Here is a 112,622-nt window from a genome sequence, read left to right on the forward strand (position 1 = left end):
TGGGAACCACAATCCTCATTAGAGCATGAGGAGCTGAAGAAGAGCTTTTATACTTCCATCTGTCTTTGAGTTTTGGAAGTGAAATGTCCCTGTGGCAGAGGCAGGACAAACATGGTAGATGGAGGATTCATGGCTGACAGAGGATTCAGGATTGAATCCTGACTCTGGGCAGTGACCCAGACCTCAGCCTACCTCCTGAATACTCTCTTGGCTCCATGGTGTGATTCTTAGTTTCTCCTGTGAGATCTTCTACACTTTAATCATTTAAATAAACTTTGGGTGAGCCAGAGATTTCTCTGCCTTGGAAACAGCCAGTTTCAAGATAGTTTGGACTCAGAGGTACATCTCCCAGCCCAAGTAAATACTTTTCATACAAATTTCTTGGCTACTCTAATATTTTTTCCTCTACCTTTTCACAAATGAGCTTGCTCCATGGTGCAGAAAGCAAGTTGACAATAGACTCCAAAGGTCACATGATGGAAAAAAGTATTTCCTGGCCATCTGTGTTCAGGTTACTGCACTGGCAAACAAAAAAAAAAGTAATGGGATAAATTGTTCATAGAGCCATTAGGATAATTATGGGATTTTTCTTGTGATAAGCATAAAATCTCACTATTACTTAGAGCTATCTGAGGGCTCATGCTGCTCACAGGAGCTGAGAGTCTGGATCAGTCTCCCCATCTGTGTGGCTCCATGTCCTGCCCCTGGTGTGTCTGCACAGCTGCATCCGAAATCTCACACAGGCAGATGGGGCAGAAACCAGCTCCAGCAATGACCTCATCAATACCAAACCTCTCTAGGTTTTGACCTGCTATGAATTAATATCCTCAGAATCTGTGTAAATGCTGAATCTCTTCCCTAAACATCAGTACTTGGATACCAGCGAGAGTTCTGTTTATTTCCAGGGGCTCTGCAGGCAACAGTGATTAAAGGGTGAAATATTATCTATTACTGTTACAACCATTTCCATAGACCCAAAGTGTCAAAGCCAAGACCTAAAGCCCCTGGTGTGACCCACCACACAAAAAGAAACTACAGAAAGGTGATTTTGCCCCAAACACTTTACAATGTATTTCTCAGAGAAGGGATGGCAGGGAGGTGGAACTCAACAGAGTGAGGAACATCATAAACCAGGGAGTTTGGTCAGCAGGGTCAGCAGCTATTTCAGCCCTCCAGGTGCCTTTTCATTGTCTGTGTTTGGAGGCACCACTTCTGCACGTGCTATAGGAACCAAGGCACTGCTGGGGTGGGGACCAGTTGTCTGCATTACTCACAGAATCAAATGGGGTTTTTTGTGAACCACCCTTTCATTTTATTTGTTTTTTTAACCAATTGACCTTCGCTCTCACTTTATTAGCATCCACAGTTCCAGCCTGTTTTTTATGACCATTACCTGAAATTCATATTTGTTGGGCCAGCTGCTGTTTGCTTTGGCTCTTGTTTGATCTTTTTCTGTTGTGGCTTCAATGGTGCTTTTGTCAACTTCCTCTTTCCATGATGCTCAGGGAGAGCATCAGAGAGAAAGATTTCTTGATTTTTCAGGTGGATGAAGGCAGTCACCTCTAACCAACTCACCTCTTGTAGAGCACAGACCTCCAAATCCCACATAATAATTTCTTCATGGAGTGGTCAGCTGTAACAGTCCTTTCAAAATAATATCTTGCCATAATTTAAAGATTTCTGGTAATATACAACCCACACAACCCTACAGTGATGTTCCATGGCTGACCTTTCCTGTTACCATTCTATGCATTCTCTTATTTTCAATACGAAATTATTTAGCATCAGTTTCCAGCTGGATATAATTCTCATGTCTCTTTTGGGGGGAAGGAACCCTCTAGAATCCAAAATAAATTTCTTGTACAAGCTGTAAACAAGGCATTTGGGAACAAAGCACTTTTTAGCCGTCTTTGAATAAATGGAGGGAAAAGGGTATCTTTTCCCTCTTGCTGTGAGTTGTGCTTTCCAGACTTATTTAGATTAATTATGTGTCTAATCTTTTTCAATTGCTGATTGGACTGGGGGGGTCTAAGGTGCCTGAGTTTTGGTTCCACCATTTCATAACCTCAGAAAATACCTGTCAATGGCTGAGACAACAGAATAAATATTCTGTGAAAAGGCACAAACCATTACACATACATATTTTATAACCATTAGGAATTGGGCACACTCAGCACTGCAGCTTCCATGCACTGAATAAAATGGTGATCACCTTGATCGAGGAAAGAATCTCCCTGCTGAGTCAGAATTATCTTGAAGAGCTGTGATTTCTGGAGAAAGCCACTCTTTTTTTAATACAATTCTGTTATTGTACATAGGGAAATGAACCTCATTAGGAATATCCTTGATAAAATATAGTTGCACATTTCCATTTTTTTCAACAGATCTAAGCAGACCTGCAGGACCTTTTTTTCCTCCACGCAGCCCATAGTTTGACTTAAGACATGTTAAGTCAATACATTTGTCCAGTGAAGTAACAGTTAACAGCTAAATAGTTCAATGTGCTGTCAGAGCAGGATTTCAGAAAGGTATTAAATAGTCAAGAAAAAAAAGAAAGGGGATATAAGGAGTTGCAAAGCTTCTTTAGTACTTTGCCTGCACCCTGCTAATTTCTGCCCAGGCAGTCTTTCATTCACAGTTGCCTCTCTTTACTTTACCAGTCATAGGCAATCCTAACCCAACTCAGTCCTACCTGCTGGCTGAAGGACAGTGGTTTGGCTTCCATTCCCAGGGCACATCCAGCAAGGAATTTCTCTTGAAATTACTAAGCCTTTTCACATGAATCTGGAACAAAGATATTCATGAGCTCCTGAAAGCTGCCTTGGTGGCAGTGTCTCATCTTCCTTCAACTTTCAAAGTTTTAGGCATTAAAAAACACTTTCCAGGCCAACTGGGTGCTGCTGAGAGTTAATTACACAATACCCCCTTACTTTGCCTTGCCTTGCTGGTTTGTCTGAGCCATGCTGTGGCTGCTGCCTGGGTCAGGCAGGGCTGTGAGAGCAGCAGAGCTGGTTCAAAGGGAGGGAGATGGGGTCACTACACAGCAGTGGTACAGATTTTTGCAAAAAATAGCTGAATTGTCACTCTATAGCTTGGAGACAAAATAGTTTAATTCTCTGTCAAACCTTGAAGTGAACCCACACTTGTAGTCCAGACGTTTATATCCTATTTACAGTATTAGATATTTGGAAGGAAGGAGAGGGAGAAAGGAGGGGGAGGGAAAGAAGGGGAAAGAAAAGGGCAGATTTGTGTTTGAACCTGATCTTTTGAGTACAAGCCATCTGGATTCTGCAATAGCCCCAACACACCTGAATGTACAATATTGGATAAATGGAGGAAAACTCCTTTACTACTTGTGTTTAAGTTTCATGGGGGGTTTAATATCATTGGGATGTTTTACAGAGTCAAAATATTAATAAAATTTTAGTATTTAGTCTTCAGAACATTGCTGACATGACAATCCCTGTGTTACTTCAGTTCTGTGAAAGGAGATCTGATATTTAGAAAGCAGCCTGAAATAAAAGCACACATGCTTGTTTTGCCATAACATTGTTTTAATTTTTAATGAGAAAGTTTCCCATACAATAAATGTAATTGCACTTAAGTTAGACTGCATAGGAACAATATGGGAACAGGTGAGTACCTCAGGATGGTCAGTGTTGTGCATCTCCACTAAATTTAGCAGGGCTGAAGCAGAGCTGGCCTTGAGGAAGCAGTAGGTTACCTACAGAGCCACTGGAGATCCCATCTGCACAAGACTGAGTCACCCAACTTGTGTCATTAGTACTCCAATGAGCAGAGATGGGCAGAATTGCTCTTTGAACAGATGCTCCCTCTACACAAATTAGCTGTGATACCAGAGAGAAATTTTATGCCTGGTGTGAAGATCTTTCAGTCTTGGTGTTCAGCTTTGTGCTTTATTCCCAGAGGAGAAAACAGCTCAGGCTTTATTGTGCTGAATGAGTGAGAGCTAGCACAGCCAGGAGTGCCAGTGGGGCACATGGAAAGAGCAGAGATGACAATTCATCTCTGCCTGTTTCCAAACTTCACTTGCACCAATTTTTGTGGACATCCAAAGGGAAAGATAAAAATAAGTGAGGAACTCAAGAGGGACTTCTTCCATCAAAGCTTTCACCTGTGTCTTTATTAGCAATACACTCTGCATACTGAGTTTCACTAATTGGCAATACTCATCTGAATTCCTATAGGCAGCTTCAACAAGTGCCTCAAAGATGTGTGATTATTAAAATTAAAAAGGAACTGGTTATTTCTGTGCAAATTTTGCCAGAAATTTAGCATCCTAAAAATTATAATTGCAAACCATCACAATGAATATTCATCTGTTAAAAGAAAAGGTGATGTGAATGACTTATTAGATTCTAGGCAGATTTGGAAGCAATTCCACAACTGGTGCAAAGGAAAAGAGTGAGTTTGTCTTCATGAGGCTGCAGTCATTTACAGACTGAAATAACCTCAGCATTTTCTATCTGTTCCTTGAGGCTTTTACAGAAAGGCATTCAGCGTTTTGGGGAACCCAGAGGTATATTTCACGGGAAATAGGACATTCTTAGAAATCTCCTAATGATTACATCTGATCAGCATTATTTGTCTTGGCAAACGTACAGGTGTTTCTCACACAGGCCCCTCACTTCACTGCTATGCACACCTCAGGTAATTTTTCCTGTACAAACAAGTTACAAAGTGGGCAATAACGAGTCTCAAATATGCAACTGAAACAGAAAGTCAGAAATAATTGGAATAAACCTAGTCTGGTCTGATCAGTGATATTTTGGTATCTGTGTATTTAATGCTATAGCAGCTGGAGAGGACTTTTTGGCTTTTGCAAGCTCATGATCATCACATTAGGAACTCATAGGATCACAGACACAGGCATAGACATTTATTTTGATATGCATGAAATTGTTTTTGAAGTTCCTAATCTTTCTGTGGGGGTAGGAGAGGCATCTTTCTGCCATTTTACTTTTCTACTCAATCTTCATTTTGTAGGGTATTCAACTCTGCAATCCTAGTATGTTGGAATATTCAAGTCCCATTTACATATATAGAAAAAGAATCTTAAATGCTCTGTGATTAGATGATTCAGAGTAAGAGCCATTTCATTCGGTGTGACCCAAATTTGCTGTTTATAACTGCTTACAGTCTGAGTACACATCAGGGCTTTCTTCTGTGCTGTAACAAACTCATCAAATTTGTGGGGAAGTCTGTTTTTATTGTTCTCAGAGAATGAAATATTGTTTTTTCTTTCTTGGTTGTCATGGAAAGGAGCTGAGAAGCAATTTTGGAGCTGAGAACTTTTTACGAGGCTGATTTGGAACGCTAATTCAAAACTCACATTAAACATCTGATCAAAGTGTTTTGGGTTCTATTATTGTGGATTTCTTAAATAGAAGCAGATGGTATTTTACTGTGTGACAGCATTGAGATTTCCTTCCTCTCAGTTTTATCCACGGGGAATACTATTCATATGAATTCTTATGTAATTCTTAAAACCAAAATGCCCAAATGTATAAAAAGCTAGCATGAAACATGGAAGTATTCCTAATGAGGTCAATTCTCCATCTCTATATCACTCTTTAGTGTGCTTTCCAGAACAGAACTTGGAAGCCCCAGATCCCCTGTGATTAAAACTTAAGCTTGTAAACAGGTTTTGTGTCATTTATATCTTTTTGTTCAGTAATGTTCCCCTGGCAATAAAATTTGAACAGGACATGATGACCATCCTTAAGCATCACTATTGACAGGGATTAGCTAGGAAGCAAATCCCAGGTATCAGGGTCACATCGCAGTCCTTTCTCCTACAATTTAAATAATAACCTGAAATAACATATCATCTGAAATCTCCCATCAAAATGGTGGTGGGGCTCCACCCAAATTTAAAGCTCTGCCCATGTAATCAGCTGGCTGTGAAGGGGCCTCTGATCAATGTTTGTATATTTTCCTCCTGAAAAACAGTCTTTTATCAAACAAACACAAGTAGGATAATGATCTGTCTCCATCAGCTTTGCCTCTGCTTTATCTATTTATTCCTTGACCCAGAACTACAACTCATTTACCCTGTAAATCTGCAGGTTTGACTCTGCTTTATTTGATGAAGAAATGTTGTTATTAGGCTCCAAGTTTACAGTGAAGACTAAGAGAGCAGTTTATGCTATTTTCTGTTCCAAGCTTCTCTCTGAGGCAATCCAGGGCAGTGCTGCATTACAGCAGATCTGAGAGGTGATTCTCCTAATGATGTGATTAAAAGCAGATCTTTGGGTGGCAAAAGTGGATTTTTAGTGGATGATTTTATTAATAAAGCAGGCAGAACTGGTTCAGCCAGAATTTGTCCTGTCTGGTCTAAATCAAAAGGAAAACTGAAAAAAAACCCAAAAAAACCAGTATATTTCTTTGCTGTATGGGATAATAAGGACCTCAGGAGTGTCAGACTATTACCATGACTGATGTAAAGTGAATCCTGGCTCTCAGCACTATGAATTTTGCATAGAGGTTAAGAAAGATAATGATCTTCATAAAAGCAGCTCCCAGAATTGCTGCACAAGGCCAAGAGTTTCAGTGCCTGGAATGTGGATGAGGTATCCCCTGCCCTGGAGATTGCTTCCAGACCTGTGTTTCTAAGATTAGGAAGGGCTTTGCTTTCAGTTATCCTGCATAATGGTATCATGCCAATGAGGGCATGTCAGTTTAATATAATTTGCACATGATAACTTTGCATTTCTGCACAAAAAAACAGACCTTTTTCCATGTCCAGAAATCAAAGCACTGTGAAACTTGTAAAGCATTTAAAATTCAGTTTCGTTGTGGAGAAAACTGGGGGGGGTTTCACAGTTTTGGAGAATAAGGAATCCCAGCCAGGGCAGTTCAGCTTCACCAACTGTGGATCTTCAATCCCTGCTGTTACTTGTGGACCCTAGTGTGGAGAAATATCCTCATGTTTGGATACAATCCTGGTGAAAAAAACAGACTTGATATGGGTTCAAATAATTTAAACGCCTTGTAGCAGCTTTATCGGGTCATTTTTAATCCTTATTGGAATAAGTGGAAATAGTCTTAGCAATGCTAGTGATTTTTAACTATTTGGTGAAAGCAGCACAAATTTGGGATGCCCCTGAGCAAATGTGTGTCTACAGCACAAATACCTGTATTTTTCAAATACAAAATGCATTTCAACAAGTGCCTAGGACTGTCCTAGCCAGAAAGAAATAGGTGCCTGTTGGACATCATTCATCCTATTTTAGTGCAGATGTCTGAAATAACCCATGTGAATCCAAATGTGCAGCAGATGGCTCTGAAATGTTTGATACTCCAACAGCTCCACCTTAAAAAACAGAGAGAGCTTTAGGCTATTTTTAGCAAATCAGTGTAACAGGACAGAATCCTTCAATAATTCAATAGATAACAATCATCCCACAATCTTTTTCAATCAAAACTGCAGTTGGTACAAAACACACTTATTCTTAGCTCACTTACTAAATATGTGTTATAAACTCAGTGCTGCAATTGTGTGGAGACCCCATGACCCCTTCCCACACAGTCTTGGATACTACAGCAGCTTTGGTTGATGTTTGCAAGTGACAGTCCCTTCTCCATAAACTCATTTGTCAGCTTTGGGAATTCCTCACACCACTTCAGGATGTTTGACACAGCCAGACTGACTTTGTTTTAATGTTGCTCTTCCTTGGCTGTCACTCTGCCAAGGACTTTTTAAATCTCTGAAATGAGTAAGGAAGCTTTAAGGTAAGAGTAAAATGAGCATCACTTAATAAAATGCAAAACATTAAATGAGTTAATATTTTTAAAGTGACATATCAAAAGACAAATGATAATATACCTTACAGTTTCCTCTGTGCTGGCAATGGGATGTCTGAAAACTATGAGGTAAATGTATTACAGATGGAGAAGGTCCTGGTCAGCTGGTCTGACCCAGGCTTGCAGTGCATCAGCACAAAACCCTGAGTGTGTTGGTGACAAAAACTGGAATCAGACTTCACAATCACTGTGCTACTTTTAAACCTTCAGGATTTGAATGATTCTTGACCCCGTGTGCTTCCACTGCCTCCAGAAAACTGGATTTTGGCTGATATTTTATTCATGAAATCCCATTTGCCTGTGCTTGCTGGAGACACACAAAGGGGTAACCACGTTAAGTAGCTTTTTGGGAAGCTGGATCTCACGTAGGCATCCATGTAGAGAGGTCAGCTGCAACTGGAAAAATGCACCCAATTCATCTTACACAAATTGCCCACAAAATGTCTACATTTTGCCTCACTCTCACGTATACAGGCATTTTCTTCCAAATATTGAATGTTTTCTGGTGATTTTCTAGAGAAAGAAAATTAAAAGTACTTGGCAGCATAAGCCCCCTGCATTGACTAGACAGGGAAGTGTTGTACTTGGAAAGAAATTATAGTTTACTCATTTGATATTTCTGACACAGGACTTCTTTGTGGCTTGGCTTCACAACTTTTGCTCTTCTGTGTTTGTTTTGTGTTCAGCAAATTAAAGACCTGTTTACCATCGACCTCAAGCACCCATGGATTACCGATAGGGCAGCAGCCTGCACATCCAGCAGGGCAGTGCCTTGCTGTGTCTGTGCCTCTGGAGTGACGTCTGTTCTGTCCAGCTGCGTGTGACACAGCGAGGAGAGGGCTGAGTCACCTCTGCTGTCCCTGCTGCCTGCAGCATCTTTGCCTGTCAGGTCATTGGGAGCATTTGGGGGCCAGCTGGGTGTCCACTGTTTGGTCACTTCACTCACCAGAAATATGTATATATATATATAGGTATCATGTTAGATACTAGATATAGATCTGTTAATTAAATCGGAATAAAAAATAAATACATATATATCTATCTAAATATATGTGTATATGTAATTAACTCTGAAGTTTGGCAGAAATATGCTGGGAAACGATAATATTCAGTCTGCAGGATTTGTCTCTGCATGTGGGAAGGCGATAGAGAAGAGAGTTGTTCAGCTGCAGCAAAACCACCCAGTTGTTATGACGGGTGGGCTGAGTACAACCTCTCATCAGCCTTTTGAAAAGGCCTGTAATTTCATTACTCTGATAAATATCAAGGGTCACTTTAAGCCTTAAAACAGAGATTGCTTTGACAAAGCTTTTAACCTCAGGCTGACATTCTACCTTACCTCCATGGTAAAGCACATTTTTAGAGATTTATTCAAACACACTATTCACTTAGTAAAGTTAATTTCAAATTCACTCCCTCTGATCTCTTGCAGGTCTGTGGGTTTCTCATGACGTTAGTGTTTGTATTTTTTACAGCCAGAGGTACTAAAGATTCCCCTTGCCCTCACCTTCACTATTTCTTGGTAGTGTCTAGGGATGAGTTAACATATAGTTTCACAAGGTGTTTAAACAAATCTTTCCATCACTCAGCCGGGAAAGAGATCTGCCATCTTTTTGGTCTGGGATGAGCTGGTTTGGTCCCATCCTGAGATGTCTGATCCTTCTCACAGCCCTAGACGCTTGGCTTACTTCCCCCTCTAAATGATTATGCCAGGACCAAGCTCCTCATGGATCATCCTCTACCTCTTCTTAGGCAGGTCTAGGCTGCAATGAGCATCCATGTGCCCAGGACAAGCAGAAAAGTGCTCCAGCATGAGCACCCATGGTCCTATAGAAGCTTGGATCAAGGAGACTTGCATTCCACTTGCCAGATACTGCACTTTTTTGGCCATAATCAGCTGGCAGACAAACCCCTCCTGTCCTGCTGTAAGTCCTTTTCATCCAAATATCTCAAAGGCTGATTAAATACTAATTTACAGAGAAAGACATTGAAATAAAGAAACACAAAGAGGCTTCTCTGAGCCAACAGAAGCCACAGTAAGCCTTTACCTAAGGTGTAAATTTTGAGGTGATGTTCTGCAAAAGAATAAATTTTAGGTGGGAAGAGTCAGTTGCAGTTATCCAAGTGGAAAACACGTCCCTGGAGCTCCTGTTTTACCACCATGCTCAGCTCTCTCTCAGGGACTCATCCCTGCTGTGCTGTTCTACATCTTCATAAGCAGTGGGGTTGGCACATGAGTGGAATCTCTGTTCAGAAAGCTGGGTTTAAGATGAACCAGAGTGCCTCATAGGCTTGTAATTCAAAATATTTTCTTTCAGGTATGTTTGTAGGGAAAGGCAGCATTGGGCAAGATGTTGGGGAAAATGGAATTACTTACTACTGGGTAAGGTAGTAAGTTAAGCAGTGGTTTTAAAGAAGGGGGGGAAATTCAGACACCAACATAACCCTAGTGAGGAAAGCAAATTCATGAGGGAACTATTAATAAAGCATAAAAATTACATTTATAAGTATTCTACTTAGATTAGTGCCACTTGAGCACTAGCATGTTAATGCAGCAAGCTATTTATAGTGCAATAAATCACCTCACCCCTTAAATTGCAAATTTACCTTCGTGGATTTTGAAGGCTGCGGTGTGTTACCAAATTTAAAGGTGCTGACAGAGCAATCAGTATTTTTGTGGTGCAAATCAAACTGAGACTTTGTGTCAAAACAATGTCATCCTGAGGGAGCTGGAGAAGCAAACATGCAGAGAAAGGTATATTCCCTGTTCAAATACTGCCATATTCCGTGGGAGGGAAACAAGTTATACTCCTGAAGATGCTATAATTCTCTTTGTAGGACTTAGAGTACCTGCTTTAAGAGACAATTCCCCCTGGAACCACACAGGGAGCAACAAGGCTGACTCTGGGGCATCTCCTGGAGGTGGGGACAGGGCTGAAGTGACATGTACAGGTCTGTGTTATCCTCCTGCAGAGAACCATACAAAGCCCTGCTGTCCTCCAGATCTGTGCATCCTTTTCCCTAGAAAAGTGGTAAAAGCCCCCAGGATGTGGGGGGTGCTCCTCTGATGGGTTTGCCCCCAAACCTCCCTCTTTTTCCATGAAGATCAATAGAGTGAGCTGGGTCTAATGAATGGAAATGTGTGGGAGTTTTAGGAGAGGGAGGCTGTAAACTCAGCAAGACAGGCAAAGAGTTTACACAATGTTTATTTTTGAGCACGCAGGCATCTGCCTGCAGCACCTGAATGGCTGCAGAAATTGTTTTCAGAAATTAATCATAATCGAGCCTGATGCGCTGGGTAAATGCTCAGTGACTCATCCAGAGCCAAACTACAGAGAACCTGAGTGGTGACTGTCGCTGGGTTAGGATAAAATAACTCCTCAAATAGATGATGCATGTGACAGTTAGATGTGCTCATCTAATTGCAATAAGCGGCAGAGAGAAGAGGAGCTTGTTACGAAGGCTTTGCATTAGCACACATGTTTGAGGGTATTTATTGCTTCCAGGACTGGAGAGGATGGAGGCAAAAGGCTCCCAGGTGCCAAGAAAGCTGCTAAGAGCACTGTGTATTTTAAGCTTTCCCTGTTCATAGCTGCAACACCATCTAACAGCATATGCCCTGCATTAATTTAAGCAGAACAGGAATAGCCTGATCTAGTGGGTGACATCCCTGCCCATGGCAGGAGGGCTGGCAGTGGATGATCTTTCCAACCCAAACCATTCTATGATTCTATGATTAGGAGTCAAGTGCATGTTGTGTGTTGCTCCTTCAGCCTCCTCACAGCTGAAGTCCCACAAATGTAGGTGGGATTCTGCACTGACTTGCAGGTCAGCCTGTCAGGGTACATCAGGCTGCTTGGTTCCAGCATCACCCTGAAGTCACCTTGAAAAGTCATATTTCAGTCATGTGCTTCTGTAGGGCCAGTGCAATTTCACACCCACATACGTGAGATCACAGTCAGTCTTCTCACATGACGAATTACACCCCTGGCTTCTACAAAAATGACTTTGTTACAATCTCTGACATTTAGCTGGGCACTTTTTATTTGGAAAAACTGGGTTCTGAAAGTTTACAAAGGCTCTCCTGGGAGCAGAAAATCAATACTGTTGTTAATACAGAGTTGCAGTCATTTGCTGCCATTGCATGCATCACTGCTATCAGCAGTGTCAGCTCAATTCATTTTTGCTACCAAACATAGCAGTAATAGGGTGATAAAATATGTCCTATCTACAAAAATTCCTGTTTATCAAACAGGTGGGACTTTCAAAGCATTTTAATGTTGGCTCAGGATGGCTGCCATTGATGTCCCTGGGAGTGCCTGGTATTGTTTTCTTTGAAGCTTTTGGAGAGTGAGGAGATATTGTCATTGATTCAGGGGAAGCAGAAAGACCTTTGGGAGACCATTGAAAATACAGCGTTTTAATCACAAAACTTCCGTCAAGATCAGGCAGGTCAATAGAAAATATGAGCTCTGTTCCTTTCTAGGGGACAGTATCATAAAATCACAGAATGGTTTGGGTTGGAAGGGACCTTTAAAGGTCATCTGTTTGAACTGTGTGAAAGCCTTGTGACATTTCCATTTTTATTTTTCCAGAAAAGCAAGATGCTTCTGACAGGGTGGATGGGAGAGGGAGTTCTCCTCACCACACTATGGGGTAGTGGCCCCTGACATGTTGGTGATGGTGCAAGGGAGAAGCTGGGTAACACAGGAACTCCTTGGTCAGAAATACAGCACTGTGTGGAGGCTGCTCTGCCTTCTGCTCTTTCCTAGAGCCCAGAGTGCATCTGCAGAGCCCTTGCCAGCCTAGAGTGGACGTGATCAGCCTCAATATACCTGGCATCACTACTGAAATGAATACAAGGTTAGACCAAATAAATGTTCTCTGCTGCAGAAAGCAATTTATTCCATGTCATTCCTCCTAACAGTCCACACACCAAATCAGCACAGGCACATAATGTAGATTTTAGCTTTCTAATAGCTTACACTACATTACTTTTCAGATGGCTCACCCAGCCCCCCCAGATGGCATGTCCTCTTTGGACATAACCATGTCACCATGGGTCCCTGAGAGTCCTCTAACGAGGCTCAATTTTGCATGCAAAGTCAAGAGAATCATCATTACTCAAAACCCTCTTGCTACCCGATAGCAGATAAATAGGTCTGCTGGGAAAAATGCCTGTGGATGAATGGCTAAGAAACCCTAATAGCAGCAGTAAAAGGCTTTGGATGCTGATCCTGCTGTCTGTCACCAGTTGTCTTGGAAATATTTACCCTTGCTATTCCTTCCTGCTCAAAACAAATATGCTAACTGATTTTTATGCAGTGATCATCTCTTTTTACCCTGTACATGCTAGGGCGGAGAATCAGATGGTCTATACATTATAAAACCGAAAATTAATATTTTTCCCCTAGTTGAAAAAAGAGCTGTCAAATCATGCGGCTATCTCAAAAGCAGAGAAATTCTGCTCTTACAGCTGAATTGCTTGTAATTCAGATTCAAGCAAGGCAGAATATGTTTCTAACCTCTCTTCTCCAGGCCTGTGGATAGAAATGGTGCAGAAGTGCTTTGGGTCTTCTATGTCTAACCTTTGCACAGCTAATATTAAATTATATATATTCAGGAAGCTGTTCTAGTGCCAACCCAAGAACAAGATTTACAGGAAAATTCAACTAAAGTCACAATGAGAGAGAGGATGAATAAAGAAATCACAGCTGGAAAGCTCTGAGAGGTTTAAAGTGGATACAAAAGATGAAGTTTGCTAGAAAAGCAAAATACAGGCACTCTAAACATCTCTAGGGAGAAGAGGCAAAAATATAGCATTGAAGAGCACAAGTGTCTGTGTCAGAACTACCCATTCAATTCTGTTAATGGAGAGAAAAGACATCCAGTTCCTCCTAAAACAGGTGATTAAAACATGTATGATGAAGGCTACCTTCACTTTCAGCTCTGGATGCTTTCAGGTATGCTTTAGAAAAAGATTTCTGATGTGTTTATAACTTCTCCTTTAGGGGAGGGTAAACAGTACTCCCAAAGCCCTACAAGCTGTGGGTGACAAAGTTTAGTGATGTGAATCCCAGCACTGGGTTCTTCCATGGGCTACAGGAAGAGCCTTAGAGAGATCTCATTGCAAATGCCCATTTTTTGACAGTGACTGCTTAGCCATCACATCAGCTTTCTCAGCAGGGTTCTCCAGATTATTCCAGGATGGAGTCACGATGGTCCTTGAATGACTTGAAAGTATAAGTGATGTCTAAGTAGGTCAGAGCTGAATCAGAGGTATAAACATTCTTTTAGTGTTGCTGTTTTGTATCTTGAATTTCTGAAGAGCTTGAAGACTTCTTTGGGGATCCAAAAGTAAGCATGTTTGTAGGAACAAGCACATATTTTAGGGCTGTCTTGAACTGCACTCAGTAAGGCACCAGGATGGCACAATGTCTTGAAAGAGTGTTAATTTTTGTCTCAGATAAAGTATTCCCTTGTGGAAAGTGCACAGATGACCAGGTATATATGGGCAAATATATGGTTCATAAGAAAAAGAAAAAGTCTGTGCAGGACACACTGTGGTAGATCTCACAGATGGATGTGTCAGCAAGATAAAAGAATGTTACCTTCTGTGGGAAAACAGTTAATCTTGTAGAGCAGTCACAAAATTTCAGCACGTGGATAGTCAACAATATTAGAAAATGAGTTTCAATGAATAAACTCCATGGAATTGCTCTAAGTTGATTAGCTTTTTCAAAAGTTGTGGCAAAATGTCAGTGCAGACAAGATTTTTAAGCAATTTCACCAAAAACAGCAGAGCAGAAAACGGTTAATATCTTCATTTACCGTGTGATGTATTCCCACGCAAGCCACTGTCAGCCTACAGACCTGACTAATCCCAAGTGTACTTACTAATTGCTCTCATCCAAACAGTAGCTGGCAGCCATTTAATTTTCCCTTTCACTTGGTGTCATTAACATTAGTGACATATGGCTCTTTCCCTGCCCCAGCTCAGTGGCTTCTGGGGAAACCTATGGCTTGAGCTCTGCAAACATAAAAGTCCATGATTAACTTTCAGCATCTTGCTGGTGTCAGGCAGAACTGTTTACAGATCTGGATCCTAAATGCCTGAAAGCTGTTGGTTTTTTCTGGGCATGACTTAGAACAGCAGTACAAAGGTACACTTTTACATCTTTAACTTATACCAGGCTGTTGCACAATAAAATTCAGGCAATAGGGGAGATGTAGCTTGAAACACATTACACAGTTGTTGCAGTATAAATTATTACTTACTACTTTGCTTTTTTCCTTTCTTTTTCTTTTGTATTTTAATGCAGTTAAGCTGGGCAATTGTTTTTAAGTTAAGTTGCGTAAATCTTCTGAATTACTTTTGTATCTTCTCACTTGACTCAAAATATTAGGTCAAGATTTCAGATAGAGATCTCAAAACTCTGTTTCACGCCCTGCTATCTGTTCTTACTAGATTTAAAATTCCTTTATCTCTGCTGTCTTACATATAGGTGCTACTTTTTTGTGTGTTAAAGTTACACAATATGTCTCAAATCTCACACTGCTTTTCTCTACCTCATTTGTTCATGTCTATCTAAGCTCATTAATTTTTAAAATAGTATATTTTTTATTTTCTGCTGGCCACATGCTTACTATGCACTGCAGAATTTTTGCCATCCTGCTTTCAGGTAAGATTTGCAGGATTTAATATCACAAGCATTTCAGATCCTGTTCAAATAGCACAGCCACCAAATTGATGATATTGCTTTTAAAACTCAAGTAATTTCTGGACCTTGTGTCATTTGGAAACATAAAGTAAGACAAAAAAAAGAAAAAAAATAAACCCTCAGATCTTAGTGATTTTTCTTGCTAGCAACACAGCAAGTCCCACAAAGGACAGTGAATAAGCTTTGGTAACATGCAGTGAGTCCTGAAGAAGAGCATGTAGCCTTTTATTTGTAATTGACTTTTTCCTGCTCTGACTTGTAAGGTTAAATAATTTAGTGATGCAAAAGGGTGACAGAGCAGCTGACAAAGCACACTCTGGTCCTCCCTTTCCTCACCTATCCCTGTGCTGTATGGAAGTTCTGCTCACCTGAACTGACTTCTGCTGAGAAGAACAGCTGCTGGCCCTGTTGCTTTCTGGAGGGTCCCTGGGAACCAGCAGCAGTAACCCCACACTGCAGAGAACAATTCTGCCAGCAGCCCCCCAGACCTGCTTCCTGCTCTCAATTTTACTTTGAGATCAGCACCATCAGCAAGAAGTGCACTTTTTTGCAAGTTGACCTTGTACCCATTTTCCTTATGTGAAAGACATGCTGAATCCAACCAATGTGTTTTTTTCCCATATATTTTCAGAGTGAGTCCCTTGCTGCATGGCTGGAGGTTCCTGCAGCTGTCTGTGTTTTATTTCACCAAATGTGAAGAGATCTGCTGCTCCAGCTGAAATCTGTGCTCCTGAGGCACTGGATTTCATCCTCTAGTTGGGGTGAGCAACGAATCCTTGGGACCAACCTTGTGACCTCCCCAGTGCAGAAGCACAAAACAGAAAGCAGCAGCAGGGTTTCTACCCTGTTCTCTGCTTTTTCTGGAAAGATAATTTGATTTTTTCATGTAACTGATTACACAAGGTGCTTTGTTTGGCACCCTGGTGAGCGATGGGGACTGTGGATAGGAGCACCATAACCCACTTTCTTTCCTCCAGCTGGAGTTTAAAGCAGAGCATGGCTCTGTACAAGAACAAAGAGAAATTGCAAACTTGTCTCCATTAGCAGAGCATCACAGAGCTCCCTCTGACTGCTCCAGCAAGGGCCTCAAATGACATAAAATGAGCAAATTGAACCATTTTTGTATTAGCATAGTCAGAGCAATGACACCAGCCAGGGATGGAGAGAGGGTTTGTGTGATGCAGGCAAAGATCTGACTCTGCCCTTACACCCCTTATCTGTTTTCATGATGTGAATAAAAGCTGAGTCAAACCTGAATCACGGTAAGCAGGAACTGCAGTAAAATTACAAAAAAAGAAGTCACTCCATGAACTGGGACAAAAAAAAAAGAAAAAGAAAAAGACAACAACACCAAGGGCTATGTGGATCAATAGGGACAGGAACATCTTGTTCTAGCCATGAGAAGCCCAGTGCTGGGGTTTGCTAGTTGGATAAGAGGAGGCAGAAAGGAAGCATGAGGGAGCAGGAAAGTGAGCAAAGGTTGGCAGAGATGCCAGAGAGGCAGAGAACGATCAGTGCCTGAGGCAGTCACACACTTCATTAGGAATGAGTAGTTGGACATTGCATGGGGAACAGGAGACAAAATTCGGACTGAAAGGCAACCACCGAGGGAGAAATGTGCATAATTCTGGGGATAAGAACAATTTGGGTCAGGCCACGAATAAGCCACTCTCCCATCTCATGAAGCAGGTCACTGCCGCGCTCTGGCCAGGAGCTGAGCGGTCCAGAGCACATCCCGCCTGGTAGGATCCCACCTTGGGGGGGAACACGGGCATCCTTAGCGTCCGAGGAGCAGGGAGATGGCTGCAAGCACCTGCACGGCCTGGCGCTGCCATGGGCAGGGATGGGAGCGGGGGTGCCAGGAGTCGGGCGGGATGCAGGCGGGGATGCAGGCTAGCGCTGGGGAAGGGGGGATTCCTTCCATCTCGGAGCCCATCGGGGCCAGGGGTTCCAAGCCGGGGGTGCTGCCGGCAGTGCCTGCGGGTTTCGCTCCCCGCTCCCTCCCCCGCCCCGGAGGTTTTGAGGCTGGCGAGACGCACCCGGAGGATGCTCCGCGCTCCCTTCGCCCCGCCGGGGCTGGAGCAGCCTCGGCAGCGTGCGCCTGCGCTGCCAGCCTTCCTCCCCCTCCCGCTCCTCCTCCTCCCCCCGCTGCCGGCCCCTCCTCCCGGCTCTGGCGGTGCCGGCTGCCGGGGCGGGCGGCCGGCGGGGCCGCTGTGTCCGACAGCCGCGGGGTTATGCCCGGCGGCAGGCGCGGCGCAGGGCCAGGGGCAGCCCGCGGCCGGGGCTCGGAGGTGTCCGGCAGGAGCAGGGCGCGGTGATCCCCAGCAGCACCCCTCGGCCCCGGGAAGGGGTGCGCGGGCGCTCCGCGGCGGGGGAGGAGGAGGATGATGCTGCTGAGGATGCTGAGGATGCGGCGGGCCGGAGCGGAGCGGGGGTACTCGGGCAGCGCCTGGGTGTGCTGCTGGCTGCTGGGCTGGCAGGCGACCGCCCTGCAGCTGCCGCCCTGCGAAGAGGTGAGATTTTCCTCCTCCTCTTGGGGTTTTCTCCGTCCGTAAGGGCGGTGGGGGTACGCACCGGCTCGGGAGGAGGGTGGCATCCCAGGAAGGGGGTGTTGCTGGTTGTTGCTGGCTCCCCCCGAGCTGTCCGTGGAATGCTAGAGGGGTCAGATCCAGGGGAAGGACTCCTGGCCGCGGTGCGGGCGGGGGCTCCGTGGGGCGGCCGCGCATCACGGCTGGAGCGGCCCCCTTGGCTGTCGATCCCGAACCGCACTCCTTGAGACTCCCCTGGCCCGCCGTTATCGCTGCTCCCTGCGGTGCATGGAAATAGGAGAATCGCCCTCCAAACGAAGGGGCTCGGCCGGCCTCGCTGTTTTTCTAAATGCTGTGTTAAATCAGCGCAAAGGGGGACAGTAAGGGAGGGGTGGTGTGTGAAGCTGTCCCGCCCTCCCGGTATCGGCTCGGGGTGGCCGGGGCTGAGCCGTGAGTGCGACATGGGGAGAGAAACTTTCCGGCTCTCTGGTGCTGTAAGAACCCGAACCTGGAGGGACTCGGTGTGTTCGGAGCAGGGAGGCTCCGCACGGCTGTGCGCGGCTGAGGCGGCGGGCAGGGATGCGCAGCCCCTGGTGGCCCCCGAGGTTTCCCGGGAAGGGGACCTGGGCTTCACGAAGCTCTTTTCCAGGGTTTCCATCCTCACTCCTACATGCAGGGAAATCCTCTCTGCTGCTCTTAGAGAGCAAGCAGGTCTTTCCTGTGTTTTAAACCAGCTGTAGAGGTGAGGATGCTGGGTTCCACCTTCCCAAAAAGATCTGGATGGCCCGGGCTCTGCTCTGGCAGGCAGAAACCTGTAAGTGGTTTAACAGCGGTCTGTATCCTTCTTTCTAACTGCCTCCCATCCGAGGATGGTCTGGGAGCAGAGCTTCCCCGCTTCACCTCCTGCAAGTCTCACCGTTTAGCAAGAACTAATTTGTACGATGTCAGAGTGGGTTGGGAGCAGGTGACTGCAGCCAGGTGGGAGCACTCGGCTGGCCAAGGGTCCTGATCCATCTTGGAGGCTATTGCAGTGTGGGACCTCCTCGGCTGGGGGTGCACAAGACCATTTCTCCTTCCTGTGGTGAAAGAGGGCATTTCTGACCCGGGGAATATTCCCCCTTTGCCTGTGAAATTTACTTGTTGTCTTCCAAGTAGCAGAGCTCAGTGCTAGTCCAGCGTGGGAAATCTTGCAGTAGGGAGAGTTGATGTCTGGCAAACCAGTGTCTGTTTTGGGCATGTTTCTCCTAAATGTTGATCATTCTCAGGGCATGTTTCTCCTAAATGTTAGTCATTCTCAGAGAGAGGGATTTATGCAGCCACCTGCTTTAAATTTCCTCTCCCTTTTTGGCTAGTGAAGAGAAACAGGTACTTTGAGAGCTGTTCTCATCCTGAAGTCTTTGCTTCAAAAAAAATGAACTTCTGCAGATGGTTAAAAGTGAGAACTGAACCTGTGCAGTGGTACCAAAAGTGTAGAGCTGATATTTTGAACATCTTGTATTGGGCTTTAGGTGTGCAAATTCTCTCCCAAGCCCCACTCCTGTACCCCTTTGGATCTGGACCTGTGTGCTTTTGCTTTCTTTTCAGAGAGGCAAACAACGTTGTTTTACTTGACTTAAATACTCTTTAAAACAGAGACAGCCCTCACTCACATGGTTAAAATGCTGTGTGTTACTTGTGCTGCTGGTGTGCAGCCATGAAAGTGTGTGTCCCAGGAAATGTAATTAGAAACATGTCTGGATGGAGAGAGAGGAGGGAAAAAAGGAGCTTACAAAGAACCAGGATAGCAGATGAGCTGCTATACAAAAGGGAAGAACAGAGGTTAATAGTTTTGGTCTCAAAAATTTGCCATTTGCCGCAGTTCAGCCCAGTTTGAGTGACCTGGGTGTATTGCCATTAAAATCACAGCTCCTGATGAGACTTACTCTGGTTTGGCCAGACTCAGACAAGGATGAAGTTGTGCTGTAAGAAAGCACAGCCTGTCAGAGGGTATTGCAGTCCTTTAAAGACTTGGTAAACGTCTTTTCTTTTATACCCAAAAGGTTTGAGAAGCACAAGGCTTAACGTACTGCCAGGCAGTTCATTTTCAATCCATAGGAGATCTTTCCTTAGTAGCACTTTCCCCGCTCCTTCCTTGACAACTTGTTTTTGTGTTCTCTCACTGTTATAAGAAATACAGATATCTGCTGGTTTGTGAGATTTCTGTGCTGGCACAGCATTTGGAGCAGTGAGATCTCTGGCTATGCCTGAGGCTCCTTGATGCTCTGATGACATAGATAGTAAAATAATAATGGATAGCAATGTCACTTTCCAGAAATCTTTTTGTCATTGACTTCGTTCATCTGGGACTGTAGTAGTTCTGCACACTGGATTTTAGGAGAGGCATGCTTGTGCTGCAAACCAAAGATACAAGCAGCTTGAATGAATGTTCCTGTGAGTTTTTGGAGTAAATTGATACAGCCATAAGCTTCTGGCATGACAGTGTTCAGTCCAGGCTGTGATGGTTGCTCACACTGTGAGCTCTCCCTGAGCTCTCCCTGAGCTCTCCAGTGCCAGCAGCAAATTTAAAGGTGAGTTGTGCATTTCCAAGATATGGAGGCAGACTCAGTTTGGATGGCTGGGGTAGCTTTGGGCTACAGAACCTGGGGAGACCTGGTACAGTACCCTGTGCCTCTGGGGATTGGTAACTCAGATTAGGACAGTGGTAGAAGGATAAGTGCTTGGTGAATTCTTTCTGCTATGCCAGTGATGATCAGGGTACTCATGTAAATGTTTCATGTGTTGCATAAATTATGACTTTGAATGGAATTGATGACACCCATGCTTTTCACTGCCATTAAATACACATTAAGCTGTTATGTTGGAAATAATGAGATATTCATGCCAGTCCCCCTGCTGCTGCAGGGACAATGTTTGTTACATTTTATGTTCCAGTATTTGGTGCTTTTTCTAAACTTTTCAACTGAATGGGTCTTCTTCAGCTTCCCCTTAGAGACTCACCCAAATCTGAGCAGATTGTGCTTTTAGGACATTTGATACTCAGCTTAAATGGCTCTTTCCTTCATTTCATCTTTCCCTGTGTTGTTTTTGCAATAATAAAAAAAAACCTCATTGAGTGACTTTTCTCTTAATTCCTATTCAGCCAAATTGCTTTCATAGAGAGATGCAGTCTCCTGCTGTTAAAGATGTTTTCTTTCATACTCCTGGTTGACTCTCAGTTACTATGCAGATTGAGAGCAAACACATGCCTTTGACAGTGATAATAATTGTGATTCTGATACACTGCATGGTTTACCTGCTGTTTCAGTAGACAGGTAAATTAAAGGGTAGTGCTGAATGCTTTCTTTAAGGGAAACTATTTTTGCACTAGTCTGCTAGAATGCTTATGGAAAAGACAAAAACAATATAAGAGATGTTCCTGGAAAATGAAAGAGTCTTTTGTAAAATCACTTGCAAACGAAGGCGAAGAAGTCTTAAGAATAAAGGGGAAGCATGAACTTGAATTTAGGTCAAGTATGGTGGGTTTGGTGTGTTGAAATAGTGCCAATTTTCATGATGAGAAAAGGTTAAAAAATGGAGTATGTCTAAGTCAAGTGTGAGGTATTTTAAGCATATTAGTATGTTAAATCAGGATACTCAGTACTAAGCTAAGCAGCCTGGGAAGCAAGGTGAAATTCTGTCTTTCCATGTATGGGATAGAGAGGAGATATGTGCCAGTCTTGGAAAGGTGTTACATAAGCCAGCATGCCTGTCACCGAGGACACGTGGCAGGAGTAGCAGGGATGTCTGCTGGCAGGAATCTGAGTATCTGAAACACTCTCATGTTGTAAGTGAACTGTTCCTGCTTGGGAAGAGGTTTGGGGTCATTGTGGGTTTGGGGTCATTGTGGGTGGCTCTGTAGAGGCAGTGCTGATGGTAAAACAATTTGGGTGGGTGATTAAAAGAAAAAGAAAAGAATAAAACCTGTCGGAGTGGTTTCGTGCCCTATCATTAGTACTCAGGAACCGTGAACGCTGTGTTTCTTCTACGCCTCGTTAATGAGCGCTGCGATCACAGCACAGGGTGGGGCTGTCTAGGTAAGGAGGAGTAACTTGACAGAGGAGGAGAACGAACATCCATTAATGCACGGGGTAGAGAAAATTAATGAGATGCAAATCTATAGGATAAGGTAGAAATAAAAATGGAATTGTGTGCACTTGAAAGGCTAAATGCTTTTAATGTTAAAAGGTAATACTTTTTTATTTTTATGTAACAGTAAATAACCTTTGGGACTATTTGATCTCTGGGATTCATTTAGTCTCTCTTGGCCTTAAAATCTCTGAAGGCATTAGCTCATTGCTAAACATTTTGGAAGGAATTCTCCTTCTGAATTGGTTTCCTCATTGTCCCTTCTTGGTACTCTTGTCCTTTTCTCTGAAGCATCTGCACTGGGTATTTTGGCAAAAGAGCAGATGCTACCTATTCCAGCTGCTGGGCTGATCCAGTGTTGTATTGCCTGGTTTCTAACCACCCTAAGAGATCATAGATTCTTAATCTATGAACCGTTCATAGTCAGCAGAAGAGGCTGTGGAAAGATTCCTAGACAGACCATTTTATTTTTTTCACCTCTTGCTACACAGAGTTGTGTCTTTGAGGGGGGAAGAGAAATGTACAGCTTCCATTTTCTGTGGTGATAAAGGGTCATAAAGATAAGGAAAGAGGAGCAAAAAATATGCCATAAAACTGCTGACAATAAAGTTGGTGGAGTGGAAATGTGTGCACAAAAGGTGTGAGACAGATGTTAAAACAGAGGTACAACAGCAGAAAGCACATGAGGAGACCAAGGTGGGGGGGAGCAAGGAGAGTCTGGTGAGGTGTCAGAAATGAAAACCTGGGAAGGAAGACAGATGCTGGCATAAAAACTGGATAGTGAGCCATGGTTGTAATGATTCAAGAATAAGAGAATTAGTCATGGTGGAAACTGCTGTAATAGACCATAAACTCAAGAGTAGCAGCCATTAAACCAACACAAGATTGCATTTCTCCCACATCAAATATCACTGGATTGCTCAGGGTGAGATTTATAATTTACAAAGAAGGCCATGATTTTATTTTCTCTTTTTCTTCATAGGTGGAGGTTGAGTGAGAATGGGAGCTGTTCTGGGATTCTGACACATCCATGCACTGTGGAGTCAGGACTACCAGAGAGCCAGGGGCCAGGATGGGTTTATGCAGAGATTTGTGCTGTTGGTTGCCTCCTCCAGGCCACATTATCCACCAGGTGTTGGTTGGGAAAGCTTTGGCAGTACTGTGTGCTGCTTCGTGCCAGATGATGACCTGGGTCAGAAATGCTGGAATCACTTGAAGGGAACCTTTTCTGCCAGCCTGACCCTGTGCTCAGCAGAGATGTTGGCAGAGCTCCCACCGACTGCACGGAGCTCAGGCAAGAGCCAGGAGCTCTCTGACCTGCAGGGCTCAGCCTGTGGGCAGCAGGGAAATGCCATCACTGCAGGCTTCCCTTGCTGTCAACACCTGCTGAAGGAAGTAGTAAGCACCAGCTAAGAAGGAAAAAAATTAGAGAGTGAAGAACAGATAGGGTTTGTTAAAAAGAAAGGTAGCCTTGAATGCCTCATACTTGAGATAGGAAAGAGAGTGTTTGGGAACAGGTCCCACATGTCTCCCTGATGATGCCAAGGTTTTTCTAAGGGCTGCTGCTGTGAAGGTCCCATGTGGTTATCCAGCATGGCTATATCATCCCTAACTCTTACACATACTTGGAAAAGTGTGTTTCTTTCACTACCCCTTGGTAATATTTTAGGTCTTACCCTAGACCTGAAAATGTGTTTAGATTTTGATTGCTGGTAGAGGGAATATTTTGGTTTTCAGTCTTTTGAAAATGAAAACATCTAGCTTTGAAGGAGAGAAATAGTTAAACACCCCCCCTTTTTTAAAAATTTTAACAACTATCTTTTAAAACAAATAAACAAAACCTTTTCAACTACAAAACATTATCCAAATCTCATAATGACCTTGTTCACAAGCACTGTGATACTCTCTTTGATAAATAGTGCCAGACAGTAATCACTGTGCACTTGGGACATGGGCTCAGAGCTGATTTAAGATGATCTAGGACGACATGTGCAGCTGAGCTGCTGGCTCTGCTGTGTTGGTGCTGATCATCCTGGCACTGTGCTGAGTCAGAACTAATGCTGATTCCACTGAAAACTCACCTGCCAAAAGAAAAAAAAAAAGTTAAAAAGGCAAAAGAAGAGGGTGAGGGTTTAGCTGGAAGAGTGGCAGAGATGACTTGGTCAGTGTTTAGTTTCTGGGGGGATAGAAGTGGTATGAGAAGCTTTCGGACCCACTCAAGGGCACAAATCGGGTCTCCTTTTATTTTTAGAACATAAGATTTTGGTAGGATAGAGCTAGCCTGGATTTTACACTGAGCTAGTGGCAAGGGGATTGTATTTCCTGATGCAGGAAGAAGAAAACCAGAGCTGTGTGTTAAAGGTGTGAAAGAACTGGATTGTTGCTCTGTTGGGCTCTGACAGCAAGAGCTGTCCCAGCAAGGACAGGTATTTGCTGGCTGTAAAACATGTTTTCAATGAGAAAAATAATAATTCCAGATGATAATCTATTCCCAACTAGAAAATTTCTTTGACAGTGAGCTTTTACTGCTGCAAGGAGAAGACAAATTGCTCATCCCATTGATCTGGGATTAACCTCTCTTACCTGTTAGTGCTCTGAGGTCAAGAAGTACAACACATAACAGAGGTGATTTATGGTGACACTTGAAGCCTATTGGAAAGTACCTACAAAAAGTGATAGGAACTGTGTTTTCTGGTGGTGAAAATGCTGGGTAGCTCAATTTTCATTCGGCTAGATTTTGTTCCACTTTAGAGGTACAAATATTTTTCAGGGATAATCCACAGGAAAGTGGCTCAGGGTGTTTGGGATTGGTTAAAAGGTTATGCCCATCCTGCCAAGAACAGGAGTGTTGGGAGAAGATATTCCTGTAAACAAGGTGAGCCAGTCCATGAGTGTAGGCAGATCCCTGTCCCTCTTCTAGTTAGCAGGGTAGACCCAGTCAAAAGAGCTATTTTCTGTATGATAATTACCAATGTGGGTTACTAGTGCTAATCTTATAATCCAATTTGATGAAAAACCCTGCTTTGAGGAGAGGGTGAACTTTCCCTCTGAGTTGAAACTGCCCTGAACATGCTTAGAGGTGTTTTTGATGCAATGAATATGGTCAGAAAATTGAAATGCATGAGATAACCAGAGGGAGGAGTGATGGGGAGTACAAAACCTAAAGATGCTGTTAACATAGTTGCTGCTGGCTTGACAAAGTGCAGTGCACATTTTATAGCAGAGAAATCCCTGTCTAAATTGATCATACTGTCACAAAAAACTGAAGTGCACAGGGTGGTGACTGCTAGCAGCAAACTGAAAGGTAAAGGTGATTTAGACCTGAGTTGGTGACTCTTAAAGTGTTAATTTCCCACAGTGTTTCCTGTGGTGTGTGAAATCCTGGTTTTGTACTTGCTCTCTGAAGTTTCTTAAAGGAAGATCTTCACACAGGCTGGTCGTGTTTTATACACACAAGGGTTGGTGCTGCATCTTTTGAGAGAAGTAAGGCAGAAATGGATGACTGCTGATTTTTCCCAGGCTTTTGTATCCATGGCTCCCTCCTGCTGGCAGGTCAACAGTGCTGATCAAATGCTGCTTGTTTCTGGTAAGCTGCTTTTTATCTCCAGCTCTGTGGTTCCCCTGAAGCAAGTGAAGAAAGGAAAGATTTCCCAAGACAGTTCTTTTCTTCTCTCTTTTGTTTGTTCTTATTTAATCCAATTTTTAAAAAATTCAGACTTCTCTTGAAAGGAAAGAACGAGGGGCCCTGACCAGACTTCTTTATAGCAGGATTGATGCTTGCATGGAGGGACTGGGAGCTGATGTTCATCTCAGGGAAGGCTGCACGATAGAATTGCAGTGGGAAATGATTCAGCTTATCATGCTGCACCTTTCTCACAAGCACCTGCCCTGCAGACCTGCTGATGAGCAGCTTGTCTTGCCTTGTGATGAATGTCAAGTGTCCTGATTAGCAGGAGAGTGGTTCTCCCCTGGAGCTGCTTAAGTAACAGCTGAACCCAGGCCAACTCTCTCTGCTTCCAGAAGATCTGACAGGGTGACTATCAATTAATACCTGGTTTTGATGCTGAATATAGGATACCCCAAGGCTCTGATTTCTTCTTTTTTTTTAGCTGGAAGCCCACTGTTCTCTGTCTCACAGTGAGAGGCAGTGGATCCAGAGGTGTTGCTCTATCCTGCACCAAAGGAATGTATCCTGTTAGAGTCAAGCTATCCTTTTAGGGATGCACTGACCAGGTATCACAAATAAGCAGCCCTGAAGTGCTGCTGAAACAGCTGTGATCAATGATCACACTCCCATTCACCCCAGCTAGGAGAGGGCATAATGTCAAAATCAATCAATTCCTGTATCTTTTTGTTTTGCAGTATTTTTAACACCACTTAAAGCCAACCTTACTTAAATGTTTGCTGGCTCCTCCGAAAAGTAATTGCTTTTCAGTTCCAGCTTTTAAATTAAAAAAAAAAACTGAACAGACAAACCAGTTGGTTTGCTGCATTGCCCACTGAGATACTGACCTGCAAATCTCTTGAACTGCTTTGCTAAACAAGGGAAAAAGATTTCCTTAAAGCCTCATCATGTGGTCATGCAGGAATCACAGCTTTCATTGAAAAAGGTGGAAGGGAAAAAAAGTTGGCTCCTCAGAATCAAACACTTGAAAATGTGAACTTTGAAAATCTGTAAAGTTAAATGAAGTGGAGCTAAGTTGCCTAGTGTTTTAAGGTCCTGTGGCACTTAAATAGGTTATATGAATTTGATGGGGTGGAAGCAATGATGCCTGACTCAAGGTTTTGGGAGGCTTTATGTGACTGTTACTGAAAGTACAATTTGATTAACAAACTTTGACATTATTTAAGTTTAGCATTTACACTGTAGATAGTCTGATGGGAAGAGCCAGTAGTGCCTCATTGGGCACCACACATGCTGGAAATAAAAGTAAATTACTCCAGGCAATGACCTGCTGTCATAGGCAGTCTCTAGCCTGCTAAACAGGACACACCCAAAGAGCTCTGGTTCTTGGGCTGTCCAGATCACACCCTGGCATGGATTTGCCCATGGCAGCTGGCACAGCCTGGGACACTGCAGAAGCTCTGGATGAGCTCCACAGCAATCCTGCAGTTAGGCAGTGAAGATGAGTGGGGGCAGTTTTGCCATGGGATCGTGATAACTGGTACATGGTATATGTTGGGAAGGCACCTAGCACCCTCACAGGTCTTCAGGACAGCAGAAAATCAGTGTGAAGAGACCTTGCTCCAGTGATCCATGCCTAGTCCAAGCATGAGATCTTGCTGGTGTGGAAGTAAGACAGGGCAGAACCAGCATTTCATACCATAAAAAGGAGTTACCTTGCTTTTAATTGTACAAGTTAGGCACCCAGATTGACCTAAGTACCTGTCTGTCAAGACAGAGACATTCACCACTCAAGATCAATTTTTATCATCCTGAAAGTGATTTTTCTGCTGAATGTGCCCATTTTCTTCCACTGGCTGCAGAGGGTTGCTGGCTTTTGCCAGGTAGATGGTCAACTTTTAGTTACCCAAAGTAAAATAAGGACCCATCAATGGAATCAGTCCCCACTGTAACTGAGTTCCATCAGCTGTTACAAAGCTACAAGGTCACTCTGCAGCACTCTGTGAGCTGCAGGGGTGAGGGTGTTTTGATAAGGCTGGGACATCACAGCATGCAGCTAGGTCTCTGCAGTGACCTAATTACACTGGAGAAAGGATCTAAATCTTTGCCTCTGAACTGCTGAATTAGAAAGGAAACGCTGCAGGAGCACAGTCTTGGTCCTTAGTTCTGGAGAGCTGTTTGTGAGCCAAGAGTTTTTATTGTTTTGCCTTGTAGCAGCTTCCTACCAAAGGTTCATAATCACACAGCAGAGTCCCCTCTTGTCCAGGGAATAATTAACATCAGGCTCATGCCAGGGTAAATTTCTGGATTATATATGCAGGATATATGTGTGTCTACCTATGTCTGTCTGTCTGTCTATCTGTCTATCTATATCTAGACACACATATTTAAACTTGCCTCTAACAATCAGCTTGTAATTCATTGTAACTGTTAATCAAATGGGCTAGACCTCATATCTGTATTTAATTTCCCACTGCAAAAAGGCAGCTACATGACTTTTTATGGCTTCCCACGTGCATGGTTGCAGGCTGGTTGCATTGCCCAGGCAGGTGAACGAGCTGTGAATGCATTTCTTTCCTCGTGTCCTGGACTGGGTCATATCTTGCAGGCACAATCAGGAGCAAGGGACAGCTGAGGAGCTGTGCCTGAGCAAAACCCTGATGTCTCCCTCCTGCCTTTCCCGCAGTCGGTGGGCTGATGAGTCACTGCTGATTGATTTGACTGATGCAGCCCTTGTGATAACACATTATCCTGCCCCTGGAAAAGGGTTTAATGGAGCTATGGACAAAGCTCTGCCTACTGCTGTCATGCCAAGCTCATCCCTCACCAGGCCTTGGTTGGATGCAAGAGGGAATCTTGCAGCTCCAGGCACTCTGTAGCTGCTAAAAATGCTAATAAATTTGGACTTGTAGCTGCCTAAGAAGCTTCCTTAGTCCTTTGGGTAAACCTGGACTTCAGAAGCATTGTGCACTGAGCAGGGCTTGGCTAGACCCTGCTGCTGCCAGAGATCATTTTAACTGGAGTTGGCAGCACAGACACAGAAAAGAGTCCAGAAGCTGAATGTAGCTGATGGCCAAGTTAAATCTAAGATGTGTTTTCCCCACCATTTACTTAGCCCAAGCTGCCTTGGGCTGCTAGTTTCTCCTTGGTTTTATTTATTAGTTATTCTTGCAGTGGAAATGGACTCTGTGGGCTTGGAGGCAACCCAGGAGGGCAATATTGGATGAGGCTTGGTCAGAAGTATGTAGTGTTACACATTTTTCCTATCAGGCAGTGATTTAAGATATTGCTTTGTTCAATGGACAGGGTTATTTCACGTAAGTTAAGTGCTCACAAAGGGCTGGTCCTGTCCTGGGACAAGTGGTTGCAAATCAGGCAGAAGTTCCCAAGCTAAACCTGCCAAACATGATGTCCCTCTAGTGTCACAGGTGTCATCAGTCTCTTTTTTGTCTTTGTTTTTTTTTTTTCCCCCCTCAAAATGGAATACTCATAAAAACATATAGCATTTCCAGAATTGAAAATTGATGAATATTCAGCTAAAAATTGTAAAGAAAAAAGTCTTATTTGCTATGGGTTAGGGTGTTTTTTTTTTTTTTTCTGTTTATAAATATTCAACCATCTGGTCAGCAAACAAATAAAATGCTGAATGATATTGGCAGGAAAACATCCACTGAAAAACAAGTGGGAGAAGGAAGCAGTTCAGTCTTTCTGTAGCCTGATGGGTTTGGTTATGCAATTTTTTTTTTCCCCACAGAGAAGACTCCTGAGTAAAATTTGTATTTGTAAAATGCAGAACCTGGTAATAATATTCATATAAAACTTGGTAATAATCTTCATATAAGTAAATGCAGCTTTGGCAAAGCCTGAAGTCAATAAAATTATGTTTATTTTTACTTCCCTGCAAGGATTAATTAGTTTTGGCAAAAGAAGCACAAATTATCTTAGTTTTCAAAATGCTTACTTTGTAGTATTCTATGTAGATTCTATTATCTATTCTATCTATTATCTAATAGATAATTCTATTATCTATTAATGTAATATAATATTATAAGTAATACTGTATTTAAGTGTAACAAAGCTCTGGCTATAAACATATTTTCTGCCAGTGTGACCACTTTGGTTAAAATTACATGAGTGAGTTCAAGTTCTAGTGCAAAGAGCTTGTTTGACACAAAACTGGCCAACACTTGTAGCTCTTATCCCTCTTCTTTTGGGCACTCTGTGTATTGGTAGAAGAGACTTTGTGTTGGGGTAAAATTCCCTTCCACGTTGAAGATTTATTTCCCTGATTCTCTCCCTGGCTGTACCTAATAAGGTACAAATACTGACAAGGGAGTGAGGGATGGGTTTGTCACACCCTGCCCTGTGCAAGCCAAATACCTAATGGGTGTTTTCTCATATAGTAACATCTCTCAAGAGAAACGGAAATGTGGAGCAAATGCATTTGGTAGGAAATTGTAGAGGAGGTTACAGGGCAGAAAAATGATACAAGATCAGACGAGTGAGCATCACCCAGACTTCCCTCTAATAACAGTGTTGTTCCTTTTCTAATATTTTTCTGGTGCCTGGTATGAAAAATTCTTACACCTAATGGAAACTGATAACCAAGAGCAGAGGGACAGGAGTGGAAGCTTTGCAAAATGCTCGTGCTTTTAAGCACATGAATAATTCCTCTGAAGTTTGAAAATAAATGCCTTATTTAAGATGAAGTTGATGTTAAATACCATCCTGGATTAACGTTAGGGGATTCTGTATATGACAGAGTCAATGCTCTGACATAACTGAGATATATTACTAAATTTAAATCTTTTGCTTCCAGTAAGTTAAGGATTTTTCTTTAGGTGCAGTGTTGAAGAAAAGAAGATTGATTGATGTTTTTTAAGAATATTTAAATGTTAAGTCAGTTTGGTGATAATTTCATGCTCTTTTGTGGGTTTTCATAGAAATATTTCTTTTATTCTGTATATGTTCTGCAGTCTTTTAAGACTAACTGATGGTGTCCTCTTATGTGCTTTTTAAAATCGAATTTGTGTAGCAGATTGGACAGGGTGATGCTGTGGGACTGCTGCTGGAGGGGAAATGCAATGAAATGGGCCACGTTGATTCCTCAGATGATTAAATCTGGCCATAGTTCAGGTCCTCACAGGATTAAAGTTGGCAACTTGTAAAATATTGTTACCTTTATCCTCCTCTACACGAACCCCCTGGGAGCCCTGCGAGGATGAGACAGACAGTTTGGCAATAGTTAGTGAACTGAATCCTTGAAGATGCATTTTCCCTGTGGACACTGCAATTGCAGAAGTTAAACCTGGTTCAGAGCCATGGCTCAGTGGGGAAATGTCTGTACAGAAGGGGATGCACAGGCTCTTGGATGCACTTGCACATGCCCCAAAATATTAATGTTGAGCTAAATTGTTCCCTCAGTTTGGAGGAGCCTTGTAGATAAATATGCTGTAGAATTTGCCTTAACATTTGCTCCATCTGGCTCATTTTTCCCAAGTACATGGATATAATTTCCACACTGAAGTTTTCAGCTCGGGTCCTCATCTGAGGTAAATTATTTTGCCCCACTCAGCTGTTTTATATCTGATGTAGTCCTAGTTTGTGGATACTACACATCTTGGGAGCACCCAAAGTGAGGGTTTGCCCCTGTCCTTTATTTTGAGATTATAAAAAGGACCCAAATATAGCATCTTGTCTTGCATCTGGTAAAGAAAGGTCATGACAAAGCATGAAAAGAAGTGAATTCATTTGCCTGGTGCTTCACAAAGCGCTGAAATTCGGCACAGTGTTGGTGTTGGTATTCAGAAGGAGAACAAGGAGCAGAAATAAAAAGGAAAAAGTTGTCTTGAGAGATGGAAGATTGAATACTCAAGGGAAACCTGGTGAAAGCTTACACTTGTTGAGTGGAGGCTGCTGGGTCTGCTTGCTCACCTTGAAGCAGTTGGCTCCTCTGCTTGCTGTCCATGTCAGGTCTGGGACCTCCTTATCATTGAGTCATAAAAGGATTTGGGTTGGAAGGGACCTTAAAGATCATCTGGTTCCAACTCTCTGCCATGAGCAGGGACAGCTTTCACTAGACCAGGTTGCCCAGGGCCTCATCCAACCTGGCCTTGATGGCCTTGGATCTTTCACAAACTAAAGCTCAATAATTTTTGCAGTGGCTTAGAGCCACTTGGGATGCTGCAGGCACCTTAGGTAATTGCCTTCTTGGGATTTGCTTCTGAACTATTAAATAGTTATACCCCAAACCCTTTCTGTGCAGATTGCCTGCTGAACAGGCAACAGTCAGCAGCATCCATACTCAAAAAACCAGAAGCTTCTCTTTTCATTTATGAGCCTTAAACCCTGAATAGCTGGGGATAAAACATCAAGGTTGAAAAGGAGGAGGAATGAATAAAATCCAGCATATTAAAAGTTATAATTAGAACTGTGATCAACTCTGATACTGTCAGGCCTGTTTGACTGTAATAACTGAGTAGCTTTGAATAAAAAGCTTTAGCATATTGGTAGTGAAACATGAATCTTGTTCTAGGAGAAATTTTGGCTGATTGCACAGTGCCAGGGTGTGTGGATCTGAGATACATCATGTGGGTGGCTTATCTGGTGTCCATATGCAGCGTTTGCACAAGGCGTGCTGTATACTTGGTGTTTGTGAATAATAGGCACTAATATTTACTTTCCTGAAGAGAAAAGCTGGGTTGATGTGTATGGAGGTGACCCTGTGCAAACAGCTCTCTGCCAGCCCGTCTGGACACTGCTCTGTTTGTGAGCAGGGAGGGACACCCAGCCAGGTGGGACTGTCCCTCTGTCCAGCACTGCGGCACTTTGGGGAACACCATGGTGCCACATGGAGTCAGGGTGTCATTGTCCCCTCTGCAGGGCACTTGTTTGCTTTGTGCTCTCACGACTAAACGTGAGGATTTAGTGAGCTTTCTCCTTTATAGTTTTGTAGGTAGAAATTTGTGACAGTGGGAGAGGCAAAATACTATAAAATCAAAAGTGTGAGGCACTACACCTCTTTTTACCTTTTTGTTTTGGTTGCTATGAAAGAGTGAATAAAGAATAGATTTTCTTCCACAGAGCAACTACTTAAGTGATGCATAGGATGCCCAAATATTGAGAACTAAAAAGCTGTAGCCCATTAATGCTACTTTGATGGGCCTTCATGAGATTGTGAGTATTAGCATTAAACCTGACATTTTTTCCTTAAGCATAACATTTCTATTAATGCATGATCTTTCAGTCTAGTTGACTTCAGTAACTGCAGGTTTAAGCCCTGAGAATCTAGTTCAGCAGATGTTTAAGGCATTGTTCTTCTGGGGTTGCAGTCAAGATGTGCCCAGCACCACTGTGATCCTGTTCTCCACAACTTGCACTTGCAGTGACTTGAAAACCTCTTGTCACAAACAAGAACAAGTGAAAAGAATGTTATTTCTTAGTGCTTTTATTGAGTAGTGAAATAGGGATTCCTGCTACCTCAGGAAAAGGCATTATCATTGAAAAGGCTGGAATCACTGGGATTTTTGTACCTCCTGGAGAAGCTGATTCTTGCTGTGTGAAAGCAAAGTGGTACAAGGCAGTGGGACAAATATTTGTAGGGTAGTGTAAAATCACCACTTATAGAGAAAGTATCACTGAAGAAGTTCAGCCATGTAGCAAGTTGTGTGCATTTATTAAACTTAAAATATGATTACGTGTGCATTTAAATGTATGTAATAAAAAGAAAATAAAAACCACAGGAAACAACCCATGATGTATAAATTTTAAATTTTAAGGTTTTCACGTCATGAATATTAAAGAAGGGTTGTCATGCATAGATTGGTGGTAATAAAAGTCATTCTCAGTTTGACAAACTACATTTATTTGGCTGTAAATACCAGAGGAAAATTACAAAAACTCATAGAAAGCTCTTTGCAGTTAATGGAAGAATATTCACTTCGTGGAACTGGATTAAACCTGTCCAAATATTACTGCTGGGTGACTAAAAGACTAAATGACTCAATAACATTAAAACAATGAAAATAAACATATATACAAACATCCTTTATCATCACATTCTTTACTTCAGTTTTCTCTTTAACCTGTTTTTTTTTTTTCAGAAAATTTAGGGGCTCACTGAAAAACTATGATTTTCCAATCAGCCTTGTCTAAAATCTATTTGAGAAGCAGTAGAGATTTGCAGGTGAATTTGTTAGGTTTCAAGATGGAAGGGTTAAAAACCCCATAACCTGAACCCTGATGACATAACAGGAATGAATCATTGGGATTTTTGCTTTGGTTGTGGGGTTATCTCCAGACTGCCTAAATGACACCGAAGAACTCCCTGAGAAGAAAGACTCATCAGTTGGGATGAAACCTCAACGTTTTTGGGGTAATTAAGGTGTGGAGCAAGCTTTCAAAGGAGCATTTGAAGTGGACAACCCCTTCTGCCTGTTCAGAATGCAATGGTCAAGTTTTCTGTTAAATGAACCCCAGTCTGAATTCATGTGTGCAACAACATATTTGGTGGTTTTCATTTTAATGAGTTTGGGTTCTGTCATTGTATGAAATGGAGCTGAATTAATCTCTCAGAGTGGTGCTTCTCCAGTGGGCAGCATTGCCATTTTTACCTGCATCCCACCCTCTCCTGCCTGTTCCAGTCCACCCTCCACATGTGCTTGTTGATCACAAAAGGATTTAGTATTTCCTTTACTGGTGTGAGGGACTTTCACTGACACTCCTGGGGAAGAAAATGGAGAAGTGAGAGAAACTCAGTCACAGAGAATTCATCTTTGTAGAGGTTAATTTTCAAGGGGGAAGGCTCTGAACTATCCATTGGTCCCTTTTGATATTTGTAGAGCTTTGTGAGCATGAAAGGCTGTGGGAGTGCTTGGTGTTATGGTTCATAGAGACTGCAGATGACACGTCCCTACCCTGCAGAAATCCAATGTGCCTCTGACAAGTCTATTAGCAGTGAGCTCTGACTGTGGCTTATTACATTCGACATCTTTTTACAAAGGTTAAAGTGTTTTAAAGAATTTTGTGGAAAAAAAATTGAAAAAATGATTGCAGCAATTTCTTTTCTCCACACCAAAGACAATGCTGGTGTTAAAGTAGATGACCTCCTCCAAAGCAGCTGTTATTGAAGGGTAGAAATGGAAAAATCTGGCCTTATAATCAAGTCCAAGGTGGTATTTAGACTGAAAAACCCTTTGGGAAAGGTCCTGTGGATCAGAAAGAGCAAGACCCTGGATGGATGGTTTAAGCATTGTAACTGGATGAGGGTGTATCAGAAAAACACAGGGTTGCTGCTGAGCATCCTGAAAGGCAAATAGACACATGGGCTAGCAAAACATTAGATGTATCCCAGGGAGTGGGAAGAACAATTGCTAAACGTGTGGTGAAACACTGGCAGGTGAGAACTGGGTGACATACATTGTGTCCTGAAAGGAGCAGGGGCTGTAGAGAGGGAGGAGGTGGGGATGGGTAGTGGGAACAGCTCCCTCATCCTGGAGATTGGCTGGCTGGAGGTTGTCTGAGCTGTTTTTTGCCCCGAAATTATATTAATCTATATTACAAACGAAATTAGATGATGTATTATAGAGTCTCCTAACTATACAGCAGCTTATGTTTTCCTGCTCCTAAAGTTTCTCTGTGTTAATCCAATAAATGCTGCTGGATTACAAGGCACTGGTTATCACAGCAAGGGTCATGACAAGCTTGAGGCTTCAAGCTGCAGCAGTACTGGCTGGAAAGGTCATCTCCCTGCCACCCTGGGTGCTGTGCCAAGATTTTTGCCTTTCCAGAGATGTACTGTGCCCCAGGCATCATCACATCCAAGCCACAGAGGAGTTTTGTGCCAGTTCCCCTCAGTCCCTGAGGTCTGAGCAGCTCCATCACTGCATGGCAGGGGTTAAGCAAAGGGGCTTTGTGTGCTGGGGGCTGCTGAAACACCTCACTTCGATGGGAAGATCATAGAGTTACAGAATGGTTTGTGTTGGAAAAGACCTTAAAGCTTATCCAGTCCCAGCTTCCATCCTACACTAGACCAGGTTGCTCCAAGCCCCATCCAACCTGTCCCTGAACACTTCCAGTGAAGGAGCATTCACAGCTTCTTTGGGCAGCCAGTTCCAGTATCTCACCACACTCAAAGTAAAGAATTTCTTCCTAATATCTAATCTAAATCTGCCTTCTTTCAGTTAAAAATATTGCCCCTTGTCCTGTCACCACATGCCCTTGTGAAAAGCCCCTTTCCACCTCACTTGTAGATCCCCTTTAGGCAGTGGAAGGTGCTGGAAGGTCTCCTCAGAGATTTGTCTTGTAATATCTGCTGTAAAATAGCCCCAGTGTTCCCTGAGCCCTCCAGCTAAGGGGATAGGTAGTAACTTTGTACCTCTTACCTCCTCATTAGGGGGTTAATTAGGTGTGCTTTTCAAGATATGTTGACTGTCCTGAGGTCTTTGTCTCTAATTATTGTGATCTGTTTTGTCTCAAGTGTTTCACCTCTAGAATTGGGCAGCATTTTCCTGCCTTTGGGTAATTTCACTGTCAAAGCTGTTATTTTCCCTCAATGTTATGGCCTAATATAATTTCTTGCTCTAATTCTACAAAAGAGAAAAATTGACATCTCAGTTTCTCAGCCTCCTACGCAGGGTAACACAGTGTTTGCCTTTTATTCCCAGAGTAACAGACTTAGTTAGCAGTGGTAAAATCTGGTCCTGTTCTCCGTTGCTGGAGAAGTAATAAAAATAAAATGATAAAGGAAATTGTTTTTTTGTTTGTTGCTATGTTGCCTTTAGGACTGAGTGATGTGCTACTGAAACTGGAGACTTAATGGTGGCTCATTCTCTCTCCATTACTAGATGTTGCGTTTTGAATCAGTCTCTAGGTCTTTGAACTAATTATTTTGAGGAGATATGAGGATCTGTAAGTGTTACCTCCCCTCCCCCATGCCAGCATGGCCTTTGAGGAGGGAAAGGACTTACACAGAGGCGGATATAAATCCTGACCCTGTCTGAGCAAATTAAGAAGGAGGTGGAATTACTGATAGCAGTGCTCGGCTCCATAATCCGAACAAGAGGGAACATGCAGATGAGAAATGCTTTGGATACTTAGGTGAATCCATAGTGAAGTTTTAATTATGCCCTTCTGTGACTAAACCCAAATTGCTGCCTTAACAACTTTCCAATCAGTAAGGCTGGATGAAATGGTATTAAATAATGTTACTGTTTTGCCACTAACATTTCTGAGGAGCAAGGCCACTCTGTTAATTTTCCATGACAATCACACTGTGCCATTTCATGCTGTTCTCCAGCATCCCTCTGATGCCATGGGAGTAGGAGCTGACTGTGTCATGGGCAGCCCTGCTGGGTACAAGCTGCTGTCATCATTCCAAGAGCAGCAGGGCAAATTCAGACCATTGGATGTTCAGGAGAACCCACCGTGAGAGGGCAGTCAGGGAAATTGGGATCTGCATCTGAATTTTTTTTATTAATTGGTGCATGGTTTAGATTTTGCAGCTATTTGCTTTCTCTGACTGTATATGGTCAGGGATGGGGATGGAGATTAAGCAGCCCATAATTGTGCCTCACTTCTGAGTTTTTCGTGTTCCCAGCAGTGAGGCATCACCCAATATGCTGCAGCCCTTGACCATTGGCATAGTGGGACATTACCATGCCTGTCTGTGCACATGTGCTCAGATCTTGTAATACCCATGGCTTGTGGAGAAAGCTTTATCAGAGTATGCTTTTAAGGTATTACAGATGCAGAGGTTTCAGTGGGTGGCCTAGTGGTACTCTCAAAGCCACATAACAGCTCAAGCTGGTGGCAGAAGGAGGATCAAGAGCTTTAAGCCTTATTCCCAGTGTTTGCTCTAAACACTAATGAACACTTTTCTTAATGCAAAGCCAAAGCCTAAAGTCTGTGTTGTGAAATATCCAGGAGAGTGAAACTTAGGATGCTTATAAGCCAGTTATCTTCAACCCTCCCAGGCATTTAATGCAGAGTCAGAGTCCTGATTCACTTTTCTATAACATTATGAGTAATCAAGGTGGTAAAATTATGTTAATCTCTGATTACAATTATTTATAACAGTTTCTTATGTTCAGGAAAAATCATGCAACTAGTGTCCAACTTAGGGTAGCTACCAAAACTGCCTACAGCCCTAAGAGCAACAGCATTCATTCTTAGATGTACATTTTCATTGTACTTAGTCATCACAGGACTCCTCAGGAAGAAAAAGAAAACCATATAATTAATTAGATGGGATACTGGAAAAAAGTGGGTGGAAAATGAGTCAGTGACTAGTTGTTGTGGTACCCAGATGTGCATGTTGTGGACAGGTCTAGTAGTTTCATTTGGATACATACTCATGAGTAATTCCCTATTCCCTTCTGCCATGCAGATAAGAGCATCTGCACTCTCATTTATTATTTATCTGTGAGCAATGTTTTTCTTTTAATTAGAAATGTCAAAGTAAAATGATCTTTTCTGGGACTAGAAATGGCTCTTGTACGTAAAGGGTAATGTGTGCTTGGAAAATGTTAATACATTTCAATTAGTGAATATCATGTTAAAGCTAATGTACTGCACTGAGCTTTGTAGAAATAGTGTTTTGGAGGAGGTGATGAAATCTGATTAAAAAACCCATTATTTTTGGTCGACCATTCTTTCTATATGGTTGATATTAGCCCCGTATGTTACAAAGCCTTTTTTTGCTAGTGGATGCATATGAAGTGTAGCATGTAGGATGACAGGCACTGCTGTACCACACCTGTGCTCTGCACTTCCCCCACTTCACATGTGGTCACTTCTCAGTTTGCTGCCTTGATTGCTCTCTGTAATTAAATTCTCAGCAGCAAATTCAATTTCTGGACAGCTGTGGCAGTGAGTATGTTCCTCCTGTGTCTCCTTGGATGGTGTTGCACAGAAAAGCAAGGCAGCATGTGCAAAAGCTGTCATCTGTCTCTAGCAGGAGGAGTTGAAGAGGGAGGAACTGAGAGGGTAAGGATTAATCCTGCCAGTCCTACACACCTTAATAAAAACCCTCTTGAATTAATAGAAAAGACATCAGTATTTTTGGGATATGGTTTGCATTCCCTTTCTCCAAGGCAATGTGGTTCTGGGAGGGTCAATGTTGTGGATGTCATATATTCACTTCCATGGCAGAAGTACTGGAGCAGGGTGATAACAAAAAGGATGCTATTTTTAAGGTTCAATGTCAGCTGGGGACCACTGATTCAAGGAAAGATCTGTCCATTCAGATTACCCTGGGCATGCTCATTGCCCCTCTGCTACAGACAGACCTTTCCATGTGGCTTCCCAATTTTTAACGTGGCCAAAGGGGAGGCCACAGCCTTTAGGTTGCCAGACTTTGCTAAATAACCCAGCTCCGTCAGCAGTAAATCTTCTAACCATTTTTAAAAAGGAGCAGCTGTAGGAAGATTAATGTGTTTGAAAGCATCAGTCTATGACAAATGGTGTTTTTCAGCAACTCTGGCTCACGTGGGCAATTTCTCTGGAGTCAGTGGGATGACTTGCATGAGTAGAGGCCATTAGTCACAGTCTCTGCAGGGCCCTAATGAAGTGTGTGGCACTAGAGGAAGGATGCTGCTTCTCAGAGGAAGGCACAGATTCAGGCTTACTGAGGAGATGATGATGTAGGCAATCATCCCTGCTCCATAGTTCCATCATTTTAGGAAACATGAAGGAAGAAATTGTTTTCTTTTGAGAATTCCCATTATGTTTTTACTCAGATTAGGTTAGATGCCATTGGGTCAGCAGAAAGAGAGTCTCTGCTAGCCAAGAAGCTATGTACATTCTTGCCACAAATAACAGTCTCTGCTGTAATCATTTGTAAGACATCAGGGCTTTGATGGATTTGATAGCCTAACTTGGATGACTTCAGTTGTCATAAATTCTTAATGAGGTTAAAATAGTGCAGATAGATGGGGATATTGTGGAATTGTTAACTACAGGTGCTAAAAGGAAAACCCTGACTAAGAAAGCCACTCAGTTAAACGAATACTAATGTTTCCAAGTTTTCCCAGACAGCTGCATATGAAGTTTCTTCAAGTTGCAATGCATTTTCCATGGTGTGGTGTAGGGTGGAAATGGCAGGAAAAGTTTGCAGCCTGAGTTGTGGTGCTTTTATAATTTAGAGTTTTTTTTTTTTCTCTCTGGTGATCTGATTCAATGAACTTTTGACATGGGGTTGCAACATGCAGCTCATAGCACCAAAAAGCTGCTTCCCAATGAGTTGGGTACTCAGCAAGACTTGGAAGTTACTATTATTATTGAAAAAAAAAAGGAGAAAAAAAAAGGAAAAAGAAAAGAAAAAAAAAGATTGACCAGAACAAAACTAGACTGCAGAATCTGATCCACTAATCATCCTGGTCATGATGAAAATTATGGTGTTATAAAAACAATGGGGATAAAGATACCTGCTCTGAGAAAGGTAAACAACCAGGTGAAGATAAAAAGAGACAGCTTTGGTTAATACAGGAAAAATAGCAAACAAAAATGAGGAATCATGCATATTATATAAAATAGGTGATATTGGGCCAAAATATATCAAAGAAATGGAGAGAGATTTTAGACTCCTAGAGAAGAGAGAATAATGTTTACTTTACACTGACTCCATTACTGATAATGTCTTAAGTGTTTTCTGATGAAAGGATATTCACCTATGAAATACCTTGATGGAAAATAATTACTAGTAAAGAGCTTGTACAAAAATTGGAAGGATGATTTGAATCTAGAAAACAAATAATCAATTACTGTATATGAAGAGTTTGGTATGATAAAGAGTAAGAGAAAATTCTGAGATATATAAAAAAATTATGCTCATTGTTTCTCAAAAAAGAGACAGCCTAGGCTATCACTGGCCCATAAACCTGACTAAAACAGTGTAACAAATAACAGGGGAGAGAAAATCATTATCTTGCAAATAGAAAAATCGTGGATTTCACTGGAACAAATCATGTCAGACAAATTTCATTGTTTTTTTGCCCTTGCTATTGTATTGCATTGAAATATCCTCATAAAAGAAATTGAGCCTGTTCTTTGAATCCTATCACATGGATTGATAAGTGACTGAGGAACGAAAAACAAAGCAATGACATGTCCCGACTGAGATTCATAGCAGGTAAACTATCCACAGAGCAAAAGGCATTTTAATTTAGCATTTCCTTTAATAAGGACTGGTTTTAACTACCCTCAGGAACTGTGGGGATGGAACTAAACTGGCAGGAATAGGAAATGCTGAGGAAAAGGGAATAATTCGTGGCATGGAGATATTTGGTTGCTACATGTGTAACTTAGTGACAAAGCATCCAATAAATTATTTTTACATCCTCAGTGTTAAATTTATTTTTTCTTCAGTATTTTAGGTGTACACAAAAAAGATGACATGAAGCTCTCCCTTGTTTCTATGGAAGAGAAAGGGTTGGCCATATGCAGTGAATTAAAGGGTGTGCCTTAAGAGCAGACTTGTAGTGCTTTGCTCAGAAGGAGACTAAGCCAAATTTGCCCAGATTTGTAATGGAAATCCAATTCTGTCTCACATCTCTTTTAAGGGCTGTTCCTGGACACTTAGATAGCTTTTGTTCTGCATGCATGTTTGATAATTTTAATTTTAAACATTCCACCTCTCCTGTGAATGATCTGATACAACACATACCAGGGCATGCAAGTGGTGAGAGAGAATATAGATCCTTGCCCCTGATTCATCAGCCCTCTACAGGTATGTGCTTAGTTTTGAGGTTGGGCTGGATATGAAAATATTCAATATTTTGTGTTTAAATGGTGGATCCACATGCTGGCATGTTCTGCTGTGTAACTGCAGGTGGGAATGCTCTCCCAAATGACAGTGTCTGCATGACAGCTAATATCTAGCAATAATTAAAAAAATTACTTTCTAATGACTCTTTAGAGGAGAATTATATTAACCAGTAAAAATTACTTCCAGTGAATAATTAAAGTGTCTGTAGCAAAAATAATCTAAAAGACGTGTTCAGTGGAAAGTAGAAACCTGTAAATAGGAAATTCTAAATAGAACCAGGGATAAAGGGTGCCAGCATAACAGATGAGATTCAGTGTAGTGAAAAAGATCAGTTTGGTGACAAAAAGTGCTAGTCTGTCTTGTGGTGGCTTTCCCTGAAGAAACAATAAAAGATACCAGTGATGAATGGTGTAAATAAACAGCTTATGGAAAAACTCAATTAAAATTCAAATTTGATTCAAACTCAATTCAAATTAAATTCAAAAGTGCAATTCAAATTCAAGCAGATTTTAAGTGGTTGTAATGGGGAGGGAAAATGTGGCATCAGTTTTATTTTCCTGTTTATGGCCCCTGAGCACTGAGTTGCAGCTGAGCTGTCTGGAATACCAGCAGGATGGGATGAGGACATCTCACTGCTGGCAGGATGAAGGATTTGGGATGGCTGGGGTGGCTCTGGCTGGCTCCTGCATCCATCTCTGCATCCTGTGGTGCAGCGGAGGCTTTCCAAGGCACTTCTTTTTCACTGAGGAGCAAAGGTGTGGTATAAAAACATTTTCCTGGGGAACTGGGGTGGATTTAGCCTTTTAAAATCAAACACAAATATCCCAAGGGACAGCATTGATGGAACTGCTACCTTTAAAACCCTTGCAAATGCAGGTAAGATGATTACCAAAACAGTCTTGACACAGCTTCTGCCTCTTTTCCACGCTGCCTTCTCAGAGCAGCTGTGGTGGATCCCAGCAGCCTGTCCTGGCTGGCTTGAAGTGTGCATCCTTTCAGGAGCAGCTCTGATGGCACCCCATGTTGCTAAGGGTGGAAGCTGAAAGCTTTGTCCCCTCCTGACTTTGTCCCCTCCTGACTTCCAGCTCCTGGCAGTGTCTGAAGCCAGAGGGACTTTAATGAGCCTGCCTTGCACAACAGTGGAGACTGAGGGCCAATTAGAGGCCGTGTTTAGGTTTCAGGATCATTAAATTAATCAGGAAAATGCAGCCTAGTTCCTGTGAGGATGTTGTGTTTTGCAGCTGATGGGACTGTGTTCTACCTGCTGCCTTTGTCCACAGCCCAGAAACAGCGAGAGAAGATGAAGAAAAGGGAAAAATACCCTGTTGGAAAAACAACCAGTTTACTGTTCAGTGTTGTAAGAAGCAAACAGCCATGAATGTGAGATGTTCTGTTGATTTCATGTGACCATGCTGCACTATTATCTCCATGTAACTAGGTTACTCTGTGAATGTGAATGTATAACATGGTAGCTGATATATATTTTTCTAATGTGTCCCTCACAGTTAAAACAATCCCCTACCTTCTGTTTGGCAGCAATGACCTTGCCTGCTGCCTGCATCTTAGTTTTATTTCTTCCTTCTCCTTATAATCCTTTCATTTATCTCCTTTCCCTACTAGGCTTGTTCTTCCTACCCTGCTATAGCACAGGCAGGTTTAGAAATGACTTTATGAACTGAATTTGCAGAGATAAAGAGCCAGCTCCAGCAAGTCATCTGTACATAAAAGACCAATTAACCTTGAGAATCAATCCTGGAGGAAGCTGGGGAAGATTTCTGCTATTCACAAGCCTATGGTGTTTTTCCTTTCCCTTTTCTTCTTTGAAATATGCCATTGGATCAAGCTGTAAAGAAACTCCATTGACTTCAATGGTGCAAATGAAATTACATTTTGATACTGAGTTTGACTCAGTAGTTTCCTTTGAAGAATGCATGTTCTAGGAAAAAAGCACTGGGACAAGTTGTAGCTTCTGTAAAGATATAACAGGGTGATTTTGGACCAAAGAAATTTCTTTTAATCCAGAGAGTTGTAGAAATCTTTGCAATTTACATTTTTCACAGTTTGCTCTCTGGAGCAGAAATTCAGTTTTGTGAAGTTAGATGTAAATGCACGAGAGGTCATTTTACAGAGCGTTATTGTAGATAGGAGTTATCAAAATAGAGCAAGTTGTTTGTTTAAGGAAAGAGAACATAGGCAGCAAAGATAAAGGCAAATACTGGCAACCAATTCTGTTATGCTGACGGATAGCTTGGTGATAATACCAAAGATTTAAATGAAAAGTGGCTGCTAGATGTGGGGTGAAACCTTTATGTTTATACGGAAGATTTGAAATATATTGGAATTTCTCCTTGATTTCTTGGAGCATTACCTTGAAAGAGCACTGACTTTATTTATTTTTTTTTTTTAATGTACAAATGTGCTATATATATGTGCCCTTGATTTCAATAAACAAATGACACTTGGTTTAGAGAACATTTCTTACCAGTCTAAATAAGATCTCATGTCTGACAAGCTACAGGTTGTGAATTGTATTGAATTGATAATTTTCTCTCTAACTTTTACAAGACTTTAATAAAGTTGAGCTAAAGGAACAGAATTATCATTTGGTTATTGAATCATACTTTGGAGTTAAAAAGAGATCACATTAGGGAGATTCAAGGAAGGAAACTCTAACTACTAACAGGAAACCGATAAGAAACCTCCATTGAAGCCAAGTTGGAGTAGGAGTCTGGAAATTCATAGATATTTGCAAATTGCAGTGTGGCAATCCTGAAAAGCATTGAAGTTGTCCTTGAAGTTGATAAGAAATGAGAAAGCTTCTCTCCTCAGCTGAACTCCAGGACAATTTTTAGCTCTGAAGCAAATATTGTTGGGTTTTTATTTTAAAAAATTCTGAAACGCAAATCTTCCTCAACTTTTCCTGAAGGAGAATGGATTCAAAGGGTGTCGCAGACAGGGGAAGTTTTTGCTCTGAATTCAGGGGCTTCTTTAAATTCTCTGTGTCCTTCCCTCCCATCTATTTCTCACTTACAGCCCATGCTCTTGTTTCTGTGTTTTAGCTTCTTCACAATGAAAACACAGAGCTACTCTTGTATAGTTGGCTTTGCAATGTTGTCATAGGATGCTGTAAAATACATTCAAGTTAAGAGGATGTATAAGCAGCTCCACTCTACATTAAACCTCATCCTCAGTCTGTCCTTGATGTCTAGTCATGCTGTGTATAACTAACTACACACACAGCTGAACAAGGAGAGAGGTTGGGTGATGGACCAGAAGACTTTTATAATTTGGATAGCAAAAATATTCTGTGACACCAGTGAAGGTCACATTGTTGTTAAACCTCTATCACCAGGGCATCTTGGAAATGGTGAATGGCAATGGAGCTTTCTCTTCTTGCTTCAGTCGTGTGATTCCCCTTGGAGCTGGTTCCTGTCCCAGAGGATTTCTTCTGGGGTGAGGTGGAGAGAGTTGTGTCTCACTGGTCCCTTTTAAAATAGTTTTTTTCTGTGTGAAGAACTTTCCTTTTAAAAGAGGTTTTTCCTTCTCTCATTTAATTTCTTTGTCCACACTAGATTTATTGGTTCAGAGTGAGGGTCCTGCTGTCAGCTTTGCTGTGCTCAGGTTGGCTTACTTATGACTCCAGAAGTGTGGCAAAAGCAGTCAGACAGAAAATGGCAAAGTGTGAGCTGCTTCTCCAGCAAAGCAGAGGACTCTTCCAGCCACTTCAGAAACAAATAACACGTGTTTTATCACACAGTTTGTCTGCAGACAGATCATATTACATCCTTTTCTTATCAACTGATGGGAGTGCCAAATCCCCAGCGGCAGGAGGACTTTGTGGATCAAATCCCAAGTGCCCTTTCAGAGCTTCATTCTTTAAAGGCTGCAGCTTTATTGTACTGTGGTAGTGAAAACAGTTCAGTATTGAATGGTTTGGTCCTGAGTAAGACTTTTTTTTTCCTGCTTGAAATTGGTTGAAAGGTAGTTACTGACTTGGTGGATTTGGATGGTGGTCCTTTTCTGAGTCAGTTAAAAGCTGAACTTCTCTGGAACCAGCTGCTTCCCTGCTCAGCAAAAGCTCAGAAGAAGCATGCTCCAGTTCAATATGGAAGTCAAGCTTTGTTTTTAAAACAAAAAGTGAAAAAGAAATCTGAAAAAGACCAAGCTAGATATTAAGAGTTTGTCTACTTGGAGGTTAAAATATTCTGTACCATTGGAGTGAAAAAGTGGGTAATCTATGTATGAAATGACTGGCGAGAACATGTGGGCAATAAAGATTTTCTAAAATGGTTTGGTTTCAAAAGTTTACAATAATGTGGTCACTTCCCACAAAAGTTTTCAGGAAACTGATGCTTTTCCAAGGAGCAATTTTTCAACCAGAAGCTCCCAGCCAGTTCCTGTCCATAAGTACTGACCATACTGAGCCAGAGCCTCTGCCATGGTGTAAGGCCAGATGAGGTCCTCCTGGGTAAGAAATTTGCTGTGGTCTGGAGCATTGTGGCAGCAGCAGGAGCTTTGGGGGATCATGGGGCCCTGGGGGAGCATCTCTCAGAGATCTGCCATCATTGTGTTCCCTGCTTCAGCAGGAGGACAGCAGGGGATCTCTATATCCTGGGTGTATTTGTGGGGTAAGAAGATGTTCTTTGTGGGGTGATCATTTCTCTGGTTAACACTAAGCACCTTCTTTCCTAAGTTTAAAAACAGTTGTTTTATCCTCTAGATTTCCTCCTGCTCTCCTATTCCCAGAACAATTTATTTTCTGTCTTTTCATGTGTAGCCTCTTAGCTAGCTTTAAGCTTACAAATGTGCTGTGTTTTTGCTGAATATAATCTGTTTAATAGAGAATGATTGCCAGAGGCTACAGATCTTAACCAAGCATTAGGCAGACCTAATTCAGTTGTGGTGCCTATTGGCCAGCAAAAGCCAGTTTTTTTTTTTTTTTAAATTATTTTTTATTTCCCCTTTCCTGGCTACATAAATCTTCAGAGAATCCTTAGTCATGTGTTAAAGCTTGCTTGGCCTGAGGAGTTAATCCTTTGTAAGGCAAGCCTTTGCTCTCTCACATGTGTGGGTATTCATGAAAGCTTGGTGTAAATCCAGCAGAGTTTTCTTCAAAAACTATGGCCTTTGCTAAGGAAAGCACATTATTCACCTAAAGGAGACACCACCAAAGCTGCTCTCTTTCACATTTTCCTCATACATTACAATTCTAATTTAGACTAATCTCTACCTTAACTTTGGGCAAGTAAATTGTTTAATTGATGGAATTTTTTTTCTTTCTCTAAGACAAGGAGCACAGACTCCTCTGCCCAATCTTCCTGCAGCAACACCTCAACCTGAGCTCCAAGGGTTGAGAACTCTTATGCGTTTGGTGAATAATAGGGTTTGAGATGCCAATAAATCTCTGCCTCCCTTTCTTCCTTGCCTAAATTCTGCTAATGAAAAATAGTTTGGGCTCACATTCATTTCCATGAACTCACTGTGGTTCATCAGGACTTTAGGGGGAGCCTGTGACTGAATGTGATTATAAAAGAGCACTTTTTTTCCCCCTTAGGATGAAATGGTTATGTGAACTTCAATATTGAATAATGAGACCATTAAAAAAAAAAAAGAATTATGTATGAGATCCTCTTAGGTAAAAAGACAAACTTTACTTGCATGCAAGTCCTAGAAAACCTTTGTGTTTTTATGACTGCTGAATTATATTAGAAACTTTTCTCTCCAAGCCACCCAGCTAGGATTTTACTAAATCCATGAGGTCCAGACAGAAGTAATTACAGTGCAAACACCCCAGTTGTGCTGGAGAGCCTGTATAGCCCTACAGTCCTCTGAGACCCCAAATACAGCACTGAAAGATGTGGACAACATCTTTCAGCTCTGCATGCAGCCTCACAGGTCACCTTCTCCAGACAGGGAAGATCAGTTAAGCTTGGCATTCCTAAGCTCGTTATTCTCTGTTTGTTGCTAAACAGCAGCAGAGATTTAGGTGTGTAGCTGCTAGTTCATGGGGTGTCTTCAGATGATTTAGCGCTGTGGGAGCTCTGTTACTGCCCAGGACCGAGGTGGGTGAAGTGGCTGTGAGGGATAATATCCTAAATCACCTGGGTGCTCAGCTGTGCCTTGTGGGCTCCAGGTTTTTCACCACCAACCCAGGGGTGGGAGCTTGCCTGGCAATGAGTTTCCCATCGGGAAAGAAATATCCTTAAAAGCTGCTTCCTGCTTCTATCTACCATCATCTAACATGATACAGCTTATGATTTGGGTAGCATGTGGTTGTAGAAGAAAAAGGTAGTTAGAACTCAATTATGTGCCTGGTAGCATCATTTGCACCATTTTTCCTTCTTTAAAGGCCACGCTGTGTAAGTGCAATGGCCCTGTGCAAACAGCTGGTGCTCAGCTACATCATTACAACTCCAAAATACTGAGACTTACTCTCTTTGCAGGATGTGAGAATGGTGTTTAATGGTCCAGTTACACTCACTTCTGTCTACAAAATTTAGGTCCTGGCTCTTCAGAGTGTTTCTCTGTTTGGGGTCTCTTGTGGTGAGAGCTGGTGTGCAGCTCATGGCAGCTGAGGGGCTGCAGGCAGGACCAACCACTGGTGCTTATAAATTGCTTCTGGACAGCAGATGATGAGGATGGGGATGATCTGTCTGTCTGCAGTGTGCTGGGTTTCACAGCTGCATAGCTGTAGTGAATGACTGAAAGGAAAAGGTGTCAGGATGTGCACCATTCTCCTCCAGTGTGCCCTTATCACTGATCTCAATGAACAACATTGTCCTCTCTGTGAGTGGGATGAGGACATCTCCCACTTTGTTGCAATGTTTGGTGAGGCACCTCATAAGCCCATGAGAGAGTTGTTTTTGTTGCACCTCCATGATTTGCCCTGTCAGGTTGTGCCTGTTCACCAGATACCTTAAAGTGCTTCCTGTCTTTAAACCCAAAGATAATCCTGGGATTACACCTTCCTCCTCCACTCCACAGGGCACCCATCACTCACCATTGCTATCAGAAGCCCCTTTGGTCTCCATGAGGAGGACATGACCCTGCAACCCTCAGTGACTGCTCCTGACCATGGCTTTCACCCCCAGCAAACAGCCGTGTTGCTCTGCCAGCATGGGGAAAACATCTCAGAGCTCCTCCTTTGCTCTCCTCTGGCCTGGCTTCACAGTGCTGCTTGCTGACAGCCCTGCCCTTCCCTTCCTCAGTGTGTTTTTATCCATGAGGGCCAATTAAATCACTAATGCCATAATTTGTCTGCCCACGTGACTCCCAAGCACCTTGCATTTTGCTGTGTAATAACGCAGAGGCACTTGTTTCTTTCAGGCTGTCTCTGTGAATCACTGTAATGTATTTGCACCGTGGAAGGGATTTGGAATTAATGTAGCCTGAATTGTGGCTATTGATTTACCCCCCTTTTCAGTTTGGTGCTGTGTTTTTAACAAAGACGCGACAGCTAATCAGTTCATATCATGCTGAATCATTGTTTGGTTGTTTTTTTTTTTTTTATTTTAATATCCCTGCACAGTGGAGTGGGGATAGTGGTGCTCCAGGGGCAACTCAGCCTCAAAGGGACCAGCCACTCCTGGGTTTAATTCTGTCCTGATTTACTGCAGCATCAGACAACAAAAAAAACCCCCAAAAACCAAAAAGCAAAGCAAACCCCCAAGCTCGGGCAGATGGCCTGTGCTGGTAATCCTTCATCATAATGGCTCCTGACAGAGCAGCTGTGGCTCACTGCTTCTCAGGGTTTTCCATCAGAGAGAACAGTTTTCCTGGGATATGAAACTTGGCTCTAGCAGTTTGGTTCATTCGGGCATCTCTCACAGAAAAGGACGACACAGAGAGGGAATGACTCTTTTGGAAAGGGAGAGAACCTCCTTGCTGTTGAGATAATCTGCCGACATGTGACTTGTGCTTACCGCCTGTGTTGATGGATTTTTAAAAATATGTTTCAGCCTTTAAATTGGAAAGCTTTTGTAGAGCCTGGAGGTGAAAAGCCTACAGAAGGAAAACAGCTTAAAATGGTCTCAGATCTTCATAAGAGACTGACATGGAGGCAATGGTGAGTTAGGGAGTCCGGGTTTACTCACTAAGGATTTGATTAAGCAGTTTATTCCTTCTCTTTGTGGATTCCATGGATCTAAAGCTAATACTTCTGCAGGAAATCCCCAGCATTCTTCACTGGAGGTTTCCTGCAGGGTCCCCCAGGTTATTTTCTGCAGGAAACCCCTGGAATACCTTGCTGACTTTGCCATCTCTTGTGTTGGATTTTCCAGTAGTGCTGGAGGTGTCAGGTGGGTAGAAAGGCTGTAATTGAGATTTGCTGCTTTTGGTTCTGTATGTGTGTGAAATACTCAGCCAGTGGTGGAAGGTTCATAATTATTTCTCTCCCTCTGTGCCTGGTAGTGCATAGTTGTCTATTGATTTGCTGTAGTTGAGCTGAGCAGACTAATTACCATGTTTCATTACGAACATTGAATTACAGCATTAGGCAGACAGTTGTTTGGTGCGTGACAGGTTGTGAATAAATATGAGAGGACACTGTGGATAGGCACGTGGAAGGTAGTAGGTTGGGAAGGCATGGAGTGGCTTTGTCAGGGCTGCTCCATCCCTGGAGTCTCCCTTAGTGCTGCAGGAGACCCTTAATTCATGTTGATTGGGGTTATCTCTGCGTTGGTGTTACAGTGAATTAGTGCTGATGGTGTCTCCATCTGATGTGATGAAGCCTTGGCTGGGCTCTCTGTGGCTCACGTGGAGGTGGAACAGCCATGTGGGTTGTGCTGTGGTTATGTTCTGAGTCCTGACAAAATTTGAATCCTGCAATATTACAAACAAGGGAAAATGTCCACTGGGTTGGTTTTGTGCCTTTTTTTTTCCTTATTTTTTCCCCTTAGAAGAAAATGTTGTGCTGGGTGGGATTTGAAGTCTTCCACATTAAAGGGAATGTTTTCTAATGCATTTTGAAAATGTTTTCTAATGCATTTTTAGCTGGAAAGCAGAACATCTCCTGTTGCACAGATATTTCACAATGAAACACCCTTTGCTTTTCAGCTGAGCAAACCCCACAACCCAAACTCCCCTCCCCTCCTTCCTTCCAGCCTTCAGAGTGAATGACTTTGACATCCTGAGTAGTTTCAACTTAAAGACTCTCAGGTGGCAGGGACTCCTTGGAGATGACATGTACCATCCTCTGGAGGTACATCTCTCTTTGGGCAGTCAAAATAAACATTTAGACTTCTAAAAATGAGGACAGCAAACTTCCAGACTCCCAATTCAGGACAGATTTGATACTGAAATAGGTAGAGTTTGTGGAAAAAAACGGAAATGTAATCGTGCTATAGCTGTGCTTAATTCTGATTTTCAGAGCCAATTACAAATATATTTGGCTGCCCACTTCAAGATATGAGCATGTCATGCCCATATAAGGGATCTCATCCCCACATCTCTTAATTTCCACTGTTCTTCCTACAGTGTTGAGCCTTGCTTAAAACTTCAGAGCTTACAAAGTACAGCATGGTCAGTGCTGGGAGGAGGCTGTGGGAACCTGTGCCAGTGTTGGCCTGAGAAATGCAGAGTTGACAGTATTTGGAAATGAGCTGCTTTATATGCATGCTGCCTTTCCATATATTTTTTTTTTTCTGTTTCTTTGCATCTTGACTCCATTAACCTTGTGCTGGCTCCGTGGGGCTGGCTGACATGAGATGGATGGTGCTGGTGGCCTGGCACAGCACCCATGTGCCCAGTGCCTGCCCAGGGGAAGCCTCTTTGCTCAGTAAAGACATGCTGAGCAGCACTACCTGCTGGAGAACCTTGTGCCCCTGATTACATATGATGAGCTTTCCTTGGCAAGAAAACAGATGGATTATCAAGAAAGCTCTGCAGAATGATAAAAGTGGGGCTAAATGTTCCTGTTTTGGTGCTTTTTGAAGCTCTGCAGAAGTGCTGTTTGGAATTGCCATGGCGAGGGCTGCTGCAAGATTTCCTCCCACGGCGAAAGCCACTCCCTTCCAGCAGTCAGGCAGGATCAACACCACAGAAAAGCTCTGAAGGAAGAATTTGATCCAGTCTTTTGACCCTCAGGAGACCTGCATTTGATTTTCTTGTGTGCCACTTGCCAGAGCACTTGGGACATGGTTCCAAGCAGGTGAAGAGCCCAGCTGCTGTCACAACACGTGCCTGGATTGGAGCAAAGCTTTTAAGTATCTTTTACAAATAAGAGCCTAAATGTTCTGGCTTTTAGCTCCTGGGCAGAATTACATTTGGGATAAGAACACATGTCTTCACTGAAAGTGTTCAAGGCCAGGTGTTATGGGGCTTTGAGCAACCTGGTCTGGTGTGTGGCATCCCCGTCTGTGGTAGGGATGTTGGAACAGATGATCTTTAAGGTCACTTCCAATCCAAACAATTTTGTGATTCTGTGTTAGAAAGATGCTCTGAGGATAAAGTCAGCACATCACCCAAGCTGCGCTTCAGTGTTCTGTGTCATAAGGAAGCAGATGTAAGCTAAACACTGAATTAGAGGATTTTTAAAGGCCTCTGATTTCAGCTCTTAGATCTAGAGCAGAGCAGATCATTACAGAGCGGGTATAGACATCAGGGCTGTTCTCAGCCATTTCACTGGGTGTCACCACTACCTCAGAATTTCCAGTTTTCCAGTTCAGGTAGGAATATGAGCCCCTGAAGACAGGTCCTTTGGACATGAATTTGCAGCTAGCTTAGTGAATGTCAGCTGGTCCAGAGCTCGTGTGCTGGACTTGCAGCACGCTAAAAAAACTTTTGCTTGAGCAAAATGGAGACTGGCTTGACCAGGGAGTACAGTATTTCCCCATACATTGATGTATGATATATGCATCAGGTGATGCTCCAGCTTTGGGGAGAGGCACAGGTTTGTTCTGTTCTTATCATCCAGAATTGCTTTGAAATTTTGTAGTTGGTGCTTTTGGTTGGTTCCTGCACATTTTAGTCTTAGGGCAGGCAATTCCCTCCCCTGCTGCATGGCAAGGATGTGGAGCCTGACTGTGGATCTGTCTTGGAGCAGTGCAGCCAGCCTGAGCCTTCTGCTCTGTAAATCCCTGATTATTTACTTCCTTACGCAATGAAAATGCTGATAAACTCGGAGGGAGTCATATGCAAATCCTGCAGCCCCAGGAACAAATATGACACCTCTTGTAGCTCTGTGTGCACTCAAGCCTGTGCAGCCCTTTCTGTGCTCTGTCAAGGCACTCAGTGTGGTATCATTTCTATTTTGAGCCTCAGTTGATTGAATTTCTGTTTGCTGCATTTTGGCTCAGTTTCTCCATGCTACCTGAGAGGGAACTGAGGGAGCAAACAGCTTTCCTGAGCTATTGTTCCTGCCTGGAGCAAGTCCAAACAGCTTGACTGCCCCACACAGCCATCCTGAGGGCTGGCCAAGGGGACTGGGACAAGAGGGGAGTCTGGCATCTGCTCCTTGCTGGAATGATCAGGCTGATCTGGCTTGGCGAGAACACAAGGAAAATTCTCATTGGAATCTCTGATGTCACGAGAGAGGGAGGAGGGCTGTCATTGCCTCAGGAAAAGGGTTGTAAATTGTGGTTCCTGCTCTGCTTGCTGAAGAGTATTCCATCCAAATCTTTTGTGACCTTTTCCCATGAGAGTTTTAGGTGGAAATAGGAAATAGAAATAATGAAAGGGGGAAAAGCCATTATGTGGAGCTTGTGGGGAAATATTCCTGCAGCTGTTTTTGCTGGAGCTTTAGGTCACAGTCCTTAAAGGAAAGGGAAGAGACTTTGGTTGTTCCTGGTTTATCACGTGCCTCTGAATGCCTTTATGCTTTGTTCCAAGTTACATGGTGTTCCTCCTGCATCCCATCCGCTCTCCAAAGTGCTGCTCTTGTATCAGGCCAGGGTAGGGCTGTCTGCTGGCAACTGCTCTGATTGAGAGCAACATGCGTGTCTCTTGAAGTGTGATTTTTGTCTGACCAGAGCCACAGGTTTGTCTCCAGCAGCTGAGGTGAAGCACACACTGCAGCACCCATGGTGCTATGAACAGGCAGCTGCATTGCTCCCATGGTGTTTCCCTCTCAGTGTCCATCAGGCTATTTTCTCTACAGCTCTAGATGATTGTTTCCTTGCTCCTCACAATCCCTTCTCAGGCTGATCTGAACCTGTGTGGAGCTTAGTTGGAGTGGAGTTTGTGTATTTGCATGTTCGTTGAGGTGCTCAGAGACAGAGGCCACGGGAGAGATGTTGGGGCTGGAGAAGCACTGGGTGAGGAGAACAGATTTGTAATCAACAGAAAGGAACAGATGGCTTTAGTTGTACTGCCTGTATTTATATTTGATGTTAATATTCCTCCCAGAGCACCAGCTCTTTAGTGATATGTAACACAACATAAAAGCATCTGGGGGGGAGGGGATACAAGAAATGAGTTTTTTGAATCCCGTGAGGAAATCCAGCCATGGATTTTGTCACAAGGTTTCAGTGGGTGTTAGTAAGCACAGAAGGCAGAAGTTAGCTACAATCTTCCTTCAGAGCACTGTGGGCATTGCCTCAACCTGCCAGTGCCACAGACCCTGAGAAGCCACGGTAGGTCCCTGGAAGGGAGCAGCATTTGTGCCTAGTGCTGCACCTGCAGCAAGATGTTGTGTCATGAAAGGAGCTCTTTCTCAGAGCACTTTTTATTCAAACATGGGGAAAGACATCAAACCCCTGCTCTGTCATCCTTGCCATGCATGTCCTGGCAAAGTCAATCCCATCCTTATAGCATCTCCTCATGCTGATCCATGGTGGGACTTACTGGTGTGCTTGGAATTGCAAACTGATTCACTCTGGGAATGCAATTAGTCACCACCAGCACACAGGTGGGAGATAAGAGTTAATTCTGCAGCACCTAATTAGCTGTCATTGCAGGAAGGGTTCAGGTGCACAGACAAGATGTTTCAGTTCTGGCTGCACCATCAGGGTGTCTCATGGAGCAATGGTCAGATACACACACTTCACCCAAGACCTGTGTGCTACTTTAACAACCTTTTGTCATTTTGTTAAAAGATAAACAGGAAGCTGGAGTCTCCGTGGGTGTTAAATCAGTGCAGCTCTGCAGGCAGCAGAGCTGTACCAAATTTTATCAGCCAAGGGGAGATGGAGCCTGTGGGTTAAATGATGACAGAATTATCCTTGTGTGAGTTGCTGTGTGTGCATACGAAATGCACAGGCAGGTGTGTACGTGCCCACACACTCGTTAAAGGTGACTGTTTTTTTATTTGTTTGTATTTAGTGCACCTTGGAGGCTTTACCTAGACAAGAGTCATAAATGAAATGTCATCAGATCGTTAACACATCCCTGTCTTGTTAACAAATAATCGCGTGATTTGTAGTTAAAAAAGTCAGTTGAAAGACTCACTGAGTAATATTCCTCCAGGTCCCCTGGCATGTGCATATATTAGAAATCCATGTGATACAAAGCACAGGACAAAAATGATTGATAGCAGGTTACAGTGCTCTTCATTACAATGAATTAATTGATCACGTCTAGCAGATTTTCCTCCCAGCGGAATCACTGGATATTGGACATGTCTCTCTCATTTCTCTTCTATCCTTGCTGTTGGAAACATGCCAGACAGTTTTATACCATCATTTAAATTTATTTGTGACCCGAGAAAGTTGCGTTGCCCTTGAGACAGTTAACTTTTCAACTTTCAGCTAAAAAGTTTGGTGGTATTTTAGGAGATACAGGGATGGATATTATAAAAAGTCTTCTGATGGGGTGGAACTCCTCAGTCCAGTCCTGGCAGCAAGTCCAGTCCTGGCACCACCTGAGAGCTGAGCTGAAATGTTTTCCCTGATGCTTGAACTGCTCTTATTTGGCTGTCATCCTATTCTAACCCAAACATACTCCAAAGATATTAAGCAGTACTGTTTATCATAGTCCTGGGCAGTGGAACCCAAAAGCAAATTCTTGCAGGGAGTATCCCTTCAGTCTAGGAATGAGACTTCTTGTGACAGATAATGACAGGGATGTGTTGGTAGGGAAATAGAGTAGGAAACTTCTGCTATTTTCTGTGCCATACCATTTGACAACTTATGCCCTCTTTCTGGTAGGTGCTTTTTGTGGCTCTTATGTGTGGAATGACCTGCCAGAGACACAGAAAGCTTATTAACCTGCTGTTTTTACAAGCTCTCTCCTGGCAGTAGTATCATCTTTGTTGCACTTATAACTGGCTTACTACAGAGTCTAAAATGTAAAGAAAATAAGTGCTCCAAGCCTTTCATTTCCCTGAAGCCATACAGACAGTGGGCAAAATGCTGTGGAATTGCATTAGTAAATTCAAATCTGTTTTGTGGTTTTGCCCTTTGCCTGTAGATAAGGCAGTATTATATATTTAAGAACTCAGCTTCTGGATTCCACTTCTGACCTGTCTCAGTATTTGGCATTAAGTAAGACAATAAAAAATGGTTCCCAGAATAATTTGCAGAGAAATGTATCATCTACAGGTGTGCAAAATGAAATTTTACTTGTAAGACAGGTGAGTGAAGGTTTCTTTGAGACTCCACAAGCAGGCCAGCAGTTGATGAAGGAGTGGGACTTTGCCTCTGGTTCATAATAACCTGCCAGGGCATTGTAAAAGAGACCCAACCCTGTTTGCCAAAGGCTTTGATGTCTCCTGTCATTTTTACAAGGTGCCTTTTGCTACATCCATCTCGTGCTTTATCTGAGATATGTTACAGCCCTCACTCCCACATCTCCAAATTACCCAGGTCAAGCTATGGGGGCAGCAATGGAGCAGGGTGGGAGGATTAACTCCTCTTTTCTCCTTTGGGAAAATAATATTTTAGGTCGTAAGATACAATGCAAAGGTGTGTTATCATGTCTGAATTTCTTCCTGATGGCTTTCCTGCAAGTTACTTTTTGTAAAATGGGGTAGGGAGTTTTAAAACAGGAATCAGCATTTCACCAAAGATGCTGTTAAAGCACAGAGTTTATTCTCTTAACTCTCAATTTTCTATGGTCTGACTGGCATTAAAAAGTCTCTCTTTGATGAAGATTTGCAAGGCTTTGTTGCTAAGAACCAGAATACGCATTTGGAAGTTCTGTTGAGTGGCTTTGGAGATGTGTATCCCTAGAGACTGTTTTAATTTCCATACTCATTAAAATGTTCTGTTGTCCCTGAGAGACCTAAACCCTTGAATAATACAGCTGTAAGAGCTAGGAAAGAAGACACCAGGATCAAGGAGTGCTTTCACTATTAATTTAACCCCACCTAAGTCTGTCTGACCCTTAGGTCAGTCCTGTTCCTCACTGAAAATGCTTTTCTTCCTCTGTCCATCTTTCCACCTTGGCCACCCACTGCCACTCTTTCCTGTGTCCACAGCAGTGCTGACACAGTGCACAGGGAGCTGTTCTGCTGAAAAATGTGGGAAAAAATGACTTTACAATGGTTCAGGTTCTTTATAGGTGAAGTGCTGACACACAAGAGAAGAGAAAAAAAAATGGTTTGGGGCAGGCAAACTGCTCAATAATTCTTATTAGCTTATTAAGCCATCACTGGGATGCCTCCAAAAATATAAAATAATTGGCTAAAAATAATCTGTTTGAGGGCCATTTTTTGCCATCCTGTAGAATTCTCTATTTGGTATCTCCTTCCATGAAATTCAGTGGGATTGTTTTAAAAGGTAGAAAGGGCTTTGCTTTCTCTAGAGCTTCACTTGCAACAATGGCAGTGACCATCATCTGTTATTTAAACATCATCAGGGTTGATGAGTACATGAGCTGGTTGACTGTGGCTCATCCTGTTGTCCTTTGAAGGGAATGGATATATTTTGTTGACTTAACTGGGCAACAGATAAGGCCCTGGATGAAAGAGACAGTGTTTTACTAGAGGGTACTTGTTTCTGTAGGTTGCAAAAATAAATAATCCCAGACACTTTCAAAGATGGCTAGGCTAGGGCTGCACATGGCTTTTTTGTGAAGTTTTATTTAAAAGAAAAATAAATTTCTCATAGTCAAAGGGCTGCTGGCTGACCTGACCTTTTCAGACTGAAAATGGTCCCTGAAAGGAAAAATAAGATAATGATAATAAAAACTCTCCCAGCCATTACCAGACTGCTGCTGAAAGGGATCTGACAATGGCTGAGGAAGTGTCAGAGTGAGAAAGCACCATCTCTGCTGGAAGATGACAGTCTCTGACCTGGCCAGTGCCCTGCGAGGCTGGAGAAATCTCCACCAATTTCAGCTGGAGCAAGGGTGCCTGACAACCAAGAGAGGAATTGTTCAGAGCAGAGCCCTGTAGTTTCTTGCAGTTGACATTGTGTTAGGGGAATGCACCATCCTTTAGAAACTATCAACAAATCATGTAATAAATATACATAAATGTAATAGCATAGTAAATGCAATTTCTTGGAAGGACACAGGCAGCCTTTGGTGATCTCTGAATCTCTTTCTATGTTGAAATGGGATCTTTTGGGCTGTACTTTTCAACAAATAAATTCTTCACCCTCATCTATTTCTCCCAGCTCTTGTGCTCAGCTTCCTTGCTGATGATATCTGCTTCATTAGCTGCCTGATGAATGGTCTGAGCACATTAGCATCATTTTATTGAGCCAATAACTATGAGCTTCACTGTGCAGAGTGGAGCAATATCTGTCACTGGGAGGTTTCTAAAAGGTTAGGGAAACTTCTGTCAGGAATGGTTTAGGTGTGGGGGGCAAGAAGATGGACTAAATGGCTTCTGAAATGCTCTTCTAACACTATAATCTCTTAATTAAAAACCCTGCTATAGTACTAGCACATGATTTCTACGTCAAGCATCTCTGGGAGGCTTAGTTGGGAGGTGGACGGGAAGCTGATCAGAGGCTGCACCAATGCATTCAGAATGTCCATGGCAGCCCAGCAGGTCACAGCTGGGTGCAGCTGCAAGGAACAGCAAGGACTTGTTCCTCCTAACCTCAGATATTTGTGTGGAAACAAGTCTGTACAAACTGCAGCTGTGGAGGGAGAAACAGATGCACTTCTCATGCCCTGCCCTGAAGACCTGAGATGTGCTGGAACCACCTCCTGGTTCTCTCTCTGGTGATCATCATGCCATGCTGCAGCAGCTCACCAAGGGCAAAGGAGGCCCTGTGACCTCATTAGTATGAGAGCTCAGTGCCTTTCTCATTTCCACTGGGACAAAATATTCATCCAAACACATTTTTATCAGTTGTTGTTTGTAAACATTACTAAGGATTTTCTGGGACTTCCTCCTGCTGATGGAGCTGCTCATGGCTCTCTGAACTTCACCCATCATTCTGCAGAGATCTGTCCACTGCAGGTCACTCTGCACACTGGCCTAGGACTGGACATTTATTTTAACACATTCGGGTTCGAATTCTGGCTTACGTTTAACTAGGTTATATAAAAACTTACTGAAATGTCATTTATTCTGATTCCTTGCAAATATTGATGATATATTTTTGCTGAATTCTGGCTTTCATTCAGTAAACCTCTTCAGTTCATCTTTAATTTGCAGATGGCTTTGGCAGTGTTCCAACCTCAGCTTCTGGTGGTTGAAACCTGGTGCTTGAATGAGATTCAAGATGCAAATAGCCTGATTTTCAGAAAGTCTGAATATGTGCAGCTGCCTTGTGAAGTTCTAAGTAATGCAATTAGGGCTGGGATTCTCACTGCCAAAAAAGCCTCAAATGAGTTAGGAGTCCAGAAAAGATAAATGTGGCAGAATACACATAAATGTCTTTAGGAATTTGGGGATTTAGGAAAAATTGAAAGCCTGGCTCAAGTTTTCAGCTGAAAATCACTGATATAAGTAATTTCAAAGGAGATCAAAGAGGAATGTGTTCATGCTGGGGAGAAGTGTAGAGCTGGGCATTAGGTGTGGAGGAGTGATGTGACAGATCCCTGCTGGCAGAAGGGTCTGCTGCTCCCTCATGGGCTGGGGTGATAGGAGCAGAGAGGGTCAGCGGGGATATTTGGGATATAATTACAAATGATCAGTGTGGTGAAAGAGGAGGAAGGGCTAGAAGCTCAAAACTAACAAGAAATGGGAACTTGCTTCTCCTTTTCAAAGCCTGAAGTGACTGATAAGCAGCCCTTGAAAGCTCTGGAATAGTCCCAAAGTGTTGAAAGCCTCGTCCTTGAGTGTGCTAATGCTGTGGATGCCAGACATGGGAAACAGCCACGCATCTGCTGTCTTTTGGGGTGACATTTCTTGGTGTAGCAGGGAAGTGAAAATGTTGACTCATTTTCATTGAGACAAGTCTGGGGGGAATCACAGCAGTGCTCAGTGAGGTTGGATTCCGTTCTTATCTCTGGCTGTAGTAATTCTTTCCTTAAAGAGGCTTTTATTTGTGAGGAGGGTTGGTTGTTTTTTTTTTTTAATAAATACACAGCTAATCCCTATTGTACATGTAAATATAGACAGCACATAGGTCTGTAAAGATTATGGATGCCCCTTTTGGCAAGCAGTATCTTTTAATAGCATTGTGTGCAGTTAATCGGGTTAAGCAAAAGTATCAGTGGAAAAAGAAGTCCACATTCAGGGGAGGAGTGCCAGACCTCTTGGGAACTGTTGGTTAGTAATATTGAGCAGTTAGCATAGAAGTGTTCTTTTTTTTTTTTTTCTTTTTTTTGGTCTTGTTTTTGGCTCAGTGATGGCTGTGGTTGGAAAACAGCAAGAGTAGAGCAAGCTGTAAAATTGCAGAAGTCTTCTGCTATTGTATGTCATAACAGATATGGTAAATGCTCATTGCTCCTGGGCTTCATCCAGTGTTTTCTGCCCAGACTGAGTATTCAGTGCATTGGGAACTGGCTGTAAGGGCTTGTGCCCTCTCTGCTCTTCAGTTCTAATTAAGTGGAAGGAGTGCAAGGCATCTCCCATCTTTGTGAAAGGCAGGAATGAAAAAAAAGCTGCAGAAAAATAGGAAAGGCATTGAAGAGGGTGTTGCTCATTGTCATGGAGAAAGCTCATTGCTACAGGAGTTCAGGAGTTGCCTGGAAGAAAGCTCTCCTACAGAGAGAAGTTTCCTACAGAAACCTACAGAGTTTCAGAAATGCCCTGAAATAGTAATTTACTTTAAGACAGAGAGTCTGTTCCCTGGAAATGCCTGTGTCAGTCAGCTGTAGCTCAGATGTAGAGGTCTGGAAACATCTAACGTTACATGCCCTGGGTCTGGGGAGCTGGGTGAGGACCTTGGTACCACTTAAAGTGAAGATAAGAATTGTGTGAGAAGGGACCATGACACTGCAGGGGACACAGGGTGGGACACCTTGCTGAAGTGCTGCTCTGCCAGCTCCTGGTGGGCTGGGAGCTGGGCAAGGGCTGAGGGCAGGAGGTGTGGGTGCCCCAGGAGATCTCTGCTGGAGCTTTGCCCAGGGTGTGTGTGAGGGTGCCAGGCCCACCATCGATCCCATACTGATGCTTTTTGAGCATGGGATGCTGGAATAATTCTGTTGTGCTTCCCTCTCCCTGGCAGAGCTGTGCACCATCTCTTTGATGTCATGTGCACACACAAGGGCATTTTGTGCATGGTGTCCTTCAAAGAGAGTGTGTGTAGGTCAGAGAGTTTCTCATTGCAGCTGTGCATGGTAGTGCTGATGTGATTTCACTAATTCTCCATGAACAATAGCAAAATTCAGCACAGGGTAAAGCAAACACAGATGCCTATTTTTGGTAGCATTTTTCAGGTTACTGTTAACCTTTCATTTGAAATTTAATGCTGAAGACTACACATTGATCCTGAGCGGTTTCTTGGAACAGCATCAATTTTACATTTAGAAAACTGGTTTTTTTTCCAAGTTTAACCATATATGGGATGTTGTTAATTTTTTTCCGAGAGACACTTTCCAATGGAAACTTAGTCTTTGGGTCTGAAATGCAAATTCAGTTTTGCCAAACCCTAGGAGTTATGATCAATAAAATAGGAAATGCTATAGGAAATTACAGCTGAAGTGGGGGAGGAACATATTTAGAAGATGAAGGCCAAGTACAGAAAAGTAATAAAACAGAGTCAGAATTACAGTTAAAATTAAAACAGGCCTGTGGCCAAATGTAAAGATACTGAGTGGATGATAGTGGGAAAAAACATTGCAAACAAAGCCAGAGTAGTAGCTGGCAACAGATAACATCTGGCAATGGATTTGCCATGAAATTCATCTCAGACAACTGGTGGGTGAAGAAATTTCTCTCTCACTGGGTTGGGAGTAGATAATTTTAATGTTCCTTTCAACCCAAGCCATTCTATGATTGTGTGAAGGAATCCCAACATAATGCAATGGCCCTTTTCTGTGAGAAACAAAGGTGATGTAAGTGTCCCATGGTGCTGAGGAGGCTCCATGGTCAACCTTCTATATTTGGAAGCTCAAATTCCTGAGGCAGATTACGAGTGCTGAGCCTCGTAAGCAGCATTAATGGGCAATTTGCAGTGCCTGCAAACATTGTGTGTGATGGAAGGTGTGGGTGCTGCAGTCAAGGTGTGCTTCCAGCTCGTAGGGATGGACCTGAGCTACGCTGGGTGCTGAGGACATCACCATGGCTGCTAAACCAGCTTGAGATTATGGATCTTGTAGCTGAAGCTCAGCTCCATGCAGTTACATTCACCCACTGTAAGCAGCCACGCTGGTTAATTCAAAGCTGAATTTGTGAGCTGCTGTGCCTGGCATGAAGCATAAATGTATTCTGGTTATAAAATATGGATACAGCTGGGTCCACAGTGTTTGCTTCATAGAATTATGGAATCCCAGAATGGTTTGTGTTGGAAGGGACCTTAAAGATCTCGTGCCAAACCCTCTGCCATGGGCCTGGACATCTTCCACTATCCCAGGTTGCTCAAAGCCCTGTCCAGCCTGGCCTTGAACACTTCATGGATGGGCCATCCACAGTTTCTCTGGGCAATTTCTTTTGCAGGTCCTTTGTAGGAGGGTTGGAACTAGGTAATCTTTAAGGTTCCTTCCAGCCCAGACCATTCTGTGATTCTACAGTTCTGTGATTCTACAGCAGCAGCATTGGCAACTGGCAGAGGTTTTTGGAGCTGTGCATGTGTGTGTGACCAAAGGCAAAAATTAATTTGAAGAGTCTTCAATACAGTCACTTATCAGAAAACCAGCCATGTCCATAGAGGTGTTTTCAGACATGAAGCTGAGTTGGAAGTCAGATAGAAAACAAACAAAAAACCACACCCCAACCACTGTTCCACGAGGGAACTGAGCTCAGTGCAGGGAAAGTAATGGAGAAAGACCATATGAGAACTGTCGTTCTGCTGTACAACCTTTGTGAGTCTTGTGACTCCTCTGAGGACACAGTTGCCCACAGGGATGGGGTGGCAAGGGAAAGACATCTCTTGGGTCCATCTCTCCAGTAACCTCACCTGACTGGTTAAAGCTGGATAGGTTTCCATGGAGCGATGAAAACTTTACTCATCTGCCTGAACATGGAAGGAGTGCAGAAGCCTTTTATTCTTTATAATTTTGTTACTGTCCTGAATTTTGAATCTCTGTTGGTAGTTGACCAACAGCCATTGAGTTATCCAGCCATTAGAGGGGATGTTTCTGCACTGCATGATGTGTCCCTCCCAGCTGCCCCACTCCTGGGACCTGCCTTGGCTGCAGAGAGATTGCATTGCTGGCTAGACATCACTGAAGTGTGCTTTGAGAGGGTGGCTATGAGAGCAACCTGGATTGTTGACACCAAACTGCTCTCTGTAAATTTTTGGACCTGATATTAGATAGAAAATGGATCTGAAAGTGAGTCAGTTTCAGAGAACTTCAATGTGCTTTTCTTTGCTTCACTCCAGTCTTGCACATTTAATTTAATGAAAAAAAAAAATTAATGTCATGTGAACTAAGAGATGGATCTATTACATTTATGTATTCTGGTTGCCTTACAGGCAGATTTCATACCAAGATGATTCAGGACTTTTTTTTAAATGTAGTCCTGAAAGATTGCATAATGAGATGAAAGGGGGAAATACATATTATAATTGAGTATATTTGTAGAGTCGGAGTGTGTTATATCATATTTCATGTGTTGATTTGGATTTGATTTTTTTTGAGATAAATAGTTTTCCTTTTCACTGTGCTGCGAGTTAGGTTTCTAAACCATCGATTGAGCTACAAAGATAATTATTCAGCTATGAAGATACTAATTCCAGAGAAATCAGATTATTATTTGCACCTGGATGCAAAATAGCAAAGGCTTTAATGATATTTAGGTAGGACTTTAGTAACATCTGAATATCTCTGGAGAGCTATGGTAACAGTAGGAGTAGTATTAAACTCAATATTGTTTGTTTTTCTACAAGTAAATGAGGAGAATTGCAAGCCTTCTCCATGTGTGCCAGCTGAATATTTGCAGGTATTAACTAATCTATATCAGAGCCAGCATGGACCAACCCTTATCCACCTGATCCCCCTTCTTCTGCTCCATCATGTACAATGTCAGCTGCAAGGGAAGGAGCAGGAGAAGATGGCCCCCAAAATAATCCCTGTGTGTACAGAGTAGCTCCTCCTAGGGCAGTGGAGTTAGGGCCTGATGTCTGCAGTCCTGGCAGGAAGGCAGATTTCTGCTGCCTCTTGGGTGGGCTTTGCTGTAGTGAGGCTGAGCTGCAGCAGCTAAAGAGCTCTTGGGCTGCAGACACAACCACTGCCTTCCCTCCTTGGTTCATGGCCAGTCCTGCCAGGAGAAGACAGATAAATTGAAAGGAGCCTACCAGACTTCATGGATCACCACACCAGGCTACCCCACAGCTTAGTAAACATCGAGCCTGTGATTAAATTTTCCTTGGTGCCATGATTTTTGTGTTATTTTTGTGGGCCATGAAGGGATGTGCAGGGCTGGAGGTGGGGTTCCCCTAAGGAAATGGAGAAGACTCCATCCAAATTATGTGGCTGGTTTTCCCCTGTAGCCAGTGGGGAGACAGAAGTGTTTCTAGGATGTGTTATCTCCTTGTCCCCTCTGCAGGAGGTGTCTAAAACAGGCACATGGTCAATGTTTTACCTTGATTAACTGGAGAGGGAGCTGGAGGTGGCCTTGCCCGTGTGGAGCCATGGCATGGAGCTTGTCAGGATATTTCATTTGAACATAGATTTGTTCCCTCTGAAGAAAGTTATTCACCATTTCTGCCAGCTCCACCCAAACTCTCTCTTGGTACCAAGCTGGGTTGAAGAATGAGATGTTGCTGAGGTTTATTTTAATCATAAAATTCTGGGCTATGAATGTAAAAACAGAGCTATAAACACAAAGCTAAAAATGTAATTAAATGCGAGTCTAGATTTTATGTGGGATCTGAATCAATACTATTAATAAGATGAATAGCTAATATTCTTTCATAGCTAATGCTGGGAAGTTTCTTACTGTTTTTCACTGAGTCTGCCCAGGGCTTATCTCAGCCACAGAGACCATGGTCCGGACTGATCTCCCCTCACACCATCAGTCTGCCTTGAGGTACTCCTCAGAGCTGGCCCTGGATGGCAATTTCAGAGGTATCCCAATACTGGGTTTATCTGCCCTAATTTGCCTGGTCTTTCTCTGAAATTGTTGAAGAGGGAAAGGCACTTGGAGAAGGAATCATCCCATCCATCTTAGACATCCAGCCTGTCATGGGATGACTTGTGCTCTGAGTCTGGCTTGCTCCATTGATCAAAGAGGAAGCCTCGTTGGCTGCTGTAGATCAGCTGCTGTGATGGACAGAAATCAGTCCTGCTCTAAGAGACTGGGAAAAAATTCTAGTGGAATCTGCATCCTGTCTATCAAGAGCTTTTGCAAATCCCACCTTCTGCCCTAGCATTTGTGCTGCACGGCATCTGATGAGTGCTGTGCTTGCTCTGTGATGATACACAGCAATCATCAAAGCTGCACAGTATGTTGCACGCCAGCTACTTCCTCTCTGGTTTAATTACAACTGAGTTTGCTAATCCCAGTCTTGATTAATGAGCTTAATATGCAAATGTTATGATGAAACTGAAACTCTTTGTGATTGCTTGCAGACAGATTACCACTTCGAGTACACAGAGTGCGACAGCAGTGGCTCCAGATGGAGGGTGGCTGTCCCGAACCCAGCAGTGGAGTGCTCTGGACTACCTGACCCCGTGAAAGGGAAGGAATGCAGTATGTTGTGACTTTCCATTTTACAGACTGTTACTGCCTTTTTGTGCTGTTTACCTTTTCAGGGCTTCCTAGGTCTGTCACTGATGTCCTGAGTTCCTGAGTTAGTCTTTCCCCTCCAATCCAGCTCTGTCTGCTGGAGATGTGGAGCAGGGATTGTCTTGGCAGTGTGTCTGTGCAAGTCACTGCCTGCTGCAGGTACCTTTGTGTGCTGATTCACAGACAAGGCACATCTGTGACAGCACCCCCTGAGCAGATGTGGTTGCTTGTCTTAAGCTGCTCTGCTCTCCAGTTCTGCAGCTCTCCAGTTCATTTTATAGCTCTGTTGGCCAAAATGGTGACCAGGAGTGGTCAAACTGTATTTGCATAGTGTCCACATTCTCATTACTTTCATTATTTAGCTATAATTAATAAGCTGAATGCATTAGGAATGGTAGATGTCTTATTTGCTGGTGTTATTTTTATAATGAAGCTCCTGCTTTATTTATTTATACATTTCTTTTTTAACAGCTTGGAGCGTTTTCATGTCACTTGGTTCTGCATTTTTTTTTAATGTTGAAACTTTGCATCTGGGGATATAAATGAACTGCTGCTCTGCAAACACATTGCTCACTGTATTGTAGCTTCCCAGTCTGAATGCTCTTTCCCATCACACTTCCTTGCTCTAGCAATTCTCTCCACAAAACATCCTAGCAGTAATTTATACCAGGGGGTATAAATTATTGTATCTGACAAACAGGATGAACAATGGCAACATCTTTTCAGTTCTGTTGTAGCAGGGGTGAGATTTATTCACTTCTGGCTCTCCTCCTCTAAAGGTTTATTTTCATTTCTTTATGTTCCAGTGTGAGGTACATAAATGTTTTCTGAAGCAGTGTTGATCACTGGAACGTTTCTGATGGCTTGCAAGCATCATTTGAGAATGTGTCATTCCTGGTATTTGGGCTTAGTTTCCAAGGTTTTAAATGTAGAATCTCTGTATATCCTTAGGATGTGCCTTTTCAATTACAGAAATATAGACCTGAGAAGTACTTCAGGTGATCCCATAATTCATCCTCCAGCCCAAATAGCTGTAGTGGCAGTGACTGTCATTTATGGCTGATGTTTGGCTGGACTGTTTTCAGACACATCTTGTGATGAAGAGACCAGAAGCTCTCTAGATATTTGCTCATATATTTAGTTCTTTTCATTTTCCTTCCTGTTAAAGATTTTTCTGCTGTTGAATGTCCCTTGTTATACTTCAAGCCTATCACTTTTTGCTGCCTGCACTATAAAGGAGCAGATAGTTTTATTTCTTCTGCTGCACAACCACTTTTGATGTACCCTGGAGAGCACAGGTATAACTCTTTTTTTCTGACACACATTTTTTCTGCTTAAATCTTGTGATAAATGGTTTAAGGTCCAGCAACATTACACTATCCTCAAGTTTCTGCTATAGATTTCGACAAATGGTTCACTTCCCTCTTCATCTTCAATTACTTGTGCCTATTTCTGGTCTTAAATCAATTCCAATGAGATTTCAGCTGGTTTATAACAATAGATGAATCTCTGGCTTCTCAGTATCTGGCCCCCTGCTAGACAAGTTGAAAACTTTTCCCAGTAGATGGGCTGTGATAATACACACCAAAATACAGGATTCTCTTAAATACCCTGGAAAACTCATCTCCTTGTAGTGTTGCTGGTAAATCCCATGGCAATTCAGCTGGTTAGAGAGGCAGTCAGATATTTGACTTTTTTACTGAGCCCCTCAGATCTCATCTCCCTGGGCTCTTGGAGTTCTATTTTTTTTTTCTCTGTAGTAAATTAACTGGCTTCAGGGGCTGTCTAGCTATGTTCTGATGGGAAAAGCAATTTTAGGTTTCTCATCTCTTAGTCTTTCACCTTTTGCTTAAAGAACAACCAGTCTTCCAGTCTGAAAACATGAATCTGTCAACAGCAGTCAATCACTCCAAGAATGTGTAGGGAACCCTTCTCCCATTCAGCTTGGCTAACATGGTGGTTTTTGCTGTAAAATATTTTAAACATCATGGAGTTTGGCTGACAGTCCATTCTCCAGTGTGTGGAATAAACTGGGAGAGGTAGCTTTTGAAAACTGTCTGCCCCACAATTCTCTAGAGTTTGCACATGGAGGTCTGTTGTTGATGATGAGTTGTGTTTTCAATGCTGACAGGTATCTCCTTGTCATCTTCTCTAAGCTGGTGGCTTCTGTCTTGTCTGACAGTACTGCAGCTGGGACAGAAATATCTTACACTAAAAGCATGAATTTCTGCAGCCTGAGGAAAACAAAGATTCTGTGTCTGAGTCTTGTACAACTCATGTTCTTAGAGGATTGTGTACAGAGTGAGATTAGTAGTACAGGCCTGGCCAGGGGTTGCACACAACTCACATTAATGGCTTCTTGAGATACCTTCCTTCTCTCTCAGGACTAGTGCTATTTTATCCTAAGGTCTGTCAAGAAATGCCAGAACTATGCCATATCCTCTGAGGTGGGTCTCTCTGGACATTCTACAAATTTATTCAGATTCTCCTTCATTTGTAGGTCCTACCCTATGCCAGGACACATGGCACTGGGGCTTGTTTTGGCATTTGGTAGAATGCTGGAGTCCCCTCGGGTATCTCTTTGGTCCTTCAACCTGCAGTAAAATCACTCTGGGTAGGACAATTTCCAGCTTTAGAGGTCTGTTACCTTCAGGAGTTTTGCTCAGCATCTTTTAGTCCTGAGATAGACTATGACCAGCTATGTCACTGCTCCTAAGAGAGGGTTGCACTTGTACAGCAGTTGCAGTTGTAAGGCAGCATGAGCTCTTAGGGCTTTTTTTTGTTTTGTCTCCATGAGGTTGGTAGAGCCCTCAGTGGACACAGTGGATATGAGGGAATCTGTATGAAAACGTGTGTCTTTTTGGAACACATCTGCCATCACTGCTGACATTGCAATGTTTGCAGTTGTTTTCAGCTACTCAGAAATGCTGCCACTTGAGAATATCTGCCACTGATCTTTACTGCTCCTGAAAACAGAAGTGATGTGTAGGCTGTCATTAATTTTGAATCCTGAGAATACTGTGCCAGTCTCTCCTTCGTCCAAATGCTCAGCAGTCACTCTCTTTAAATTGTGCCTGAACTAGGAATTTGAAAGATGGTATAACAATATGTTAAATGTCTGCTGCTCTGTAAATATGTCTAGACTGTGGCCTCCAGTGGAGTGGAAAGACACTTGAGATTGCTAAAAATGTGTTAGCTCAGGTGCTTCCCATATCAGGAGCAATTGAACTGTGGCATCAGAGCTCAGTCGGTGTCTTGAGATGTGCTCGTTTTCAGGATGTTGTGTTTTACAGCTTTTCATTTCAATGAACCCATTTAAAATTAGGCTGGATATCTCTGTGCTCTGCTGCATTTTGAAGCACACAGCAACCTGCAAATCAAAGCTGACTGTGTCCTGCTGAGCACAGCCTCAACATTCCCTGAAACGGCTTTAGGCTCCGAAACCTGCCAGGATTCTGCCCTGGGTTTGAGTCTTCAAAAACTTCATCAGCAAAGTTTACCTGCAGAGAAGACAGTGTCCTCTGGGAAATAGTCGTGGGGTTCATAGTAGAAAGGACTGTCATATTTTGACTGCTTTATGACCTGGTTGCTTAGAGGAAGGCTTTTTTTTGCTTTTTTCTTGCCATCAGCACAGTGCAGCACAATGCCTCACCTTCCCCTCCTGCTACCCTACTGCCCTCCACATCTCTGCCATCCAGGTGGGAAGGGCAAAGGAGCCTCACATGAGAGATTTTTGTGGTGCTGTGGGAGGTCCTGCTATGCAGTGACCCAGATATGTGAGGGAAGCTGCAGTAGCAGCTCTGCAGTTGCAAGGCACTGGAACAACATGCCCTATTCAGTATTTCACTCCCTTCTATTTTTTCTGCTCTCCTTGCTCTATGGGGCTGCAGTCATCACCACTTTCAGACCCTGCATCGGGCTGTCAGCCTGTGTTTTCCCATTCAGTGGCACCTCAGTGGTCACCCTGTGGGGCTGGGCTACCTCTGGACAGGCCATGGCACAGCCACACCAGCCTGACTGGACACCTCTCTCATGTTTCTGTTTGTTCAGAGCTGAGTCACATTTTTGATGCTGCCACATCACAGTTGCAAGGGTTCCTGTGGAGAGATGCATTAAAAGTCCAGACAGTTGGGAATGGGCTTTACTAATTTGATCTCCTTCACTTTAATTACCACAGATCTCCCTCTGATCCTTTCACGAGTCTGATAGCAGGAAGAGAATTTAGCTGATAAGGATCTCTGCCATCAGGGCAGTTGCTTGGCTTTTTAAATGGAAGATACTGATGGCAGTCCAAGGGAGCAGTTTGCTTTAGGGCTAAGCCCTTGCCTGCCCTTATGGCTGGTATTTCTGGGAGCCCTGTGCTTTGGTGTGGGGCTGTAGGCAATGTCTGATGGGGACTTTTTGGGATTTGGCAGTGGGAGCAGCACTTGGCATCATCCTCCTGCTGACACCATGCTGCAGTCTGTTTCTGTGGCCACCATCAGGCTTCTCTGCCAGCTTGACCATATGCTGCATGTTTTACACTCCAGAGTCTGAATCTGGAGCCTTCCTTCCTTCCTTCCTTCCTTCCTTCCTTCCTTCCTTCCTTCCTTCCTTCCTTCCTTCCTTCCTTCCTTCCTTCCTTCCTTCCTTCCTTCCTTCCTTCCTTCCTTCCTCCCTTCCTCCCTTCCTCCCTTCCTCCCTTCCTCCCTTCCTCCCTTCCTCCCTTCCTCCCTTCCTCCCTCCCTTCCTCCCTTCCTCCCTTCCTCCCTTCCTGCCTCCCTGCCTCCCTGCCTCCCTGCCTCCCTGCCTCCCTGCCTCCCTGCCTCAAGTATAACCCAAGTACCTGGGTCAGGGTGTGCTCAGGTGCACTGATATGCTGATCTCAGCAGAATTTTTGCCCAAAAAGAGTGCAAAGGGTTCGCATTTTGACCTCATATTACTTTAAAATATTAACTCTTATATTCCACAGAATATTAGTTATTTTTTACTGTCCTAGGCAAGAATAGGTTGCATTCTCTCTCATCAATATCTGCTCATTTTAGTAGTGCTGTGTGCATAATAAAGGAACTACAGTGACAATAACAGAGCATTTTTAAGGGAGCTGGATTTGTTGTGTTCAAGAGGAAAAAGTGCTGGTAGGGGCATCATTATTGTCAGCATCCAATTGCCAGTTATAATCAGGAAGATGTCTTAAGAAAAGAGACAAAAAATATTGATAATATAGAAGAATATAGATAATTGATCAAATTACTGGAACAGGCTGCCCAGGGAAGTGGTAAAATCACCATCCCTGCAAGTGTTCAAAACCCATGCAGGTGTGGCACTTGGGGACATGGTTTAGTGGTGGAGTTGGCTGTGTTGGGTTAATGGTTGGACTTGATGCTTTTAGAGGTCTTTTCCAACCTTAATGATTTGGTGATTCTGTGGCTCTGCTTAGCAAAATGCACCTTTGCCTGGTGCCACTAAGGTGGGAGCAACTTCTTTGAAATCCGAAATGTGCTTTTGTTTTGAAGTGAGTTATGTACCAAATGTACCAAATGACAAATGTGAAAAGCTCCACCGACTTCAGAAAATAGACTGTCCTCAATTACAATGGGCTTTACTGGAGTCTGAGTGCAAAATTTGACCTGATTTATTGCTACTGAGCTGTGTTTGTTGAGTGTATTCTAACTTGTGTAATCTGCTCCCAGGATACCACAGGAGGAGATACGGATCTTCCCCCTAATTGCAGACTCAATTAGGGCAAATGACCTTTTTAAGGCTGTGTGTTTTATAACACTTTAGGCAATTTAAGTGATCAGCAGGAGTTTTAGCATTTTTCTCTCATAAAAGAAAACTTAAATAGAAGGTTTTGAGTTTGATGTTCTCTGTCTTTGGTAAAGTTGGATATCCCAAGGAGGTAAGAACTGGGGCTACTCCTAACTGCCCTGAGCCCAGGGAGCATCTGCACATTTTACATGCTCACACATATTAATACAGGGCTGCCATGGAGCAAAGCTGTTCAGCCAGCAGAGGTGTGCACATCACAGTTTAAGAGTTGCTGTGATTTAGCAAAACACTCAAGAAGATGTTTATTCCTGTTCCTCTTACAGCATCCATGCTAATTCATGTTCCTAACTCGAGTCAGGTGAGTCATACTGGTAGAATTAGGTTTCTCACCTGGGCTGAGGCTTGAAGCTATGCTTTGCCATGGCATTTCCATGTGGATTGATACCCTGGGAGATATCCCAGTTCTACAAGTATTTTTTCCAGAATGTTTACTCTGTGCATGAGCAAGATTCTGCCTTTGCAGATCAAGTCACGTGCTTGGGTTTGTGAAGCACAGATTCAGCATGAAATAGGTAAATAGCTAAACAGCTGAAGAGTTTGCACTGAATCCTCAGAATTTAATTCCTGGGGAAGAGTTACTGGGAACTCCATGTTGATGTGTGTACTGAGACTGTGAAGGGAAAGGTTGGCCTTAGTGTCTTTTGATGAATTCTTCACCTTGCTTGTGTACACAATATAATTAAATAAGTTAAAAAGAGATTCCTCTGAGTCACAAATTTTTCTTTCAATAGGGAAGCAGCTGGCAAGACCTTGGGGTTTGTTATGGCTTGGTAGAGGGATGAGAGGCAAGGACTGTGTGTGTGTGTGTGTGTGCAGAGAACATCAAATGGCACTAGAACCACTTTGGTTGATAAGCAATCAAAATATACCTGATGGAGTCAGTAGGGGCTGGAGAGCTGCTCAGACCTCCAGGTCTATTCCCTGCCATCTCCAGTGCTTGAAACCCTGGCAGCAAATGCACTTTCTGACCTCTTGGTGATAGCTGCCTTCCACCACTCTGCACCACACTGCTGTGGATCAATTATTTCCATTCCAAACCCATTCCTTTCAGTGTCCAAATGATGCAATAAAGTGATACTAAAAGTGTCCTATGTGCCAGGACAGCTGCAAAAAAGAGGTGAACTGGAGAAAGCTTTGCTCTATTCCATTATTTTTTTGGATAAAAGAAAAATTATTTATTCCTAAGAAAAGGAAAGGTCTCTTCCACAAGAAGGTACTCTTCCCCAAGTTATATCAGGCTTCAGTATGATCACATTTCAAGCCTAAACAGCCTAGACTGACTTTTTTTTTTTTTTTTTTTAATTAAGATTCAGTCTGGTTCCTGGTAACACATTGGGATATAATGACTGAAGAAAACGAGCATCAATTATTCACAGTCTATTGGAGGAGCCTTGTATAAATTATTCACAGAAGACATTCTGAAGCTGGCGAGATTATAGGAAACATTAATAATGAAGCAATGATTTCCTCTCATCCTTTGTATTCTTCTTTTTTTCTCCTCATTCTGTATTTTGGTTGGTCCTTGGTTCCATGTTGTGTGGACCCTCATGTCCCTGGGTGTCACAGAAAAGCCTCCATGTGCTTTGTCCTTGGCCACATCTTGCCCTCCAGGCTTGTGGCATGTGTGTACTGAAAACAGCAGCTGTTCAGAGACACAGCTGCCTGATGCTGCCAACCTCATGTTTCCTTTCTGAGCTGCAATTTTCACCTCTGCCCATGGGAGACAATTCAGCCCTGACTGCCTGCAGGAGATGGCAGCATCTCACCTGAATCCCAGATGGTGGGGCTTTGGGTGAACAACACAGGAATGGAGACGGCAGAGATGGAACGCCAGTATTTGAGATTATTTTTGCTTTGTATTTTCTTTGGTTTGTGTAGAATTGCTCAAGTGCTATCCCCTTCTAATGTTGTTACAACCTGGTAAAATCCAGTCCTGTGTCTTTTTTTCTTTTTAATTCTAATTATTGAGAGCCAGGGAGACACGGAATGATACATATGAACGTGCACATGTTCAGTGGAAACAGAATAAACAGAGGTTTGTTCTGAGATAGTTTTAGGTATTGTTAATAAAGAAATGTCTGGGGGAAAATGTCTGCTGAGAAGAGTGGTGGAGGTAGAAGCAGTGGGTCCAAGTGGTGTGGGGTGGTGTGGATGAGGGAAGAGGTAAGACTGAGGGACCAGGGCTGCATAAAGGAGGGAAGAATTGAGTACGTTACAGTTTGGTGTTGGAGGATTCAGGGTATTGAGACAGCTTTGGTTAATCTTCTGGTGAAATCTCAAATATTCTGATCCCTCTCACAGTGTGACAGTATCTGAAAGATATATTACATGAGAAAACACTACAGAGGAAAGTTTCAGACCTCAGGAGAAGCTGAGTAGTCATACACATGTGAGCATCTACTCTGCTTGTCAATCTTTGTTCATGATAATCCTGTCCTGAGCCCCAGCATCAGAGAATTAAGCAATGTGAGAATGTTATGGTCAGTTACTAGAAGAGAAATGTGCCAACTAGTATTTATCCTAGTCCACCAAAATCACCAGAAGGGCCACAGCTGTACTAAAAGGCAGAAAGTGACCAAGTGACCCAGGAGACTTGCAGTCAAAGGGCAAACGAGACAAGCATGTTTATGGTCTGTTTTGCCCTCTGGGGAGCTGTTTCCATGTCTGCAAAGTGATTGTAAAGTGCAATCAAATCTGCCCAGTGATGTATTGCAAGCACTAGTTGGAAGTGGTTGCACAGTGAGCAGGGTCTTGCTTCAGGATGCCCCAATCCTCAGTGGTGTGTCCTAAGAGGGAGATGAGACACCACTGATCTTGACTTACAGAATTTAAGAGTAGGGGATTTAATTAGATTTGCTAGTCTGACCTTGCAGCCCATTAAAATACACCCAGCTAGGCTGATGGTGGGACTGATAATGGGTATTTGGTGTGAGATTTTCTTCCATATGGTGACCAGTTATGGTGTGAAGCACTTGAGAGACAAAGGGTCCATCACATGCCATGACAGATTGTTCCAGCATTCAGTCATTCTTCCAATTAAAAATCTGTGTGTTATTTCCAATTTGAGTTTGTTTGGGTTCAGCTTCCAGAAGGTAGCTCTCATGTATTTCTCTGCTTGATTAAAGAGTGCAGCCGGATCTTGTGTGTTCTCCCCCTGGAGATGCTTATATATATTAATCAAGTTGACTCTCAACCTTCTTGAGATAAACTAAAGAGATTAAGCACTTCAGATAGCTCATTGCAAGACGTTACCCCTAATTTTAAAACCATTTGAAGTCCTGTTGTTTTGTACTGACCTCTTAAAAATGCCAAATCATAACTAAATGTAGTATTACAACAATCTTCTTCCCTGTAATACACATTTTATTCTATATATCTCTGCCTCCAGCTCTAAATTTATCCAGATCTCAGTAGTGCCTTTTTTGGATGCCTTGGCAGTGGAAGCTCATGATGAATGGTGGGTCTGCTCACCCTCAGCCTTGCTGCTCTCTGGGGTACATTTCAGTGCTCTGCAGGCAGGGCTGGCACTCCTTGCCCTCAGCAGCTCATCTTTACCTCTCACTCTGCTAAAGCACACTGACTTTGAGTGGGCTCAGCCGTGGTAACAATCTCTCACCTGCCAATCTTGAACCATTCCTTTCCTATTTGCCTGCAGGTCATTGATAAAAATGTGGGCAGCATCAGACTCAGTCCTGGGCAGGCAGAGCTGCCCCCTTCCTCCCCACTCAAAGAGGGCTTCCTATCAACAACCCATCTGAGATCTGTTCCTCAGGCAGTTTTTAATCCCTTTAAGATGTGCCTCACTGGTATTGTGCAGCACTACCTTTCTTCATCAGAGTGACATGCAAAACTAAGCTAACTGTATTAGAAACCCTAAGTCTATTACATCCACTCCATCACCTTTATCAAGTGGCTTGTAATCCTTTTAAAGAATGAAATGAGGTCTGTTTGACAAGACTTACACAGTCGTGGCTATTAGTACTACTGTATCTCATGTCAATTTTTTATTAAGTGCATACAGTGTCAGCTTTATTGTATGTGTGTATGAATGTGTGTGGCTGCCTGTGGCAGTGTCTAGTTAAACATTACCTTACAGCATCTTTTTGTGAGAAAGACTAGTCACCTGTACAAACCACATCTTTTTTTTTTAACTTCTGTAGTTATTTAAGAAAGCTACAGCTGTGAATCACCAATCATTGTATCAGCTTCCAAGGCAGCAGTGTATTCAGCACCACACTGTGTCATGCTGTTCCTAACTGCTACTGGAAATGTTCTTCCAATTTTAAAAATGCCCATGGTGGGGCAAGTCATGAAATCTTTTAAAGCATTTCACAGTTTTCTTCACAGAAAGATAGATCACATTCAATGTGCTCTGTGTAAGTTGGTGTGCAGCATCCAAACTGATATTTGAAAGGTGTGATAGTAAAGTTTGCAGTCAGAGAGGGAGAGGCAGTAGTGATGTCCAGTTACTCAGTAGAGCTCGTTTCTCTGAAAATGAAGTACCTCTGTGCCATTGTGGGGGCACAGGCACAACCTGCCTGTCTCCAGCTGGGATGCACTCTTGGGCTGATGCTGCTTAAAGAGAGTTTCCCTGGCTTTTGGTCCCCCCCTTGGTAGAAGACCAAGCTGTGGGACACTCAGAGAGGAGACCACCTTCATGCTCACCACACACTGTATTTCCTCCCCACTCCCCTCCAGCTGGAATGAGACCAAATGCTGCATCTGTTCCAATGCTGAAAGTGGTTCATGTTGCCATTAGCCACGTTCAGCCCCAAATTGAACCTGGCAAGCAGCTGGCATGCTCAGAGCCAGTTTGCTTGCAGGGACATGTGTTTTGATGGGAAAGGCTGCTGCCTTTGAAATACAATTCTTAGAAGAAGGGAAAAAGGTAATTCCCTGCCTAAATAAGATAAAGGCTTGTATTTTTCCTGGAAATTGAGAGATGGATGATGTGTCCTGCATGGCAGCTAGCCTGGTCTCTTATACCCTTTTATTATTATTCTCTCAAATGGTCAATCTGTAAAGGGTTAAAATATATTACTTAAGTTAAAGTAATAATCTCTCCTCAACCTCATTGTGATGGAAGAGGAGGCTCTGCTGCCCTCAGCATCTTCATTATGGCAGTGAATTGCTCATGGTTTCTGACTCCTTAGTTGAAATTCATGACTCTGGAATGGTTAAGCAGTACTCTCAATTTCTTGCTATTTAGCTTTCTTTAAAAAAAAATTGAAATTGTTAAAGAATTCAAAGATGTAATGAGAGAGCTCATTTTCCTACTTTCCTTCCTGATAGCTTCTCTCTACACCCTTCAGAAGGAAAAATAAAGCAAGATTTATTAATAATGCTAAAGCAGTGAGTCTGGACATCTTTATGTACTAAAGGTGAAAAGCTGTACAAAGTGTGGTTGCAGTTCAGACACACAGGGATGTGTTCACTGCTTTTGTCCAAGTCTCTGAAGAAACCTGTTTCCCTGCCCAGCTGGAGGTAGATCCTGAGCTTGAGCAGAGGTCAGAGTCAGTCAGGTGGGGGGTTAGCTGCACCTCATGTGCCACTGAACCACTTCCTCTCACTGAGGGTGGATTTTTTGTGTCAGTCTTTCACAGAAATACATCGTGGCGGGATTTCCTTGTTTATCAACATCCCAACACCCATCTCTGCCAGGCTGCTGCCCATTTTCCTTTTTGGTCCATCACTGGTGAGCAACAGGGTTGGAAATCTGTTATATTGAAGGCCACTGATTCAAATTCAGAGTGTGCTGATATGACCAAGAGAAAAAAAATTACCCTTTGGCAGATCATTCCATCAAAAGGGACCTTTTGTTTGCTTTCCAGGGCCACCCACCAAGGACAATTACACAAAGAAATCCTGCAGGTTCTGGCACAGAAATGGGAGCCTGAACTGTTAGCTGGATTCAGATGGGTACTGCTGTTACGCAGCCATGAGTTTATCAAAGTACTTACAATCAAATAAGTTTTTCTGCAGTTTAGATAAACATTGGCACATCTGTGGAACCACATTTTCTGGGACTTCAGCTGGCATCGCTGTTTTGGGCCAGTTTCACTCCTCTGGCTGCCAGTCTGGTCTCACCCGGCAGCTTCTCAGGCTAATGAGTTTATGTCTGTCAAAGAGAGTGTATGAAATATCTGTCACTGTGCAATGTGACATATGTGAAACAAGAAAACCCCATCAGTTCTTGAGATGTGAGTTGTGTGTGTTGCTCTGGATCCTGCTTTGGCTTGACTGGCATAGTTAAGTCAAAAAATCTGCAAACATCGTAGGCAGTACTGTCTGCTGCAGAAAGTGCTCATTTGTTTTCCATTCAGGATGTTCAGTCTCAAAGAGGACGTGATGCAGCATGGGACTGAGGCAAAGTGGGATGTCCTGCCATTGAAATGAGTGTCCAGGCAGGAGTTGTGATTCCTGGCACAGGCATGGGGCTTTGTGGGCATACAGGACTTCAGCTGCTGTCCAGGTTTCTTCTTTATAATGGGAATAATATTCCCTTAGCAGACAGAGATGTGATTGGGGGGACAAAGAGCATACAGCTATTTGGAGGAAATAATTTTAGAGGCATGTGTAAAAAAAAGCATTTTGTGAATAGACCTCCTAATTATACTTCCCTTAATTACACATTTTTTAAATACTGTATTTGCTGTGCTGACAACCAGTGGTTATTTTCTCAGCACGTTAATGTCACCCTAATCAAAGACCCTTATCTTCCAGTCACAGAGCTGTGGGTGACCTTTTCCAAGACACACAGTCTATCTGGCTAGATGTTTGAGGCTTTGTAGGTAGTTCATGTGAGGAGAAACACAGAGGGACCTTTGGATTAGGTCTGCTGCTCTCAGCCAAGGTTTGTAGAGTTGTATTACAGTTAGTCTGCTGCTGTACACCCTTCTTAGCTTAGGTGAGTGAGACAAGTCTGTTGTGGCTCCCAACTACTGGTGGTTTTAATTGAGTTCAAGGTGTAACAGTTGGGTGAGCAACAGTGAGGAGAACTCTGTTATAAATCCTCATTTTCACAAATTGCTTTTGGACTCAACCTGTCAATAGAGATTTTGCTTCTAAAAATCTTCCTTTGTCAATGGAGATGAGCTGCAAATCAGGAATTGTCACTGGGATTTGGTTTCAGTGCTGCCACATCAGTGAAAAATCAGGTGAATATCTCAATTTTGCAGCTGATGTTGGTAGTTCAGCTGTTGTGCTCCTGTGACTGGGACATTCTGTTTGCTTCCCTTTAGTGGCAGTTCAATCTTAATTAATTAATTGGCAAAAAAATTAATGGAAATCAATAAGCATTGATGAATCCATTCCTATGTTGTCAACGGTTGTCTCCCCAGCTTTCTCCTGTGCCTCTGGTGAGTACCTGGAGATGAAGAACCAGGTATGCAGCAAATGTGCAGAGGGAACCTACTCACTGGGCAGTGGGATCAAGTTTGACGAGTGGGATGAGCTGCCGGCAGGATTCTCCAACGTGGCGACGTTCATGGACACAGCGGTTGGCTCATCCGAGGGTAAAGCTGACAGCTGCAACAAGTAAGGAGCTCTGCTTGCACCTGGGACACACAGCTGTGGGTAAACCTGAGAGCTCAGCAGCACAAAGCTGCCTCATGACTCATCTGAGCTCTGCAGAGGATAACCAGCCCTGCTAGTGGCAAATGAGAGTGTCCGGGAGGTGAAATTTGTAGCCATCTCTTTGCTGTCAGCATGGTCTCCTTGGGCTCACTGGCAAGGCAGTGAGTTTAAGATCAGCCTGGAGCTGCTCTAATTTGCAGCTGGAAAGCTCCAGGGTCATGGTATAGTAAATGGGGCTAACAGGTCCTTTTGCAGCCTATTTAGAGACCTGTGGTTCTTGCAGAAGGCTGTTTCTGAGTGTAATTGAAGGTATAATGTGGATAATAAACCTTGCTTATGTAGGCTGAATCCTAAATTTTTTGTCCCATATCTTTTCCCATACACAGTTTTAGTAAAAGGTATTATATTTTATATTATTCATGTAAGACATAAAAGTATATCTAAAATAAAATTATTATATCTGCTAATCTGAAAAATAAATGGAAATCCCATAATAAACTAAAAAATTCACTGCATTTAGCAGTTGTGTGATTCTGGGGTCTTTATTATGTAACATGTTTTTGTGAAAGAAAAGTCTCCTCAGTATCTGTGATCTCAGTTGAGACTTGTTTTGTTTATGTTCATCAGCTCTTCATGGACTCCTCGAGGGAATTACATAGAGTCAAACAGGGATGATTGTACAGTTTCTCTCATCTATGCTGTGCACCTGAAGAAATCTGGCTCTGTCTTCTTCGAATACCAGTACATTGACAACAACATCTTCTTTGAATTTTTTGTAAGGCTTTTTATGTGGTGAATCCAACCTTATATTGTAAGAATTCAACCCAGATAAAGATCATTAGAAGCAGTTTTTAAAAAGTTCCCTGTATGCCTATAGCTTGTTATTGCTGAACAAGATAAAAAAATCTGCTTCTCTTTCTGTCACTTATACTGTCTTGTGGCATTTATTTCATCTTCAAAATTCAGTCTGAACTGATTCTGTCTGCTATGCACTGGGATTTTTCCATTAGGGGTCATGAATGCTCCACTTAGTCCAGTGTTTTGCAAGACATTTATTAGTGATAGATGCTTCCATTTGGAGGTGTTTGACTTGAGACGTCTTTGAAGGGTCTTGACATTTAGAAAGACTTCCTCCAGTGCAGTAACATGTGGAAACCTTTAGTTTTAGGTCAGTTTGTGTCCCAGTAATTTAGTAATTAAGATGAAAAGAAAAGCAGGAGGAATTCAGGTGACTTTCAGCAGGAATTAGGCTCTGAGGATGTGTCTGCACTGTGAAATGGAGGGGCTGGGGATCATTAGCTCTGAAATGGGAACAGCCTGGCTGGGCTTGCACCATGCTGTACCCAAATTGCTGCAACAGACTGGCCAGCAGTGACCAGAATGAGGAGGGCAACCCTGGTCTGCCCCCCCAGATGGACTGGTTGGTGTCCAGTGAGCTGGAGGGTTCCCAGCACCAGGATTTGCAGTGGGGTTTAGATGCCCCACGTTGCTGAGGTGTTTTGGATGGATCCACTAACACCTGTCTCACTGTCCTTGTCATGCTGTACCTGCCATTTGGGACAGAAAAAATTGTAATGGGAGGGTGACTCAGAGAGGCAGATGACAGGAAATTTTCAGTCTCCTCTGTTACTGCACCTGTATCTGTCTGACAAGCTCTGTTTTTCATCTCAAAAACACAGCTCATGGCACCTCAAAGGAGCGAGAAGTCTTAGCTGGTGTTGGTTAATATTTCTTGAAGTTTGGGAAAAAGTTCAAAGTATCCTTAACTTTAGTAGAGCTGGGAAAGAAAGACAAAAATTACCTGTTGGAGGCACCTTCATGCTGCTCCATCAGTGTGATAAATTGCTATTGCACTTTGATAACAGACCGTGCAGGCAATGTTATTTAGCCATTTCTGTTTTGTATTAGACTATCCTGCCTTCTTCATGGGAAGAAAGCAGCAAATATGCTTTCTGCTGTCAGGTGGATGTGCCAGGATTATGAATCCCAGCTCCAGTTGCTCAACTGACTGGCAGATCTGCTCCTACAATGGAGCAAATATATTTCTCTGAGCACTGGCTTTGGAAATGGCTTCTTGATTATGGCTTTTATCCATATCCCACTCATTCACCTTCTCTGAATTTATCATTCCCTGTTCAAGAAGCAGTGAGTGGTGCAGTCCTTTATAGAAATGCCCATAAATTCCTAGTCACCCTTGGTATTTCAGGGAAACCATATTTAATGCTCCTGTAAAAGGCAATTTTTTTTTTCTCCAGCATGCCTTTGTGCTTAAATATATTTAACAATGACACTTTAACTCTGGACAGTGGCATCTCAGTGGCAGTGGCAGGTTACTGGAAAATGGTGAGATGTTTGATTTGCCCTTCCTTGGCTCTATTTACATATTGAAGCCCTTTACACCTGATGGGAAAAGACTTTATATTCTTACCTCCCTTTAGCAGATGGGAACCAGGACACAAAGATCCTGTAGCTCAGGTTGCACAAGATAAGTAGGGATCTGCCTTCTACACAAGTGCTTCTTCTCACCTCTTTCCCTCAGTGCTGTTGATCTAGGTTAGAATTGAGTGTACAGATGCTTTGGAGGATGTGGGGTTGCACAACTTATTTCAGACTTGACATGGAGCAACTCGAAGGAGGATCCTTGACTCCAGGTCAAGTGTCTGAAAGTGTTGAAGTGCAATAAGAGCTGAGCATGTGATCTCATGGCTCAAAGGGACTTGATAACTTTTCATCTGAGAAGACAGTGATGAGAAGAAAGAAATGCACCAAACCCTGATGTAAGGAAACACTTCAGAGCTGTGCTGGACCTGGCAAGGGACAACCAACTTCACGCTTCTGCCAGGACAGGCTCTCCATGGCAGTTGCCTCTCCCTTGATAATGCTACTCTCATCCCCAGGCCAGGTGGCAGCAGGCCAAAGACAAAGCACATGTTGGCTGTAGAGAAAACACTGTCCTCCAGCTTTGGCCCATCCACTCCAACCTCCCCAATGACTTAGAAGCCTCTGGATTTTGGAGAATTAAGTCTTTTTGGGCTCAGGAGAAGGAGGAAGCAGCAAGACAAGATTCTCAGCATCCTTGTCTGACCATACAGTGCAAGGACTAGTCTTAGATCTCATCCTGCTTTTTTTTTGCCATCTCTGTCAGAGCGGGTCATTGGAGGCACTGTTAAACTCCAGTGGATTTTGAAAGTTGGGGTTTTATTTTGCCACAAGTAAGGCAGCTGTTTATATGTAGGCAAGAGGAACAGAACTGAATCTTATAATTCCCAGAAGTCATATTGCCGACAGAGAGATGCACCTGATTGTAGTCACAGATCTTGTGTTTTTATTAACAGATACAAAATGACCAGTGCAAAGAAATGGAGTCCACGGCAGACAAATGGGTGAAGCTCACAGACAACGGGGAATGGGGCTCTCATTCTGTAAGTGTATAAAAGATTCCTTCATGAAGTTTTTTCCATTTATACATGTCTGTGATTTCCGCTGTCCAGACACCAAACATGGGTTGGTTCCTGTGAATGCATTTGAAGAAGCAGAGCTTTCCTAATATTGAGGGGAAAAGTTGTGGAGATCCCTAAGGGGCTGATCCCAAAGGAAATTATATAGATGCAAGACTTTGTATTGATTTCCCTGGGCTTTGAATTAAGTGTTTTATGAGGTTAAATAGATTTATGCAAATCTGCATGCCACAATCACTTTGCATGATTGTAATTGAAATCTTGTACAACAGCTGTTTGCTCATGAGAACACAAGATTATTCCCTGTGTCTTAGCAGAACAGTGGCAGTGGAGTGTGTATGTGGAGACAAAGCAGGATGGGCATTTTATTCTCAGGGGTGTGCAGAAGAGTTGGACTGCACCCAGCTCCTGCTCCATGTTTTAAAACCAAGCTGGCAGCACGAGGGTGGCTCTGGCAACATGGATTTGAGCCTGTCCATGTTGGGGTTAGGAGCCCTTTGGCTGTCCCGTGACCCAGCTGGCTGAGTTTGCTCTCTGAACAGACTCTGTGCAGACCAACTCATCAGCTGAGGTTTGGCTTCCACTGTACCATCATACCCTTGTCCCCAGAGTCGTACCAGCAAACGTCCAGAATAGGTGACATTATGCCAGAAGAAAAAGGCTTTTGTGGGCATAGGCAGCAGCACAGTCTCTGTTTTCACATGGTCTGCTTATCCTCCTGGAGGAGAAATTCCTGAGCCAGCTCTGGTTGGCAGTGCCTGTTAGCTCAGGTGCAAGATGAGTGCAAGTTCCACTGGGAGGGTGGAAAGCATGAGCTGAGAGGTAGATCCAAGGCCAGGGCATTGAACTGAGTGAGCTGAGGGATGTAAGCAATCTGCAAGGGAGATGGTGCCATCTGAGCTCATCATCTGGGGTGTGCAGGTGTTGTCACTGTCTGTGAAGGTTGTTGGGAGGGCTGGCTGAAATGCAGACATGTGAGCTAGGTGAGATGATGATTCTGGCCATCTTGAAGGTCTTTTTCTGCACTGCAAATCCTGTCAAGGTGTCTTCTGTGAGCACAGTTTTCCAGTTGCTGCAGTCTCTGCTCTCAGCATGTGAATCCTGCTGCACTGGAGGTGGTGTTGGGTACCTCACCTCACACAATGCCATACCTGTTTCAATATGGTCCCAGCTCTGCTGGTACATGGGGTAACCCAGCTCTCCTCTTCCCCTGTGGTTAGGAGCTGTCCAGGTGGGGGAGATACAATATACTGTATTTCCACTCTGATAAATTTTTAAACTCTTTATCCTGGGTGAACAAAAACTGTTGTCCTGCCAGGCCTGTATAACACTGCTGTAAATCACATTATCCTGGACCCTTATGCTGGTAGAGTTTATCCCTCTTCTTGTGTGAAAGTACAGCACTTTCAGGCCAGTATCACTGTGTTGCCTGTACATCTTTACTGGGCTAGTAGATGTGGTACAGCTTTGCAGGCCAGGCAGGGGCTTGGTGAACCAACTGCTTTTGGTTATGACTGTCACTGTGGCTACACAAGTGAGTGGAAGGCAGAAGGCACCAAAACCACTGCTGGAAGAGTTGTCCTGCCTTCTTACTGCCCATTACCTCAGCCATGATGCCACCAGCCCACCACCATTCCACAGGGTTTGGGCAGCCACTTGCTGAACCATACCATGAAAACTAGTGGATCAAGGCAGTCAGAAACCAGGTTGTTTTCTCCATCTCATCTGCTGTCTGTGGTCAGAAGTGAGCAGGAGGGATGAGACTGCTGCTGGCCACAGCCATGGTTTGTGCCTGGCTTGCTGGTCATGATACTGTAGTGTTACATGCAGGCAGAGCTTGATTTTTAAAACCTATGAACAAAACTCACTTGTGAACTGGATTTTCGATTTCTGGGTCATGTTGAGATTCTTTATGAAAGTGTATCTCAAGGCTTTAAAAACAAGCTGATTGACTGTATCTGAACATAAAGCTAGAGATGAAAGCTCTTGAGTGCCAGGGGTATTTGGATAAAGGCAGGAGCAGCTTTTTCCTAATTCTGCTTACAACAAGGTCAGAAACAGCTCTTGGTGTTTTTCCAACAGGGGTGTTGAGAAATTTTTTTATAAATAACACTTTGGCACTCCTCAGATATATCTGTACAGCATCTGTCTAGCTGTTTCCCCATTACCTCTTGACTTACTAAACAACACCCACTAAAAAGCTGCTAGGATGTAAGAAATTTGAGTAATGGAAACAAGAAATAAAACAATGCCTTGGTGAGGGGATGTCTGCTAACTCATGTGTTCTTGCAGGTAACTCTGAAATCAGGTAGCAATATATTATACTGGAGAACAACAGGGATTCTTATGGGCTCCAAAGTAGTAAAACCAGTTCTAGTGAAGAACATCACAATTGAAGGTAAGTAGTATTTGTGTTTGAGGTTTTATCTTACTCTTTCCTCACAGTGTTTGCCAAGTCCTATTTCTACTGCTGTGCCTACAGCACTGAAGTGGTATTTTTTAGCCCCCTTGCTCCCTGTCTCCTCCTCTGAAGTGTAGAAACAGAACAGCAAAACTTCAGTCAGAAAAAGGCTGAAAATTAGTTTATATGGTAAATGTTGCCATCTACTGGAGAAGACTGGCTTAGCAAATAGAGAGGAAAAGGAATAAACAGTTTTTCTTTAATGTAGTGCAGAAAGACCATTACTAGTTATTGGTAAGCCTCTCAACAGTGATAAATGGATATATGTCCTAACAGTGACAGTTCGATTAATATTTAAATGACCTGTTTAATCTGGGATTGCTCTTTTGGTCCTGTTCTAAGTGTAATAAAACTTGGACTGTCATATAAGTCCAAATACCCTTCTTGGATGGGTTAGACTTGCATTGTGGTATGAAGATTAAAGACCTAAATTATGAGTCAGCAAAGCCAAAGTGTCTAAAGTGAGTGGTAAAACTGAGAGTGATTTTTATGCTGATTTATGCAGATGACATGCTCTCAGCCATAAGCCCAGTTAGGCAGCAGTTATGGATGTATCTCTTTCAGTGCTTTACCTGGAATTTTTCTTACAGGAGTTGCCTACACATCTGAATGCTTTGCGTGCAAGCCTGGTACCTTCAGTGACAAACCAGGGGCGTCTGGTTGCCAGGTGTGCCCACGAGACACTTATTCTGAAAAAGGGGCTAAAGAGTGCACCAAGTGTAAAGAAGAGATATATTATGCAGGTACACAAACCAGATGGGTTAAGCAAAACCAGGAAGGTCTGAGTGAGTGCAGTCACTGGCTGTTTCAGATGTCAGAAGGGTTGTATCCAGCAGTGACAACCTCCAGTTGATGTGTAAAGGGGAAATGAATGACTTCCCAAATTATGCAGAGGGTACATAGATACATAACTGGCCACGGTCAAGCGTTGTTAGGTTCATCCATTTTAATATGAAGGGACGGAGACCTTTATGACCTGGAAGGGAAAAGTTCTCCTCAAGCATAGAGCAGTCGTGCTGTGCCCTCTCGTGGTAATTTGTGTTATAGGCTGGCGATAACACGAATTTGTTTCCTCACTACCTTCAGCAATAACACGTTTTGAGGAATGCCCTTTCCAAACTTTTGCCCTTTGCCTCCAGTTTGGCTGGAAAATATGGTGATCTAATTGCAAACCCTAGCTCCAAAGTCCTCTGCATTCCCAGCTCTGATTAGGTGGTGATCATCAAATAACACAGTCTTAATCTATTCTTCATAGCCAAAAGGTCTTCAGATTTTTTCCTTGTAGTAGTTTTAAGAAAGTTCTTGAGGAATCAGTTACTCACCATAGCGCCTGCTATCACCAGTTGTAGCAAATGCTTGGGGACCTGTGCTGTGCTCACAGCAGGGATGGAAATACTGCAAAATTATCTGGGAAGAGGTAAAATTGGGCCAGTGTTGCAAGGAAATTTCTGGAGTGGTTTTGTTTCTTATCTTGTGAAAACATATTCCCATGCTTGGTAAACTGTATAAATTTCTGCTTGAAGGTGATGAAGTGGGGTGAGGGTTTGAGTGAGTCAGAGCATGGTTTGGGTTGGAAAGGACCTAAGAGATCATCTCATTACAGCCCCTGTTCCATGGGCAGGGAATCTTCCAACAGACCAGGCTTCTCAAAGGCTCATCCCACCAGGTCTTGATTGTTTCCAGGGATGGGATAGTCACAACTTTTTTGGGTGACCTGTTCCAGGTCATCATCCTCATAATAAGAAACTTTCTAATAACTCTCCCTGGGTAAACTGAATCCATGGATTTCAGTGTGTCAGTATGGACATAGCTGGTATTTTCCCTGTTGCCCTGCTTCAGTTCAGGAAAAGGTTCATGCAGACTCCATTAAGGGCTTGATTTTTCATTCTTGTTTTGTATTTTTCTGCTGACTCCTTTTAACCTCCAGATTTTCAGCTTGTTATGATTGTTTCCAGGGACCATTTGATAGTTTAATATCCTGTTTCTCACCTTTTCTTTTCAGAAGAGGGATCCAGTGCGTGTATAGAGAGACCTCCATGCACAAGCAAAGACTTTTTCCAGATCCATACCCCGTGTGATAAGGAGGGAAAAGTAAGTAGAAGGCATGATACTATTTTTAAGCTCATTGACGTTACTTCTGTCTGGTAATGTGATTGTCCCATGGGATGCCTCAAATCACCTGGACTCTCAGGAGATTGTTTCACTCAGAGACCTTAGATCCATTTGGTCTGTCAGAGAGGCACCTGCTGGTAGAGCAACCTGGCTTTGTCCTAGCAGTCAAGTTTGATTTTTGGAGGAATTTGGAGAAGAAACTTCTGTTTACTGCTATAGGAAGCCCACAGAGGTGTGGACAGATGGTCAGACCTGTTTTGTCTCTTTCCTTTTCCATCTCTCTTAGATCCAGGTGGGATTTCAAGTAGTCAAATTCCCTAACACCTGTATGTTACTGGCCTAATACTTGCTGGCAGGATGGAGTATTTTGGTGTCTCAAGATCAGTGAGTTCCAAAACGCAGCTGAGAGCTCGTATGCTTTAATAACAAAGCATCAATGAGCTTAGCCCCAGAGCTAGCAGGCTCTGAAACCTGGTCATTTCTCACTGATTTCTGCTCTGTTAACTGTCTCTAATGACTCAAGAAATTAGCAGCAGTGTTCATGGCTACACCTCCAGGTACAGCTTTAATTGCAGCCTCCTGCTGATTGACCTGTCACTGCTCTGTGTGATCCAAGTCTCCCTGGCACTGAACAGGTTCCTATTATTGACCCTTTTCCTGTCTCCTCACTGGCCTTTCCCTTCACTGATGGACATCACTGGAATGCAAAGTGGGTCATTCTGCAGACACCCTGCATTGTCCAGTTGCAACGACAGCAGCAGGTGTCACAGGCACACAGAGTTTTCAGGATTGCTTTCACTGCTCTGCATCTCTGGAAATCAGCTGAGGTTTGCTGTACTCCCCAGCCATCTCTCCATGTGATGCAGCTCAGTGAGAGGTCCTGACTCTGCAGGCCATCTTCAGGAGAGCAGTGGCTGTAAAGGACCAGCCTATTGATCCATGGTTACTAAAACAAGCCAGCTTTTCACTAAACAATAGATTATTGCCTCCCTTCTGCTGTCCCACTCCATGTGTAGAAGGGGCCTCAGGGGATTTAGGCACTTGACTCCTTTTGACTTTTCATCTATGTGCTGCTTTAAAAATCTCAAGTTGAGTGCTTCAGCCCCAGTTTCAGAACCCCTGACCACATGGCCATGGTCACTCTCTGACCTTCTTCTCCCTGCTCAGATGCACTAGGATTCCTGTGGTGTGCAGAGTGCCTGGGCTCTGGGCAACCATAGAGGTGCTTTTCCAGCTCCTGACCCTTTTTATTTGAAATGCTGTCACCCTGATGCTTCTGGAGTATTTCTGGAGCAATATTCCAGAAAATCCTCCAAGTGCTCAGCAGCAGCAAGGGCAGGCTGATCCATAGGAAGAGGTGCCACTCTGGCAGCAGGAGCAGTCCCTCAGTGCTTGAGCAAAGCAAGCAAAGCAGACCCAGTGACAGTGGCCAGATTCAACCAAGGTGGTCAGACAAGTCCATAGAGATGAAGCATGGCCAGTGTCAAGCTGGAGCATTGTTCCCATGGGTCAGTCAGGATGTGGGTCAGCCAGGGAACATGACCTGGCACAGGCATGGCTGCAAAAAACTGCAGGCAGGGATGGAGGGTAAGAGCCTCAGTTTAATTGCAGCTCCTGAGCTTGAACTGTGGCTTCTTCCAGATTATTTTTTGAAATCGTTTCAAAAAGGATCAATAATTCTTCAAGTGCTCTGTGTTACCAGAGGGCTAACTCTGAGTGCAAGCAGCTCAATGCCCAGGGTGACAGGGGGTCTGCATCAAATTCATAAGGTGAAATCTCCCTAATCTGAGCCTCCAGCCTCAAGGATCCCTGATTGCTCAGGCCAAAGGGTAGAAGTAGTCAGAGTGGGAACTGTGGACAGGTTAAACTCTTGCCAGCTGGGTTTCTCAGCTATGGAACTCAGCTAAGTTTCATCTTGAGATACAAAACCCTTTCAGAGATAGACTCAATGTCAAAGGAAATTTGAGACCCAGCTTCATGGGTGATTCTTCTCCTGAAGACAGCAACTTGTGTCCTCAAAGGGAGGAGATGATGAAGAGGTGATGCTGTTGTGTATGGTAACACCACAGACTGACTCAGTGTTCATAAACTGCTCCTTATGTGATGTGGAGGAACTGGAGAGAAGTTGGGAGAGATCCTGCATGGTTTGGGCATTTTCTCAGAATGGCTGGTGAGAAATGGCTGGATACCAATTGAGGACTTTTCAAAGAACAGGACAGTATGAATTAAAAATGCAGGTCTTGTGGTTCTCTCTGCTAAGAGATGCTTTTATAATGCAGAAGTGATATATTTTTGTTACTGTGGTTAAAATGCAGTGATTGCTTATCCAGTTAGAATAATTTATCTGACCTTCCTCAGAACCATTTACATGGGGAAATGTACTGATTAAATAGGAATGAACAGTAGTAATTGTTTTAAGCTTCACATTTTTGTTTTGTTCCTGAAGTCTCATACCTTGGAATCTCCTGTGAACCCAATCACTTCTGTTGCCCTTCCCCACCCTTTCCTTTATTGTTGTGAATGTACAAGGTCTGTTTTTGGCCTCAGATGATCGGAATATCCTAATTTAGTTTACAAATTACAATTACAAAAGTCCTAAAACTTCATAGTATGCTGTTGTGAGCTCAGTGTTTTCTCCTTGCAGACTCAGATAATGTACAAATGGATTGAACCCAAGATCTGCAGAGAGGATCTTCCCAATGCGTTGACCCTTCCTCCTTCTGGAGAGAGGCAGGACTGTCCACCCTGCAATCCTGGCTTTTACAACAATGCCTCATCTTCCTGCACTCCCTGCCCACCAGGCACATTTTCGGATGGGACACAGGGTAGGAGACTCCAAAAAGATTCCCTGTGTCTCCAAAAGCAGCCATCTGCTTGCATGTGACTTATTTTAGTGACACATCATCATAAGCCAGAGTTAATTTTGTGTAAAATACTTGTTAAATAACATTGGAGAGCAGGAGTTGGATATCTGTTTTCTCTTCTATGTCCTTTCTTATTAGGGATTGCTGCTCTAAGTTGACCTGCTGTGTTCTGGATGCATTTCTTGGCTGATATAAACATCCTGAGAGTTATTTTAAGGGATTCTGAGAAGGGAATGAGAACTTTCACAGTCAGTAGTTCCTCCTCACCCGTTCTCCTGTCTATGCCAAATCCTTTCCTGAGAAAACCTCATTTTAAGCCCAGTCAGATGAATACCCTGCCAACATTGTCTAGCCTAAACTGTGGCTTGTTGATTCTGACATGCATTGGCCCAGTGGTCCCCTACAGCATTTTGTGGGAACTCTTGTTTATCAAACCTTCAGCTGAATCCATTAAAAAGTAAGTGTGACTTGGGGAACCAGTTGCAGATTACTTACCATGAGGTTATGAGGTTACAATTTATAAAATGCTGGTCTTATTTCCACTCTCCTTGTCTTGATAAGTCTTTGACTGTTTAACTACAAAGAAATATACTATCTTTCTTGCTTATTACTTGCCCCAGAGAGTAAAAAAGCAGCATCTGTGTTCTTTAAAAAACAGTTTGAGATGTGCTTTGGCTGTGTGGTATCCTTTTCTGTCCTCTCACCCTTAGAGTGCAAAGCCTGCCCTGCTGGGACTGAACCAGCTCTTGGGTTTGAGTACAAGTGGTGGAACATCCTGCCAGGAAACATGAAGACATCTTGCTTTAATGTTGGCAACTCGAAGTGTGATGGGATGAATGGTGAGCCAAGCTCTGTGCTGTGTGCCTTTCTCCTGTGTGGATCCCTGCTGTAATGGAGCACACATCAAAATGAGCATGCTCTTGGCTGCATGGCTCACAGCACAGTTTCCTCCCTTTCCTTTAGTTGCACCAGGCTTGAAGCTGCCTGTGGGAAGTAATGTCACAGTATCACAAAAATAAAAAAATCTGGTGTACGCCAGAAGAGGGCAGGAGCTGCAGCCTGTGTGAAATTTCCTCAGCAAAGACCTATCCCCCCATTGGCTTTAATGCATCTTCAGATACATTCATATCCCCACTGAAAAAAACAGTGTTTTGTCTTCTCCCTAGTTTATCTCATTTTCTGTTTCGTGAGAACTATGTCCATCGAGGTCACACATAATTATTTTGGAAAACTTAATTACAGTCTGTGATTTTACTCATTTAGCACTCAGAGCTTTCTCTCTGCACATGTGCTAAAATTGCAGCAGAGAGCAGTCACAGCTCACTGGTGAAAATGATCCTGTTTGGGACTTCTCCAGCCTTCTCTGACAGATTTTCCTCAGTCTGATCCACCCTGTCAGACTGATGTAACTCAAGCTTTGAATTATGTGTGTTGAGCAGAGGGGAACTGAAGTATGTGCTTAAAATTTAACATGGAGATTCAGTGATTCATCTATTTTAAGGCTTAAAGATACAAGATGGATCATTTCCCTTGAGCTGCACAGCACAGGTCAGGGAATTTCAATTGCTTTGCTGATTTTAAAGGTGACAATTGCCTGCAAAATCAGCAGTTCATACAATTGCTAAAATTCTTCATTCAAAAGCATTATTATACTGCTCTGTAGTTTATATCAGGCATCATTAAAATACTGAATACAGAAATACTGAATTGTTTAAAAATTACAGTAGCATAGATTTCTTTTGCCATCCATTTATTGATTTTTCTCCTGTCCTGTGAAGGTTGGGAGGTGGCTGGTGATCACATCCAGAGTGGGGCAGGAGGCTCTGACAATGACTATCTTATCTTGAACCTGCACATCCCAGGATTTAAGTAAGGAATGGGATTTTTTTTCATCTCTTTCTCATTTATTTCTGTCTCCTATACCTATTTCACACTATCCCAGGGATGATCTGAGTTTTCTTTTCTGAAGTGGAATAATGTAAGGAATAAGAGAAAAGAGAAAACTTGAACTCTCTCCCTGTGTTCCCAGTTTGTCCATTGAATCAGGCAAGTGTGTAAGACCTTGGTTTTTAGCAGTATTTGCTTCAGTCCAAGATACAGCCAGTTGGCTGTCTGGAAACTGATGAAAGATGTTCCTATCCCTCTGTTTGTAAATTATTCCAAAGTAACCAGCTAAACCTGCCATGGGGTGGTACTGGAGCCTGCCCTAAAAGTATTTTAGTGAAACCCGAGTTACTTTGCCCTGTGGCTCCAGGCCTGCACAGTCTGTTCTTCCCTTGGAGCCAGTGGGGAGATGCAGGAGAATAGGATATCCCACCACTCCTGAACCCTCAGACAGGATGAAATAACTGCTTGAGATGCTTGTGTCTCTGTCAAAAGAGTGAGCTTAGACTCCTAGCTCAGACCAGGTGCCAAATATTGAGACGGGTAAGGTGTGGAAGATCAACCTCACCCTCCCTTTGCAGTTTTTCAGCTGAGGTGGATGCAAATAAATTGATGTAAATCACTTGAAGTATGTAATACATTTTAATAATAAGGTTCCCTGCCAATATGGTCAAATTTGGGTGTTCTTTATAAGGAGGGAACTGCACCATAAAGAACTTAGATACTTAAAAATGGAGCCTGCTGCACCCATTACCCAGTGCAGAGCCACTGTGTAACCTGGGCTCCACTCTTCTGCAAGGACAGGTTTTCTGTGACAGGACTTTGATGGCTTCACCATACAAAAAGGAGTTTGAAGGATTGACTGCTGCCTGTCTGGAAAGCACTGTGTAAATGTTTTGTTCCTTCTCTGTTAAACAGACCTCCAACATCAGTGACAGGAGCAACTGGGTCAGAACTCGGACGGATTACTTTTATTTTTGAGACCATCTGTTCAGCAGATTGTGTGCTGTACTTTATGGCAGTAAGTGATTCCTCTTTCTCCATGACTGAGGACTGAGCCTGGTATTCCACATGTCACTTTAATACCTCTGCATAGGTGTGATTAGTTGCACTTGGTTTATTATGATTAAGCACAGCATTAGTTTAGTATCTGCAGTGCCCTTGCAGGAAGGATTTAATGAATGACCTAGAGAAATTCCTGTGTTGTGTGAGTTGTGAACCATTCCTGGTTATCTGTTTATTCTAAAATAAATTGTTGGACACTAAGGAGCCTATTTTCCCCCTGTTAAACAGTCTGATGAAATTATCAGTGTCTCCTGTGCTGTTGAGTTAGCATCTAGTAACAGAGTGACAAGTCAAGGTGTGGGACAGAGGGATGAGAAGAGAACAATTTGGAAATTTAGACTTGATCCTGTCAATGACTTGGAGAGTCAGTAGGGCAGCAGACAGATATTTGTTTGAAAGTCCATCAGCTGAGGAAGGCAATTGGATCTGCTAGGGCTCCCTTGCCCCTTCCACTGAAAGGGGAAACTGGTCCTTTTCTGTATTTAGTGTTTCTTTAAAGGAACCTGCTCTTAATTTAAAGAGAATTGAGTGGAAATCAGGTGGCAATTTGAAGAGTCTGAAATTTTGTCAGTTGTGCCAAACAAAATAGGTATGTTTGCTTTGTTAAATGTTAAATGCAATTGTGGAGTCCTTTTTATATACTAATCTCTGTATCATAAAACATTGGTGCTCAGTATAGTTTGACCACACTTTTTGTTGTTTTGTTTTTTGTTTTGTTTTTTTTTTAAATTATGCCCATTTTGTAGGATGTTAATCGAAAAAATACCAACGTGGTGGAATCATGGGAAAGAAGTAAAGAAAGACAATCCTACACTCACATCATCTCCAAAAATGCTTCCTTCACATTCACCTGGGCCTTTCAGAGAATAAACGAGGGCCAAGATGTAAGTACTTGTTTATGTATGGGGCTTTACAACACAGCATTCCTTGGTCACTCATTGCCAGAACTCTTGCCCTCTGTTGAAGCTCACAGGTTTCTCATAAGGGGTGAGTGGCTTTCACCACAAAGCAGCCCCTGGAGGAGGGAGGCAGCTGTGGATAAACAATCCATGAGGAAAGACAGAGCCATGAATGAGTTGATCCCTGAATTGGTGCACAGAGATGTGGGCAGTGTCCCAGTGATGCCTTAAAAGCTGGTAAAAATATGAGGCAGACACAGCAGTAAAGGGAAAAAGGGTATTAATTTGGCTTTAATAGGATCTCAGGTGCACACTTGTCAAAGGTGGAATCACGCCCAAGAGCACACCTTGTGTACAACACGTATACAATTTTATGTACCTCACAAATTAGCATATCTACCTAAAATCTCGCAATAAGAAACTTAAAAGTGAAGTAATTGTTCCCCTATTTTAATTACCACCCTCCACCCCCCAAGTGAGACTACAGTCTAGTTTACAAAAACATGCTCCAGAGAGGAGGCTCTGTCCAAGGTTGGAGCCTCTAGTTTTGAGATGATGGGGATGTTTTGTCTTCCCCCTTGGAGAACCCCCAAACTATTAAAATATCAGACTACAAGAGTTATAAACATGTAGGGCTAAGGTACAAGGAGTGTTTGTGAATATTTGTGAAAGGTACAAGGAAGGGGAAAGGGTATAAAAATGTATTAAAAGGTATAAAAAGAAAGGACAAAAGCCCATCAGGCATCACCATGTGATGACACCAGGGTGGTTTCCTTGGCTCTCGTTCCAGAGCAGACAGTTCATCAACGACATGGCCAAGATCTACTCCATCACGGTGACCAACGCAGTGGATGGAGTGGCCTCTTCTTGCCGGGCCTGTGCCCTGGGCTCTGAGCAGTCAGGCTCATCCTGTGTGCCCTGCCCACCTGGACACTACATCGAGAAGGAGACCAGCCAGTGCAAGGAGTGTCCGGCCAACACCTTCCTGTCCATCCACCAGGTCTACGGCAGGGAGGCCTGCATCCCATGTGGGCCTGGAAGCAAGAGCACCAAGGTACCAAACCTGAGTGTTTCTGGGTGATGGGCAGACAGTGTTCTTTGGGCTGTAAGCTCTCAGAGGGCTGCTTTTAATGTTTTCCTGCAGGCGTGTGCCTTGTGAGCACTGGAGTATGGTTATAACCAATGATCCCACTCTTCCAAAGATGTCACTAGTCTGGGTTCTGTTTGTGAATAGTAAGATGAAAGTGACAACCTCAGCTCAAAAAAGGGTTCATTTCAAGAATGAGCCAACAGGGCAAGAAACACATGTGTTACATTCCACCAAAACTATCCCAGACACCTGCTCTTTTAAACTCAGGGACTTCCTCAGCTGGATAATGTTTCTGGGCCTTTAGAAACCTGAAACAAGTTCCTCTTACGTGAAACTGTAAGCATAGGTAAACATTTATCATATTCAAGGAGCTGCACAGGTACTGGAAGAACTGCTCCAATTTCTTAGTATTTTGCCTATTTTTAGCTGGGTTTGTATCCTGTCCTTGTTTTTTCAGCTGTTTCTTGTGTTTCCTTTACAAAATGCAAGTGTAACCAAGGCCATGTTTTGGTCTGTTCACAGGGCTTTAAGCTGGAACATTGGGATCCTAAAAGCACATGGAACAAAACAAAGCAAGAAATTGCATTCTCTTGGCTAATGCATCAGACAACAGAAAAGCCAGGGTTAGGGAACATTGTAGTCCTGATATGTGATGGCAAGGGACTGAAATGGGAATGGGAATGATCCCAAGGGAAAGATCACTTACAGGAACAGGACAGAGTTCCCCTTCATCCTTAACAAGGAAAGCAGCCCTGCTTGCACCCTTGCCTTAACCCCGTGGTGAATGGTTTTCTGCTGTTTCATAACTGCTCTTCAATGGATGCCTCTCCTTTGCAGGACCACTCTGCCTGCTTCAGTGACTGCCTGGTGTCCTATGTCAAGGATAACCAGAGCCTGAATTACAATTTTAGCAACCTCAGCCAGGTGGGCTCATTGATGAGTGGACCCAGCTTCACTTCCCGAGGGACCAAATTCTTCCACTTCTTTAACATCAGCCTGTGTGGGAATGAGGTGAGCTCAGCTGGTGTTGAGGGTTGGGAGGATGAACCAATTTGTTGCCTGTGTTGATGCTCTGGGGTCACACTGAGGCAGGACAAGGACTCTCTTTTAGCTGACTTGTCACCGATACTGTGCAAACACTTCCCTTTGGACCTTGCTTTGCAGTGCAAGAGGACTTTTGAGCAGCCAAGTGATTTTCCAGAGCAGAGGTGACAGTGTTTTAGGCCATAAATAATGCTCAGTAGAAAATCCCTGTCACATCCCTGCCTTTTCTTAGTTCTTGTGCCTGTAAGTCACTTGCATCACAACCCTGACCTTTGTGTGCTGCCACCAAGGAGCTCAAGTGAAGAGTCTGAGTCTTTCACCTGGCAGCTTCTTTCTGTATGTGTCCCTCATGACTTCACAGGAGATGTTGTATGCAGAGTCCCTGGTCACCCTGCTGTCTGCCAGTGGCCAAAATGCCCAGTGCTGACATTGCAGCCTTGGAAAGTGGTAGAAAAATGTGTTTAGTCTGTGAGTCAAACAGGCTCTGCCACAGAGTTAAGATTTCTCTGTCTGGGGCTTAGACTGAACCAGCTCGTGTTGTCACACACATAAATTGACCTTTCAGAGCAGTACCACTGTTGTGCATTGTCCCATGAAAGCCAGAATGTGTAGTTTGCAATAATGCTCAGCCCTGTAAAATTCTGAAGCCTTTTTCCCATGTATCAAAGGATTTGCATGAGTTGAGACAAATGAGTAGTCACATTTTTTTACAGCATTTTACTGTTTAACTACCACCTGGATTAGACCTGCTGACAACTAGATCCACAGAGGTACAAATACGCTCACTCCCCTGTGGATCTGGTCTTCACTTTCCCAAACTACTACAATGGTACTGCAGTACAACCAACCATATGATCAGGTGGTGAGTGCTTGACATTTTGTCAGGAAAATGGATCTGGTGATTTGTCTTTCATTGCTGTTGCTCTGATTCTAGCACTGATCTTGACATGTGACATTAAAGCAGTCTTGAAAGCTATATATCTGTCTAGAAATGTCACGTATATTTGTTCTTTGAAAATATTTAATCTGGATTAAATCCCAAATAAAGAGGTATTCCACAGTATATTATTTAAAGGCAAAAGAAATGGGCTTTTCCTTTGCAAGCCATTTTACTATGCTCTTCAAGTAAACACTGCTGTCAAGATAAACAAAGTGGAGTGCTCCACAGCACAGATTTCTGATAAGACACCTGCCAGAGGTGACATTGTATTTCTGAGTCTGTATAAGGCTTTAATTGGAGCTTTGACAATAGCATAGTTTGTTGTTGTGGTTTGTCCCTCTTATGACACATATAGACATCAAGTTGTTAGAAGGCCAAGTAATGAATCTCATCCAGTTTGCAATCAGGAAATTTGCAATCTCTCCCTTCCCAAACTTTTTCATGTCTTATCAACAACCAACAGCTTCTCCCTTTTTTCCTGATTGTCCACAGGGGAAGAAGATGGCAATCTGCACTGATAACATCACAGATGTTACTCTGAAGGACATGGTTGCAGAATCAGAAGATTTTTCCAATTTTGTGGGAGCTTTTGTCTGTCAGTCCACCATCATCCCTTCAGACAGCAAGGGTTTCCGAACAGCCCTGGCTCTGCAGTCCAACAGCCTTGCTGACAGGTTCTTAGGTACATGGTTTGTCTTCTGCTTGTTGTTATTGTGGATGTTTAGGGCTGCAGAGTAAACCCTTCTTGGCACAGCAGCTGCATTTCAGCACAAAAATTTGGAGAGTGTTAAGAAGCACTGGTTTTCTGTTATGTCTGTACCCACCTCACTCAGGGCAAGACCACTGACTGTGGTAATCACATCAGTCCAAGTGTTTCTGCCCATGTCAAGATCCCACTTGGGCAATTTCAGTAGAAGAAACTGGTGTGGGGACCAGTTAGGCAAGGAATCAGGAGGCTTAGGGCAGCATGTGGCCATGCACATCATTAAATTTTACATTGGTCCAGCTCCCAAGTTCTCAGAACCTGAGGCCACATTAGACAATGAAGTCATTTAGTCTGCTCACCTGTCTGTTACAGACACTGAGTGTTTGTGCTTTCTCCCTGGAACTGAGCCCAGAAACTCATGTTTGACAAAAGCACATCTTTGGAAGAACATTCAACCTGGACTTTTAAGACTGCTGGAAAAAAAAGCTTTGCCACAGTCACTGGTATTTTTTTTTTCCACTGGTCAAACATCCATCTTTGTGTTTGGTTTTAAAGCAGTTGTTTCCTATTTGAATTTCTGTTTTCAGCTCTTGCTTTTTGTTAGTCTTTCTTGATATCACACCCACATTTTCCTTCTTGAAGAAATATTTTGTGTTCTGGGATTGTCACACTCTTCCCAGCCTGCTTCTGATAAACTAAGCAGACCAAGTTCTTCTAAGTATCTTGCTATGATGTATTTATCTTGAGCATCTGAGTAATTTTTTGAGGCTTTTTCTACAGCTTCTGTAACTTTTTATATTTTCTTAAAGCATAGAACTGAACAGTACTCCAGTATTTAATTTGCTGTAACAGCACTAAAAATCACTTCTGTATTTGGAATCCCTGCATCCTTTTTTGACCAAACTCATGAGATTTCTTGTTGGCTTCTTGGATCTGATGTCCATGCTGGATGTTTTTTCAAAGTTACAGTTTCCAAGGGAAAATCTCTCTTTCCTAAGACTGGCCTTCATTTCTTGCTGCACTTGTCTTATATTTAGTTTGTTTGGGACCATTTTCCCAAGTGAACCAAGCAACCAAGTTGCTCTGTATTTATTTTTAATCCTCTTAATCTTTGTCTCATCTACACACTTTATCAACATGGACTGTACAGTTACATGCAGATCCGTGATGTTAATCTTGCATTTTCACACTTCAATATCGACGCCTAGAGAAGCCTGGAGACATCTCACGTTTGATGACAATTTCCCATGGCCAGATAATTTTATAATGACTTAGCTAAATAGTTTCTAATGCAGACTGTGGGCTTAATTGATAGTACACTGCTAACTTTTTAATTAGAACCTCATGTGGTAATTAGTGAAATACTTGATAAATTTGCATAACTTTTTTTAGCAACCAAATTCATCAGCACTCAAGAAATGAGATGAGATTTGTTCAACAAGAGAGGTTCTCCATAAATTCATGTTGATTTCCACTCCTTGTGTATCTGTCCATGAACTGAACCCCATTTTCCATCACCATTATTTTGTCTCATTGTGAGAGCCACATTGTAATTTGGGTCACCATTTCCCCTCTCCATGACATATCCCCTCTTTTGAAAATTCATTGTCATCAAAAGCTCTGTTAAAGGTCACTCTCAGGTATGGGTTTGCTAGTTCACAAACATTCATGCCAGTAGACGCCAATATTGTCTCCTGCCACTGAAGGAATGAGGGCAGTCATTGTCTTGAAAAGCAAGGAGATAGTCCTGATTTTTGCCTAATACAAAGGAAAGATATCGAGCTCTTCTGTTGCCTTTCTTTATCTCAGTTGCTAAATTTTAGAATGGTTGAAGTTTGCCTTTCCTAACATCATAAGAAGGATGTGGACCTGCTGAAGTGAGTCCAGGTAGGCCAAAAGATGATCAGCAGGCTGGATCACACTTCCTATGGAGACAGCTGAGAGAGCTGGGGTTGTTCAGCCTAGAGAAGAGAAGGCTTCAAGGAGATTTTAGAGCATCTTCCAGTACCTAAAGGGCTATAAGAGAGCTGGAGAGGGATTTTTTACAAGAGCATGTAGTGACAGAACAAGGGGGAATGGCTTCAAACTGAAAAAGAGTAGGTTTAGATTTGATGTTAGGAAGAAATTCTTCACTTGGAGGTTGCTGAGACACTGGCACAGGTTGCCCAGAGAAGCTGTGGCTGCCCCATGTCAGGAAGTGTTCAAGAACAGATTGGACAGGGAATTGAGCAACCTGGTCTAGTGAAAGGTGTCCCTGCCCATGGCATGGTGTTTAGAACAAGATGACTTTTAAGGTGCCTTCCAACCCAAACTATTCTGTGACTCTGTGATTCTATGAACTATTTCAAAAACAAGTGGAAAGCTTCTTTAGGCTTTCCACTGGTTTCTGACCACTACCACTTTTTCTTGTTGTTCTAGCAACTTTGAACTCCCTAGAAGGATGCAGCCCCATTTGTACAACTCCCTCTTCCAAAATATTGCAGTGGAGCACCAATATTTTCTGTCTTCTTTGGGGTTGGAAGAATCTCTTAAGAACTTTGGTTACTTGAACTTTCCTCCTTTTCAGCTTTTGCCCAAAATCCATGTAGTTCACACTCCAGTCTCATTTGTTCCAAAATGTGCCGTCAAGGCTTGTCTACAATTCCATAATCCTTCTGAGTCTTGTTATTTCATCTTCCACAGTACTGCAGATTGCTCAGGTCATTTCATGGTTATGATGTGTGAGGGTTATACATTCAAAGCATATACTCTGAGTGGTTGCATCAGATACCTTAAGCAGTTCTTTGCCAGCCTAAATTACTTGATATTTCTTTAATATCCAGTGATTGCTTTACATTAATATAAAAGAGTAATAAATATTTACACTGGTGTTTTAATAATTTTTTTATTTTGCTGTGTCTGCTTGGGGAAATCAGACTGTAAGAGGAATATATATATATCTGCAAAGTTTAGTTAGAAAAAAGTGTGTAATGTATAGTAATGCCATTAAATGCTGTTAAGTGAGATCCATACTTTTCATACTGAGAAAATATTACACATGAACCCCTCAAAAATCCATACATAGTTTGCTCCTTTTTCTTTTCCTTCTCACATTTCAGGAGCTACTGTTGAAACAACGCTGGACAATATCAGCATCAAGGCAGATATGTTTCCTCCCTCTCCAAGCAAAATACCAGATGTGCATTTCTTTTACAAGTAGGTAAAAAATTGCTGCTTATTGCTATGTCAAATGTCTTCATTTGTTTAAAGTACAGTAAAACTGTGAGGGGGGATCTGTAACCCACCTTTAATCTTTACCGCTTTAATCAGTATCTGCATGATATTGACTGGCATGTTGAAGATCATCTTATAAAATCAGCAAACCCTCTTTACTCAAATCTTTTCTTTTCAGCTGGCAAAGTCAAAGGCACTGTAGTAAAGGGTATTTTGTTAGTATTGCAGCTGCATGAATAGATAGAGACCTATGAAAGAGCAGTATTTCTTTAATGTAGTGGAAATATATTACTTTCGTCTTCTTGTTTGACACTAGGTCTTCAACAGTGACAACCTCCTGTGAAAATGGCCGTGCAACTGTTGTGGCAATGAGATGCAACCCCAACAAACCAGACCAAGGAGAGCTTTCTGTGCCCAGGTATTTCAGTCTTTGTGTCTCAGTAGTGCTGAAAAGCCTTTGCTCCTCAGGCAGTCTTTACAGTACTCATTTGTAATTTTATACTTAATAGCAATGAGTGCTCCCTTCCTCAACAGTCATGCAAGAGGTCTCACTAGGTGTTCATCACTGTCCAGTAGAACAGCTGATCTGTGTTTAGGTTGTGTGTTCTGAGGCTGTTCTGAGCTTAAAGGCAAAAGAAAATGCAGTGATGTTTTCTTGTCTTCACTTCTTTATTTCAGTTCCTTGTTTTAAACTTTGGCCTCCTGATTAGAACTGTCTAGTTGGGGCTTTGAGAGGTAGTTTTTCTTCCTTGATCTACAGCAGTGGGTATGGACAAATTTTGTTTTTTTGGAAAAGAGCAGCCTGTTCTAGGAACTTTGAAATCTATTATTGCAATGCTTATGTGAGCCCTCACTGTCTATTTTATGTTTAAAATCTATTTATTTATGTGTTTCATCACTGTATCCTGGCTGTCTTATACCAGTTGTGTTTAATTTGCCTTTTTTTTCCCCTTCAGTCTGATTTGAGGGACTTTAAAAAGCTTCTTTCTTCTAAAATCCTGTTTATGTCTGCATAAATGTAACTTAAAGCATAACCGAAAAATTACGAAGAAAAAAGCCAGTTAAAGAATCAATTTTTTTACTCTTTAGCAACACCCTGTGATTCTTCAGAAGTTTCCCTCAACTCTGACAACCCCCCTCTTTGGTTATCCAGGCCCATTTTAGTCTGTCTGGATGTTATTATAAATCTGCTGATTGCCCTCTTACTCATCCTCCTTCCCAAAAGCTACGTCCTCTTCCCAAAACGTAACAGTGTGAGAAGTGTGGGATGCTTTGATCCCTGTCCCTCTCCAGATGAACTGTGCTTGCTTGAATGATGGAAAAGTGGAGTCTGCTTCGCAGGTGATGGAGGAGGGATTGATATTTGAACACTTTTGGAGATGCTTACCTCAGTTTCTGAGGGTCCTGTTGCACTACAAATTATTCTGAGCAATAAGCCGCTGTCTGTCAGCAGCTTTGTGAAAATTCTCCAGTTGTTCCTCCATGCCACATGTTAAACATGATGTGAACTGTGGTAAATCACTAGTAGTGAGGGAGGAACAACTTACCTTGCCTTTAAAAGTGTGAGCATGGGCAGAAATGGCGCACAGCTGACACATGCACCTTATCTCAGTTCGTGTTGACTTCTCCTTTCCTATCCCCCTTTGATTAGCTCAGCAGTCAGCTGTTTTCACACTGTGAGGTATCAGATATATGTCAAATAATATTTTTCCTTGATCCACCAGGTGTGGTGTTTAGTATCACATGAAGCTACAGTATAAGATGAAAGCAGTTGAGGAGAAAGGTCTGTCAGTGTCCTTGCCATGTAGGTTGAAAAAATGCTCCATAATTCAGAGAGGAATGTACCTGTTGTCAGGTATTCAAATCTGGATAAACCAGAACAGGCTTTTAGGGCTGGGGATTTTTAATGCTTCAGATCAAGATACCAGGTTTCCAGATGATACAGAACAGCACAACTTTAAATCCGTTCTTTTCTGCATGAATATATTTAATATTTACATGACCAAACTTCTTGCTGCTGTTAGCCCTGATGTGATTGTCAGTAACAAAAGCTACGTGACTGTCCTGTTACTGCCAGTACAACTTTCTTCTGCAGGCTGAATACAAAATAGGGCATTAGTTTTTCTGAGAGTAAGAGAAGCTGTTATCTCTTCATTAACTGGTGAACATCCTTCTAGTAATTAACCATGACAGGACAAGTCCATTCCATATGGACTAAATCACCCAGACATCATTAGAACAACAGCAGGAATCAGATAGGGGCATTCCTGTGGAACAGCCACCTTGTGCAGGAGAGCAGTGATGGAGGTGTATGCTGGGCTAGCCTGTGCTGCTGAAACACTGGTGTAGTTCTGCTCCTTGTCTCCTCTCTGAGAAAAACTGAATTGTTATTTTAGGTCTTTGACAGCTCAACACCTGTTTTCACTTGAGAAAGCATTTTACAAACTTGGAAAAATTCTTCCCCCAGATTCTTCCATCTGTTGACTTGATGGATGTTTACCCATTTCTCATACTTCTCATTCCCAATCTTCAGCAGCAGAATGTGGATGAGCATGCAAACCCCAGTGTGTTTCTCTCATAAGTGATAACTGAGCTCTGCTCTCCTTGCAGCTCCTGTCCTGCAGGCACCTGTGATGGATGCACTTTCTACTTTATCTGGGAAAGTGCAGAAGCTTGTCCTCTCTGCACAGAGCAAGACTACCACGAAATTGAGGGCGCCTGTAAAAAAGGATTTCAGGTACAGGACCTGTGTCTCCGAGTCAAATGGGCTCATTTGGGTGTAACTTGGACTCTTGTTGGAATTTGGTGTGCAAACCAATAGTAAATACAGATAGGGTTGGAAGATCTCAGGCTCTGAGGTGGCTTGGATGCAGGGCAAGGGAGGAGCTGTGTTGAGACTCAGGAATGTTTGTGCCAATGGCAGTGTGGTTCCTCGAGGAGAGCTGGCTTGTGCTGACCAACTGTGTGAGTAAGAACATGAACTCAATGCATTCATACATGCAGGCAAGTTATTTGTGAATGATGGAGTGCCCAAAGGACTTTGGTTCTTTAACAGCCATAAACATCAGGGGCAGGCTAGGAAAGGTTTCCAAATGTCAGTTCATAAATTTATCCTGCTTGCTTGTAATGTTTTTGCTGCTGCCTTCTCTAGCCAACTGTTAGGAAGTCCTTCCACAGTTCAAACTGACCTGTTGATTAACAGCTCCCCTGCAGGCACAACTCATTCCCCATGGCTGTCCAACCCATGTTGTGTCACATGGAGAGCTATGCAGAAGAGGAAATCCTTTTGCTATATCTGAACGTGCAGGCATGAGCAAGGGGATAACTGATTAGACAATATGACCTCATCTAGAGTCTGATAACCTGAAGGATGTGTTTTGGTTTGCTTTCATGAAAAGTTATCTAATCTTTCTGTCTCAAAACAGCTTGTCTTCTGAAACTCTAAATAGTTCTCTTTTTTCCTACAAGCAGCTCCCTAATTGGTATTTTCTGTTTTCTCTTTGAAAGGAAACCTTGTATGTATGGAATGAGCCAAAGCATTGCATTAAAGGAGTTCCCTTGCCAGAAAAAAGGACCAGCACTTGTGAAACAGTGGATTTTTGGCTTAAAGTTGGGGCTGGTGTTGGTGCTTTCACAGCTGTTCTCCTCATAGCCTTGACTTGCTATTTTTGGAAGAAGAACCAGAAGTAAGTACTGCAAATTGTGTTCTGTGTAAAAGCTAGCTAAAAGCTTGATGGAGTGAACAGAAAGATTTTTCCTGGACCTGAACTTAGGACAGTGTTGAACATAAGTACTGTGTTGGCTCAATCCATTTATACACCAAGTTGATGCTTCTGCCAGTAGTGGCTGTGAAAAATTCTGGTGAGGAGAGTATAAAAAATCCACAGTAATTTGTTATGGCATAATTTGCCAATGGGAGATGTCTTTTTAACCCTTGAGAGTTTGAAATTTACTTTAGATTCTGAAGAAACATGGCTTTCTGAAGGTCTGAAGACCAGAAGGATATCTTTAGTCTATTTAGTCCCTTTCAGCTGTGTTAAAATAAGGCTTTTGAACATATATTGCTTAATTCTGTTTTGGTTGTTGCCCCAAACAGGACTTCTTCGTGCAGGAAGCTCCCTTGACCTACTTGTGGTCTTTTGGGAAAACATGGTTCTTTGATAAGGATAGAGGACTAATTGGAGAGCAAGAGCTTGGTGTATTGTTAATACTGTTTTGGTTACATATTTTTAATGATTGAAAAGTATCTAATTTCCATGAAATACCTCAGAAGTAACTATGCAGGAGGACTGCAGATAATGTAAATTATGAAAACTCTGAGTATGGGACATTTGTGAAAAAATCTATTCCTGTGTGGATCATTTCATTTATATCTTCAGGCTGGAGTATAAATATTCCAAATTAGTGATGACAACGAATTCAAAAGAGTGTGAACTGCCAGCTGCTGACAGCTGTGCTATAATGGAAGGAGAAGATAATGAAGAAGAAATAGTATATTCAAATAAGCAGTCACTGCTGGGGAAGCTCAAGTCCTTGGCAACTAAGGTGAGTAGTAATTACCAATATTAATGCTAAAAATAATTATTACCTTTGTTTATTGCTAGATGTGATGAGTCTTTGGTGCTAATTTCACAGCAGTGCAGCCTCCCACGCACACCTCATCCAGTCCATAGTGATCTGCTGAAATCCAGAGTCTGGATAAAATTAAGAAATATTGTAGGGTTTTGGGTAAATGCTCCTTCCTTCACAGAGAGATTTCAGCAGTGTTTTTTATTGCATGGGTGACACCTGAAAAGAGCAGTTAATGGCAGACAGAACCTCTCAGCCCAGAGTCCTCCCAGGCACCTCTACTGCTGAGGTAAACACAGCTATTAGAGATACAAAAAATTAACATTGGCTGCACAGCCACCAGCCAGCTGCTTGCAGCTCACTTGGGCTGGCTTCATGGCTGACTTGGGAACTATAATTCTGAGTAAAAAAAATAAAATAAATCCACTTCAGCTGAAGAGGAAGCTTCAACCCAATACAGCAGCATCCTCCATGTCGGTGGGAAGCAACACCAAAAAAGATTTTTTCTGCAGTACATGTGATGTGGATTGTGTGTCTGAATTGACAGCACCAAAGTCTTTGGTGCCTTTGAACATTTCTGAGAGGACCCACAGAGCACCATCATGGTAGATCTTTGTTCCAAATGCCTTGAAGTCTGTGCTATGGGAAGGGGAGTGTTGTCTTCAAGGGATTCCAGTGGGGGCATCTGTTATGATCAGGATAAGCAGGATAAAGGTGAATTTTCCCTTTCAAACAGTTTTGTTGAAGTGAGTTTCTTAGAAAGTTCCTTAAAAGGAAGAACCTTAATAGGAAGGTGTCTTAAAAGATTATAATAAAAATCAATTTTAAAACATCACACTCTAGTTTTTTTCCCAAATAATATCTCAGAAAGTTGAATTTAGAATTTTTTTTTCTTGTATTCCTTTTTTTTTTTCTGTGATTGAGTGCAATGTAATGAAAACTTGTGTGCTGCCTTTCTTTTCTCTTCTCTTCATTCTTTTACTTTTTTTATTAGACTGGTTCCTCTTGCCACACTCTACCTGCTCCTCAGATATCCCTCCTAGGAGAAGTTGCCATTGCACAGATAATGTGCAGGACTTTCCCTTGACCCCAGCCTGACTATTTGTCCTGCAAAATCAATATTGCTCCTTGTGGAAAGGGGCAGAAATTCAATATTAATTCTTCATTCAATAATGAGGATATTGAAAATGTAAATAAAATCAAATCACATCAGATTTTCTGGTGATGTTGCAAAAACAGAAGTGAGCTTTAGTCTTCAGTATTCAGACAACTTGAATACCTACTTGGAGTTTTTAAATTTTCCTATATCCACTGCAGCAGGCTGCCTGAGTGTTCTCTCCTTTTTCAACAAGCCTGTCAGATATTTCTAAGCTTGTTCCTTTTTTTACTGCTAGATAACAATAGCTGGCAAACTCAACTTCCAGTACCTCATTAGCTTATTCAGCTCTGTATCCTGTATCCCTGCAGATAACTCAAATTTAATATATATTTATTGAAAACAAATGTTATAGGCATCACTTTTCATTTATGCAAAAGATGAAGAAGTTTGTGTCCAGCTACATGTGCTTGTCAAATACAGAAAAAATATATGGAGGAAAACAGGGGAGGAAAAGGAGAAACATAAAATGAGAGAGAAAGAAAAATCCGCAGTATCCTAACTATATGTTCAAGCTTCAGGCAATGCCATTTCTGCCAGCATGTCACAAAGATATTAGTGGGTTTGAGTACCCAAGGGATTGAGGGCTAGACCTATAATATAGAAAGGGATGACTTATTTTTAATGAGAAGATAGAAGCCAAATAATTACAAACCTATTTCAGATTGGAGGCTGTTGTAGTTGCATCTCCAGCATAACAATACCAGGCTCTTCAGGACACATGCTCTGCACTAAACTAGCAAAGGACACTTTCTCCCCTTATTTCTTACATCTGCACCAGGCTGTACTGATCTGAGTGAGAGTGCTTTAAAAAATCTGATTATGAAGGTAGTTTAAGATTGTTTCCAAGCTATTTGGATGTGTATGTCCACATTTCTCACTCACCCTGATGCCTGCTGGCCAGATGGCCTAGGCTGTCACCCAGCAAATGAAAACAGAGAGAAAACTCAACCCTCTAGCCCTGATTTTTAAGATGACAGATGATTTGCAGACTCCTTTTATCTCATGGGTCTCCCAGAGGAGGAGTTGAGATTGGAATCCAGGAGCAAAGTAGTGGTGTTCACACTCAGACAGTATGCTTCAAACATTTATATATTGTAGGAAACACAATAAGTGATAATAACCATAGAAATTACTACTTTGCAATTCCCCAGCTCCAAGTACCTGTTCAATTCTGTGAATATGAAATGCAGACTTTCCCTGTACCCTCTAAAAAAGTACCATGAACAATAGCTGTGGCATAATGTTACTGGTTTTGCAAATTTTTACAGAATTAGAAATGTTATTAAATATTAAAGGGTGAAACTGTGCACTTAATGACTGTAGTAAAAATAAAGTGAAGCTTTTGGCAAAGGATATTGAGAAAGAAATGATTGTGCTGACTGCTGGAGAGCATTTGAGGAAACCCAGTTGATGGGAACGTGTCTTTTCCATTGCAGGAAAAGGAAGATAACTTTGAATCTGTTCAGCTGAAATCTTCAAGATCCCAGAATATATGAAGAATTAATGCTGCCTTCAAAGAGAAAAACCTAATTTCTATTTTTACAGGACCATATTTTAAACATATTCTGGCACACATTGTAGTGGTGATCTTGGTGAGAAATGCTTGGCCATTTAGGAGGGAAGAAGACAGGAAGCAAACCAGAAAATTGGATTGCCTTACCATGTGATTGAGTACCTTGCCAAAAAAAGAAAGCAGACGCTTGGATTCCACACTGGGAATGAAATTCAACTCAGGAAGAGATAAACATACTGCAAATAACATGAATTTTTTGCATTCACCTGGGCATCACTCAGCATGCCATATGATTTATAGGTACCTTTTGTTTCCTTCTCACTCCTTCTACGCATATTCCTAAGAAATGATTTTCAGAGAGGCCTGCAACCTCCTGCAAAGGTTGTTTGTTGTTGTTTACTGGCATAACTGTGAGTCTCTCTTGAAATCAAAATTGTGAATGGTACTAGGAATGAGCCTCAGGTGAGTTTTGAACTTTGGAAAATTCTTTTGATTTTAATGCTTTGAAGGTCTGGGTGGTCTGTGTTGACCTCTCATGCAAGAGAAATGGTGTTGCACCTGCAGATTGAACCTATTCTCGTTCCTAAGTCGTGGCCATCAGGACTGGGGTAAAACCTAGTGCTATTAAATTTAAATGTGGTAACTGCTGTTGTGTGAATTGTAGGTCTGGGCCCATGAGTTTATAGGCAATAGCAGGTTCAAGCTCTATAAAGAGGTGTAAAGTGGTACCTACAGTGCAGGTTGCACTTGTCCCTCTCTGTGGAAGTTTGTCCTTTCAAGAGAGGTCTTTTACAGATTCAGTGTCCTCCCTTGAGCTGCATAAATGTCGCCTTTCCCAGGGCTGGGAATCAGCAAAGCCTGAACTCCAGAGGTGCAGAAAAAAAAAAAATTCTTTTTCAGAATCAGGAATCAGCTTTGTCAGTTGGGAGGCTTATTAGAAATACTCAGCCTCCTTCATTCCTGGGCCCACACAAGGAAGGAGGATGGATGGATGGATGGATGGATGGATGGATGTCCAGATGTCCAGCAGAGCTGAGCATGGGTTGTGTACTTGCACAGCATCTAAATGCTTCTTGTGTCAGTGCAAGTAGAAGCTCTGGAGGAAAGGCACAAAGTGGTGCCTTGGAAACTGGAGGCTAGGTGGACTTTTCCATAAAATCAGCCACATTATAAGCATGTGATCTTCAGAATATCCACAGTAATAATTTCCTGAAATTCCCACTGAGGTCGAACTCAAAGGAATCTGAAACTTAGGCAAAAAATATTTGAGTAAAATTATGCAAGACTTGTATAGAGCCAGAGAAGATAAGCAATGATTCTTGTATTGACCTCTGGTTAGACTCATATTTCTATTGCAGCAAATTTATGTGAATTGTGGAATGCATCAAAACCAGAAAAGAGACATGGGCAGAAATGGTCTTTTTACTATAAGGAATATAGATTTTTGATTTTTTATGACTGAGCTAGGTCTATCAATTAAAGAGGGCCCACTTTTAAGTAAAATTTAAATTAAACTGGATTTTCTGCACTCTAAATATTTTGTTATACTCTAGATATGGACAAAAATTTTATGAAGTTTAGATTTTCTTTTTTCATTAGGGAAAATTCAGCTCAGTTATTTTATAGTTCCAGTCAAAGAACACACGCTTTACTCTTTTGATGGGAGATCCTTCAGGCATCTTAACTGAAGTGGTGTACATTTTCTGTTGGTCTTGAAAAGGCACTTCACTTTCCCAACAAAGATTTTTATGGGGTAATGCTGAATGTATATTAAATACACATTCCTTTTTGTATATTTTGTACCATTGCACACTTATTATTGTATATTGTATTTGTTGTCATGATGTCATTTATATATGGTTGTCAAAGATGATATGCTCACAGAGTAAATGGTTATGGCTTTGGGATTTCACTTCTCAGATCTTTTATGATGAGGGTTTTTATGTTGTTGATTTTTATTCGACTAGTGTGTTGTAGCATCAAAGATATATATCTGATGGACATTCATAAAATAAAAATATATTTGAAATTTTGGACTTGAGATGTTTGGTGGCACTGCAGCCTTTCCTGAGCATTGCAGGTCTTCGGTCAAGAGTAGAGATTTTCACTGCCATCAAATTGCATCTGTCTACATCTCCTTTAATTTTTTCCCTTCTCTCTCCATATGTTTTTTCAGCCATAATTACAGTTCATTCTCCAGAACACCATTTCTTTTTTCATCACTGGACCCATATCCCTGTAATGCAGAAATGCTTTAATTTTTATGAACTATATTTAATTTGACTTAATACCACACAGGTTTAATTTGGTTCCCTTCTCTTTCCATTATATTTTCCAAATAAAATGGAATGGATTTTTTTTGACAGCTGTGACAGACTTTGCTGTATGACTCTTCTCAGCTCTGCTTCCAAATGGTTTGTCATGATATTGTTGAACATTCTCCCAGGCAGCCTAATGGTGTATCCGGTGCAGTGCTAACATAGTGGGATGCAAACCAATACTGTAGACTTTATTTACCTTAAAATAAGAAAACTGCATTTTCCAACAATTAAGCAAGTGTAAACTGAAATATTTGAGATGGCTTCTGCAATTCTTTTCTTTCTGTTAAAGATGTCGTAGAGAGGGGAAGTTCCCATTTTCCCATAAGAGATAAATTCTAGAAGCTTTTAACACTTCACTAGGAAATCAGCTGTCTGTGACCTCTTCAAGTGCTCTGCCAAAATATACTTACAGCAACCTCCCCCTTTTCTTCCACATGGGATCACATTAGAAAACTGTTATTTGATGCCATAAAACAATGTGAATCAGTCTGTTATGTGTTCACTTGATTAAACGGAATGCATTTTATTGCTGCATTTGCATGCTTTTCTTTGAAATCTGGAGTCAAGCAACTGAATCTCTTTGAGGATTAAGCACATTTTAGTGGTGTCTGTATAAATTATTGGCAAATTAGCAGAACGTTATTGTCTCAGCTTTGACAGTACTTGCTAGGGGGGAACTGCGCAAAGAATGTGTTTTGGCTTGGCTCGGATTATGTTGGTTGGTGTTTGTGATATAGAATATGATTGATTAAGCTTTGGGGAAAACTAAGTGTCTTAGAACCACATTGGGAAATTGCTGAGTAGCTTCAATGATCTGTCATCTTTGTTCAAAGAAAGAATTTGACTATTAGCTTTTGAAAAATAGGTTCTGGGATTCTTTGTTAGTTGAGGGGAAAGACTGGAGGTTTCTTCCAGAGCCAGTAGTATCCGTAAAGTCAAGATAATTAATTATTATCAGAGAGCAGCAGGTGTCACCATTCAGGAGCCTGTGGTTGGTGACTCTGCTCCAGCAGTGACCAGCATAGATGCTTCAATCTAAGAGCAGAAGCAGCTACAACTGGTGCTGACACACCAATGGGGATGACATTGCCTCCTCAACAAGGAATGCTGCTGTTAGTCCATATCATGAAGCATGGAGAATTCAAATAGCTATTCTAGATAATGTAACAGAGTGATCATAGAAACACCGAATGTTTTGGGTTGGAAGGGACCTTAATAATCTTCTAGTTCCAACCCCCCTGCCATGAGTAGGGACATTTTCACTAGACCAGGTTACTCTTTCAGCCTGGCCTTGAGTGCTTCCAGGGTTGAGGCATCCACAGCTTCTCCTGGAAGCACACTGCAGTCCCTGCCACCCTCACAGTAAAGTATTTTCTCCTAGCATGTAATCTAAATGTCCCCTGTTTTAGTTTAAAACCACTCCCTCTCCTCCTATGACTGTCTGCCCATGTAAAAAGTAACTTTTTTATAAGCCCCGATTAGGTACTGGAAGGCTGCAGTAAGGTCTCCCCAGAGCCTTCTTTTCTCATTGACAACTTGAAGAAATGAAGTTCTGCTTATCTTTGCTGGTGTTCTTAGTCTTTCCCCTTGTGTGCTACTTTCACTGAATCCCCTTGTTTTCATTTCTTGTTGAAGACTTGTGAACTGTGATGCTTTGGCAAGATGTAAGCAGAGAGGAATAGAAATAAAAGGAATTCAGGCTCACCCTAGAACATGCAGTGTGTGTCACAATGTGCAGTGACATCCCCAGTCACCTGGCTGGGTGTGCCCACACTGAATTCCTGCAGCAGGAACGAGGGAGACACAAGAATTGAGATGATCATGAGCTGCCATTGGGATTTGGTTGTTCCTCTGGATCTGCAGTGCTGGAGTTCATCAGGAAGAACTCTCTGAAGTCCTGTGTACTGTGAGGCTGCTGCCCTATAACAGCACCTAAAAGCAGCAGGGTTTTGTGATGTGTATTTGCTACACCATCTCTTTCTTCTGGCAAAACCTACCCAGCCTGGCCCTGACTTTTTTGTTCTTGCAGTGACAAAGCTCAGTTTTGCCTGTGGTTATGTTGCTGAGAAGCTTTGAGGTGGCTCTGGCAAGCAGCTTCTGCCCTTTGTCTTGCAGACTGCAGGCATTAATGAGTAGGCAATGGCACCATGGACATCAAGCTGCATTTGGTGATGAGTTCAGGGTTTGTTTGGTCTCCCTTACGCTAATTTAGTAATTGGGTGAAGGATTGCAGTGGA

General features: G+C 42.6%; 1 protein-coding gene across 1 annotated transcript; it reads left to right on the forward strand.

Moving 5' to 3' along the window:
* The first annotated feature begins 17,707 nt into the window (after nucleotides 1–17,707).
* On the forward strand, nucleotides 17,708–110,105 carry ELAPOR2 (endosome-lysosome associated apoptosis and autophagy regulator family member 2). Its single transcript, XM_085083210.1, has 22 exons — nucleotides 17,708–18,061; nucleotides 65,545–65,665; nucleotides 78,853–79,048; nucleotides 79,715–79,862; nucleotides 82,423–82,509; nucleotides 84,838–84,943; nucleotides 85,597–85,749; nucleotides 87,009–87,097; nucleotides 89,763–89,943; nucleotides 90,693–90,821; nucleotides 91,761–91,851; nucleotides 92,785–92,887; nucleotides 93,678–93,815; nucleotides 94,621–94,884; nucleotides 95,758–95,931; nucleotides 97,397–97,586; nucleotides 100,709–100,805; nucleotides 101,140–101,241; nucleotides 103,434–103,560; nucleotides 104,331–104,509; nucleotides 105,203–105,368; nucleotides 107,988–110,105. Exons 1-22 carry the CDS (start codon nucleotides 17,933–17,935, stop codon nucleotides 108,045–108,047), a joined length of 3,030 nt encoding a protein of 1,009 aa, XP_084939336.1. The 5' UTR covers nucleotides 17,708–17,932; the 3' UTR covers nucleotides 108,048–110,105.
* The last annotated feature ends 2,517 nt before the right edge of the window (nucleotides 110,106–112,622 follow it).

This window comes from Lichenostomus cassidix, chromosome 1Aa (assembly GCF_008360975.1).
Source record: "Lichenostomus cassidix isolate B80296 chromosome 1Aa, HeHo_3.0, whole genome shotgun sequence".
Lineage (NCBI taxonomy): Eukaryota > Metazoa > Chordata > Aves > Passeriformes > Meliphagidae > Lichenostomus > Lichenostomus cassidix.

What these genes read in the sequence shown, in the direction of transcription:
- ELAPOR2 (XM_085083210.1), top strand. Translation starts at nt 17,933, where the DNA reads ATGATGCTGCTGAGGATGCTGAGGATGCGGCGGGCCGGAGCGGAGCGG. An exon ending in CCTTGCTGACAGGTTCTTAG is followed by an intron (nt 97,587 to 100,708) that starts GTACATGGTTTG and finishes CTCACATTTCAG; the next exon opens with GAGCTACTGTTGAAACAACG. An exon ending in CCTGTAAAAAAGGATTTCAG is followed by an intron (nt 103,561 to 104,330) that starts GTACAGGACCTG and finishes TCTCTTTGAAAG; the next exon opens with GAAACCTTGTATGTATGGAA.